The sequence below is a fragment of the Xenopus tropicalis genome, chromosome 6 (assembly GCF_000004195.4).
Source record: "Xenopus tropicalis strain Nigerian chromosome 6, UCB_Xtro_10.0, whole genome shotgun sequence".
NCBI classification, from domain to species: domain Eukaryota; kingdom Metazoa; phylum Chordata; class Amphibia; order Anura; family Pipidae; genus Xenopus; species Xenopus tropicalis.
In genome coordinates this window covers 25,009,245-25,153,423 of record NC_030682.2, presented here as the reverse complement: position 1 = coordinate 25,153,423, position 144,179 = coordinate 25,009,245, and the positions used below count along the sequence as shown (strand labels likewise).

Sequence of the window (144,179 nt, the reverse complement as noted above, 5' to 3'; positions counted from 1 at the left end):
TTCTAAGAGCAAGAAGCATTATAGAAGCAGCTCATTATACAAAAGGATTGTAAAGAGGTATACTGCCCCTTTAAATGTATATTGGTAAAGATATAATATTTTTTCTCAAACCTCATTGATGACTGCATGGTCCTCTTCATCATTTTGGACCATTTCTTCCTCTTCTCTCATGCAAATTGCATACCAGGAATTATCAGTTTCTGACTCCTAGTTAAAAGAGATACAATATGTTGTTATATAACATCTAGCTAGAAAAAGAAAACACTTTAAGACAGAATTGACCCTCTGCTCAGGCACCCTACCCCCTACCTCTCCAACCACATCACCCAAACTCCTAAGTATAAACCCATAATACAGAGAAGAAAGCAGAGCTGCTGAGTGAGGTGGGTGGTTGTTATGTTTCACCGTGCCCTTGCTATAAAAACCCTCAATACTCTGATTGCCGAACAGGAGAAGGCTGGCCTTTATTTCTTACCTGGCAGATTTCAGCATCAAGATCCTCTGAATTTTCCTGATTAAGAGAAGGGAAAAGATCTTGCAGGTTATGTTATTTCTCTTGCAAAGAAGTTAAAATATTACCTTGCATAAAGATTTTAATCATTATTATTTGCAGCCTCTCTAATGCTTACCTCAATATTTCCTGATCCAGGTTCCATTCTCTCTGGTTCCTCTGGCTTCTCCTGGTTAGGAGGAATACATCTAGTTATCAACTTATTATAACTTACTATATCTAAAATGCACTATGTATAAAGCAAACGTTTTACCCAATTTTAAAAAAAGGAATTTTTGATCTATTTTACCTGACCTATTAACAGTTAAAATCAACACAACTTTGAAAAGAAAGCTAAAAATATAATAACTGTATGATACCAACTCCTTCCTTGCTTACCAGGCAGGTCTCATCAGAAGGATTCTCTTGCTGAGCCTGGTTAAGGGATAAAGAGGTGATGTTATTTTATTTTTATTTAGGAGAAATAATTAATGTGTATAAGTAAATGCAGTAATCATTACAGGGATTTATCCTGATAATAATGTCAATAAAGTCAAGAGGCAACAGGAAACAGTAAAGGAAACAGTATAGGCGAGTCGGACTAGGGGTGCAGGGCCCACTGGGGCTTCTGCCTCAGGGACCCCTGCACCCCACAATGGCCCCCACCTTCACACACCTCCCCACAGGGCCCCCTCTATCCTACCATCTTCCCCAAGCACGTGTAAATTAAGCATTTTATTACATCTCTGTGCTTACCACAATTTCTAATTCCATAATCTCATCTTGTTGTTTCTAGGGAAGAATAAAAAAATAAATAAGCGTGGCTCCGTTAAGAGAAAACATAAGTTACAGTATAGATGACACCATTTCTTTAAAAGTGATTACCACAATCATTTCTGTAGTCATTTGTTCTAGTTGTTTCTAGTGGAGAATAAAAATAATTTTATAATAAAACAGGCAAACTAGAATTCATTCAATGATTTAAATGAAACTTGGCTTTAAACATTTAAACATTGTCTCTTCAAAAGTAAAATAATTACTTTCTTGCATTATATTACATCTCTGGGCTTACCACAATTTCTTCTTCAATAATTTCATCTTGTTGTTTCTAGGGAAGAAAAAAAATACGATTTTTGTCTCCAAAATAAATAAGCTTGGCTCCGTTAAAAGAAAACTTAACACAGTATAGGTGACACTATTTCGTTAAAATCACATTTTATTTTATATTTCTGCTTACCTCAATTATTACTACAGTTATTTGTTCTGGTTGTTTCTAGAGAAGAATAAAAAAAATGGTATAAAAAAAGGCAAACTAGAATTCATTCAATGATTTAAATGAAACTTGGCTCTAAACATCCAACCATTGTCTCTTCAAAAGTAAAATAATCCCTTTTTTGGTATTATATCACATCTCTGTGCTTACCACAATTTCTTCTTCAATAATTTCATCTTGTTGTTTCTATGGAAGAAAAAAAAATGTTTTTTTTGTCTCCAAAATAAATAAGCTTGGCTCCGTTACAAGAAAACTTAACACTGTATAGGTGACAATATTTCATTAAAAGAATCACATTTTATTTTATGATATATTTCTGCTTACCTCAATTATTTCTACAGTTATTTGTTCTGGTTGTTTCTAGAGAAGAATAAAAAAATGGTATAAAAAAGGCAAACTAGAATTAATTCAATGATTTAAATGAAACTTGGCTCTAAACATCCAAACATTGTCTCTTCAAAAGTAAAATAATCCCTTTTTTGGCATTATATCACATCTCTGTGCCTACCACAATTTCTTCTTCAATAATTTCATCTTGTTGTTTCTATGGAAGAAAAAAAAATGTTTTTTTTGTCTCCAAAATAAATAAGCTTGGCTCCGTTACAAGAAAACTTAACACTGTATAGGTGACAATATTTCATTAAAAGAATCACATTTTATTTTATGATATATTTCTGCTTACCTCAATTATTTCTACAGTTATTTGTTCTGCTTGATTCTAGAGAAGAATAAAAAAATGGTATAAAAAAGGCAAACTAGAATTCATTCAATGATTTAAATGAAACTTGGCTCTAAACATCGTCTCTTAAAATGTAAAATAATCACTTTCTGCCATTATATCACATCTCTGTTCTTACCACAATTTCTTGTTCAATAATTTCATCTTGTTGTTTCTAGGGGAGAATAAAAAAAATGATTTTTGTCTCCAAAATAAATAAGCTTTGCTGCTACTATTTCTTTAAAAGAGTCCCCTTTTATTGTATTATATTATATATTTCTGCTTACCACAATAATTTCTGTAGTTTGTTGTTCTGGTTGTTTCTAGTAAAGAATGAAAAAAAATGTTATTGAAAAAAATGGCAAACTAGAATTCATTCAATGATTTAAATGAAACTTGGCTCGAAACATCCCTTAAAAAGTAAAATAATCACTTTTTTGGTATTATATTACATTTCTGTGCTTACCACAACATTTTCAGTTGATGTTTCAGTTGATAATATCTAGAGGAGAATAAAGAAGGGTTCATCACAAATAAATAAGCAAATACACATATAGAATGAATTCAATTATATAAATCAAACTTGACTTGACAAAACATAACTAGCGCTATCAATTTCCAAGTTAAAAAAAACCATTTTATAAAATTTGTGTTCACTTTAATTAGTAATGGAGAATACAAATGTCCAGCCTTTTATATGTTCTCTCAGTATCTGCAGTCAAGTAAAAGGGGCGCTACTGCCATATTACTATCTGCAGCTATGCATTCTCCATTGGCTTCTATATCTCAACTCTTTGCCAGTGGAGATGCTGTAATACAGGTATGGGGCCTGTTATCGAGAACGCTGGGGACATGGGGTTTTCTGGATAAGGAATCTTTCTGTAATTCAGATATCCATACCCTAAGGGGCAGATTTACTAATCCACGAATTTGAAAAATTCAGATTGGAAACGAAAATTTCTGAAGATCGCAAATATCCCAAAAATGCTTACGAAAAAATCGTATTACTCATAATAATATCGTATTGGCGATCCGAAAGTCATGAAATTTTCGTACTGACCATTGTAAACAGCGGCAGAGCCCTTCCGAATTTTTCGTGCAGCTGTGCGAAAAAGTCACACAACCGCTGAAAAATCGCGAGAATACACTCGGAGCGTTCGTGTCTTAGTGAATCTCCCCCTATGTGTACTAAAAAAATATTTAAATGGTAATTAAACCCAATAGGATTGTTTTGGCTCCAGTAAGGATTAATTATATCTTAGTTGGGATCAAGATTAAAGAGAATAAGGGAACCTCTTTTAAAAATGTAAATTTTTTGATTAAATGGGAGTCTATGGGACATGAGCTTTCCATAATACGGGGCTTTCTGGATAATGGGTTTCCAGATAATAGGTCCCATACCTGTAGTAGATATAGCAAGGCAAGAAGGATAATATTTACATTTAGTGATTTAAATAGCACAACTATTTAGGAAATTAGGCTATTATACTTATGTCGCCCTATTTGTCTCTACTTACAAAAGAAAGTTCTTTGGAAGGTTTTTTTCGCCGTTTCTAGTGAAGAAAAAAGTTTTAATTATAAAAAGAAATGTCCAAATAGACAAAGTAAAATACATTCAATGATACAAATCAACTTGCCTTAAAAGAAAACTCCTAAATCTATATAGAATACTATAATTTCCATAGTAAAAGAATCATATTTTATAGAAACATATAGTTTTCAGTTTCTCATTGAACAACAATATATAAACACACAGCCCATTAGATATTCTCTGAATATTTCCATTCAACTTATATTCAAATATACAGTATAGCAAGCCAAGCAGTAAAATTGGCTATCCTAGGCTAAATCTTAACTATTTAGTCAAAAAGTTTTTTGAGTTTTATACAATTAGAGAAATATGAATTTTGATACATAAGTTCCTATGTATGTAGTACAATAAGCCCTGTATCCCATTTAAGTGTCATTTTAATAGCACTACTGATTCAATGTAGCAGAGTACACAGATATACAAGTATGGGACCCATTATCCACTATGCTCGGAGTTTTGCAGATAAGGGGTCTTTCTGTAATTTGGATCTCCATACATTAAGGTCAGTAAAAATCATTTTAATTTTAAATGATGAGCGAATCTGTCCCATATCACTTTGCCTGAAAATTTGCAATCTTTGAAAAGACTCACGAAATGGTGAAAAATTAGCAATACGGGAAAAAACGTCCTCTGTGTCAAAAACAAAAACAGGCAGAAAAATTTGCCACAGGAAAATTTGCAACATGGCACAATATTGTCACGTGTGTCAAAAAAAAATGACGCGTGCGACAAAATTTTTTTTGAGCGGGCAGAACAACATTTTTTAGTTGCTGAAACATGGAAATTTGCCCCAATTCCAAGACTGATGAAAAATTCCGCTCAGCACTACATTTAAACATTAATTAAACCAAAATTATAAATAATTATATCTTAGTTGGGATCAAGTACAGGTACTGTTTTATTATTACAGAGAAAAGGGAATCATTTAACCATTAAATAAACCCAATAGGGCTGTTCTGCCCCCAATAAGGGGTAATTATATCTTAGTTGGGATCAAGTACAGGTACTGTTTTATTATTACAGAGAAAAGGGAATCATTTAACCATTAAATAAACCCAATAGGGCTGTTCTGCCCCCAATAAGGGGTAATTATATCTTAGTTGGGATCAAGTACAGGTACTGTTTTATTATTACAGAGAAAAAGGGAATCATTTAACCATTAAATAAACCCAATAGGGCTGTTCTGCCCCCAATAAGGGGTAATTATATCTTAGTTGGGATCAAGTACAGGTACTGTTTTATTATTACAGAGAAAAGGGAATCATTTAACCATTAAATAAACCCAATAGGGCTGTTCTGCCCCCAAGAAGGGGTAATTATATCTTAGTTGGGATCAAGTACAGGTACTGTTTTATTATTACAGAGAAAAGGGAATCATTTAACCATGAAATAAACCCAATAGGGCTGTTCTGCCCCCAATAAGGGGTAATTAAATCTTAGTTGGGATCAAGTACAGGTACTGTTTTATTATTACAGAGAAAAGGGAATCATTTAACCATTAAATAAACCCAATAGGGCTGTTCTGCCCCAATAAGGGGTAATTATATCTTAGTTGGGATCAAGTACAGGTACTGTTTTATTATTACAGAGAAAAGGGAATCATTTAACCATGAAATAAACCCAGTAGGGCTGTTCTGCCCCCAATAAGGGGTAATTATATCTTAGTTGGGATCAAGTACAGGTACTGTTTTATTATTACAGAGAAAAGGGAATCATTTAACCATTAAATAAACCCAATAGGGCTGTTCTGCCCCCAATAAGGGGTAATTATATCTTAGTTGGGATCAAGTACAAGGTATTGTTTTATTATTACAGAAAGAAAGGAAATCATTTATAAAATTTGATGGGAGATGGCCTTCCTGTACCTTCCAAAACTTTCTGGATAATGGGTTTCCATACCTGTATTTAGGCACAGTTAGTCTAACTGATAGTGATGAGCGAATTTTTTTGGCATATATTCGAAGCAAAATTCCGCGAAAATTCAGCGTAAAAAAATTTAAATCATGTAAAAATTGGCGCAGTCACGTTGAAAAGAAGGGTGCGGGCGACATAAAAAAAGATACCAGAGACAAAAAAAATCACGCGAGAAACTTTTCGTGGATTTTTCGCCGCTTCGCAAATTTTTCTGCGAAGCAAAAAAGAAAGATTCGCTTATCACTATTAACTGATAGCAATTTATGTGTATCTTGTTCAGTATCATAAAGTGTCAATGTCCAAGTCATATCAAGTATCACAGTTTGAGGACACGTTACTCCCTTTATTGTATTATTCACAAAATGTTGTGTGATATTACAGTATAAAAAATGAACTCCTTACCCCGCATACGCGGAAGAAACAGTGGAAAAAGCACCTAAACATCTTAAATGTTGATTCTTTCTATGGAGACAAAAAGAAACATCAATTTAGTAATGCCAATAATATGTTCTATGCACATTCCCTACATACAGTCTATATGTAAATATATATACTGTATATATGTATATTACTCTTCAAGTTGCTTTATTAGACAGCACGCTATTATATTCCCTGTAAATCAGAGCAATAAAATATATTCACAAACTTATTAGTGGTCTCGAAAACCCACAAAATATTTTTTTAAAAGTAGTAAAACTTTTATTTTTTATATATATTTTTGCAGTAAAATCATGAGCTCCTCTCACCTCAGTTGCCTGATACAGAATCAGCCAATATGGGCTGTTGCTTAGATACAGTAACTGTGCCCATTATGACATCATCAAACTCAAAGCTGGGAGGAGATCATATTTCAACCCGTGAGATTCAGCTCATTGTGACATCACACACTCAGCCCAAGGTGGGAAATGTAGGTCAGCAATTCACACAGTGATTGTTGGGTTGTATTCATTTCCCAATTAGTTTCAAATGTTTACATTTAACATGGAAATTTGCAGTGTGTTGTTTGCCATGTTGTGAATCCATTCTCAGTAGAGGGAATGATGCCATCACAGCATGTAAAACATATGTGTATGCACCCTCTTCATAATTAAATGATTTCATTTCTATTTTTTTTTTATATATTAATGACACCCTAGTCTCTAAACACACACAGTACCAGTATTACATTTGCCAATGTGTTTATCCAAATACCCTGAGCTCCACTCACCTCAGTCACCTGATAAAGAATGAGCCAATCGGAGCTGTTGCTGGATACTCTGATTGTGGCCCTTATCACAGTGGCCTAAGAGAAATGTGGGATAGCACTGATAATAATAGTTGGGTGTTTAAAAATAAACCGTTTTTCTTTACAAATGAGTATTTTTATGGTCATATTTTATAGTAAATGACTGTATGTATAATTCAAATGCTCTATATGTGCCTAATGGTGGATACCATTCCTTTCTGCATTCAGTTCTTTGTAATATTATACATGTGCTTTTATCCCTTGTGTAACGTAATTATCTTTATATCCTTTTCACTGTGTTTGGCTCTTTTCCTCTATAATGTGATTGGTCTTTTTGGGTTTAAATAGTGTGTGTCATGTGATTTGAAATTTAGCCTATGATTAGTGGTACTAAATGCATAAGGCTTTGTCTGTATATGGATTCAAGAAACTAAAAATGCTTTTAACACAATCTGAGCTGCTTTGAATGGCTATATGGCTATATGCCAAAATTGTCTTTCCAGTCTGGGCAAGCACTGGTATTGTCCACCTTTTCTGTACTTACGACTTGGCAAAAAAAGCAGGCAGTTGGCACAGGGGCTTTATTCCAATGGGCACTAAAATGTAGGATATTGTGCCTGGAATCTGGGTATAATGGTGCTAAACTGTGCCCTTTAATTCATTTGTAAAGGAACACAGGACTAGATTTAGTAAAGAAAAAGATACACCTTGACTCATTAGTTTCTGGCCTAATAGTTGAGTTAAATTATCTTTAGCTCAAATATTTATTATAACATTTCAGAACAAGCAGATGATTTACTTGATTTGAATTTTTAAAATGAATGGATGAATGGGGCAGATGGGGGGGCACATGGGGGGTGGGCAGGTGCAGTTTTTAGCTATGTGTTCCATAAGAGATGGGGAGCAAGCTGACCCTCTGTCCTGTGTAACTATATCTGTGTACTGTCCAAGCCAGAAGCAGTGGCACAAGGGGCACAATGTAAACATATGTGGCATTCTGCTCAGGGACACAGTACAGGTATAGGATCTATTATTACTCTGGGGTTTTCCAAATAATATTTTTTCCATACTTTGGATCACCATACCTTAAGTTTACTAAAGAACATTTAAATATTTAATAAACCCAATAGGACTACTTTTCCACAAAAACAGATCCAAGCAGCTTAGTTATCATCAAGTACAAGGCACTGTTTTATTATTACAGGTAAACAACATATAAACAAGAATATTTGAATTATTTACTTAAAAAGGACTCTAGGGGGCACATTTATTAAACTATTAAATATTTATGAGATAAAATCATCTAACTAATCATCTAACTTATCGACCATTTCATAATGTCCACGATAATTTAGTTAAAATTTCAAAACTTTGGTGGTTTTCATTAAATTACCACGAAAAAAATTGTATTTTTGCAGACTGCAAACATTTCAGAATTCATTAACGCTGTGGTTAAACTTTTATCTGGACTATCTTTTCCCCAGGGTTGATCTGTCGAGAACCATTGAGTCCTATGGAATGCTGCCAAAGCCAGACATTGAAGGCTTTAAAGATTCAAAAGTTTTCGTGGATTAACGAAATTCTTGGCACGAAAATAGTGTGACTTTCGGAACGCAATTTTGATATTTTCCTACAACCGATAAAAGCATTTTTGAGACATTTTAGAACATAAATGATCAGAACATAAATTATCGTGGTTACTCCGAATTTTTACCATACCGTGTTTTAAGCCCCCCAAAATTTGGATTTTAGTAAATGTGCCCCTAGATGAGATGGCCCTCTGGTAAAATCCCAAAACTGTACTTCAAGTCTACCACCTGTTCTCAAGAGCCGGGGATCAACCTGGTTTCGGATAAATTCTCCCAGTACCAATTTGTCCCCATAAGGCAGTCCCTGTCATGAAAATAAAGAAACCCCTGTAATCCAGCAAGAGGCTGTCTAATCCATATCACTTCTATCATGGCTAATTAGCCATGAATCAGGGTGCTGTTTCAGGTTTGTCAGTTTGTTCAGTCCTGGGATGGCTCCCTGATTGGCCAAATTGCATTTTGAAGTACTCTGTGCCTAGCCTGGAAAGCACCCACAATCCTGACCTGGTGCAGAGATCTGTCCAGAGAGGACTTAGTAACATAGTAACATAGTAAGTTGGGTTGAAAGACATACGTCCATCAAGTTCAACCATAATGCCTATATATAACCTGCCTAACTACTAGTTGATCCAGAGGAAGGCAAAAAAAACCCATGTGAAGCCTCTCTAATTTGCCACAGAGGGGAAAAAATTCCTTCCTGACTCCAAGATGGCAATCGGACCAGTCCCTGGATCAACTTGTACTAAGAGCTATCTCCCATAACCCTGTATTCCCTCACTTGCTAAGAATCCATCTAGCCCCTTCTTAAAGCTATATAATGTATCAGCCAGTACAACTGATTTGGGGAGGGAATTCCACAACTTCACAGCTCTCACAGTAAAAAATCTTGACTTGACTGCTTTTGGGCTTAGCACAAGTAAAGTGGGGGTGGCAGAAAACTGACTATACAAAGCAAGCTTGGAAGTATGTGGATATTTGGATATATACATATATATGTTCTGAATAGTAAAGCACTGTGGGTGTACATGTGAGGCCCTTTTCCTTACATATGTACTGGGGGGAGTCAGGCCCTTTTGATCGGTTCCGATTCTCAGTTCTACAGTAGATTGGGCATAACACATCTATTTCTTTCCTTTCTGCAAATAAACAGATCATACAGTGCTAAAGATGATAAAGCCTGTCTTCCTATTGCAGGTGATGCCTTGGTGTCAATTGTAAAGTTCTGTATTAAAAAGATCTGCTCAGACATGACATATTAACCTTTTTATAATTCAATTATGTTGAGGCTGCCTTTTTTTCTTGACAGAACAAACCCAGTTAAAACAACCTGTTCCCATAACTGAGATCTTCAAAACAGATGATACATGAAATATTCCCCTTTCCAGTTTCCTAATTTGACTTCTAGTGTATTTTGATACGTAGGGCAGACTAATACAAGCCATGGAGGTTTCACTGGAGACTTGGGAGCCAGATGCAGCTCTACGGATGATGTTTATAGGCTGGGAGAATTTTTAATTTTTCTACTAAAATTAAAATCTTATATATAGGCACCTGAGGGCCACCCTAGGCACAGGCCCTCGGGGTGCCTATATATAAATACAGCCCTGCAGTGAATATCAGCTTTTGTTTAGGAGTTGTGAGATCGGGTATTTAAACAAGAGCAGTATTTGGCTTTACCAAACAGTAGTAAAGTTTAGGAAGTACAGGTATGGGATCCCTTATCTGGAAACCCATTATCCAGAAAGTTTCAGATTACTGAAAGGTCATCTCCCATAGACTCCGTTATAAGCAAATAATTCACATTTTTAAAAATGATTTCCTTTTTCTCTGTAATAATAAAACAGTACCTTGTACTTGATCCCAACTAAGAGATATTTAACACTTATTGGAGGTAAAACAAGCCTATTGGGTTTAATCAATATTTGAATTATTTTTAGAAGACTTACGTTATGGAGATCCAAATTATGGAAAGATCCCTTATCCGGAAAACCCCAAGTCCTGAGCATTCTGGATAACAGATCCCATACCTGTACTGGAAGGCAACACCTGCCTAAGGGTAGGAACCACAAACTGAAAAGGGACTCAGGATAGCATTAAAGGCTCAAAGGCTTCCACTGGAGGGGATCCCTTACATGGTGGTGGGAATAATACTTTATAAATTCTACATCCTAAAATTAAAATGTAAAATTATTGGTGCCTAATCCTTTTAAAGGTTAACTTAAAGGTGAACTACCCCATTAAAATACTTATATGTTGAGAGTCAGAGTCAACTTTCTAAAATCTTTCATCATCCGACTTTTGAAGGCCCAGCTGAGAGACAGTGTTCTACTGGTCAACAATGGTGATGAGCGAATCTGTCCCATTTTCTTCACCAAAAAAATGCACAAAACGACAGAAATATTTGTGAAATAGCGTAAAATTCGCAAAATGCATTTGCCGCGCAACTTTTTTTATGCAGCTGACTTTTTTGAGACGTGAAACTTTGACGCGGCCGCACCCATTTTGATTTGACCGTGACCAATTTGACATGACCACAACTTTTTTTGATGCACTCATCCCTAGTTAAAAAGTGAGCTTATAAAGGGAAACATTTTAGCTGCAACTTCTACAGATTACATATTCTTTACATGTTACATATTCTTTTGAAAGCTAATGAATCCAAACATTCACGTTGATTTATGACATTTTCTACAACATTTTGTGAAAAGATGGAGGAACTCTTTTACAGGGAGACTGAGCAAAATAAGCTCCATGTTTACTCCTAAAAAATATATTAATATAATAATTAGTACTTTCTATTGGCAACTAAACTAAGGTTAATCCCCTTGGCTTAGGGGTGTCAAACACAGGGCCCTCCAGCTGGGAATTTCTGTTCATAACAGCTGTAGTGCGGCAACTTTGAAATGCCTCTCTCTTAACTCAAGCGACAATGATGGCGTTGAGCAAATATTCCCCCATGTAGAGAGATCTGCTGTTAATTAAGGAGATACTCCCACTACCCAGGTACACAAATGGTAACAAAAAGCAACAAGAAACAGCTAAATTCCTTTTCTTTGTAGAATATGGTGTGAATCACATGCCGTTTTAAAGGGGTGGTTCAACTTTAGGTTTGCTTTTAGTATGTTGTAGAATAGCCTATTCTTAGCTACTTTTTCAATTGGTCTTCATTTTTATTTTTTATAGTTTCTTACTTGTTTGCCTTCCCCCTCTGACTCTTTCCAGCTATCAAATGGGGGTCACTGACCCCGGCAGCTAAAAAAATTTGCTCTGTGAGGCTACAATTTCATTGCTATTGTTACTTTGTATTATTTATCTTTTTACTTGGGCTCTGCTCTCTTTATATTACTGTCCCCCTTTAAACCACTGCCTGGTTGATAGGGTTAAATTGGACGCTAACAACCAAATAGCTGCTAAAATTCCTAACTTGAAAGCTGCTAAACAAAAAGCTAAATCATTTATGAAAAATGAAGACCAATTGCAAATAGCACTCTCTACAGTCATAGTAAAGGTTAATTTAAAGGTGAACAACATTTTTAAGGGGGTGTACCATTTTCGATGCCTCCTTGGTTCCAGTCGCTTCAGCTTTATTTACTCCTCTTTGTACTTGACATATGAGTAAAAAGATGTAAGCCAATGGAAGGAACACTTTTAGGGCAAATTTCTAGATATTCAAAATTCAAATTCCATTTTCATTTATAAGCAGAAATCACAAATTCTGAATTGACATTTTCCGCATTTATTCCCCATGCTCCCTACTTGTTTCTGTCCCCTGCCCAGGCCCGGATTGGTGGTGAGGCCACAAAGGCCCGGGCCTAGGGTGGCAAAAATTTAGGGGTGGCATGCCGCCCTGCCGCACCGAAGTTTTGCTCCCATACGGAGCAATGGGGACCTCTCCCCACTGCTCCGTATGAGTTTAAATGGGTGCCCGCACGAATGCACATGCGTGCGCTTTGGCGGGGGTGGGTGTCGGTATCAGCCTTGGAGCGCGGTGAATGGGGTTGGCATCAGGGCATCCAGGTAAGAAATCCGGCGCTGCCCGTGCCATTTGTACTCTCCCTTTCCTTCTATTCTCTGGCCTCCCTGTAGTATGCACCCCCCAATTCCATGTGTACCATAGGCAGCAGATAATGTTTTTCCTTTGAGGGACCAGTAGGAGGGATCTATGTGACGCACCATGCACACCACTGTAAACTTATTAAACCACGCCCAGTTTAGTGACACACCCACATTTATAGACACCTAATATATACCCACCAATAATAAAGCATGTGAGCCAACCTATAGACATTAAACAGTGTGGGATTCTAGCAACCCAAGTATATTAAATAATGGAAACCGACACCCAAAGCATTTTCTAGACAGTGATAGTTAATAAGACTTAGATTGTAAGTTCCACAGGGCAGGGACCTCCTTCCTACTGTGTCTCATACCACATGGCACAGCGCTGCATATCCTTATAGTGCTTTATAAATAAAGTTATACATACATACTGTAAGTACCCATACCCTAAGTGCATTATTCAGTTAGTGCAAGGGAGCACTGACACTCATACACATTACACAGTAAGATTCAACCAGGGCTGATTTGCCAACACTGGGCAAATTTGTTCCTGGACAGTGTTCCACAGCAACCAGTTAGTTTAGAGTTAGATTAGATTTTGCTCAGACAGCTGTGGGTGGAACAATAGGAGCAACAATTTGGTTGCCACAAGATACTACACAGGCGCTTATTGGCTCAGTTTTGATAAATGAACCCCAGTAATTAATGACATCTCAATCATATTATATACAATGAGAGGCAGTTGTGGTTACTAGCAGAATAGTATATTATATACAGATATGTTTGACAATTAAAGGACAAGGAAAGGCAAAGTCACTTGGGGGGCCAAAATGTTAGGCACCCCCAAGTGATTTTAATCGCTTACCTTGTACCCTGGGCTGGTGCCCCTGTTAGGAGAAAACAGCACCAGCCCGGGGTACCTGGAGCGATGCGCTTCCTGCTTCGTTAAGCTGTGACCGTGAGTTAGGCGCATGTGCAGTAGAGTGAAAAGCCGACTTCTCTGTTAAAGTTCAGCTTTTCACACTACTGCGCATGCGCGCGCAGCGATACAGGAAGGAGGAAGCGCTACAGGTACCCCGGGCTGGTGCTATTCTCTTCTAACAGGGGCACCAGCCCGGGGTACAAGGTAGGCGATTAAAGTCACTTGGGGGTACCTAACATTTTGGCACCCCAAGTGACTTTGCCTTTTCATGTCCTTTAAATTTCTTCTCTGCATTTCATTGGATTTTTCTTTGTGTCTCTTTCTTTTTGGTTTCCCTCATTAATCCTATTCCTTATTTAGATCTTTCATCCATTTTCCTTTTTAATATTTCTGCCCAGCTGTGCAACTCCTTTGTTATTGCCCCATACTTTGTAAAGTCTTATTTATCCCTTGCTGCCAACTTAGTGAATAAAATACGCTGGCCACTGAATGCAATTTACATCTAAAAAACATAAAACATAGCTTATCTGTCTAAACTACTAACAGAGAGCTCCTCCTACTCAGTACTGTGCATGTTGTCTGGTGCAATATGACAGATTACACAGCACTCACTAAGCTTTGAACCATCTCACCCACAGTCCAGCACGCACTGAGGACAGGGAGTGAGATGGTTCAAAAGTCAGTCAGTGCTCTGCAATCTGTCATGTTGCGCCGGATGACATTGTTGGAGGGAACCTGGTGATGCCATCACTTTTGGCAGCACCAATATTGGCATTAATGTTCAATTTTGATTGACTTATCTAAGTTGCAGCTATTGACACAATCCACAAGAAGATCACAGCTAATTACAGATTTGGGCAATACCCCAAGGTTAGCATCTGAAATGTACCCAGACCTAGGACTTTTCATTTTAAAAATATAAACACCCCCCTGTGAGGAGTATAAGGAGTTACATTAGGTTAAATTATGGTTGTGCTGGGTCTGAATATGGGCATCTCCTACCCTCCATTCTCTGTCTCCCTAATAATAAATGCAGTATGCAAAATCATTTAAAACGACACTGTATAAGTTTGTCAGTATATAAGAAAGCAATTATGGATGCACTGAATACATTTATGTCTTTTTTTATTCTTTATTTGGATTTATTAAAACAAATTTAGCAGCATTTGAAAAGACAAAAATTATTTTGTCAAATCAAAGAAAAATATAGTTCTCTTCTGAATTCCGCATTTCTTTCCTTTGTCTCTAAGTCCTTATAGAAAGTTGTTTATCAAGAAGAGAAAACTCATCCGAGAACAGGATGAATTTGTTTACAGGTGTTTCGTGCAGGGCAGCCATCGGAACCAACATTTCTTAATGGGGCCCAGTAGACGTTTAACATCTGGGGCCCCTAACGTTGTGCCCCCGTCCCTCCCCCGATGGCTGCCCTGGTTTCTTGTTCTGATTCCGATGTTGTAGACGTTTTCATCATCAAATTCGATTTTTCATTTTTTCTTTATAGCTGTGATTCTTGTGTCCTGAGAGTAATATTGTTTGTTGTTAGCCACAAAATATTTCAAATAATCCTGCATTTATTTATTTGTTTATCTGACATGCATTTTGCTGTTAATTTAAAGGTCAACTAAAAGTACCCAACATTTTCCCCCACCTCACCCTGGGGGCCTCTCTTTTATAGCCTAGTATATTGACCCCTGCCCTAAAACAATCTAAGCCCTTATCAGGGGCGGGCCGAGCCGACTGGGCACCCTCGGCTACCTCGCCCCTGCACCGCTACTTCGCACCCCCCCTCGTGTTTTGACGCGCATGTGCAGTTCGAGAGCGGGGGTGGGGGGGTCGCGGCGCGGCGTGCAATTCGAAGCGGCGTGATGCAAAACTTAACTAGGGGTAGGTAGGAGAGGCTGCTGCCTGGCGCCCCCCAATCGTTGCGCCCTAGGCAGCTGCCTCTTCTGCCTACCACTAGTTCCGGCCCTGGCCCTTATTATTGGGGCTTCAGTTACAGAATTATTGTACATTATTGTACATGTATGAAAGTTAGTGAATTTTGTTTAAGTAGATAGGAGAGTAGATAGTTATAAACATCAATTAAACGATAATATAAAAAGAGTAATTTTCCTTACATTTCCAGATGTTTTGAAATGCACCATTTTACACCCTTTACATCACCGATATCTGTGATGAAGGGATGTAACAAAAGCTTCTCTGCAGTTGGTCTCTTGTTAGGATTTTTTTGCAGGCATTTGTCAACAAAAGAGTGGAAAGTGTCACTCCTGAAAAAAAAAAGATGTTAAACCATTACTTATGTTTTATACTATAATAAAAGGCAATTCATAGACTCAGATCTCATCAGCACAGTCATGTGCCCTGAATATTCTATAAGCCCCCCTGTTACAGTTACTTGCTGACTGTTGCTGTTTACTTTTAACCTATTAGGGTGCATGTATGTGCAACACAGGTGCTGTCATCCTGTTTTTGTAAATATGTATTGCCAGATACCAACTCAAAGCTCTGAAGCGGAGCATGAGATGCTGCATTCAAAAGTTATAACTATTTCCTAGGTTCTATGTCATTCTTTTATATTCCATCCTTACTTCACCTTTTCTATTTTTCCCACCCCTCACTGTAATCTCCCCTTTTCAATTTCCCCATCTCTCTTTTTCATTTGTAAATCACCTTACCCCCTTGTCAATCCCCCCAACCTCTCCACCCTTACTTTCTTTTCTATTTCCCTATCTCCCCCTCACTCTGTTTGCATGTTTCTATGGAAATAACTCACCATCTGTCCCATGTTAGTACTGGAGCTTGACCAAAAATGATCTTTTTGATCACTCTCTTTTCCGGTTCGTTGCTGTATGCTAGGTTGTAGGAAATTGATATTAGAATATTAGAACACGTTGACTAATAATTATACTATTTCACTAATAATGTTAATTGTTTGATTTACATTGGACACAGCATTATTTTATATTACAGCAGGGCACCTAAATGCCAGCTGACCTTCCTTAAAAAAAACTTTGTGTGTTAAGGTACACAAACATGGCAAGAACTATTGGGGGTATACTTACGGGGATATCCTTGTGCCATAGCGATGGCTGTGATCCCCAAAGACCATATATCGGCCTAAAATAAAAATATGGGGGAAAAGTCAACAATTAGAGAAACACAGGACACAATTCCAGGTATAGATCATTCAGATAACAACAAAAATCAACTTACAACTTTGGTTTTGCTGTTATGAGAGGGGTATATAAAGTGGGTGAGCAAAACTTTGTTTTCAGTTCCTTGTATAGGTTACATATATTTTAGATAAAGGTGTCATTTGCTCTTAAATAGAAAGTAAGAGAGAAGACATCACTATACCTTATAGTCATACTCGGCACTCTTACGCAAGCAGCCAAGTGCTTCTGGTGCCATGTAGCATACTGTTCCAGCGCTGCTATCGCTCTTTTCTCCTATTGTTGCATGTTCGAAATTAACTAAAATGGTAGGACAAAAATGTGACTTAGAATTTTCATTCACATGTTACAAAATAAATAATCATTTCATTTATAAGCAGTTCCTAAAGGAAAACTCTTTTTTAAAAAAATTATTTTTGAAGGATTAAATGGGCAGAGAAAACCAAACAATAAAACACATTAGATTCATATTGACTTGCGCTGCACAACATCCATTCTACATCCAATTCTAAGCGCCACTTACCTATTTTTACATCTCCATATTTCGTAAGCATCAGATTTTCAGGTTTTAGATCGTGATGGATAATTTTGAGTTTTTGCAGATGACAAAGGCCCTGGAAAATGAATACAAATGTGAAAATATAAATATTTTTGTGCTCTTGAAGTAATAACGTATAGATTTCTTAAACAAATATCCAGAGTAGTACCGAGGAGGCTCACATGTGACATACCTGTAACACCTCTCTGCAAATATAAGAAATCCATCTTTCTCCTAGGGAATATTGCTTCTTGGTGCCCATTAGGTCATATACAGATCCTCCGGCACACATTTCCATAGCAATCTATAACACAAAGAACATATGTATATAATATATTAACATGTATAACTATGATTTATTGGGAAGCCTGGGTATCGGCTTTACAAATTGGATGTAGGCATTCTTACACCCCTCCCAGATTTTCAAATACATTTAATGGCCAGAAGATATTGAACCTCTATCTTGGAAAGTATCTCTATCTTGCATCCAAAATGCTACCTTGCATAAAAGCCATTGCTTGTTGTACAAAGTTTAATCCATCTGAATAAACACTTCCTTACCCATAGTCCTGTATTTGTTGTTGTCCTCCTAGAAGCTTTATGGTAATATGCGCCATGAAATTTGATAATATTATCATGACCATAAACCATCTCTAAAATTTCTATTTCTTGAAGGATTTTTTCTTCATCCTAATTTCAAACAAAAGAAAGTAATTTGAATAACATGGACCCATTTACAATTCTAGTAATGATGAATGGAGACTGGTGAAGACATTAGAACATTATGATAAAGTTGCTTCAATTCTACATGAATTAGCAGCCTCTCTCCAGTTTGTGCTTTGATGGCCTATTATATTAAGTAGTAAGTATTATATAAGTAGTTGCATGATAATCTTAGTGTTCTTAGTGATAATCATTATGTTATTATGCTGGTGTAAAAGGACTTTAATAAAAATACTTATAATTATATAATGGTATTAATTATATCATTATACATTACCTGCATGTCCTTAATTATTTCAATGGTCACCTGTCGGTTTCGGACAAGATGCCATCCCTGTAACAAAAGTAAAGGAAGAAGGTTTGTGATGAAGCTGACAGAATCCACCAAAACCATGATACCAAATATGCCATTTTAACATTGGATATATATCTCACCTTATGAAGGACACCAAACCGGCCCTCTCCTAAAGCCTTTAGAAGTTTGACATATTTCCAAGGCGCCTAAAAAAATAACATTGTATTTGAAAGTACGAAAAATACAAATAGTAAATAATATAATGCAGAAGGACAAATATATCTTTTCAATATGAGATAAGCTTAGATAGTGTAAGAGGAAAGTGGTGTATAAGGGGAGAAGACAAAGGGCTGGAATAACTAAATAAAACCATGAACGTTGAGCTTTATCAAATATACTGTTTTTTAACTTCTGCTTACCGGGTATGTTTCTACAAATTGATAGGTATTGTCCTCCTGGGGAAGAGAAAAAGCTTTTATCAGATTAACTGAGTTTACTGGGGGAAATTGCTACAATTATTATTAAAAGGACAGGGAGAGGTCAATTTATCAGGGGTTCATATATAAAACATATATTTTGTATTAAAAAAGTCTGTTATTTATCCAAACCTTATCATCCAAGTAAATAGGAGCCTGTTGATTAATGTTGACACTCAGTTCTATTTCTCTTGAACTGGTGTCATTGCCAGATGTCTCTGGTACCTCCTAATTAAAAGATGAAAATGTGTTATTATGTGAACTAAACCCCACAGAAGGTGCTTAAAGAGGCAGTATATTCAACATTAATTAAATTTACATGGCTTGTGTTGGACTATAGCTTGCCTATAGTTTTAATAAAAACATATTTTAGTGTTTTTTTGTTAATTCTTGAACTAAATTAATAAAACAAGGAAATAAACACTTGTAGCATTTTAAGAGCAAGAAGCATTATAGGAGCAGCTCATTATACAAAGGGATTGTAATAGAGGTATACTGCCCCTTTAAATGTATATTGGTAAAGATTTAATAATATTTCTGATCAAACCTCATTAACCACTGTAAGGCTCTCTTCTTCATTTTGGAACTCTGCTTCCTCTCTCATGCACATGGCATACCAGGAATTATCAGGTTCCAACTCCTAATTAAAAAGATGAAAATATGTTATTATGTGAACTAAACCCCAAAGAAGGTGCTTAAAGGGGCAGTATATGACTTCTTTCAACATGAATTAACTGTACATGGCTTGTGTTGGACTATAGCTTGCCTATAGTTTTAATAAAAACATATTTTAGTGTTTTTTTGTTAATTCTTGAACTAAATTAATAAAACAAGGAAATAAACACTTGTAGCATTTTAAGAGCAAGAAGCATTATAGGAGCAGCTCATTATACAAAGGGATTGTAATAGAGGTATATTGCCCCTTTAAATGTATATTGGTAAAGATTTAATAATATTTCTGCTCAAACCTCATTAACCACTGTAAGGCTCTCTTCTTCATTTTGGAACTCTGCTTCCTCTCTCATGCACATGGCATACCAGGAATTATCAGGTTCCAACTCCTAATTAAAAAGATGAAAATATGTTATTATGTGAACTAAACCCCAAAGAAGGTGCTTAAAGGGGCAGTATATGACTTCTTTCAACATGAATTAACTGTACATGGCTTGTGTTGAACTATAGCTTGCCTATAGTTTTAATTGAGTCATAGTAAAGTTTTCTTGTTCATTCTTGAACTAAATTAACAAATATGGAAATATACACTAGTAGCTACACTAGTAGCAAGAAGCATTATAGGAGCAGCTCATTATACAAAAGGATTGTAATAGAGGAATAATGCCCCTTTAAATGTATATTGGTAAAGATTTAATAATATTTCTGCTCAAACCTCATCGATCACTGTAAGGCCCTCTTCATCATTTCGGACCATTTCTTCCTCTTCTCTCATGCAAATGGCATACCAGGAATTATCAGGTTCTAACTCCTAGTTAAAAGAGATACAATAAGTAGACAGAATTGACCCACTGCTCAGGCACCCTACCCCCTACCTCTCCAACCACATCACCCAAACTCCTATGTATAAACCCATAATTCAGGGCAGAAAGCAGAGCTGCTGAGTGAGGTGGGTGGTTGTTATGTTTCACCGTGCCCTTATTATAAAAACCCTCAATACTCTGCCGAGCAGGAGAAGGCAGGCCTTTATTTCTTACCTGGCAGATTTCAGCATCAAGATCCTCTGAATTTTCCTGATTAAGAGAAGGGAAAAGATCTTGCAGGTTATGTTATTTCTCTTGCAAATAAGTTAAAATATGATCTTGCATAAAGATTTTAATCATTGTTTAAACATTTGCAGCCTCTCTAATGCTTACCTCAACATTTCCTGATCCAGGTTCTATTCTCTCTGGTTCCTCTGGCTTCTCCTGGTTAGGAGGAATACATCTAGTTATCAACTTATTATAACTTACTATATCTAAAATGCACTATGTATAAAGCATTTTACCAAATTTTTAAAGAAGAATTTATCTATTTTATCTATTTTACCTGACACAACTTTGAAAAGAAAGCTAAAAATAATAATAATAATAATAATAACTGTATGATACTAACTCCTTCCTTGCTTACCAGGCAGGTCTCATCAGAAGGATTCTCTTGCTGAGCCTGGTTAAAGGATAAAGAGGTGATGATGTTTTATTTTTATTTAGGAGATAAAATTAATTTCTTATAAGTTAATGCAGTAATCATTATAGGGATTTATCCTGATTATAATGCCAATAAAGTCAAGAGGATATCCTATGCCAGTAGAGCAAAGGAGATTTTATTAACTAGGAAAACAGTAATATTATGATATCTGTATATTATATATATAAAGATGTATATAAACATGTCTTTAATAGTTTGATCTGTCTTTTACTAGAGAACAGTCAAAGAAATTCACAAAAAGAAATATATACTTTTAATATACAGTATAGATGGCACTATCCATTTAATAGTACAAAAAAATCAAATCAAATTTTATGAAATAATTTTTTTCTGTCCTTACCACAATAACATCTTCTGTAGTTATCTCTTGCATTGGTTTCTAGGGAAGAATAAACAACATTTTATTACAGTAAGGAAACAAGCTGAATTCAGTCAAATATATAAATCCCATTTTCCTGTGTTAAAACAAAAAAGTCAACATATATACATGGCACTATCTCTTTAATAGTAAAAGAATCATATTTTATGGTATTATATTTCTGTGCCTACCAAAATCTCTTCTTCAAGAGTTTCATCTGGTTTCTAGGGAAGAAAAAAAAATGTTTTTTGTAACCAAAATAAATAAGCTTGCCTCTGTTAAGAGAAAACTTGAAACAGTATAGGCGAAACCAGAGTCGGACTAAGGGTGCAGGGCCCACTGGGGCTTCTGCCTCAGGGACCCCTACACCCCACAATGGCCCCGCCTTCACACACCTCCCCACAGGGCCCCCCACCTATCTAACCCTCTTCCCCAAGCACACGAAAATTAAGCATTATATTACATCTCTGTGCTTACCACAATATCTTCTTCAATAATTTCATCTTGTTGTTTCTAGGGAAGAATAAAAAAATAAATAAGCTTGGATTCGTTAAGAGAAAACATAAGTTACAGTACAGATGACACCATTTCTTTAAAAGTGATTACCACAATCATTTCTGTAGTCATTTGTTCTGGTTGTTTCTAGTGGAGAATAAAAATAATTTTATAAAAAAAAAACAGGCAAACTAGAATTCATTCAATGATTTAAATGAAACTTGGCTCTAAACATCTAAACATTGTCTCTTCAAAAGTAAAATAATCACTTTCTTGCATTATATTACATCTCTGTGCTTACCACAATTTCTTCTTCAATAATTTCATCTTGTTGTTTCTAGGGAAGAAAAAAAATACGATTTTTGTCTCCAAAATAAATAAGCTTGCCGCTGTTAAAAGAAAACTTAACACAGTATAGGTGACACTATTTCGTTAAAATCACATTTTATTTTATATTTCTGCTTACCTCAATTATTTCTACAGTTATTTGTTCTGGTTGTTTCTAGAGAAGAATAAAAAAATGGTATAAAAAAGGCAAACTAGAATTAATTCAATGATTTAAATGAAACTTGGCTCTAAACATCCAACCATTGTCTCTTCAAAAGTAAAATAATCACTTTCTGCCATTATATTACATCTCTGTGCTTACCACAATTTCGTGTTCAATAATCTCATCTTGTTGTTTCTAGGGAAGAATAAAAAAATAAATAAGCTTGGATTCGTTAAGAGAAAACATAAGTTACAGTACAGATGACACCATTTCTTTAAAAGTGATTACCACAATCATTTCTGTAGTCATTTGTTCTGGTTGTTTCTAGTGGAGAATAAAAATAATTTTATTAAAAAAAACAGGCAAACTAGAATTCATTCAATGATTTAAATGAAACTTGGCTCTAAACATCTAAACATTGTCTCTTCAAAAGTAAAATAATCACTTTCTTGCATTATATTACATCTCTGTGCTTACCACAATTTCTTCTTCAATAATTTCATCTTGTTGTTTCTAGGGAAGAAAAAAAATACGATTTTTGTCTCCAAAATAAATAAGCTTGCCGCTGTTAAAAGAAAACTTAACACAGTATAGGTGACACTATTTCGTTAAAATCACATTTTATTTTATATTTCTGCTAACCTCAATTATTTCTACAGTTATTTGTTCTGGTTGTTTCTAGAGAAGAATAAAAAAATGGTATAAAAAAGGCAAACTAGAATTAATTCAATGATTTAAATGAAACTTGGCTCTAAACATCCAACCATTGTCTCTTCAAAAGTAAAATAATCACTTTCTGCCATTATATTACATCTCTGTGCCTACCACAATTTCGTGTTCAATAATCTCATCTTGTTGTTTCTAGGGAAGAATAAAAAAAAAAAAAATTTCTCCAAAATAAATAAGCTTGGCTGCTACTATTTCTTTAAAAGAATCCCATTTTATTGTATTATATTGTATTATATATTTCTGCTTACCACAATGATTTCTGAAGTAAGTTGTTCTGGTTGTTTCTAGTGAAGAATAAAAAAAAAATGTTATTAAAAAAAAGGGGGGCAAACTAGAATTCATTCAATGATTTAAATGAAACTTGGCTCGAAACATCCCTTTAAAGGTAAGATAATCACTTTTTTGGTATTATATTACATTTCTGTGCTTACCACAACATTTTCAGTTGATGTTTCAGTTGATAATATCTAGAGGAGAATAAAGAAGGGTTCATCACAAATAAATAAGCAAATACACATATAGAATGAATTCAATTATATAAATCAAACTTGCCTTGACAAAACATAACTAGCGCAATCAATTTCCAAGTTAAAAAAAAACATTTTATGAAATTTGTGTTCACTTAATTAGTAATGGAGAATACAAATGTCAAGCCTTTTATATGTTCTCTCAGTATCTGCAGTCAAGTAAAAGGGGCGCTACTGCCACATTACTATCTGCAGCTATGCATTCTCCATTGGCTTCTATACCTCAACTCTTTGCCAGTGGAGATGCTGTTATACAGGTATGGGGCCTGTTATCTAGAACGCTGGGGACATGGGGTTTTCTGGATAAAGGATTTTTCTGTAATTCAGATATCCATACCCTAAGGGGGAGATTTACTAATCCACAAATCCGAATCCCGAAAAGGGAAAAAATCGGATTGGAAACGAAAATTTTGTAAACTTTTTCGTCGCCATTGCGATTTTTTAGTGTTTGTCGTGACTTTTTCTTCGCCGCGACTTTATCGCATTTTGTGCAATTATTTTGTCGCCATCGCGATTTTTTCTTATTGAGCGATTGTAAACGGAGGAAAAACCAATCCCGATTTTTTCGCACCAGCGACGAAAAAGTAGCGGAAAGTATACGAAAAAGTCACGCCGGCGACAAAAAAGTCGTGGAACATACGAAAAAGTCGCAAAAATACCGATTATTAAAAAAAAAAAACATATTCGGACCGTTCGTGGATTAGTAAATCTCCCCCTAATTGTACTAAACAAATATTTTAACAGTAATTAAACCCATAAGGATTGTTTTGGCTCCAGTAAGGATTAATTATATCTTAGTTGGGATCAAGATTACAAAGAATAAGGGAATCCTTTTTAAAAATGTGAATTATTTGATTAAAAGGGAGTCTATGGGACATGACCTTTCCATAATATGGAACTTTCTGGATAACGGGTTTCCGGATAATAGGTCCCATACCTGTAGTAAATGTAGCAAGGCAAGAAGGATATTTACATTTAGTGCTTTAAACTACACAACTAGTTAGGAAATTGGGCTATTTTACTTATGTCGCCCTATTTGTCTCTACTTACAAAAGAAAGTTCTTTGGAAGGTTTTTTCTGCCGTTTCTAGTGAAGAAAAAAAGGTTTAATTACAAAAAGAAATGTCCAAATAGACAAAGTAAAATACACTTGCCTTAAAATAAAACTCCTAAATGTACATAGAATACTATATTTTCTAAAGTAAAGAAACATATTTTATAGAAACATATAGTTTTCAGTTTCTCATTGAACAACAATATATATTAGATATTCTCTGAATATTTCCATTCAACTTATATTCAAATATACAGTATAGCAAGGCAAGCAGGATGGCAAGTTCCCTAAAATGTTAGTAGCAATTGGCTATCCTAGGCAAAATCTTAACTATTTAGTCAAAATGTTTTCTGAGTTTTACACAATTACAAAAATATGAATTTTGATACATAAGTCCCTATGTATGTAGTACAATAAGCCCTGTATCCCATTTAAGTGTCATTTTAATAGCACTACTGATTCAATGTAGCAGAATACACAGATATAAGTATGGGACCCATTATCCAGTATGCTCTGGGTTTTCCAGATAAGGGGTCTTTCTGTAATTCGGATCTCCATACATTAAGGTCAGTAAAAACAATTTGGGGGCAGGCACAACAACATGTATTTGCTGCCGAAACATGGAAATTCGCGGGAAATCCATGACTGATGAAAAATTCCGCTTATCACTACATTTAAAAATTAAACCAAAATTGTTTTGCCTTAAATAAGGGTTAATTATATCTTAGTTGGGATCAAGTACAGGTACTGTTTTATTATTACAGAGAAAAGGGAATCATTTAACCATTAAATAAACCCAATAGGGCTGTTCTGCCCCCCAATAAGGGGTAATTATATCTTAGTTGGGATCAAGTACAGGTACTGTTTTATTATTATAGAGAAAAGGGAATCATTTAACCATTAAATAAACCCAATAGGGCTGTTCTGCCCCCAATAAGGGGTAATTATATCTTAGTTGGGATCAAGTACAGCTACTGTTTTATTATTACAGAGAAAATGGAATCATTTAGCCATTAAATAAACCCAATAGGGCTGTTCTGCCCCCAATAAGGGGTAATTATATCTTAGTTGGGATCAAGTACAGGTACAGTTTTATTATTACAGAGAAAAGGGAATCATTTAACCATTAAATAAACCCAATAGGGCTGTTCTGCCCCCAATAAGGGGTAATTATATCTTAGTTGGGATCAAGTACAGCTACTGTTTTATTATTACAGAGAAAAGGGAATCATTTAACCATTAAATAAACCCAATAGGGCTGTTCTGCCCCCAATAAGGGGTAATTATATCTTAGTTGGGATCAAGTACAAGGTACTGTTTTATTATTACAGAAAGAAAGTAAATAATTTTTAAAATCTGATTTATTTGATGGGAGATGGCCTTCCTGTACCTTCCGGAACTTTCTGGATAATGGGTTTCCATACCTGTATTTAGGCACAGTTAGTCTAACTGATAGTGGTGAGCGAATTTTTTTGGCAGGCATATATTCGCAGCTAGGTTCCACAAAAATTCGCCTACGAAAAATCTGAAGCGTGTCAAAATAGGCGCAGTCGCGTTTAAAAGAAGGGTGCGGGCGACATAAAAAAAGACACGAGAGACAAAAACAAATTGCGCGACAAACGTTTTGTGCATTTTTCGCCGCTTTACGAATTTTTCTGCGAAGCAAAACGGACAGGTTCGCTCATCACTACTAACTGATAGCAATTTATGTGTATCTTTTGAGGACACGTTACTCCCTTTATTGTATTATTCACAAAATGATGTGTGATATTACAGTATAAAAAATGAACTCCTTACCCCGCATACGCGGAAGAAACAGTGGAAAAAGCACCTAAACATCTTTAATGTTGATTCTTTCTATAGAGACAAAAAGAAACATTTAGTAATGCCAATAATATGTTCTATGCACATTCCCTACATACAGTCTATATTTAAATATATATACTGTATATATGTATATTACTCTTCAAGTTGCTTTATTAGACAGCACACTATCATATTCCCTGTAAATCGGAGCAATCTAATATATTCACAAACTTATTAGTGGTCTCGAAAACCCACAAAATATTTTTTAAAAGTAGTAAAACTTTTATTTTCTGTATATATTTTTGCAGTAAAATCATGAGCTCCTCTCACCTCAGTTGCCTGATACAGAATCAGCCAATCTGGGCTGTTGCTTGGATACTATAACTGTACCCATTATGACATCATCAAACCCAAAGCTGGGAGGAGATCATATTTCAACCCGTGAGATTCAGCACATTGTGACATCACACACTCAGCCCAAGGTGGGAAATGTAGGTCAGCAATTCACACAGTGATTGTTGGGTTGTATTCATTTCCCAATTAGTTTCAAATGTTTATATTTAACATAGAAATTTGCAGTGTGTTGTTTGCCATGTTGTGAATCCATTCTCAGTACAGGGAATGATGCCATCACAGCATGTAAAATATATGTGTATGCACCCTCTTCATAATTAAATGATTTAATTTCTAATTTTTTTCATATATTAATGACACCCTGGTCTCTAAACCCACACCATACCAGTATTACATTTGCCAATGTGTTTATCCAAATACCCTGAGCTCCACTCACCTCAGTCGCCTGATAAAGAATGAGCCAATCGGAGCTGTTGATGGATACTCTGATTGTGGCCCTTATGACATCACAGCAGCCCAAGAGAAATGTGGGATAGCACTGACGATAATGGTTGGGGGTTTAAAATGAAACAGTTTTTTTTATTGTCATATAGTTTAATCACTGTAAATTACTGTACGTATAACACATTAATACATTTGGACAACAGCATGTTTAAAGCATACTAACAATAAGAGACAGATCTGAAAACTCTAAGAAATAAACAATCCAAAATATTTGTAATGCATTTTTTATGACAAATTATTACTGAGCTTGGGAGCCGATCTAACAAGGGCCAGGGATTTTTTGCAGTAGTTCCTGCTCAGTGAAACAATAATCGTTTTAGACTGAAAAATATATTTATTTATCACAGCTAGAGTAGCAATATCACTTATATCAGCTATAGCAGAACTCTGTTCCAATAACGGATTAATATAAACCTTTGACATTACAAGTGTACACGCAGTATATGTTTTAATGCATCAACCAAAACTGTATCAAGGGCAGCACCACTTTGCAGCCACTATAAGGCTGGAATTGTAGGGAAATCACTGTATGTGAGAAAGAAACATGGCTACTTGCACCTAAAACTGCACTTTGCACAGTGCGATCTCACTCGTAAATGTGCAGTAATATTTGGCTAACTGTGGTTTAACAACTGAATGTTATTATTGTTACACTCTGCTAGTCATTTGTGCCTATAATAGGGTTTAATAAAGGCTGTGGCACACTGGGAGATTAGTTGCCCGCAACACATCTCCCTTGTTGCGGTCGACTAATCTCCCCAACATGACATCCCACCGGCGAGAATGTAAATCGCCGGTGGGATGGCATACATGGTGCTACGATCGACAAAGTTTCCTCTTAAAGCAACTTCGGCCATTTCGCCAAATCGCCAGTGCCGCATATGCCATCCCTCCAGCGATTTACATTCTCACCGGTGGGATGTCATATCGGGGAGATTAGTTGCCCGCGACAATGGAGATTTTTTTTTTTGTTTTGTGGGGCCTTCATTGTAATTGACCACATATATAAAATCACATGATCTAAAATCACAGAGAAAATAAAAAATATATATATTTATTATCCACATGTAAATTATGGAGTACTCATGGTACTGTGCAGATATTTATTGGTGTTAAACTAGTGTTTCGGTTCTACCCAGGGGACCTTTATCAAGGTGTACTCTGGGTAGGAACGAAACACTGGTTTAACAACAGTTTTCAAGTGCTTCATCGTTTACATGTGCATATGCTTTCTTTTTAGAAGCAGCCGGGCCACTGGGATCAAATACAAGGTACTGTTTTATTATTACAGAGAAAAAGGAAATCATTTAAAAAAATGTGAATTATGTGATTAAAATGAAGTCTGTGGGAGATGGCCTTCCCAGAATTAGGAGCTTTCTCGATTACAGGTTTCCAGATAACAGATCCCATATGTGTGTGTGTGTATATTTTTTTTTATTTTTCATGGCATAGTCAATGGGATGATAAAAACTGCTGCAGAAGGCAGTTTTTTACCATTTTTTTGTCAGGTCAAATTTCCCTGCAGCCAAGGACGTATGAGTTAAAGAGCTGGTACATTCCCAGGCGCTGAGAGGCAGAATTAGCTGGGCTACATCTGTACAACAGCTGTTCCATCTTGGCATGCAATGTCTCATTGTGAATGATGCAACCCTATCTTTCCCATTTTACACTGACACTTTAAGCTTGAAAAGGTCCTTTTGTTTATTCCCTGGCAAATACCTGCAACATAATGAAAAATAAATGCTGTATAATAACATATTTGTCTAACATGATAGCGCAGAGCAGATTTCCTAACCTGCAGGGTACACAGTACTGAAAAGAAACATGTTGCATACTATCTGGGAAGTAATTCAGGGGTCGGAAACAAGGCAGACTGCTATTATTTCCCAGTTAGACTTTAGGCATGAGGCAGATTTAAAACGTGCATATTAAACTCTATGGGGCCTGCATTTAATGTTCTTTGAACGGCTCTGTAAAGCTTTAAGTAAAGGACCCCCTAACTGTCTTGGCAAATAATAAAATGCCCCCCACAACAGGATAATATAACTTTATCAGCTGTATATCCACACACACACATATATAGGCTCTTATGTGAACAATTTGCCATGCTTTTACCCACAATGAAGCATTTTTTTTCAGAATTATATGCCAAAATGAGCACTATTGCAACTAATATGTTTAGAAGGGAAATTATGTTACCTTACTCGCAGCATTAAAAACAACAGTAGCAGGCCATTCTTTTTGTTCATTAGCAGGTCATTCTATTTGTTGCGGCTATAGAAAGCCACCTGCGGAAACCCTAATTGCCACTATGCTCAGAGTGGCAGTAGCTCCCGGGTTCCGCAGCATGTGTAGGCTCCCTTGCGCAAAATTCATTAGGGAAGACTGAATGGATGCAATACACTGGGAAGGCAAAATGAAAAACCTATTTTTGGGTGAATTTCCCTTTTTAAATAATACATGAATAGTGATGAGTAAACTTGCAGCATTTTGTTTCACGTAAAAGTTTGTGAAATCACTGCAAATTCTGCAAAAACACTGAATTTAGCCAAAATGCATTGGAGGTGAAATTACATTGCAGTTACACAGGCCCGGATTTGTGGAAAGGCCACAAAGGCCCGGGCCTAGGGCAGCAAAAAGTTGGGGGCGGCATGCCGCCCCGCTACACCAAAATGTCAAACTTTTTCTCCCATACGGAGCAATGGGGACTTCGACAGACAGGGGGCAGCCTTGGGGCACCCAGATTACAAAGTTGGCGCTGCAGTTAGGCCATTTTTTAGCTGTGCAATACTATATACATTACCCTACCTTGTTAGAGAGGTTCCTTTCCATTATGCTACAGCTGCTCTTCATAGAAAAAGAGGCTTCCATGTTTCCAGTGTCCGGACAGCTCCTTGGTGGCTTTGGAAAACAAAGGGCAGTTAAACTAAACTGCATAAAATTCTAGTGTGTATTCCCCAATATATTATATATATATATTACTTTATTTTAAAGACCTCCCCAGTATAAGAGTGTGGCAGTTTCATTTTATGGTTTAGCAAAAAACAACGCTTCTGCCACCTATAGGAAATGAAGAATTTATCTAGGACTGGCTCTTCACTTTTACCTTTTATAAGGTAGACAGAAGCTACCTATAGGCATAGTCATTAGGTGCCCCAGAGGGGCTGCTTAAAGATGCCACGGACAGTCACTATTTATTGGGCTGGTGGGGGGCTGTTTGGGCCTCTGTGTACTTGAAATGCCAGGCCCGATTTTGAGTGCCAGCCCTGACCTGCATAGGAATAGTCTGCAGGGGTTGTCATACTCATCTCTTATAATGTGGATAGGGGTTGTCTGTCTCATCTTGTAAGGTGGATTAGCGTTTGATAGGGGTTGTCCCTCTCATCTCTTAGGGCAGGGGTCCCCAACCTTTCTTAATCGTGAGCCACAGTCAAATTTAAGACTTGGAGAGCAACACAAGCACCATAAAAGTTCATGGAGGTGCCAAATAAGGGCTAAGATTGGCTATTAGGCAGCCTCTATGCACACTATCAGCTTACAGGGGGCTTTATTTGGTAGGAAATCTTGTTTTTATTCAACCAAAACTTGCCCCCAAGTCAGAAATTCAATAATAACTACCTGGTTTGGGGGCACTGAGAGCAACATCCAAGGGGTTGGGGAGCAACATGTTGCCCCTGAGCCACTGGTTGGCGATCTCTGTCTACTAGTAGCAGCTACTTTTACATGGCTACTAAATGCCAGAAAATCCCTTCCATAGACAATACTGAGAATTGCCTCTAAAACACACAGAGAAATTATTAGTAAATGATCAGCAATTATATTTTTACCTGCACCATGTCTGAGTAACCGAAGATCTCTTCCTTACTGGCTGACTAAAAAATGAGTCAGTTGCAGGCTGCCTGGTTAATGAGTTAAGTAGTGTGGTTATAAAACTACAAAGGTAAAATTAAAGTTAACAGTATGCAGGAAATTGGCTATTATTACGATAATGCTCCTTATTTCTTCTACTTGTATATGTACATAAGTATTTGTAACTGCATTACGACTTTATAAGGATTACAGTTTTAGAAATAGCTCAGTAGGCCAAGATTTCAGCTGTTAGAAAATAAAGTTAAATACCCTCTCATTATCTGCTCCTTTGAAGCACAGTATGGCTGTATCTTGCAGGTCATGTAATTATACACATTTTGACAAGCGTATTTATGTTCTTACATCCCGGTCATTGGGGTGCTGTCCAAACTTGCTTCCTGTGAGCACATTCATCTGCCTGTTTCACTATTCATTGCCACAGAGCTGCTTCATTACACTAGAATATAGAAATCAAAGGGTCAGTTCATCTTCACAAAATATTAGGGTGGATTAATAACATTTTTGAGTAGTTTTTCCTTCTCATAACTAAACAAACCCTTATTTACAGGATTTGTTAAGCACTGTGTTTCAGTGGTTTCTCAGTTTTGTTAAGAACGTGTGGGAAGTTTTTCAGTGTTTCAGAGGCAACTTTCCAAAAGAAAATACAAAATGTGTCAGGTAAATTACACTGACATTCAAAAGGGCCTTTTAAAACTAAAATGCAGTAAGAATGGAATGATATAATGGTTAATGACCCTTTAAAGTAGGCCAGTGATCCCCAACCAGTGGCTCGGGGGCAACATGTTGCTCACCAACTCCTTGGATGTTGCTCTCAGTGCCCCCAAACCAGGTAGTTATTTTTGAATTGGTTGAATAAAGACAAGATTTCCTACCAAATAAAGCCCCTGTAAGCTGATAGTGTGCATAGAGGCTGCCTAATAGCCAATCTTAGCCTTTATTTGGCTCCTCCATGAACTTTTATGATGCTTGTGTTGCTCTTCAAGTCTTTATACATTTGACTGTGGCTCACAAGTAAGAAAGAAAAAATATGGTTGCACCCCCCACAAAAGAATATTAGGTCCCATGAGGTTATGAGGGAAATGTGCACAAAGAGTGTTAAATAAATATATGCAAAAAAAGTTAGATCACAGCTCATGTGATCTTAGCAGAACTCCAATTATCTGCACCATTCCCTCAAACATCAACCAGGTAAGTCAGTGCCCGGATATAAATTAAAACGTAACTTATTTACAGAATAAAAATCACCATATTAATTATGTTTGAATTAAGCATCAACCCCATCCACACCCAAAGGGTGTTGATGGGGCTTTTATTAGCAAGGGTAAATTAATCTTGGGGTTGGGTGTGGATGGGGGCAATGCCTAATTGACGCAATCTGAAAAACCAGGGTGGGTGATTGTGTGGAATCCTGGGGTCTGATATTGATGGGGGCGACGCTTCACTGAAACATAATCTGTAATACCAGGGCGGGTGATTGTGCCATGACTGGATTGTGTCAATAGTGGGTATTAGACATCGGCCATCTCATTTGATGTGGGAATGAAGATGGTAAAACTTACAAATCTCTCAACTGAGTTACAAGGAAGTAGATCCAATTGTTACTAAGGGGTTAGGAGAAAACAGTAGTATAAATACTCAATAAGGGTGGCAAAGTACAGATAAGTTGTCGCATTGGCTTTTCCCCCCTGAATCGTTTCTTGCCTGTCTTCTGTTGTGCAAGGGACAGAAGCACATTGAGTGCTAGATATGCAATGTTATATTCTGATTCTTTCATTTTTGTGACCTCATCTAATTTCCCCCAGTGGATTAACTATTTTTACCCTACGCGAGTTTTAATTTATATGGGAGTCAATATGGTAACTTTTATTTTCATAATAAAAATCAACTTTTAATTTATATCTGGGCACTGACTTACCTGGTTGATGTTTGAGGGAATGCTGCAGATAATTGGAGTTCTGCTAAGATCACACGAGCTGTAATCTTACTTTTTTTGCACACGAAAGAAAGGTTGGTGACCCCTGAAGTAGGAGAATCATTATGGCCGTTTAAAAGCAATCAAATAGGGATTTAAAAAAATTACAATAAAAAACACAAAAAGAACTTAATCTAATTGTAGCTTTTATTAACAGGAAAAGCTGGCAAAATGACAAAAACAAGTTTCACTAATGGAAAAAAGTATAGGTATGGGACCCGTTATCTGGAAAACCCATTATCAAGAAAGGCTTTCTGAATAAACTCCATTAAAAGAAAATAATTTTGATTTTTGAAAATGATTTCCTTTTTCTCTGTAATAATAAAACAGTACCTGTACTTGATCCCAACTAAGATATAATTACCCCTTATTGGGGGCAGAACAATCCTATTGGATTTATTTAATGGTTAAATGATTCCCTTTTCTCTGTAATAATAAAACAGTACCTGTACTTGATCCCAACTAAGATATAATTACCCCTTATTGGGGGCAGAACAGCCCTATTGGGTTTATTTAATGGTTAAATGATTCCCTTTTCTCTGTAATAATAAAACAGTACCTGTACTTGATCCCAACTAAGATATAATTATAATTATAATCCCATACCTGTAACTCATTTATTTAATAGGTAATCCATTAAAAAAATTATGAACATACAAATGAAACAATTGCAGAGGTATAATGTATCCCTTAAAATTAAGCGGTTCTGAACCTGTGGGTCAGGACCCCTTTGGGGTTCGACCCTTTCGCAGGGGTCACCTAAGACCATTGGAAAACACATATTTCCGAGGGTCGCGGCATTAGGAAGGTTCAGAACCACTGCCTTAAATAAACATAAGGCAGTGTATTAAGAATAGACAGGAGCGTAGTTGAGCTGTTACCTGCACAGGAGCTAAATGGGAAACTTCACTCTTTCCAAGAGTCTGAGACTACAGGGCTAATTAGTGACAATTGTGGGAGCAAAAATGGATGCAGTAATGAGCGAATTGATGGCATTTGTTAAAGGTACTTGTGTAAACAGCCACATCTGTGTAGTTGAACTCGACACTAGTGCGTCCATCCCGCCTCCTGTTCCAAATCTTATTCCGTATTCTATAAACAGCTCTATTAAAAGTTAACACAATTTTTGACTTCCCATTAGGACTGTTTATTTGTCTTATGGCCCAATGGTAAACAAGTTAATATATATGAATAACCCCAGGCTGTAATGCCCTGAGTGTATACTATTAGTAAACTCTTCGGCATTATTTATTGCGCTTTATTTATATAGCACTGACGTATTACGTAGAATTATTCATCATTCAAATGCTCTGTCCTCCTCTATAGACAAATTACTGAGATCTACAGTATAATCTCTGTGAATGATGGGATTTTCCACTGAAACCTAATATATACAGTGTGAGGCAAAGGTCCCAGTATAACTTGTGCTTTTCCGATGGAACAAAGTACATTAACAAATGGTTATTCGCACACAGCTGTAAAAGGAAAAGCCAGACAAGAGAACGTACAGCGTTATTACTGAATATCTTTCTTTAGGATTGATGCTTTTTTTCCCTAAGGTATTATAGTCCTCATTCCATGCAACCTCGGCCACCCATTCAGTATACACTTGCTCTTGTAATGAATGATACTGAATGAATAAGCTAAAATATTTGTCTTTTTCACATAAAACTTTCAGTATTTTCACCAAGTAGTACCAAAAATTTATCAGGCAGCACTTACTGATTCTGAGCAATTTCTGTTTTACCTGTAGTTTTTTAGCAGAGGCAGGGTCGGACCAGGGGGTGAAGGGCCCACTGGGGCTTCCGCCGCAAGGGCCCTGCAGGTGCCCCCACCGGCCGTGTCCCCTAATTCCCTCCTCCCCCCCCCCTTGCAGAGGCCCCCCCTGACCCCCCTCGCAGGGCCCCTCACCCGACGTCCTCCCCCGAATGCGCGTAATTTAACGCATCGGGGAATGAGCGGTCGGGCAGGGGGAGCGCAGGTAAGGGTAGGGTCTGGGCCATCGGGGCCCACTAGAGCTGGGGCCCAGTCCGACCCTGGGCAGAGGTAAGGCAGGCAGGCCATGAATATGTATTTGCAAGTAATGTAATATAAGGGAAGCTTTATTTAGATGAAAGATAAAGGGTGTCTAAAGACAGTAGGGCATCTACCAAACACACTGCAAAAAAACAGGAGCAGAATTTTTCTTGCATATATGAGATAGACATAAATGGCATGTCAAATTACCAATTTTCGTTGTTGGTGCCCTATAGATGTAATGCACCAGTGGGAACCAGGAGTTTCACAAAGCATACAGCTAACATTTATTATTCTGGGCTGAAAAGGTCCTACTTCTTCCTTACACGCTTCATCAGCCTATTTATTTTCAGTTCTGACAGCCTTTAGTCAGACTTCAGGGATTTGTGGTGAGGAAAATACCTCTGATAATTATTTGCTCTCCTTTGCATTAAAGACAGTATTTATTAAAGAGGTACAGGTATGGGATGCCTTATTCGAGAATCCGTTATCCAGAAAGTTTCAAATTACGTAAAGGCCATCTCCCATAGACTCAATTATAGACAAATAATACTAATTTTTAAAAGTGATTCCCTTTTCTCTGTAATAATAAAACAGTACCTGTACTTGATCCCAACTAAGATATAATTACCCCTTATTGGGGGCAGAACAGCTCTATTGGGTTTATTTAATGGTTAAATGATTCCCTTTTCTCTGTAATAATAAAACAGTACCTGTACTTGATCCCAACTAAGATATAATTACCCCTTATTGGGGGCAGAACAGCCCTATTGGGTTTATTTAATGGTTAAATGATTCCCTTTTCTCTGTAATAATAAAACAGTACCTGTACTTGATCCCAACTAAGATATAATTAATTCTAATTAGAGGCAAATCAAGCCTATTGGTTTTATTCAATAATTAAATGATTTTTAACAGACTTATGGAGATCCAAATTACAGAAAGATCCCTTATCTGGAAAACCCCAGGTCCTGATCGATCCTTTATGAACAGTGTGCCAGAAGGGACATAACAAGCAGTTACATGATGCAGGGTTAAATGTACTTGTGTCACTACTCTAGGCACAAGTTATTAATGAAGCCCCACTTCATATCTGATACTGGATAAGAACATGCACCTTACATAGATGTACAGGTATGGGACCCGTTATCCAGAATGCTTAGCCCCTTAGGTTTTCCGGTTAAGGCGTGTTTCCGTAATTTGGAATCCAATACTGTAAATCTACTAAAGAATCATTTAAACATTAAATAAACCCAATAGAATTTTTTGCCTCCAATAAAGATTCATTATATCTTAGTTGGGATCAAGTACAAAGAACTGTTTTATTATTACAGAGAAAAAGGAAATGATTTTTAAAAAAAATTCAACATATATGATTAAAATAGAGTCTAAGGGAGATAGCCTTCCCATCATTCCTACCTTTCTGGATAATGGGGTTTCCAGATAATGGATCCTGCTTGCTGGTTTCCAGAGAAAGTTTGGGAAGGGAATTTGGGGGAATTGAAATAAAAATGTTCCCATCCGGCGGTGTCACCTGTAAACCTTATAGACTTTATCATCAAACCAGGGGCAAGGAACAATATGACTACTGGCAGCCTCGTGCCCCCAGGCAGTACATGCCTACAGTGGAAATCCGAAGGAAAACATATTGTTCATTTACTTCCTGCTGGTTTTGCTAAAAACAACAAAAGTAGAAAAACATTTATTCAGTGACAGTATTGCTTTTGCTTAATAAACTCAGTGAACTTTTTAACCTGCTTCATGGGAAAATCCAACTGCCTGCTAGCACTAAGGCATTAGTTTCCAGTACATCGTCAGGTTCCCTAATGGACTTGTCTGCACTGATATTTTATTCTTCCCTAACAACAGCATGGAATGCATAGAGCTTTTCATTCGACAACACGTATTCTCTATCAGCAATGCCATTGATAAAGGCTCTGCACGGGATAAAAACAAAGCCTTTTGTGCTAAGGAAACACCGTCATGTATGGCTTTACCACAATGTAATGTGGCTTGACATTTCTGGGATGCCTTCAATAATCTCTTTTGCACACAGCAACCCCTATTTCTTTCCCAGCTTTGTAACAAGTGGGAGCTCCGTGCATAGGAAGCTTAACCGGCCAATGAATGTAATAACTACTTAATGAGATACCTCCTTTCATGTGCAAGTTGACTTTGTCTGGCAAGTTGTGTTGTGGGAAAAGTGTAGGATAGAGATTATTAAGTACAGAAGATACTGGATTTTGAGCATAGGACATGTATATTATATCTGTTTAGCCTATTAAATATGTATATAAAGTAATTGCAAACTTACATTATTACTTGTACCAATTAAAGGGGAACCTACACCCAAACACAACTTAAGGTTTTTGAAAAGTAAATATAATTACAAGCAACTTTGCAATATACATTGATTAAAATATATGCAGCCTTTTTATGATTTTTAATGTAATACAGGTATGGGATCCCTTATCTGGAAACCTGTTATCCAGAAAGCTCCAAATTACAGAAAGCCTGTCTCCCATAGACTCCATTTTAATCAAATAATTCAGAATTTTAAAACTGATTTCCTTTTTCTCTGTAATAATAAAACAGTACTTTATCTTAACTAACATATAAATATAAATATAAAATGTACTTTATCTTAACTAACATATAAATAATCCTTACTGGATGCAAAACAATCCTATTGGGTTTAATTAATGTTTTATTGATTTTTTAGTAGACGTAAGGTATGGAGATCCAAATTACGGAAAGACCCCTTATCCGGAATACCCTTGGTCCTGTGCATTCTGGATAAGGGGTCCTATACCTGTAATATGGCTTGGAACAGTTCCCTAATCCCGGCCCCCTGTTCTCCTGCTGATCTGGCTGGCTACTTTGAGACTCAAATAAAATATAACAGTAGTCACTTGTATTCAGCCTGCCTTCAGCTTGCATCCTCCCAATCCCACAATTCCCTTCAAATGTGATATCAATAAGGAAAATACATTGCCGTGCAATGCATCGTGGGTTATGCAGTTCCTGCATGCTGTCTGTGAGCTGTGGAGAAGTTGTTACAATTTGTAACATCAATGTTTTAGTCCCTCCTCCCCTGCCAGGATTTCAAATGATGCAGAAAGAGCAGAACTGTTTTGCAGTTGGATTTTAGCATATAAATATGGTATTTATTCATACTTTTTGAAGGAACAGATTACAGTTATGGGTATATTAGGGGTTTCCATATTATGTTGGGCTCTCTAACAAATTTTGGTTTGGAAGCTGGAGTTCCCCTTTAAATACAAATATTATTTCCTATTTGCCATATATATATATAGAAGGAGCACCATCTATAATCGCTACTACTTCTGCACCATCTATACTCGCTACTAATACTGTACTCTGTTTTTTTCTTTTAAAATCTCTTTATCGAATTTTACAAGTCCGTAATCCAGCTGACATTATAGCAAAGTATTTTAAATTGCTATATCCACAAAATGGTAGCATTTTAATACTTTATTAATAGAGCACTTTTTTTCTTTCTAAAAAATACTTCCTAAATAATGATCTCTGTATATAGATACCTTTCACTTTCAGGCTCAGGTAACAACCAAAATCTTTAAAGACTTGTATTAAATATGGTAGATTAGAAATTGGATAGGGTATAGAACCTGGGGGGAAGATCGGCTTCTAGAAAACTAAGGGATCCCATTTGGGATCTAAGTACTTTGTTAGATCTGATTCTATTATAGGGGTGGGTTGCATCCTATAGTTGGGGGGTAGGTTGCATTTTCTATTGTGGCCAGCAGAAAGCATATAGGGGTCCTTTACAAAGTGGAAGGCAGTGTGCAAAGTGCAAAAGCGGGTGCAATCTTTTTGCACTGCCATCTACTTTCTTTGAATTGCCACAGGTCTCTGCTCTCTGTATTAGTGATGGGCGAAAGGTTTCGACAGGCATGGATTTTGCCATTGGCAAAAAAATTTGCAAAAATTGTCGCAGGCGTCAAAAGAATAGTCGCACGTCCAAAATTTTAGCAAGAATAGTCGCGCGTCCAAAAATTGACGCAAGAATAGTCATGGGCATCAAAAGATTAGCCGCATGGCCAAAATTGTCACAAGAATAGTCGCAGGCGTCAAAAGAATAGTTGCGCGTCAAAAGAATAGTCACGGGTGACATTTTTTTTGTGTGACATTTTCGCCGTTTCGCGAATTTTTCGCCGAATTACCTTGCGTCAAAAAAAATGTTGCACACGTCATTTTTCGACATGCACGACTTTTTTTTTTTGACACACTGCAAATGTTTTCAACTATTTTTTTTGGATGCATTCCACATTTTTGACGCTACACATTCTTGCGCCTGTTTTGCAAAAAAATCGGCAAAACGCGGTAATTCGGTGAAACCATGCCTGGCGAAAAATTCACTCATCACTAAGTGCAGAGCACAGCACATGGGGGGGGGGGGGGTGTGAAAGTGCCTTCCCAAAGAAGCACTCATGCACCCCTTAATTCTCTTGCACTTACGCCCCCCTCAAAGACATATTAAGGAGTGAATGATCTGTTATCATAACAAAAAAGAGTTGTTTAGGCCAAAGTAAATATAATATTTCAGTGTGAATTGAAAGGAAGAAAATAAATATTGGGAAAGTAATTGTAGTTTTACAGATACAGAAACATATGATAGGAGAGAACCAGAATGAGCACAAAACATGCTTATGTAGGAGTAAAAAAGAGCATTACTGGCTTGGATTATGGGTCTGGAGCAGACCTTAGATTAGAAACACCGCTGCCAACGATTCTGCAGTGTTCAAATCCAGGTTGGTAGAAATGGTGTCGACAGTTATGGAGGAACACAAGAAGCACCAGAAGGACAGAGCAGCAGGCAAAGCAGGAGGCAAAGCTTGGTATTAAGCTGTTGAACCTCATAGTAAATTGGCCATTTTGATTAGCCCTGAAGTTGATATAACTGGTTCTTTCTGATGTCAGGGCACTCCTAATTTAACAGTGTAAAAAATGTAAGTACATAGGTCCTATGCAATAGTCAACTGCTACAGTTGCTAAATCTATTCTTTTATTACTTGGATTAATTGTTGGTCATGTGAACCTCCAGGGAGTTAAATCCTTCCCAGAATATAAGGCTAAGTTTTAGGGGGTATAGGTTAGGTTAGGCTTTGGGGAGGGGGGTTGGCCTTCAGAGATCCAGTATAAGAAAGACATATGTACAGGTCAATGAATTGGCATGTCCAACCTGTAATTTGTGCCAACTGAAACACAGAAACAAATGACAGCAGTGAAAGAGTGCTCTCGCTATGGAACACATAAGGACAGCAGTAAGCTCCTCGAACAACTAACAAAGACAAAACATATTATAAACTTAGGACTAATTTCTTTTTTACAAGGGCATGTCTTTCAATGCAGATTTTCCAAAATTCTCCCTGTGGTTACTGGGCTATCTGGACCCCCATATTGAGTACACACACAGCAGGGTTCTATTAAAGAAAAGGTGAGAAACTCAGAACATGTTTATATTCGCTACATGTATGTTTTATTCTGTTTCCAATTTAACTGTTGTGGCTATAAAGACAGGCAAGAAGAATGCACTCGAGAAAATCCATCTGAAAGGAATCATCACAAGGCTGCATATCCCACGTGTTTCCAATCCCCTTTCTCACTCCCACTTGCTGCGAAAAAGTCTGTAGGCTACAGACTGCAGGCAGAAATGTCATTTTGGGTTTCCAGGACTATACTGCCTAAAGAGGGGTCATTTAAAGCTCATCCATGTTTAGGAGAAACCAAACTGTTGTCCTGAGACAAGTGTTCCAAATAAATCCACACTCCTCATATTGACAATGTTGGCTGTTAATAGGGCTTTGGGGGATAAATGTAAACAAATGAGAGTAATATCTCTCAGAGCGCTCAGCATTGCAATCTACATTTTGTTCTAGTTTTCAAAATATTGTCAGTTTTTACACTGCAAATACAATGATTTTTCTTTTTTAAATAGCACCACCTGCTGTTCATTTTGGTTGATGGCTGCAGTTGGCAGGAGTTTAAGTTTGTGAGAAAGGCAAAGCTTTGTGATGCTGCTCTGTTTAGAATTGGCTGGAGAAAAGCCATATGATCCTTTCCTGCTAACTTATATTATATATATTCTAAGCAAAGCAACGTCACGTCTATTCTCACAAACCTAAATGAACAATCGGTGGTGCTATTGGTTTCCTTTTACATTTGCTCTTTATTCTGGTTGCCCAACATTTGTAGTTCTCACCTATAATTGTTATTTAGGGTTGGCTGTTGAGCTAAGGGGTCTTCCCATAATTTGGATCTCCATACCTTAATACTGCTAAAAAACGGATTAAATAAATCAAGTAGGGTTGTTTTGCCTCCAATAAGGATTAATTATATCTTTGGATCAAGTACAAGGACTGTTTTATTATTACAGAGAAAAAGGAAAAATCTGGGAGGAAGTTGACCTTGATTTCCTATTAATCAACCAGAATGGTACCTTTTAGAACAAATGAAACTTTTTGTTACCCTAGCTATTTCTGTTTTGCCCACTGGCCAATTTTGATGTGTTTTCCTTAATCTGTAGCCGTTTTAGCTGTTGGAACAATGTGCTGGTGACATTACACGACATATTGATTGTGATCACATTGGTACAGTTGCAAATATATATATATAATGTTGCAAACAAAACTATACCTCAAATATTGTCAGAGACAGAAAAGATTATTGCATCTTAGTAAATATGCCCCAGAGTGACTTTATGTGTATTACTATCTGCACAATTTCAACTTCTGGACTTGCAATGTCCACTTGGTGCACAAGATGGAGCAGTGCGGCCCATTCATTGGTCTTAAGGACAAGTAACACCAGAAAGTGAAAAGGAGGTTTATGTACTTACCGTTAAAGCCTTTTCTCTCCAGTCGTAAGGGGGACACAGGGCTTCCCTCCCCGAACTCTTGTTCCATAGTTAAGTATTCTACCAGGTTGAGAGATGTTATAGAGTTCTCGGTTACTTGTTACAAACTGGCGCCTTTCAGAGGCAGCAGGGGATAAAGGGTGAGTAGGAGGGTCTTCAGTTCTGATGTCATCAGTGTCCTGCCTCCTGATGGGAGGGACCCTTTACCCCATGGTCCCTGTGTCCCCCTTACGACTGGAGAGAAAAGGCTTTAACGGTAAGTACATAAACCTCCTTTTCTCTCACGTCTAGGGGGACACAGGGACCATGGGGACGTATCAAAGCCACCCACAGTAGGAAGGGAGAACTCTGATGATTTAGGAAACTACTGCCTGGAGCACCTTTCGACCGAAGGCTGCTTCTGCAGACAGGTAAGTATTGAAATGGTAAAACTTCGTAAACGTGTGTGGGGAGGACCAAGTGGCCGCTCTACATACCTGCTCAGCTGTGGCCGCATTTCTATGCGCCCAAGAAGCTCCGACTGCTCTAGTGGAGTGAGCTCTGAGTTTTATTGGAGGTACCTTCCTCCGCACCAGATATGCGCGTCTCTTTTATCCAGCGAGCAATTGTGGTTTTTGTGGCAGGAAGGCCCTTACGTGCTCCTGAGGGTATAATGAAGAGAGTCTCTGTCTTCCGAATAGGTCTTGTCCGAGAAACATACACCTTAAGGGTTCTTACCACATCCAGTCTATTTAGTCTGGCTTCCTTTTCATTCCTTGGATTATTGCAGAATGATGGTAACACAATCTCAGTGTTGATATGGAATGAAGACACAACCTTAGGAAGGAACTCCGGAACCGTACGAAGTACTGCCCTGTCCTCGTGAAAGTTCAGGTATGGTTCTGCGCAGGATAGTGCACTCAACTCAGATATTCTTCTGGCTGATGAAATAGCAATCAGAAATACGGTCTTCCATGTGAGAAATTCCATTCCCACCTCCTTCAGGGGCTCGAATGGCGCATCTAGAAGTACTGATAGCACAAGATTGAGGTCCCAGGGTGGCACCGGGTGCCTGAATGGGGGAGATACTCGAGATACCCCTTGCAGAAAAGTCCGGACATCGTCCTTGAGGGCCAATCGTTCCTGGAATAGAACCGACAAGGCTGATACTTGAGCCTTTAATGACCCTAGTCTGAGTCCTTTTTGGAGTCCCTCTTGAAGAAACTGCAGTACCCACGCTATTCTGAATTCTGGAAACCTAAGTTCCTCCCTTTCACACCAGGCTCTGTAACATTCCCATGTTCGGTGATATATCTTAGACGTAGTTGGCTTGCGTGCTTTAATCATGGTCAGAATTACTTCCTCCGAAAAACCTTTATGTCTCAGTATTGCCGCCTCAAGAGCCATCCCGTTAAGGCGAATAGCTGAGGATTGGGGTGAAAGAGTGGTCCCTGAGCAAGAAGATGAGGGGATGATGGAAGTGGAATCGGAGGTTCCAGTGATAGACCTAGTAGATTTGAATACCAGGATCTCCTGGGCCAGCAGGGTGCAACTAGGATCACTGTGACTGGTTCTCTGGAGATCTTTTGCAGTACCCGAGGCAACATGGGGAGAGGAGGAAACACGTAGGCTAGTTTGAATCGCCAAGGAACAGTCATGGCGTCTACTCCCTCCGCTAGGGGATCTCTGTACCTTGCGAAGAATCTGTGAACCTTTCTGTTTTGCCTTGATGCCATCAAGTCTATTTCTGGTTCTCCCCATATCCTGGTCAGTAGCTGAAAGGCTTCCCTTGACAGACTCCATTCTCCGGGGTCCAGCTGGTGTCTGCTGAGGTAGTCTGCTTCTACATTGTCTATTCCGGGAATGTGTATTGCGGAGATCTGTGTGTTCGTACTTTCTGCCCACTCCAGAATCTGGGTCACCTCTAGGTTTGCTTTTCTGCTTCTTGTGCCGCCCTGTCTGTTGACATACGCCACTGCTGTGGCATTGTCCGACTGTATCCTTACTGCTTGGCCTCTTAATATGTTTTCCCATGCCTGAAGTGCCCGCAGAATGGCCCTGATCTCTAGGATATTTATCGGTAGTGATGACTCTGTTCGGGACCAGGTTCCCTGGACTGAAAGTCTCTGGAATGTCGCTCCCCAGCCCGTGAGGCTGGCATCTGTTGTGACTATTAGCCACGACGGTTCCAGGAATGATCTCCCTTGATTCAGCTTGTTGGGGGTTAGCCACCAGAGTAGGGATCTCTGAGTCTCTTCCGGAAGTGCTATCTTTTGTTGTAGTGATGACTTCTTCCACAGTCTTAGAATCGCCGTTTGTAGTGGTCGGAAGTGGAGTTGAGCAAAAGCTACTGCTTCTATGGTGGATACCATCAGTCCTAGCACCCGCATGCAGTTCTGGACTGTTGGATGTGCTGATGATTGGAGGAGTCTGATGGATCTCTGGATCTTGATTTGTTTGTCTTGTGGTAGAAATACCTTCTGTGCTGCTGTGTGGAACAGTAATCCCAGGAACGGCATGGTTTGGCTGGGTACGAGGGATGACTTGCGAATGTTGATTGACCACCCGAACATCTGGAGGCTCTGGATGGATGTCTGTATGCTCTGTTCCGCTAGGTCTTTGGATCTCGCTTTGATGAGGAGATCGTCCAAGTAGGGCAATATGAAAACACCCCGAACGCGTAGATAGGCCGCCATGGAGGACATGATCTTCGTAAAGACTCTTGGTGCCGATGACAGGCCGAAGGGCAGAGCAACGAACTGATAGTGGTAATTGTGGAACGCAAATCTTAGGAATTGTTGGTGAGATGGAAAGATAGGGACATGTAAATATGCATCTCTTATGTCCAGGGAGGCTAAAAAGTCTCCCGGTTCCAGCGCCCGAATTATGGAGCGGACTGACTCCATTTTGAACCTGTGGAATACAACCCATTTGTTTAGAAGCTTTAAGTCCAGAATTGGGCGGAAGGATCCGTCTTTCTTTGGCCCAATAAAAAGGTTCGAATAAAAACCTTGAAATCTCTGATGTGGTGGGACTGGAATGATGACTCCCGTCTCGCGCAGAGAGTCTATTATGGATAGGAAGGCCTGTCTCTTTGGCCCTGGAGTTGGTATTCTTGACATGAAAAAGTGTCTTGGAGGAGAGTGATGAAACTCTAGTCGGTATCCTGTTGATATGGTCTCTACTACCCAGGTGTCGTCTATGAGTTGCGACCAAGCTTCTGCAAAACACCGAAGGCGACCTCCTATGGCGTTTGTGTCCAGGGTCGTCCGAATGTAGTCATGCGGAGGTTGTCTTGTCCCCCGTCTGTTTGGGCAGGTGTCTGCGTGGTTGCCATGGAGATTTTCCCTTGTTGGAGAAACGGTTCTTTGAGGTAGACTGGGAGTTGGATTGTGGGTTGGATCTAAAGTTGCGAAAACCTTGGTTCCGAAATGGCTGTCCCTTTCTCTGATTGAATGTAGACTTGGATTTGTTTTGGGGTAAAAGCGTACTTTTGCCCCCGGTAGCTTGAGAAATTATTTTGTCCAGCTCGTCACCAAATAGTCTCTGTCCCTGGAATGGAATGGATATTAGGGATTTCTTGGAGCTAAGGTTGGCCGACCAGAGCTTTAACCAGAGGGCTCTTCTTATAGCCACTGAGAGTGCTGATGCTCTAGCTATGACTCTAGCCGCGTCAAGGGAGGCGTCCGCTAGAAACTGGTTAGCCTCCTGGATGTATGAGGCCAATTGGAGGATAGTGTCCTTGGGGCTATCATCCTGAATAGCTTGCACTAGGGAACTGGACCATGTCTCGACTGCCCGGCTGACCCATGCAGAAGCTAGAATAGGTCGCATTGCTGACCCGGTAGACAGGAAATTTGCCTTAAGTATGCCTTCCATTCTTTTGTCGGTGGGGTCCTTGAATGCGGAAGCATCCGGAACTGGGAGAGCAGTAATCTTGGACAATCTGGACACTGGTGCATCTACCGCTGGGGGAGAGCACCACTTGTCTATTGACTCTTTGGGGAATGGATACTGTCTAGCAAAGTGTTTTGTAACCTGAAATTTTCTATCGGGGAATTTCCACTCCTCAAGAATTAAGTTTTGTAATTGTTCATGGGCTGGAAATGTTGCAGGTGACTTGCGTTGTCTTTTAAACAGTGTGGAAGACTTTTTCTGCGTGGGGTCTTCCTGAATGTGTAGGGTTTCAAGTACTGCTCTAATGAGGCTATCTACCCCGGGTGCTGTGTCTGCTGTGTTGTCTTCCTCACTGGAGTCAGAGCCCGCTGGGGAGGAAACTATTTCCCCGTCACTAATCTCCTCATCAGAGGAGGGGAGTGTGGAAGATCCCTTAAGGGATGTGTCAGTCAGACAAGGCCGTTTGCGCTTAGGCATGGCGTCAGGGGTAGAGGCCATTTTGGAAAGCATCCTATCAAGTGAGGATGCCAGTTGAGGTATACACTGCAGGCTGGATAAAGATTGAGAGAGTGAGATCGCCCAATCTGGTGCCTCAGAAGGCCTCTGGGGTTCTATAGTGTCCCTAGTAGAGGGCCCTTGTGATGTACCCTCAGGGTTTGCCCCAACCTGTGGCTGGGTAGATGTGCCAGAATTGTGTGCTTGTGCAGGGCCGCAGGAAGAGCAGAGCGGTTCAGCCTGGCCCTCCCTGAACTTAGCGAGACATTTAGTACATGCAAAAAAGGTAGCCACCGAGTTATGGTGCTTGCCCCCCCTAGAAAATAAGTCTCCCCTGCCTTCTGCCATGCTGAGAGAGTGCTCGGCAGATGTGGTGTTACTCACGGACCGGAGCGTCTAGGTTATAGGGGAGTAGGAGAGCCTGCGGGTCTGTCTGCGCACCGTTGCGTAGTTATGGCGCGAAGCTGCGTCGCTGCTCTCCTTACTGCGCGCGAGAGTCGGCTTCCGGTGAGTGTGACGTCACTTCCGGGTGCCGGCGCGTCGGGTAGCGTTACGCTATGTGGGGAGCTTACTGGCTCGTTGGCGGTGTGGCGGCAGGTCCCGAGCATAGGGGTTCGGGTCCTTGGCGCCAGCCTGCAGACCTGCCCTATAAGGGCGCTGCTGTCAGGCCTCTTGTAGCCCGGTACCCGCGGGGGGTTCGGGAAACATGGGTATCCCACGGCGGGGGCTTGCCTATATTGAACAGACTAAGTCTGACAAAGCTGCACCCCGGGTGTCAGTACTAACTACCGACCGAAGAATTCCAGTTGGGCCTTATAAGGCCAGTCCAACCTCCTGTATGAAGGACACTGAAAAAACTGGCGCCTTTCAGAGGCAGCAGGGGATAAAGGGTGAGTAGGAGGGTCTTCAGTTCTGATGTCATCAGTGTCCTGCCTCCTGATGGGAGGGACCCTTTACCCCATGGTCCCTGTGTCCCCCTAGACGTGAGAGAAATACTGTATCCATTCATCATCTGCAAATATAATATTTATTGGCAGCAACAATTCAGTTTATGAGAAAGTGGGACTCATTTATAAACACCGGGCAGTCTGCACCTGGGCAGTAACCCATAGCAACCAAGCAATGATCTGTTTGGTTGGCATGGGTTACTGCCCAGGTGCATATTTGCCAAGTGTATATAAATGACATCTAACCAATTTTTATGCAATTAATGGACATAAAAAAAGTTCATCATTGGGGGTCCCAGTGTTATAAAGCACCCCTCATTGACTATAATCACTTACTTTAGACCCCAGCCTGGTGCTCCCCTTTCAGAAAACATGACAGCCCTCGCTGCTATTCTAGTGGATGTTACGCCGCCATCTTTTTTCCGGTATCTTCGCTCTGGTCATTTTTTACACAAGGGATCTCTAGGAAAGAAAAGAAGATGGAGACATTCACTAGGAGAGCACCTTTGGCACAGGTTTTTTTATTGGAAAAGAGCAGCTCTGGCCTGGGGTCTAATGTAAGTGATTTTAATCATTAGGGGGGCCTAACAAATTGGTACTCCCTAGAGGGAGCGCACATTTTTGAAGTTGTTAACATTCCATGTTGTGCGGGCCGGCGAGCGAAACTCATTTATCATACATGTAATGCTACACAATGACATCAGTTAGTTACAAATAGATATAGTGTGTAGGAGCCCAGGGACTCGCTCAGGCAGAGGTATTTTCCCTTCAGTAGAAACTGCATAACAAACTCTCAATTTTACTTCTATTTTTTTTTAAATAAATTTGTTTTTTAAATAAACAGTCAAGCAAAGATTTTCTATGTCCAGTAGATCATATTGGTAAATGCATACAATGGGATCATAAAATGATCTTGTTATGACTTGTCATAACTACAGATGGTTTACAGTTATCTCCATAACTATACCCCCCCAAACAATGTAGGTCTCTATAAAAATCTACCACATAAAACACCCCATATGTAAAACCCTGCTTCATCTAAAAAAATATTTTCCTAAAAATGTACCGGTACTTTTTATTAGTATGTGCAATTGGGAGAATTGCCATTTTATGTACAGGTATGGGATCCCTTATCCGGAAACCCGTTATCCAGAAAGCTCTAAATTACGTAAAGCCTGTCTCCCATAGACTCCATTTTAATCAAATAATTTAGAATTTTAAAACTGATTTCCTTTTTTTCTGTAGTAATAAAATAGTACCTTGTAATTGATCCCAATTAAGATATAAATAATCCTTATTGGATGCAAAACAATCCTATTGGGTTTATTAATGTTTTATTGATTTTTAGTAGACTTAAGGTATGGAGATCCAAATTACAGAAAGACCCCTTATCCAGAATACCCTTGGTCCCGAGCATTCTGGATAATGGGTCCTATACCTGTATTAATGGCCACCTCCTGGGATCATAATATTCACAGTGCACACAAACAAAGCAAGGGCACACATACATATTAGGTCACATCAGCCAATGAATGGGCAAAGTTCTGCTTCCATTCAGGAAAATTGCTTCCATTCAGGTACAAGGGCATTAGTGAGGTTAGGCACTGATGCTGGGGATTAGGTCTGGCTCCTAACAATCAATCCAGTTTATTCCAATTTATCCCACGGTCCTTCAGGAAACGAGAAACAGGTAGATAGTAGATAGTTTTTAACAAGATGGCCATAGCTTTAAGCTCTGCTTTCACTGGAGCCAGGGTCCCTAAGCCAAACAGTAGGAACCCAGACATTTCAGACAGATAATGAAATGGCATTTAGCATTCCATAGGAGGAATTTCACTGCTTTAATGGCAGTGGCCTTTAGGTTACTGCCAAATGTGGCAGATTCTTGTTTATCCGCAGGCTGAGAATCCGCCAAGTCTGGCAGTAGCCTTACACCACACCAGCCAACCCTTGGCATTGCACACAGTGAGGTTAGGCTTGTTTGCTTCTGAGCACCCATACACTTCCTATGAATAGTTACTGTGCTATGCTCTGTACCTTGTGCCTCTGCTTGACATGCTTTGACATGTGCTTACTTTGCCTCAAAGCTTGTTATGTCTGGCGCTGGTACCTTTCACATAGTCTATACAAGCAGAGAATATCAATGTCATGTTAATTGCTGAATGTGGTTGAACTGCCAATAGCTTGTGGTCCTGTTAAATTCTGGATTATTGAAAAATGTCCCCTTTGCCACTTTATACTCACAATGGGACGAATATTTAGGTAGTGTTACAGAAATAATTCATTTTCTGCAATGTTTCATAATTCTAAATGTTTTACTGCAACAATCATTGTCATAGTGTTGGTTTGATTTCCATTATCAGAAATCAAACCAGCAGCATGAGATATAAGATCTTCCATTACTGCAAAAGAAGAAGTCATTTCTGAGCTCAGACTCCCACTGTTCGTATGTCATGTTTATACAGTAAGGAGATAGTAAGCAACGGGGAACAACCAAAAAGCTCTTCCTTACTTTGCATGAAATATGATTGGTAATCAGATATCCCAAGCTGGGTGTGTCTGCATAGCAATGCTTTCCTTTAATGACAGACCAGTTTATAGATATAATTCAGATGTGGTATTAGTATTAAAGGCAGATAGAGTCATTTGTAGGGGTGGAAAAACATAAGAAGACATTTGTCCACATGAGAATCTGCCGATGAAACACATAAGAGGTGTATAAAAGGCATTATATTGTAAGTGTTGGGTGGGAGGGATTGTTAATAATAAGCTTCTCCCTCTCAGGAACATAGAGACGTTGTTATTATTATAAATATTGTGTAGGAATACATCCAGAGAAATGACCAATTGCTTGCTGGAACTATTATTAACCTTTTTTTAAGCTGTTGTTTCTCAGCTACTGATATCACTTAACATGCCTCTGCTGCAACAGTTTATCTATTCTCACGCTTAGCAGTTCTCCTTTATTAATGTAACATTTACATTCACTTTGCATGGGCTGCCTTTAGTATCTTTACCATGCCTGTCAATTGGGAACAATGTTCAACAATGCCCCCTTCATGCCCCTCTCACATCTCTCACCCACCAAGATCAGTCACTTCATTACCAAAATGGAACTAGTTACACTTTTTGGGGGGTACTAACCTGAGGTACTTAGTGCCTGGTGGATACATCTGGGACCTCACCATCTTGGGCCTTCCGATCATTGAAGCAATATGTCCAAAGCGCCAAGGCCTGTTGCATAGAGACAAACTTAGTTACACAAAGTCTAGTAGTCCACTTGGCCAAAAGTCAATTTAAATACAAACATAATGCCTCCCTGGTTCACTCTACTTTATACTTGCTTTCGGCCTACTTTAGTGCTGAGACAGGACCACACAGGAGTACCTTTCACAGCTTGGAGTATGGTGCAAAACTGAAAGAAGGTTAAAGAAGAGAAAAATAGAATAAGGGAGGGAAGAAAAGGGGGGATAAATTAGAGGAGAAAAAAGGTAGGAACATTCACATTAGGAACAAAACAAGACAGTATATAAACAAGCAAATAGACTAGTAATGAGAACAGAAGCAAAGAACATAAGCACAGCAGTGGGACACTCCAGTCTTTATTATCCATCACTTAAAGTTGATTACTAGAATTACTTAATTGCCAGAAGGAATCCTCGGCTTCTCATTGCAAACTGGTTTTGAGTTTCAGTTATTTCTTCATGGACCTATGGTGGGACGTTTCTCTGCTTTTATTTTATTTTTAAGATGTCAAAATTTGTAAAACCCATTTAATTCTTACATAAGTGATAAAATGAAAATGCAATGGCAGGGGGGCCGATCTAGTGTCATTTTCACACCAACATTCTACCTAGGAAACTTCCCTTGCTTACAATACATTGGTACACATTCTCGGTTCTACCACTTCCTGTGACAGAGGGAGGGACACCATGCGTGTGTGTGTGTAACTTAATGGAGAAGCTTCAGGCTGAAATTTAAGCAGTAAAACGTTTTGTTCCTCTTCTTTAGGTGCAGTCACGTTTTCTATATCTCAAGGTCCACCTGACGGAAAAATCTAGTAAAAAGACCTCCTAAAAGGTAAGGTTGTCTTATTCTTTACAGTAACAACTGATAAGTACTTGTTAGCATGAAGGTGATAACTCTAGCTGTTTAAGACAAGAAGTGAGGTCTTGATCAGCCTAGAACATCATATAACTTATAGGTGAGTTTTACACGGTATGCATTAGCTGTCGTTGTCTATTAAAACTGTACAATTTTTTCTTCCAAAAAATGTTATGGTTGGGTCCGTAAAACAGATGGGGGCATCTAAAAATATCATGCACAATGTGTTTAACTGTTTGCTTATTTGGTCATTAAAACCACAAAAATCAGTCATCAATATATCTTCCCATAAGACTGTATTAATCTCACTAATAAGTTACCTAAACAAAATGTTATATTGTGATCTCACTGGAGAAACTTGTTGTTGAGGCAATGCTGTGATGGTTATTACAGCATACAATGTATTGAAAACAAAATTTGGTGAAAACAAATGATCTGTGAGAGACTACAGTTTAATGACAAGGACTGTGTTTACATGGTCAAGTTCTTATGGTTATTTGAGTGCGAAGATGGCAAAAAAGAGATTATTTTGCATATAAATATTTTGATTGGTGGCTATAAGCTACTAGACCTGGAGCAAATGTTAAAAATGAATTTCTGTTTGTAGGCTAGCATTCCATGCAATTTGCCTTGCGCACCTTGTACAAATACAGTAAATAAACACCTGCTATATAGTTTTTGGTTAGAGTCCCGTAACATAACATCCAGCAACTGTTTCCTGTTAAAGGAAATAACTGTGAGTCATGTATGACTTTATTTGAAAAGCACCAGGTTGCACAGGAGCAAATGCTTTTTGAATTCTGTAGATTAAATGAATCATCTGGTACAGGCCATGGATATAAATACTCACATCGTGCCTTGAGTAGATACTCTGATTAATAAATCAATTGTTATAGGGGGTATAATACTTTCTGTTTTTCAGATTGTACTGGGCAGAGCACAGGAAAAAGTGTGTTCCGATTCCGGAGAGATAAGATTTGAGTGCATGTAGGGGCCGATTTATTATGCTGTGCAAAATGAAATTTGCTGAAAAAAAACGTATTAAAAGCTGTGTAAATTAAATGGAGAAGTTTGCAGTCTGAACGTCAGATTTTACACACGTATTAGGGATGAAAAACACGTAAAAAATACGCTGATTTTACGCCATATTTTACACGGCGAAGCCTGACGATGTGTGGCAAATTTTGTCTGCATTTTTTACACGGCATAATAAATCTGCTCCATAATGTTGTTTAACAGCCCAGATATGATCAAAATATAAAACATAATTGGGTCCAACTACACTATAGAGAAAAGCACTTTAGCTATGGCTCATCCCAGCTGCTTTTTGTCTGTATAATATTTGTATTAACAGGTTTTCACTGACGCCCTTTTGTATTATCTAGATAAACATCTATTATTTTACCTACAGTGGCTCCTGTGGTGGTATCACTGTTTCGGTTTGCAGGATTTAACTTGCCTAAACATCCATTATCTTAGGCTGGCTGATCGCAAGCTTCCCTATTAACCCCCTATTGTGTTCTAGTTAACAAGAAGTTAGATGGGGTTATGGCTTATCCAATAAGGGGGTGTGGTGAGATGTCATTAAAGGCAACTTTCCATAGGAGGGAACACTCGTGAGTTTTCATATAATTTACATAGAGAAATTCTATACAACTGTGATAACACAGGTGAAAATATATGAAGGAAAGTTATACAGGAACATTTGATGGGGGTGTGTCACTTTAAATAATCTACCTTGTAAAGTGTTATTATTTACGCCAAACTGGCATGTATTTGTAACAGAAATTAGTTTATGGCAGTGTTACCCAAACTGAGGCTTCCTAAGGGAATTCCAGTTTTTTGCTGGGAGGCCCAGACTAAAGGTCAGTTTGTGTGAGATTTTGGGAAAATTCCCATTTCCTCTCCAACATGGTCATCCAAACCCAGCTTGAAAGTCAATTCTAGTAATAATATAATAAAAGGTTGATAACAGCAATGTTTTCATCAATATGCAACTCTTTAATTGGAAAACTTGAGCAAATGAATCATAAGAAAGCCGCAAAAATTCAGTAAACTTCAGGTTTTTAGTATTTATCTCTGTGCAGGCTATAAGCAAATATAGTATTCTATATGCCTGGAGTGTTCCATTACCAGCTCTAGCTCTAGTCCAGCTCTAGTATAGCTACACAGATGGGGCAAGGTTTTTTGCACTTTTCTTCCCACAAATGAGCCCTTGTGGCTTTACATGTGATTTGGGGGGTGCTGGGTAGTTCAGGTACCACTGGATGATGGTTACAGGGTGACATCCTTAATTTCCCAATAGCTGTAAATCACAAACTACAGCACAGCTTCCTCCCTCTGAAGTTGTTTTATTTGTCAGCCATTTTGGAGAGCACAGAGAAAATATTGATTTTAGATAGAAATTGTCAATTTTCTTTTTTTCTACAAGTTCTGCAAGTCATGCTTCGCAGGTGCAGGTAAATTGTCACACAAAGGGATAATAAGTGGTGCAATGATGTTTCCAGTTAAGGTAGCCCATAGCAACCAATCGTCAAGAAACTTTAACTGGCCCTGTACTGATATCAGGTTGCAGAGGGGTGTAAAGAGGGGCTCAGCCAGAATAACTGTATTGGTTCTGCTCAGTAAATTAGTGCTTCCATGATTAACTGCTTTTGGTACCCTGGGTTTACAGGGATTACTGGACAGGTACCAATTCCACTCTGCAATCTCTGTTTGTGTCCTTAAAAGTCAGTGCAGATTCCAAAGCACAATGAGCTACAGGGAATGAGAGAAGCCCAGCCTAGCGGCTCAGAAAAACAAAATCTTGCTCTTTAAGGTAAACATTATATCAGATGAACTGGTCTTTAGCTGGGATCAAATTTGATGTGAGAAGTTCTTGTTTTTTATTTCCTTTTCTACACAGAATCAGCAAAACAATCTGTTTCTGAGTGAATTTCTTTTACTTTGCTTTCTATATAAAAGTATGCGATTGCGCACACAAATGTGTGGTATATAAAATAGCTTTAACAATAAAAAGTACATTTTTGTCAAATAAATAATAGCTTCAAGTTACTATAAAATAAGAAGATTGCCATTACAGTTCCCTCATCAGTGTATTTGTTGCAAGAAGTAAACAGGACAGCGCCTTAAGTCTTTTAGGAAGAGAGGAAAGAATGATAATAAAATGCTATTAGCAATCGCAATCAAATGGAAACTAAAATATGAGCTGTTCTCATAGGGTGGATAAATGTTCTGAGGAAGTAAATAACTGTAACTCACTGCTCACTCAGGATGCAGCTCTTGGTGACTCTATTATAAGGCCAAAATGAAATACATCACAGTAATGCACAGAGAAATATTGCTTTTTATGGCCCATTTGACAATCAAGGGGTTTGCTGCTAATAGAGGCACTAAGTATAGGGGTGATTTCTGGATTCTATTATTCTAAACTAAATGTGGAAAGATTTTTTTAATCCGCTGCCAGGCACTAGTTTCTCATAACTGGCTGATTATATTCCATTATTTGTGAGATTCATAAGCCTTATTGAGCCACTGACTTGTGGAATGGCATGTAACCCCTTTTTGGCTTTATAAGTCAAAATGTCCAGCTAATGATAGAGCATAAGGGGAAGTTACTTAATAGAGGGTGTTGTTTAACTAAACCTCTCACTGCCAAGTGTAAGTGTAAGGGTTAAATGAATGAATATATAGATGCCAGAAACTCTTGCAAACAAAATGATAACTGTTTATGTGTCCCAGACAAATGATGTAAGTGCAGGGCTGAATACTCACACTCTGAGGAGGTATAGCAATCTCTCAGCAGGACAAATGATGGTATTGTAGATCAAGCATAAGGGTATGGTGTCCACCATTTTATCCTTCTCAGCAGAGTATGGGCACCGGTGCTATGAAACAGATAAGCTGTTCTAGCTAACCTCGGCCATGGGGTCCCTGCTCCCCGACTTCACTAGGGGTACTGGTCTCCCTTAGGGCCTAACACTTCTGGGCCTGAGTGAATCCCAGGCTTCCCTGAACACATGAAATTGCTGCAGGCCAAGAAGGAAGAACCGCCCCTTCCCAAACACTGTACTAAAGTGTGGCAGGGTGTGGCTTACCTATGGGCCAATAACAGAGGTATTTGTAAATACCAAAATAGATACATGAATCCTGCCCAGTAACAAGGAAATGAGGAAGTGTAGTGTTTAAAGCCATAGGGGCATATTAACCCTGTGTGTCCCTACACTACCTTAACCCTGTGGGTCCCTACACTACCTTAACCCTGTGGGTCCCTACACTACCTTAACCCTGTGAGTCCCTACACTACCGTAACCCTGTGAGTCCCTACACTACCTTATTCATGTAGGTCCCTACACTACCTTAACCCTGTGGGTCCCTACACTACCATGCTGCTGCTACTCCTGAGGGAAAACAAAATGAAGACTCTCAAGATTAGAAGTATATTAACCAAAATGAGAATTAGTTAACTGCAAGGGATTAAAAAAAAACCTACAGAAAGAGTAAAAGCTAAACATGATCTGTTTATGTTTGAATAAAGAATCTGGACTGGAAAATGCCATTGTAGCAATTTTTGTGTGAATCTGATTGGAACAAAGACATACAAAGGGAGAGTAATAGAAAGTATTTTCAAGCATTGATGTTTGTAAATTTAATAGAATTGTTTTCAGCCTATAACAATATGCTGTGTATTTTTGTGCCACATCAGAAATAATTTCACTGGTTCCGTTGTGCTATGGTCATCCTCTCCCCTATTTCTTATGATGATGTTGTATACAGACTACAGGGCTTGTTTACGAGTGCCACGGTTGCCAGTAGCAACCAATCATCTGTTCTCTTCCATTTACCAGCTTTTACTAGTGCTCAAAACTCATTTCTGATTGGCTGCCACTGCATTTGTACAATGCAGCACCTATGTTTAGAAATCAGCTCTGATATCTCTGTGGGGTTCTTTCCAAATGTGTCGGCATTGTCCATTCAGTCTCCTCACTTCTGTGGAAAGACACTAATAATAAATAATAATCTTTAGCTAATGAGCCCCTTTATCGTCCATAACATGGAAAAAAAAGAAATAAAGTCACTTGGTTCTCCACAACTGCACTTGTGATCAGTTATTTAAACTGAGTAAATGACTTATCCTTTACTTGTTTGTACTATTTAGAGTTTATTGCATCACTATAGAAAGTATTACACTCTAAACCACTCTTTCCCCAATTCAATAGCTGCTGACTATATAATTTGCGCAATATTTTGTTGTGGCATGCAAATGCATTCCTGTACGTAAAGAATAAAAGAAAAATACTTCCCAGGCAAATATTCTTCCGCTTAGATGAAGAATAAAAGAAATGTACTTGTCTTGGTCTGATTTTTAATGCGTGTAGCCCATTTTAGCCGGTGTTGCTTCTTCTAACACGCATTTAGTTGCGTTTGGCACTAACAGGAGCCCTGAGCCCCCGCTTACTATGGGGGAACAGGTATACTTTTCTGAATGGTGTGCCTCCACCCAGGGTAGGTATAGGTGGAATTATAACTCCCCTCCCTGGGAAACTCTGTATTGTCCTCCTTGGACAGGGACTCCCTGCAACTACCGGTACCTTGCCCCTCCCTTGGGGTAGCTGCTTACCAGGTAGTTGAGGATCCTCTGTATATGAATATCCAAGACACCAATTATGATGTGAACCAGATGAACTTGCTTTATTGTGAGCAGGCAGGACTTCCAGGGTACAATACATGAACAGTTAAAGTGACGCTTCTCCTTAAAACTACTCTCTTAGAGAATCTCTCACAAAGGGCTACCCACAGTACTCCCGCCAAGTGATTCATCTAGGAGCTCCCCCCAGTACTCTCGCCAGAAGACCCTTTCTTAGGGCTCTCCCCGGGACTCACGCTAGGCGGGCCCTCCACAAGGACTCACCCTGGTACTCACGCCTAAGTACCCTTGATTAGGAATATCCCGGTATGGTCACCTTACTAGCCACTACATGCCCTGAATTCCAGCCATGAGTGCTGGGGGGGTCTTAACCCCTCTTGCTCCTGGAGGGGTGATCTCTGCCCATCTAAATATCCTGCCTGTCACTCCTAGAGACCTCCTATAACCAATCTCTCCTAACTAGAGCACAAGCCTGTTGTGCACCTCTTTACAGAGGGGAGGTCCCAGGACTAAAACCTGCTAAACATGGGAGCTATCCCCTTTTATATTCCAACACACAATATTGCTTGTTTCTTCTGATTATACCATTACCAGGCACAAAGTATTTCCACCAAATGTATTTATACTTTATTGCAACAAGGAAATGGTGCAAACTTTCATTTCTCAGAGGACAATTCTTTAGAGCGGTAACCTAGTTAGTTTATCTCTTGGCCATTCTTTTAGTTTTATTCAAACATTTTTCTGAACAATGACTTCTCTTTTTTAATCGTGTTCCTTTAACATTTGAAAAGACCCTAGATTCTTATGGTGGGGAATGCTGAGAAAGCTGCAGCTGAAATAAAAGGGTGGCAACAAAATGTCCAACCCATGCTGATACCGGTAATTCCCAGCATTAACTCATAAGTTAATGAACATGATCTACCAAAATCTGTCTTTGGATTCTGCAATGCTGGAAATGGTAGGTACAGGTGCTTAAAATGAGAAGTCTGCCATTTCCCTTGGATGTTGCTCTCCTTGTCCCCAAACCGGGTAGTTATTTTTGAATTCCTGACTTCCTGGTGGCAAGTTTTGGTTGAATAAAAACTTACTACCAAATAAAGCCCCCTGTAAGCTGATAGTGTGCATAGAGGCCCCTAATAGCCAATCTTAGCCCTTAGTTGGCACCTCCATGAACTTTTATGGTGTTTGTGTTGCTCTCCAAGTCTTTTTACATTTGACTGTGACTCACAAGTAAGAAAGGTTGGGGACCCCTGATTTACCCCCTTCCCATCCCTTCTTGCCTTCTGTACTCTCCCCTTTATGTTTGAAAATTGAAAAGAAAGATTATTTAAAAAAAAAAAAAAAAGGTCTGGTAGGGGTGCCACCTGTATTTATGGGCCCTGGGCAAATGCCCCTTTTGGCCGTTAGTTAAAATAGCCCTGGGTAGATTATCTGAAAGGTGATAGACTGTTATACTGCCCATTTAGACACACCTTGCAAATTCTGTCTTGACTAGATACTGGGGGTCAATTATAAACTTTGCACAACACATATATTATTATAATACTATAATATACAAGATACAATAATGATTTAAGAATGAACTGAATACTTGTGCTCCACATTAATGGCAAATCCACTGCTTTCTCTCTGTTTCTGATAATTAATATAGATTAGCGTTTGTACTCCGTTTATAGGTTCAGTTCCAACCTAGACTCTGTATACAGTTTGCATGTTCTCTGTATGTTTGTATGGGTTTTCTCTGCTTTCTACTGTTACGCAACACTGGCAGCTTAGCTGGCTCCTAATGAAACTGACTGCAAGATAGATTGTAAGCTCTGCTGGGACAGGAACTCTTTGAGAGAATTCAAAGACATGTAGAAGCTGTAACAGCTAAGAGGGAGGGGCTGGCAACACCTCAGAGATGGTTATACTGACACACATATAAATATATAGTGGTCATAGGACTTCTGGTCCTTAAGCAGCTGTCAGTATCACATAAACTAAGAGAAGTGTGACTTTGCACAGAAATGTGTTGCTACCACAACGTGCCTCTTGCACCACCATGTGTGGTTGCCCCCAGTACGTCTGTACAGAAACCATTTTTTTGGGGTTGATGACATTATATGTTATAGGTATAGGATCTATTAACTGGAATGCCTGGGACCTGGGGGTTCCTGGATAAGGGATCTTTCTGTAATTTGAATCTCCATACCATAAGGGACCATTTCCTAATGCTAAAAGTAGTGATAAAAGTTGCAGAAAAAAACTCATGACTTTTTCAAGATTCACTATGCATTCAAATTGCTAAAAATCCAAATCTGACAATTCGCCCGCTAAAACTTGCTGAGATCATGAAAAAGCCATTGGCAGATGTCCCTTCCCTTTCCTAAACGACCCTTATTTTGCCTTAAAACTTTAGAGGTTTTGGTTTTTTGAGGCTAGTTTTTGTGCGGGGCAACAATTAGAATAAAAGTTGCCGTTTCTGCAACTTTTTCTAATGCAGACTTTTTCAGTTCAGATTTTTTTTGTAAATGTCAGACATTTGTGGAAATGAGTTTAGTCAAAAATAAAAATATGTTAAATGTTAGAGTTTTAGTAAATCTGCCCCTAAGTCTACTAAAAATAATTTTATTAAACATGAAATAAACCCAGTAGGATTGTTTTGCCACCAATTTGAATCCATGTAGCTTAGTTACCAGCAAGAACAAGCTTTATTATTACAGAGAAAAGGGTAAATCATTTTTTAAATGTTGAATTCTTTTTTAAAAGTCATTCTGATCTTTCTGGATAACACGTTTCCAGATAAGGGATCCCATTCCTGTATTATATATGAGCCTAAATAATCGAGGCTCTTTTCATCTTGAAGAACTTCTTATTCCCTCGTATTCCCTTTCATCCCTTCCTATTTTAGAAAAACTCAAGGTACTCAGAGTCTCACTATAATGCTTTGGATCTTTTGCTTTCTATCACATATGGAACTCTCCCGGTGGGCCTCGGCATCCCAGCGGCCCAGACCTGATCCCTGTTGCCACTTCCCCTAGCCGCCGATGTCCTCCCCTGACGAGTGCTCAGGGGAGGACGTTGGGCGGGTGCCCATGCAGGGGATCCAGCCAGCGGGGCACCTTGGAAGGGTGGGGGCCCCAGGGGCAGGAGACCCGGTGGGCCCTACACCCCCCCCAGTCCGACCCTGTGGATATCTACCATATAAAATAAGCATTCACCTTCACATTGTATTCGGTTATAAGTCTGTGTCCTCTCTTCCACTGCTCTGAGCACTCTATGGGGACAGCCTCGCTGCCTGGGGGTACAGCTCTGAGCACTCTATGGGGACAGCTTCACTGCCTGGGGATACAGTTCTGAGCACTCTATGGGGACAGCCTCACTGCCTGGCGATACAGTTCTGAGCACTCTATGGGGACAGCCTCACTGCCTGGGGGTACAGTTATGAGCACTCTATGGGGACAGCCTCACTGCCTGGGGATACAGTTCTGAGCACTCTATGGGGACAGCTTCACTGCCTGGGGATACAGTTCTGAGCACTCTATGGGGACAGCCTTGCTGCCTGGGCATACAGCTCTGAGCACTCTATGGGGACAGCCTCGCTGCCTGGGGGTACAGCTCTGAGCACTCTATGGGGACAGCCTCACTGCCTGGGGATACAGTTCTGAGCACTCTATGGGGACAGCCTCACTGCCTGGGGATACAGTTCTGAGCACTCTATGGGGACAGCCTCACTGCCTGGGGATACAGCTCTGAGCACTCTATGGGGACAGCCTCGCTGCCTGGGGATACAGTTCTGAGCACTCTATGGGGACAGCCTCACTGCCTGGACATACAGCTCTGAGCACTCTATGGGGACAGCCTCGCTGCCTGGGGATACAGCTCTGAGCACTCTATGGGGACAGCCTCACTGCCTGGGGATACAGTTCTGAGCACTCTATGGGGACAGCCTCACTGCCTGGGGATACAGTTCTGAGCACTCTATGGGGACAGCCTCACTGCCTGGGGATACAGTTCTGAGCACTCTATGGGGACAGCCTCGCTGCCTGGGGGTACAGTATTCCCTATATATGTCCAACCTGCAGCCCTCAAGTTGTTGTTCAACTACAACTCAATCTACCCACCAAAAGCCAATGGTGTAATTTTTAGATAATCATTTTACTTATTGTGGCAGACTGTGAGAAGTCAAATTGGGAAATCCTGACCAATTCCTGAATATTTTAACACACTGGCACATTTCTGAAAGCCTTTTGGCCTTGATAAAGGAGTAAAAGAAACAGGTTAATGTGATGATTCATAATGTGCAGGAACTGAATGGAACGTTGAAAAAATCATTCAGGGAACCAATACCAATTCGGAAGGTATGGGGAAACAACAGAAAAGAAAGCCACTATTATGTCAATTTGAAACTTTAGTACTGAAATCTCACAAAAGCAGACATAGGACAGATAAAAAGAGAATTAAAACCTACAATGGTCAGAGAAAGTACTAGTGTAAAAGAGTACAGTATCCTGGTACAGTATACAGGAAGAAAATGGTTTTTACTGTTTATATATAAACATGGTTTATCCATCTATCCATATGTATATCTCACAGAGTTTCGATGGGTGAGTTGCGTAACACATTGTCAATGGGTATTTTTGCAGCGAGTTTTTCCAAACCATGCATTTTTTTTATAACACATTGGAATCTATGGGTGTTTTTTTCACAGAGGTGTATTACTCCAGAGATCTCCTGAGGAGAGTCTCTATACTGGTGGCATTCTTGAGACAGGATACTAACCCAACTGGCCTCCTCATTGGAGCCTCTGACTGCTCTACTAACTACCCTGCCTCTCACAACTAGAGAGAGCTATTACAAATCTTTCCTTACTACTCATACTGAAACCTGTAAACATGTGCCTTTGCTACCTACCCCTAGTTCTGGCTTCCTGATTACTGAATGATTTAATGTATTCTTGAAAACTGGGAAACCTAATACTGACAGCAAGGCATTTTTTCTGAAAAAGGAGTAAAATGATTGGGAGCAAGTGTTAGTTGACTTGCGGAGTATGATTGCATTGGGGGAGGCTATTTAAAGTCATTTTTGATGCAGACTCCTTAATTCTGTGCTAGACTCAGTTCCATGTATAACACCCCAGAACAAACGGCAGGAGAAATGCAGTGGCAATTTCATATAAAATATCTTCCAGTCCATCCTGCAGGATAAATTAAATGACGGCTTCATATATAATACCCCAGAACACAAGATTAATATAGTACAAAAAAACAATCTTTGTAAACTGCAGTCTGATTTGTAGCTGTTGTACCTGACTCTGATACTATTCAGTTGTCCATTCTGCTGTATTTGCCTACAGTTTGCTGTTATATATTTCTTATGAGCAAGAAGAAGGTGTTTGCCAGTGTCTTCAGGAAGTAACTTCACTTCCTCCCTAGTTTCCTCGAAATTCTTACTTAATATCAGTTCCTCAAGTAATGTAAGTACCCAGTTTGTTGGCCACTCTGACCCTCTCAAACGCTGCTAGAAACTATAGTTAGGTCTTTTGTGGACCTAGGATCACCCATAGGTCATTCCTCCAAGCCACAAATACGCTCTCCTTGCATGGATTCTGCTTGCTTGGTCGGTACTGGAAACCCTTGCACAGAGTGTTTATGTTGGAAGGCAGCATGAAAGTCATTGGCAACTGAGCAGTAATGAAAAACAAAAGGCAGGGGCAAAATCCTGTATTGGTATACTGAGACATTAAAACTCTGTTTAGGAATAGGAATATTAACATTCATCATGTAGTAAAACATAATATTTCAATGCACAAAACCACATATCCTTTCTATTCTTCGCACTTATTTTTACATGATGGAGGCAAAGTTGAAGCAGTGATCCCACTGTCATTATAAATAATATTCCTATTGGCGTGAAGCAGTTTGTGGGTCTGCCACACCTTCCTTCCTAGCCGACCACTGCGTCTCTCCCCACTCCATCTGCTGACCCACATCCCCTGCTGTATATGTGCTGCACTTGTACTTTTACTTCCCTTTTGCTTCTTGTTGACTGATAGCTGGTTCTTTCCAAATGCAAACAAATATCAGTTAATTTGTTTGAGTTTATTAAGCACACAGTAACACAAAATAAAAAAGTTGCACAGGAGCGTAATTTATATGTAGTTTTTTGCTTTTGCTTTTGCTAATAAAGAAACCCATTGAAGGCTTAGATGAAACAGTGGTTTGCAGTCATCTAAAATAGCACAATATTTATTTGTAGATGCTTTCCACCTGTGTTTGGCCCTTCTGAGTACAAACTCATTGAAAAGAAGAGGCTGCATACACACATCAGCCAATGAACTAACACAGTACTGCCATTTACTCCCACACTACTTCCTGTTACTGTATATTCCATTAAGGTAAGATTTTTTTAATAGGCCACCTATTATGATTATTAATATGATAAACTATGTATTGGTTAAGTATTTATTCTGAGAGTATAGTTTCCTTCATCAGATCCGCTGAAAGAAACCACATGAAGAAGGGAACTCATTTATGAATACTGTAGTTTGGTACTAAAATAGACACAAATAGTGTGTGTATTGGTGCAATTCATTACTTGCTGCTAAACACATGCCTTGCACTTCCACATATTTGCACCAAGTACCATTTGTTTTCTATCAGGTGCAACTTCCACTGTAGCTGAAATTACACTGGAATTGAGTGCTATTCTGATACCTACTGGGAGCTGCTATCTTCCCCCTTCCCATTGTTCTGCTGATCAGCTGCTGGAAGGGGGGTGATGTCACTCCAACTTGCAGCACAGCAGTAAATTGTGACTGAAGTTTATCAGAGCACAGGTCACATAGCTGTGGCACCCTGGGAAATGACGAATGTGGCTAGCCCCATGTGAAATTTCAAAATTAAATATAAAAAAATCTTTGTGTATTTGAAAAGAAGATTACATAATTACATAGGTTTAAAAAAGACCAGAGTCCATCATGTTCAACCCTTCCAAGTAAACCCAGCACACAGAACCTATACTTACCTATCTATACACTCACATACATAAACTATATATACAACTACTAATACTAACTGTAGATATTAGTATCACAATAGCCTTGGATACAATGCTTGTTCAAGAACTCATCCAGGCCCATCTTATAGGCATTAACAGAATCTGCCATTACAACATTACTAGGAAGGGCATCCCCCAACCTCACTGCCCTCACCTTGAAAAACCACCTACGCTGCTTCAAATGGAAGCTCTGTTCCTCTAATCTAAAGGGGTGACCTCTGGTGCGTTGATTGTTTTTATGGGAAAAAAGAACATCCCCCAACTGCCTATAATCCCCTCTAATGTACTTGTACAGAGTAATCATGTCCCCTCGCAAGCGCCTCTTTTCCAGAGAAAACAACCCCAACCTCGACAGTCTAACCTCATAGTTTAACCCGTCCATCCCCTTTACCAGTTTAGTTGCAGTGTCTGCACTCTCTCCAGCTCATTAATATCCTTCTTAGGGATTGAGGGCCCAAAACTGCACTGCATACTCAAGGTGAGGCCTTACCAGGGACCTATAAAGAGGCAAAATTATGTTCTCATCCCTTGAGTCAATGCCCTTTTTTTATACAAGACAGCACTTTATTTGCTTTAGTAGCCACAGAATGACACTGCCTGGAATTAGACAACTTGTTATCAACAAAAACCCCTAGATCCTTCTCCATTAAGGATACCCCCAACACACTACCATTCAGTAGATAGTTCGCGTTTATATTATTCCTACCAAAGTGCATAACTTTGCACTTGTCAACATTGAACCTCATTTTCCAGTTTGCTGCCCAGTTTTCCAATTTTGTCAAATCGCTCTGCAAAGCGGCAGCATCCTGCATGGAACTTATAGTTTTGCACAATTTAGTGTCATCAGCAAAAATAGAAACAGTACTGTCTATGCCCTCCTCCAGGTCATTAATAAACAAGTTAGAAAGTACTTGGACTTTGCAAAAACGTTTGATACAATGCAGGATTCTGCTGGAGAAGCTCTATTAACTAATGCGTCCCATGACAGTATTCCTTTAAGTATACTAAAAAATTATTTATACATCAAATAAACCCAATATTCATTAAGTAGAAGCGACTATTTATTATTACTGGTTAAAAGGCAATCATTTTTAAAAATGTAATTATTTGATTATAAGTAAGTCTATGGGAGATGGCCTTCCTGTAATTCGGAGCTTTCTGCATAAAGGATTTCCCATACCTGTATTACATGAATAAAAGCTCAGTATAATGGCTCAAAATGCTGACCATGAAACATACAATGATGTAGGAAACCAATTTTGGGGTTAGTAATCCCTAAATCCTTATATGTGACAGAGCAACAAAAAGTTATTCATATGCCATTACTGATCAACAAGGAAGCATTTATGTCAAAGTTATTCTCTACAAAATGACCTGAAAAATTATTTTCACATTTTTGGGAGGAAAAGGGAATTTTATATTTGTAGCAAACTCTCCCTTAAGAGCATCTTTTTTTGTCCCCATGAGCACATGAAACTGCACTACACTTCGACCAAACCTTTCCATTTTGTCTTTGCAGATGGAGGATATAGATGAAATGTTCAGCAATTTGCTGGGAGAAATGGACCTTCTAACCCAGGTGAGACTGAGAATAAGAACTCTGTGAAGGAAACGCAACTGTAAATCATTCTCCTAAATTCCACATTGCTACACTGCTCCACACAGAGACTTCCAGGACTGAATAAATATTGACTATAAGGGGTTTTCAAAGGGGAAACAAAAATCATTTCAGTCTGTTTGGCATCCTTTCCTATTGCCTGAGGAACAGACAGACTGACATCATCCCATTTACAGTGCGGAGCAGCTGTGCTTCCATCTAACAAAGGAAATGATTCTAAAGTTCTTCCAGTTCTTTTCAAGGAGTCATCCAAAATAATGTCAATGTGTGCTGTTTCCTTCAGTGACCATGAGAAAATCACATGAGATGCAGCAGGAATGTTTGTGTTGAAAAACTATTAGTTTCAGCACTTGTTACTTGGAATCACCATCAATTCTTGCATACAATGTAGACTACCTAAAATAGAAGTGTTAAAAACATATATTCACAGCTACTTTTATATGGTACTATTTAGATGTAGTAGTAGATCTATATAAACATAGTAGTGTTGGGGACTGATGGTTTAGTTACCCTTTATGTTGGCAGGCATGCTACATTTCTTTTTGTCCCTCTTTACATTTTTCAAACTTTGGGAGAAATGCCAGAGGGGGTTTTGGGGCCCCTGGGGTAGCTGCCCCTGTGGGCCAGTCCAACCCTTCTCTGATTCTTGCTTCAGCTCTCCAGAAGGTAGGAAGAATAAATTGCTTGTTATTGGTCACACATGATTCATTACTGATCACAATTTCATATGGTTTTATCTCATTGGTGGTGGTGAGTCTGGTCACATAGTTCTTGCTAATTCGCACCCACATTATTAACCAGTTCATGGTTTTTATAAAGGCTTGCAAAGAACAAAACATGTTTTTGGTGTATGTACTGTATCTGGAAAATTAAATATATTTTATCCAGTCCCTTGTAGCTGTGAGTTTAGACTGTGAACTGAGAACACTTCTTCTCAACCTAGGTCCTTACTATTCACCTATAACCCAATATATGTCTTCCTTTTGCTCCACTTTCCCCACCCAAAAGTGCCCCCTTCACCAAGTCTTCCAGTGACCTACTCCTACCCTTCCTACAGCCATGGTCTATTTCCTTGTGTTGAAATAGCATGGGGGGCTTAACCATATGTATTTCTGTCTGATGTTGCTATACTGTTTCAGTGCCGCATATTAATATTTTTCTATGGGTTATCCCCACAGAGTTTAGAAATAGATACCCTTCCACCACCTACACGCAGTGAGTCAACAACAGAGATCAACTTCTCCGTTGGCTTTAAGGATTTGAATGGTAAGTAATGTAGCTCTTGGTATTGCACACAGATCTGCCCATGGTGCCTTGCTCCTAGACTAGCATATGTAACATGGAACACAGAGCATTAGATACATTAGATAAATGCTTAGATTTATACAGACTAATGCACAGATACAGGCACAGGTGCCCCATGCCCTGTAACCCATAGCAATAAAGCAGCCATAAGATCTAAACTATCTTTAGTTTTCAATATCATATTACCTTAATTGTGCTTTGTATAGGAAGGGCATATGCTACATGTTTTAAGCTTTGCCTCTGTAAAGACTAATGTATTAATTTTTCCTTTGCCTCTGTCTTTAGTGTTTCTTTTCTTTTTTGGTTTTTCTCTTGACGTGAATACTGTGGCATGTTGTGCCATGGGGCATAATGTCAGCTGTGTGATCTCAAAATGTTATACTTGAGCCCTTTAGTCTAATCAACGTTGTTGGCCTACAGTATAAACTTACATTGGTTTATGTGGTATCCTATTAATAAGTATATGGAATCTGGTTTGAGAACTCTGAGCCAGATGCATTAGTAAAGCTGCTCCATCTGTACTGTATAGATGCAATGTTAAGTCAAGACTGGCTTGTCAAAACTGGGCTAAGTCAAGTCAAGACTGGGCTAAAGCCTTTGCCTAAGCCTCCTATGTGCAACCAAGGTACAGTATAATGCTTGGTAGAATAATAGTACAAGTATGGTTTTTCTTAAATAGAAAACCTAGGACTCTGACTTTCCATATTCAGAGAATTAGGTGGTTAGGGCATTCATAGCTAACATGTTTCACAGACCGTACTTCATAATTTGCAGCAAAGAAAGGGCATGTATTCATTATACCACCCTGCTTTGCTGCTTTACAGAGTCGCTCAATGCGCTTGAAGACAACGACCTGGATGCGTTGATGGCTGAATTAGTGGCGGATATCACAGACGCGGAACAGAATATTGCCACTTACAACAATAAAAGCACGGCACCATTTCCTCCTGTAGATGCCAGCAACAACTATAATTTTCAGCCTCCCCCCATACCTAGCCTAATAGCAGGAGACCTATCTCTTCCACCACCCCCTCCAGAATTTGAGCAACAGTATCCTCCTCCACCTCATTATCCTCCAACTGAGCCAAAAACACAGGTAATGAATACAAAAAATAAAGCCTTGCTGCTGAGATGCTGCAGAAGTGAAAAGGAGCTGTTGTATTGATAATTGGGCTGTATAATTATGGTGTGGTAGGAGGGCTACTTGTCTGCCTGACTTTCTTCTCTGCGGAAATGTAACCAATGCATAAAACCATTCAGTATTATCGACCTACCTATAAATTAGCCTGTGCCCTACCTACTCCCTTTTGCTACTTTCATTTTGAACAGCAGAAAGGCCACATAAATTTCCAGTCTATTCCTGACACTTTGAGCAGGCAGCCTACCATATAAGTTTCCATATGTAGTGGCTGATTTACTGACAAAGGTGCTAAATGGCAACTGGGCAGTTACCCACAGCAGCCAATCAGAGCTCTGTTTTCATTTCTAAAGGTGGCCATACACGTAGCATTTGTTTCTCCCACGTTTAGAGCTGAATCGTCAGATGCGGAGGTAGAAACAATAGAATTCTACCTCCACCTGCCGATTCAGCCCTGACAGTAGATTTTGTTGGGGTGCCTTCAATGGCGCCCGATCAGAATCTTTTAACCCGGGCAATCGACGAGATGACCAATATCAGCAGCCTTTGCGATATCGTCGCCTCGTCGATCTGCCATACAAGCACCGAATATCGTACGAAACGAGGTGAATATTGGGTCTTTGCTGGTTGAACGCACTCTCTGTTGCTTTGTAAACTGAGGCACTCACTGCAAATTGTTGCATGCTCTTTGATCATATCGAGGAAGGCTGACTGGTAGGTCTAAGAAATGTTTCCCCCGCACTCAAATCCCTCAATCACATTTTCATCAGTGTATTCCTCAGAGACATTTTGCTGATGATAGAAGGTCTCAGGGTTATAGCCTCCTGCACTCAAATCTCTTGTTTTTTTAATTCATATCCGTCCAAGGAACTGGATTTCAGTACATGATTAGATCTTGCCAAGGTGGGCATCCCCACAGTGTGAATACCATTGCCACATGCACTATAATATTGCCATATCTCCACTATAGCTCTGTACCATGTGTATAGGAGGCTGAGATAGCATATACAAAATTTTAGCAAACCCATTTCTACACACTTATTTCTACGGCTATGGGGTTTGTTCCATTTGTATGCTGGGCTGAGAGATGTTCATGGTTCAATGTACCAATGTACAGCCTGCACCCCTCCACCTACAGAAGAAGTTGATTGCATTACCGTATGCCTTGATCACCATTATATTGCCCTCTGGTCATCCCACATTTCAGTGTTCCAATGCAACACCCAGATTAGGGGTCCTAGATGGTGCAGAGCCAAGCAGCAAGTGAATGAATCTGGGTTGCAGGCAGGGATATGAGTCTGTGGTTTCAAGCATATTCATCAGAACTGATGTCGGGGAGCAGTGATTCCTGGCAGCAGTATTACTGGGACACCCATGAAAGTGGAGAAGATACAATAACATAAATCTGCAAACTGTGGTCCTCCAGCTGCTGTAGAACTACAATTCTTTTAATCCCACCAACAGCTGAAATGGAAGCCCAGATGAACAACAGCTGGAGGCTCGCAACTTGGAGATACCTAAAATATTATATATAATATCACCCAGTAGTAATATAGCATACAGTTTTATTATTTATATACATGCACTTCCCATGGTTCCTCTGAGGGGCAGATACCCTCTATGCCCACCCTAAAACTAACCCTCATTTATGAGTAAGTTTCAGTGCAAAAATAGATACAATATTACACCATTCAAATGCTATACAGAAAGGTACTTGGTAAATTCACTGTGCGCAGAGGGGGTTGAGGTTGGCAGCCTAGCCAGCTTGGCCCAGCACTAGTTTTAGTATAATATTTTATTCCAGGACATAAACAATCTGTTTTTCATCAAGTGTCTCTTATTCCTAATACATTTCCTCCTACTTGTTCCTAATATATTTCCCTCTACTTGATTTCTACCCCTGAGATATTTTGAAGGAGTTCCAAGTAATTTACCTCCAAAGAGAACTGAAAGCAGCCATGATGGCGGGCTTAGGCTTTAAGGGGAAGCTTTATTTTGTCTACATTTCAGCGGGTTCAGGAAAATAACAAGAACAGCTATTCGGACATCTATTTTTATAATCTTTTTAGATTTCCATCATGTACTAATGTTACATGTGATTTATTTCTTGGCAATTGCATCATGGTGGATGGTTGCCGCAGGAAAAGGAAGGAATATGTATTAATGAGCATTTTATGTCTTTGCCAAAATATATCTTAGGAGGAATTGGAGTCCAAGGCAAAAACTGATAAAATTAAGCTTGCCCTGAGCAAAATGAAAGAAGCCAAAGTAAAAAAGGTAAGTAGCAGTTTGCATAATGTTCTTCTGCTATCACTTAGATGAAATAACATTTCTGTGCATTCATTTGTCAACACATTTAAGCTTATTTGAATCATTATGGCATTATATTTAGCATTTATGTTGCTATATGCGTGCAGAAGCCAGATCCTTCACACAATGTTCCCTCTAATTTCTTTTAGACCATTTAGGCCTGGACTGGCAATCTGTGGGTTCTGGCAAATGCCAGAGGGGCTGCTGTAAGGTGCCATAGACAGTCACTATTTATTGGGCTGGTGGGGGGCTGTTTGGGCCTGTGTGTATTTGAAATGCCAGGGCCTTTTTTGACTCTCAGTCCTGACCCAGTGTCATTTATGAACACAGCAGCAAGTGTGGGTGAACTAAAATGAATGCAAACATTGTGTGAATTGGTGCCATCCATTAAAAATACTCGCCTCCAAACAAAATCTTGAATTTTTGTTTGCGCCAAGCATTGTTGTGTTAGCTCTGAACCCACGATAGTCATTACCCTACAATCTGCAAAAGCCATCTCCAAACACAGCTTCACCCAATTCAAAAACACTCCTTAACACTCAAAGAATAACCAAGCCCACCACAAGTGTATGGTAGAAGCCATATTATATCAGGAAAGAGAGAGAAAACTGGAACATTTAATAAACAGAATCAGGGTACACAATAGATTCTATAGAAGGAGATGAGAGAGGATCCTTGGCATCCCAGCATTGGGATAAGGCAATTACTAGAGAATATCTCCCAGCTGCCAAAACAACAAAATTATGTGTGAGATCTTTCAGCTAGGATAACCACAATGTAGATGATAATGGGAGATGTGTCCTGTAACTGAATGGCATAACAGAACTGCACTTTTGTTGTTTATAGTCGAGGGAGCAACGGGGGAGGGCAGGCAGGGATTGGGTCTGCGTTGGCGGGGCCCACCAGGTTTTTTCCCAGTGTCCTGCTGGCCCAGTCCAACCCTTGCTATGCGCCAATCACTCACATTGATTGGCATTTGCTGATGTGTATAAACACACTCAGATCACAGTTACAACCATATGAAATCATACTAGGCTTACTACTATACAGTATATATACAGTATATATATAACTCCCTCTTGCAGTCTTGGCCCAAAAGGTATCTCGATTATGAACCCACGATGGGCAGAGAAGGAGCTTCCTCTTTATCAGCGCCAAGTTGGCAGGGTCATTGTAACAGGTCTTGTTCCTGTTTAAATAAATGCAGCACTTCTGCTTCCTGATGATTGCAACTATACCAAATGCTAATAGCTTCAGCAAAAAAAATAACTCTTTAGAGATCATGATGTTGCCAAAGGGTTGCTCTCCCTCCTTTGCTCTGCCAGTTACTGTCTCTCTTTTCAAGGTTGAGGAAAACACCTTGCATGTATAAATGGGAAAGTATATCCTAGTTATAGGTGGGTCTGTATAGCCAGTGTAGTTTTCTATAAATGTCCAATAAAATATATTCATAAATGGGTGCTGCTGTACTGGGTGCTAGTGACTATGTATGACATCTTATTCATAGATATCAGTAATAGCAATAGATATCAGGGCCACCCAGTAGCCAGAATGTCCTGGGTCATATACAGTAGAAGTACAGTAAAGAAACACTAGAGCTAAAGAACATACAGTAATATGATATTAGATATCCTAGTCCAAGGGCCCTATTTGTAAAAGTTAAGTAAAATCAATAATACTGGGGGGGGGAAGGGTGTATAAAGAGACATAAAATAAATAGTGTATTTATAAAGCTGTGTATTTCTCTTTGGTACAGTTAGGGTTTTTTCTTATTTTAAGACCATAATTTCTGCTATTATTTGACACCACCTCAGACTTGGCATAACCCATTCAACTGGATGGGAAAAATTCAAAGGCAAGAAAAGTCCGGCATTAGAAGTTGTGTAAAAACTGTTTTGTGGCCGTCTAAAATCAATATGCTGATTTATATATACACTGATATTATGTGGCAATACAGGTATAGGACCCATTATCCAGAATGCTTGGGACCAAGGGTATTCTGGATAAGGGGATCTCCATACCTTAAGTCTACTAAAAAATCAATAAAACATTAATTAAACCCAACAGGATTGTTTTGCATCCAATAAGGATAAGTTGGGATCAAGTACAAGGTACTGTTTTATTTCTACAGAGAAAAAAGAAATCAGTTTTAAAATTCTGAATTATTTGATTAAAATGGAGTCTATGGGAGACGGTCTTTCTGTAATTCGGAGCTTTCTGGATAATGGGTTTCCGGATAAGGGATCCCATACCTGTACCTGACATTTAGATGGCACCATGTGGCAATTAATTATGAGTGGGGTATTTATACTGGCTTTTTAATGCCCCTATTTGTGATTTTGATCCGTAATCACACTGTTTATTTGCCTGCGCAGCGCATTGTTAAGATCCATATGACTGACGGCAGCACAAAAACCCTGATGGTGGATGAGCTTCAGGCAGTGAGAGATGTGCTGGACAATCTATTTGAGAAAACCCACTGTGACTGCAGCATTGAGTGGAGCTTATTTGAAGTCATCCCTGAACTCCAGATAGGTAAGTGTCATCTGGAAACAAGCAGGAAACCAAATCCCCTCCTGGCATTGTGCTTTATTACATATACTGCATGATGTGTACTCAGTACTACATACTTGTTATTGACACATGAGGGGTCATTCTTGAAAGTGCAAGGGGAACAAGGGCACATCCCTTAGTGCTCATTCTAGGGGCACTTGCACCCCCTTCATGCTGCACTCTGCATTGAGCAATGGATGAACAATCTGTCCCTCAGTGATAAGCACTGAGCCAGGAGGTGCAACTAGCCCTGTCCCAACTGCAAACTGCCTATTTGTGCCCATCCGAGTGCAGCATGCAAATATTAATCACTTCCATTCAGAATCCACTTTTATTCATTTATTGGCATCCAAGCTCTCTAGTACAAAAGAAGCCCCATTTAACCCCCAATTAATTAATAAAAATCTGGAAAAGTTAGGGGAAACGTATTAAGCATTATATATAGGCGGGAGCACAAACAACGGTGTAAAATAAATGGAACAAATCAGGGTTATGTACAATTATGGTTTCACTGTACAGGACCTGTTATCCTGAATTCTCAGGACCTGGGGATTTCCGGATACATGATCTTTCCGTAATTTGGATCTCCATATTTTAAGTCTACTAAAAAATCATTTAAACATTAAATAAACCCAATGGGATTGTTTTGCCTCCAATAAGGATTAATTATATTTTAGCTGGGATCAAGTACAGGTACTGTTTTATTATTACAGAGAAAAGGGAATCATTTAACCATTAAATAAACCCAATAGGGCTGTTCTGCCCCCAATAAGGGGTAATTATATCTTAGTTGGGATCAAGTACAGGTACTGTTTTATTATTACAGAGAAAAGGGAATCATTTAACCATTAAATAAACCCAATAGGGCTGTTCTGCCCCCAATAAGGGGTAATTATATGTTAGTTGGGATCAAGTACAGGTACTGTTTTATTATTACAGAGAAAAGGGAATCATTTAACCATTAAATAAACCCAATAGGGCTGTTCTGCCCCCAATAAGGGGTAATTATATCTTAGTTGGGATCAAGTACAGGTACTGTTTTATTATTACAGAGAAAATGGAAATCAGTTTTAAAATCTTGAATTATTTGCTTATAATGGGGTCTATGGGAAGATGGCCTTCCCATAATTAAAAATTGTCTGCATAATGGGTTTCCAGATAACGGACCCCATACCTGTATTACCTATTGCTGGAGTCAGGCTCACTTACAGTGCTTAAATGAATGCAAAGCATTTATGCTTTAACACTTTACAGAGGTGCTTTGTGATTAAAGTCAGAAAAGAGGGACCACTAGCAATTTATAAAGGCTGGCACCACTGCAGACCCCCAATAGGGCCCAATTGCCTGGTGTCATTTCCAATGTTTGTTGTGCGAGTGACGTCTGCGTCCGATTCTTTAGGCACCAATAGACTGTGCCTGTTGATGCTGTGCACAGTGGCAAAAAGATTTCCGAGTGGTCTGGCATACACAGCAGCCCATACTTGGGCCTCTCTCTACCCCCTACTTGCATACGTCTGCTTCTTCAATAGTTACACCAGTGGCTGCACATAAAGGGAACCCTGAAGCTGCAGCTTGGCTTAGGAGGTAGAGTTAGCTTCTGGTTTTAATGGCATCAATGGGCACAGCACAATTTGGAACAGAAGGCAGGAAGTATCTTAATGAATTAGGTTTAACACGCAACAGATTGCAGGGAAAAGTACACACATACAGTAAATGACCCCTTACGTGTGTTGTAAATCTCTGGTTCCCACTCCAAAGGGTCTCTGATTTGGGGGCTCCAGGGCAAATGCCATATCTGAAAACCAGGCCTGTCTGGGTGGCACCTAAGGATGTATATAGGGTTCCCTGCTGACTCTTGTTATGTTGTTGTGGTAGTACATGTAGTAAGAACCAGCAGTTCATAGGATGGCAAGGGAGAGATGCTGCTTTGAGTAGCAATAACCCTGACACATAACTTTGCGTTATGCGCATTCTTTACTACAAAGCTGAAGGAAACCTCATCCTTGGAAGGAGCGTTTACAAGTCTGAATGGTGAATGTGGTTGTAGTGACAGAGAATAACTGAGGATAATGGTGTCCATATGTATGTATCACAAGAAATATGGCAAACACACATTCTCCCAGAAACCACACGCTGACCTACCCGTGTTGTTATTATTCCATTAGAGAGATTCTTCGAAGACCATGAAAACGTTGTTGAACTTTTATCAGACTGGACAAGAGACAGCGAAAATACGATTAATTTTTTGCAGAAGAATGAGAAATATGCAGTGTTTAAAAACCCCCAGGTAAGGACGGAACGCTAAACTAAAACACTGGAGAGAATTCCAAGCGTGACACTTGGGGAGGTTATAATTGATTGTTACAGGGGATAGAATTTGAGCTATGTACACTGTAACACATGGGGGCTCATTTACAATCAGTACAGGCACAATGCTGGGAAGCACACAGAGCACAGTTTATATCCAGGTGCAACTCTTTGCTCTCTAATTCACCAACTGAAAGAGATGCACAATTCCCAGAAAGCTGACATGCTAAATGCAGAAACATGGGGGCAGATTTAACAAAACAACATAGAGCAATGTGATTCTCCTTTGTATGTGACTTTTATTTCCACAGGAAAATGCAACTGGGACTATTCTGTCTGAGAATTCTCTTAAATGTGCTAGTGCTTGAGAGTACAAAATGTGGATGAAAAAAACATGAATTTATTTGCAGTTTTGTTTCCCACAATCATGTTTTTTTTCTTCAACCTTTAAACATTGGTGAATCTGCCCCTAAAGGTATTATATTTAATCCAGAATGCAGTGTGCAAAGTACAGGTATGCTAATGCAGAGTCAAATAGCGTTTTCTACATAAGAAGGGCTAGACTTTTGATTTAAAAATCTGAATTTTGGCTCTATAAGTAACCAAGCCAGTTTTATTTACTATCCCTGGTAACTTGCAGGGTGCTGGTGCCTGGGGCAAGTTTCTCAATTCGCCTCAAAGCAACAGCGCCCCTGTGCTAGCCCCTTCTATGTACTGTATGTATAACATACAGGTAATATAGACAAATAGCAGGGCAAAGTGCACAAAGCATTGGGTACAGAGACCTGCTGAGATACCTGCTGCTCCCTTCACATTACAGCGCATTAGAGTGAGCCCTAAGGTAGGTGGTAAGGACAAGGCTGAGCTGCAACTCCTGATGAAGGATTTGTTATCCCACTCTCTATACAGTGAGCTACAACCTTGGGGATCTCCTAAAGAGAAAGTGCTGAGGGAGTATATGAGGGCAGCATATAGAGTAGGGTTGCCACCTTTTGTGCCTTGGGAGTCCAGGCAGGGGGCGGGCAGATGATGTCAGGGGCAGGGTGGGTGATGTTTCAGGGTGTGATTATGATGTCAGAAAGTTGTGATGTGGCGATTGGCAGAGATTGTAATGAAAATGAAGACACACAGAGCTACTTAGTAGCAGCTACTTGTCATGGCTACTAAATGCCCTGCCCAAAATACCCTGCCATAGACAATACTGAGAATTGACTCTGCTAAATAACACGTAGAGACAATTATCAGTAAATGATAAGCATTGTCTATTTTAGTAGATGTGACAAGTAGCTGCTACTAGTAGCTCCGTGTTTCTTCACCCTAAGGGCTCTGGCACAAAACTCCCTGTTCGTGGGCGACTAATCTCCCGAGTTGCCATCACCTGCCATCCCACCAGCGAAATGTGGGTCGCCGCGCGAGGCTTTTTCGGAGATTTCCCGAAATCGCGCCGCCGCGTGTGCCATCCCACCAGCGACTTACATTTTCGCCGGTGGGATGGCAGGTGATGGCAACTCGGGGAGATTAGTTGCCCGCGAACAGGGAGTTTTGTCACGGTCAACTAATCTCCCCGTGTGCCAGAGCCCTAAATGTTTATTTTAATATGTGTTATCTGCTTAGCAACTGGGCGGAGTAGTAAGAAAGCATGTGCACACAGGAAAGGGAAGTGAGGAGGAGACAGAGTGGAGAGGACAGACAGGAAAAAAGTTCTACACATCCATATGTGCATTTTTCCAGTTCTGCTACACCCTGCACTTGCAGAGCTTCGGGAGTTATGCAATTTATATAAAGCTGAACTTTATAAAACAAAATTTTCACTCTACTGCGCACGTGTCGGCCCCAGGATTGAGAAGACAGAAGGAAGAGGATCGCTCTCTCACATCTACCCTGGGCTGCTGCAGGTTTCTCCTAACTGGAGCACCAACCCGGGGTATCAAGAAAGTGATTACAATTACTGGGGGTGCCTAACATTTGGCACCCCCCAGTGATTTTACCTCTACTTCTTCTTTAAGGGTGACAGCTCTGCACTTGGTCATCACAGAGATCACTTGCAACCCTACATACAACCATCTGAGTGTAGTATATAGGCCGAAAACCAGATTGCATGGGGTCCGGCAGAGAACGTTAGTGATACAAAAAAAGTTAGAAATTAGTCATGAGTTACAGAACATTGCGAGCTCTTGTATCAGTTATCAGTTGCTTTTTTTCTATCTGTAGGTTCAGTGTATACACCCATTTATTTTATAGCACTGCAGAATAATATTGGCACTTTATAAGTACATGTTAATAATGACAAGTTATTCATCCTTAATGGTATATCCAAGGAAAGGATTAGGCCCAATCCCCCATATGTAATAAACGGCACTAAGGTTGCCCAGAAGCAGTAAACCATAGCAACCAATAGGATGTTTGCTTTCAAACAGGTGATTGATTGCTATTGCTTACTGCTCCTTGGCAAACTTAGGGCCTTTTATTTGTGTCCCATTTTCTAATATTCCTTGTTCTCTTTCAACTTTGTTTGTATTCCCTATAAATGTTCAGCAAAAAATCCTCAGCTTGAGTGTACGATGCATAAACACGAATGTTTCCTATGTGGTCGGGCATATATGTGTTTGGCCAGCCAACGGGTGCAGCAGTATCTCCAATTGATGTTACTGCTTTTCTAGTTATACATGGATACAATTTGACTCCATTTGACTCACATTTTTCAGCTGTAAGAGGCAGTTACATGGTGTAAAGTGTACAGTCAGAAGCAGAAATATTAAGCGCTATTCAGCCTTTAATGCATAATTAAAGGCATGTGGGCATTAAATAGGACTGGACCCTTTAAAGGAATTTATTAGGTGTATTGGGAGTATTTGACAGTGCCCCCTGGTTTCTAATCTGCATAATCCCTCTGGTTCTTATAGAGATAGCTTCCCCAAATATGTCTGCTTGAGGTTCCCTTTGAAAGCTGATATTAAAACAGTTCAGCAAAAAGTCAACTGCTCCGAGTGCTAAAGCCAGGAGGCATACGCTTGCCACCAAGCGGGACCTCCTGGGACGTTAATTTGGCAGGAAATGGCTTATGAAAAATACATTTACTAGTTAAACACCAAAGCCTTTGCAATGTCTACAGTTACTGAATATGACAGGGGCGTCTGAACGAAAGCATATGATCAAACAGGGCTTCAGATTTGCACGGCTAAGCATCTGAATCCTCTTTTCGGCAGCTGCAAGTGATTCCGTATCATGAAAACACAATTATGTTGCTTAGGGAGAGTGCGGGATAAGAAAGCAGCTAAGGTTATGCATGAAATTCAACATTGCTTCCTGTATGGAATGCTTGTCCCCCTGCTGGGACCTTCCAGTAGCCTCCTGGCCTAACCCTAATGACTGATTAACCATTATTAAGTCATTAAACGACTCGTGAGCGTGCAACTGGATGCAGGCAGTCTAATCAAATGCACATTGTTACATGCCACTCACACATCGTGCCGGAACGGAGGTGCTCAGACATTACTCATGTGGGGTCCCCTTGAACTTGTTATGCCATTAAGGTCAACCACAGCAGCTCCATTGTAAGGCAGCAGTTACAGTGCCATTCAATATGTAACTTAATCACATTCATCTGGCTTGGAATTAAAATCAACAGCACTCATTCCATACGTCCATGTTTTTTTACTTTAAAATGCATAACTAATGGGACAGGGTGGGAAAGCCACTCTGCTGGGGTATGCCAGCCATGTACTGAAGCTCTGTTATAGAGCAGAATCTACCTGTTATAATGCCAGCGCAATTATCTGTATATTTTAGAATCACAACACTTAAACAATAATTCAAGGGAAAGTTCACCTTCGTAAAAGAGGCTTTAATCTACACTATATATGGGGGGAACTCTGGATGTGCTCGACAACTTGTATACAGGGAAAGTAGCGCCGTACACAGACCCTGTGACTGGTCTGGGACCATTTTTTCCCCTAGCTCCCTCTGTGCTATAGTAGTATGAACATATGAGAGCTCATTTATGACTGGCTGTGCCACTAGTGCAGGAGCACTAAGGGACGTAAAAGCACACCCCTATACATGGAGGCAACTGCAGGTCTCTGTGCTCCAAAATAGTGGAGTCAGTGAAAGAAGGTACAAAGTACAAACCATCCTGTTTTTGCACTTTGCACCCTACCTACCAGTTTCCGGGTCATTCATTGTTCTTAACAAACATCAGTGCCGGTGTCTATGAATTGTATACGATAAGATCAGGTAATATAAATTTTAGAGATATTACTCCATAGCACGTTAAAGGCGATGTCATGCCAAAAATTATGCAAACTCCTCAGAGCACTTTACATTCATCTTGTATATTTTGGACAGTTTTAAGTACTAATACCAGGATTCTACCTCAACAGTCAGTGACCCTAGGGTTAAATGTTAAAGAGAGCTGTTAGGTTGAGAGTCTGGTATTGATAGTCTAAAACTGCTATTGCTAAAATTAGAAAATGCATGTTAATTACAAAAGTGTTTAGAGAACCACCGAGAGTAAGTCTATACAATGATTTGGGTTTATAACCATTTTAAGATAGGAAAGAAGGAAAGATCTGCGTGCTTGCATCTGGTAAATCTATGTATTTCGGCTAGCTTCATTTGAAATACCATTTCACACCTATAGCCATCTTGAAATCTAACACAGACATTTTATTTTCTACAGAATTTCTATATGGCAAGAAAAGGAAGTGCAGATGTGAAGGATATGAATGAGAAAAACAAGGTGTCCCTGCTGGAGGTAGGCATTTGTTCTTCTTTACTTTTGTTCAGATGAATAAAACCAGCATTTGACACCTCACTTATCAGTAAAGTTAGTCAAGATGTTAGGACTGGCTTGGAGCTTCAGTTTAGCTCTCCCTCTCATTTGAATCCATTTCCTTCTTCCTCCTCCCCCTACCTGGTCTCTGTTATTATCTGTGTCTGTCTCCTGAGGTACAGATGGACTCCCCTGAGCTACGGACGGACTCGCTTGGTTAGCAAACTGGTAGTTGGACAGATACTTGATGTCCACTAGGCATAGAAGCAACCCTGTGAGCCAGGTCTTCTACAAATCAACCTGAAGCTGAAGCCACCAAAGACCAGGCCTAACATGCTTTACAACATATATTTTTGAGGCAGATCAAAAAAAAGAGTCCCAGTCTGTGACACTTGTGGGATATAAGAAAGCTCAGGCCTCAAACTTCTATGCATGCACCTATGTAGTAGATACGACCCAGAACATATATGTCAAACACAAGGCCCGGGGGCCAAATCCGGCCCACCTGGCTGTTTTATGTGGCCCTTGGTGAGTGTGTCTGACCATCCAGCCTGATCAATTTCCATTTTCCTCACATAGTAACTAAGACTAAGGGGTATATTTATCATGCTGTGTAAAAAGTGGAGTGAAGCATTACCAGTAATGTTGCCCATGGCAACCAATCAGTAATCAGATTTCAACAGTAGCAAAGCATCTGATTGGCTTCTATGAGCAACATCACCGGTAATGTCTTACTCCACTTTTTACGCATTGTGATAAATATACCCCTTAGTATCTTACTAAGTATATTAATAAAAAATTTGGCCCGCGACTTAGCCTGTGTTTTAGATTTTGGCCCCCTTATGCGATTGAGTTTGACACCCCTGACCCAGAACAATGGGAATTTGTGGATAGTAGACTTTTTGGTGTATTAATTACACTGTGAATACGTTCTTTCTTATATTAACCATCTGTTGTCTTCCTAACCCTGGTTCTAGCCATCTTCTGCTGCTGGAACTTTTTTATGCTGCTCAGCGTCTCAGCTGCTGGTAGGCCCCATGTTTCCCTGTGATCAAAGAGTCGATCGTTTAGTTAACAGCTGCCTTCTAGATATTGCTAACATCGAAAGCCACCACAATGCCTAGACATTCCTGAGAATAATATTTAGGAGGTTATTCTGAAGAACATAAGGCATAGTATGTTTCTTTTACTGTACGTGCATACAACTTCCAAACGACAGGAAATAGCAAATACTTTGAATGTAAATTATGGCTGGCTTGAGATATACAGTCGCATGGAATTATCAAATAAATGTCAGGGCTTTGTTGATTTTCACTAATGAACATATACAGTCAGGTTTCAAACATTGTGCTGCAAGAACCAAATTCCAAAGCTTCTGCATTAACATTTTCAGAATGTTATTTTTTTCTCCACATTGTTCCTGAGTTTGCATCTCAGAGTAAATATCCTTCATTATATGAATCTCCATTTTATATAAGTGTAGATTATAATAACAAAGTATCAAAGAATCTTTCTCCAGTGAAAACAAGCTGAGCTCTTGGAAAAGCTTCACATATGTCGAGCTCAATTAGATTTGTTGACGTCTTTTGTTCTTGTTCCAAGTCTTCTGTTTTCTATATAGCACCGTAGGCCAAGAAAGGCCTAATCAAAGCCTTTAACAATGGCAGAAGGAAAACTCCTCTTTGTTTTCCAAGCTAAAGTTCTCTAGAAGTTAATCTGAGCTCCAGCTCGTTTGTGATCTTTGCTAAATCGCACATTTAAAATGTTCCCTTTGTGCTTGTTTTATAGATTTTCTTTTCATTTAGTCAGTTGTTCCTGGTTAATTTGAGGTCGCTTCATTAGCCATGTCAGGGTTACGGTCTTAGATTAGAGGATACATTCAGTAAATGAGTAGGGTTGAAGTTGAAGTCAAGAACTGAAATAAACCAGGGCCAAATGGGTGTAGTCACCTAGAGTGGCCTCCAGCCTAACATGGCCTTGTCTTAGGCAAAGCAGACACAAAGTAATATTAAATTTGTTCATTATAAATTAGTTTTATAGTACTGCATTCGATAGATTTGTTCTATGCAATGTTTTTTTTTAAATCCAACTAAAAGACCCACCAAACCACCTTGCTACAACCGATCACCTGACACCTGAGTCTAAAATGGGTGATATAGAAGAGTTTAAAATATTGGGGCAGCATGATGGAGAAGTGGTTGTGGGCAACCAAGAAAATAGTGTGTAATGCCTGTAACATACAATATGATGTAGCTAGCTCTGGTTAGATGCCAAGATTGCCCCCTCTGATCTAGCTAGATATGGTTGAGAGCTCAACATGACCCATGCTGATGAAGCTCCAGTTGCAAGATATCTGCACTCCACAGAATCAGTGTAGCATTAAGGTACTGGGTGTAGATAGCACCAATATCATGGCACAGTCATAACTATTGTGTTTGATGTCTAGTGCTGGACGTAGGCCAATAGTAGACCCCCTTACCTTGAATGGGTCCACCCATAATATCAATAGTTGGCTAAAAGGTGACCTTCTCTCATTTATCCTAATCACCTTTTAACAAGGGAGTCCAACGCAAATGCCCATTCTGCTACAGCCAATAGCTGGCAATCTGACTCCTGGATTTGGTTTGGAATTCACATGAATGTGAGCCTTTGTTTTTTTTTTTTTTTTAGTCTAGCTGAATGAAATCCAAACACTTTGGGGCAGATTTATCAAAAATATGGACCTGAAAGAAATAACCACAACAAGTTGTTAGAGACAACTCTCGTGACTTCCATTTTACCTTGTCAGCTTTTACTTGCTGAGTTTTTCTGGAGACTTTTCTTGAATTGTTCCTCTAATAAATACAGACCGTTTGTGGTTCTTTCTCAAATCGTGAAAAATACATAAACTCAAATTTTGATAAATCAGCCCCTTTATTATCACATGACTCTCGATTATATGTTATATAACATATAATATGTGTGTATATCTTGTTGTGGAATTGATATGTGATTATGCAACTTAATGCAATAATAGATAGATCCTATACAGTATTGGGGGCCCCCACTAATTAGGATAGAATTTTGTTCAAATTGGTTGGCGCAGCGTACGTACAATGTTGTTTTTAACCATATATTGATGTACTTTTAATTGTATTTATTCACATTTTTTGTATGCACTATACAATCTTGACACTTTAATGTGTATATTTTATAAGTAATGTTAATGATTGTTTTACTGTATTATTCCACTGAATCTTAATGATTATTCTAAAGGGGTATCAACCTAATAATAGCACTATATTTGCACTCATGATGTTTTAATGATAACTTATGGCACAGGTCACTTTGCAGCATTTGCTGCACACTTTACTGCAATAGTCACTTTATGGCGTGTATGCACTGCTGTAACCTCCTTTTTGCTGGTTCACTATGCATAAATAGAGCATGGGGTCAGCTAGCATGGTTGTCTTGAGAAAGGTCCCAATGGGGACCGGAACGTAACGTTGGCTGTTCATGCGTTTTTAATACGCGATTGATATTTTTTAAACAAAACTCTGTGTTGCTGGTCTTTTTTTGAATATATATATATATACATATCCAGATGAAGGTTTCTGTGTGAGACCGAAACGTTGAGTAATAAACCTTTCTATTTTTGCATTTATATTTTGCTCATAATTCTTTAAATAGGAGTGCTGTCCTTGTTCCAGTGTATATATATATATTATTATGTTAGCTGTTCCCCCGGGTTGGTGCTCTTGTTAGCAGAAAGTTGCACCAGGCCGGGGTTCCTGCGAGTGACTGATCCTTTAGGCTGGTACAGTTTTAGTATATAAAATACTGCATTTCTAACCATAGCTGTTTTTAGGGTTTAGTTCCCCTTTAATCAGTTGCCTATACATTATTACAATTTTATTTTTGTTCTCATGCTGAACTGCTTATAATGCAGGACTGTGACTGCTGCACCTGTTTTCACTTATATTATTAGATTAAAGTGGCCGATTTAACATGGCATGGAAATTAGTCATCTAAAGGGGCCGATTTACAAAATATCAAACTGGGAAATCCAGAGGGATTTATTATTGTTGGCAGGAAAATTGGGCACTTTCCAAATTGGTTAAAAAAAAACAAGCAGTTCATATTTACAAAATGTTTCTGCTTTAAAGGAACAGTATACCCCCTTTTTCAAAATTGGTTCAATGACCATTACCTCTGGGGAAATAAAAGAGCGAGGATTTTCGTACATAAGCCTCATTAACTCCCATTAGATAAAAACAGAAAATACACTATATTAGCAAGTTGTACATAGCAGAACTGTGCATTACAGTAGCGTTCCCATCAGTCCCAGGGACAGACCCTGTGGGTTTGCCATTCTGTTTGAGGAACAAGGTCTGGGAATGGGTCTGTCCCTGGGACTGATGGGAACGCTACTGTAATATTACTTGAAGCGGTTGCTGACTGTAACATATACTGTTAATGAAGCCTTTGTTGTTGTGGGAAATAGCTGCTTGCAGACTTACTCTCACACTGCTGTACGACAGCCCAAATCAGCCCATAGCTGTTTAACATCATTAAAATAACTTAATTATGATCTCTACAATACCAAGAGCAATACACCATTCCTGTTTATATTTGTTTTATGAATTGGAATCATTTTCCTGTTGCATGGCTCCCCTTAACTTTATAAAAGTGCTTTTCTGTGTCTTGCACTATTGTTTGCCCTTATCTACTAGCAAAGCCTTAGCCAGTGGGAAAATGATGCACAGACTCGAGGGAAGCGTTGTCATTGGTAAATAAGGAAAGACTGAAGAGCCCATTATGGGCAGAAATGTATTCTGGGACAGGGTCGGACTGAGCCGCTGGGACACCGGGAAAAATCCTGGTGGGCCCCGGCGGCCCAGACCCGACTCTTGCAGCGCTCCCCCTGCCCGACCGCTCCTCCCCTGATGCATTAAATTTACGAGCTCGGGGTAGGACGTCGGGTGGGGGGCCCTGCGAGGGGGGTTAAGGGGGACCCTGCGGGGGGGGGGGGGGTTAGGGGACACCTGCAGGGCCGCTGGGGCGGAAGCCCCCGGTTGGCCCTTCACTCCCCAGTCCGACCCTGTTCTGGGATATATGGTGGTGCCTTTTTTCAGTGGGATGAGTGGTCCAGACTGGCTGTCTGTATATTCTGGTAAATGCCAGTTGCTGTAAGATGCCATACACAGCCAATATTCACTAGGTGTGGTGGGGGGGCTGTTTGGGTTTCTGTGCCAGGACCTAACTTGAATATCTGTCCCAACCTGGGTTTGAGGATAGTAAAGAAGATAACAATGAGCACAAAGATAGGCTAGAAATTAAAGGGACAGTACACATCCTTTTTAACTTGAGCTAAATGAATAGGGCTTGTGCTAATCATACTTTTTATCTATTGTTTTAATTAGAAATGAGTTAAAACAATTGATTAGTTAAAATGTAATTAAAATAAATATTTCTGGTTTCTGTTATTTCTGGCACTAAACATGACCTGAAGTCAGTTTCACATTAGCACTTCCTGATCAACAGACTTCAAAGGAGCTAATACAACTAATTACCAGTACCCTGAGAAGTCCCTGACAATGAGCTGCTCAAATGCTGCTACTTAGAACAGGACTGGTCACTACATGGTGCCTGACCCCCACACACAAAATAATTACCCCTCCGCTACCTGCCCGCTTGTGTCCCCTGCTCTTGGGGAAGGACAGACTCTATACAACTATAGAGTAAGCAGACGCCGTGGTCTAGCGCCCCCCCCCCCACCTCAGTGTCTGCTCCCCCTATCGGGACTCTATAGCACTGTCTGTGCTTGCCAACATTGTGCCCTGCATCTCACCCCAAGTTTTTTTTTTTACCCCAGACAGGAACGCTATATAAAAAGAAGCAGGCAGTCATCCAAATAAAGCACTGATTTGGCCACATTTTTGTTATATAGATACAGGTGGATTTAGGTTTGGCTGGAAGCACATACAAAACAAATGAAAAACATGAAACATATTATGTGACAATGATGCCGTATTTTCACATTCAATACTTTTTTTTATTACATTTTTTCTTTCATTCTACTCTAATTAACCAAATATGCCACATTGTTTTGATCCCTTTTACGTGTTTCCACTGTTTATTTTAGCCCTTTATTCTGAGTATGGATCTGTGAAATTTCAATCCATATTAATGGACATGGGCAGATTCTTGCAGAGCGCTCTAATTGTTCCTAACATGAATCTTTCTCTTCCATTCTCTATGCAGCAAAGTTTTTGCGGTGCGTCTGTCATTGTGCCGGAGCTGGAAGCAGCCCTGTATTTGAAGGAAGATGGCAAAAAGTCATGGAAAAAGCGCTACTTTCTCCTGCGGGCTTCTGGAATTTATTATGTCCCCAAAGGAAAAACTAAGGTCAGTGAATCAGAGGAAGCCATTTAGGAATAAAGTCATTCATGAAGGTGAAAGGAAAAAGCTCCCCAGACAAGTTCTTGTGAGTGTTCCTTCTGCACCTGAGATGCTCCCTCAGCTCCACCACTTGTGTAAATATTGAGACTGACTCCATGAAATTCTTTTCTTTTTTTGCTCTCCCTGTGTTTTGTTTGCTGGCTTAAAAGTATTGGGTTCTCTTTAAACACTTGAAATTCTCCTTATGTAACTTTAGAGCTTTATTCCCCCGTGGAACAGGAACCGACCCTCACAGAGGATGCCGTAGACTGTAGAGTCAAGGAATCCAACTCATGGCCATTGTTGTAATCAATGAACAGAGGACACTGTTATTTATAACACAGGCAGTGAGAATATAAAAACATTGCCCCACAATGTTGGATTTTAATGTCGCCCAATATTAATCACAAGGGCTGCTCCCCGTTTTGCTGTATTCAATCAGAGACATTCATAAAAAAAGCTATTTGAATTCTTCAGATAAAAGACACCTAGAATTCCAGACATGTTAAACCTCACCCTGTATTTCTGTCTTTCTTAACTCATAACTTATAGTTTCCTATGAAAGTGTCAGTTTGATGCAGTCTCAATTTTGTGTCGTGATTGATTTATTCATTGAAATGGCCATTACGCAAATATTCTCACTGTAGTTCTGTGTGGATCGTATAAAGGCTCTAATGGGTAGACTTCAGATGTGACACACTAGTAGAATTTTAAATAATAAGTTATAATCTGAAGATTGGAACATTTTTTTAACCATTATTTTATCTCCCTGACTCAGACATATGAAGCCATTTACAACCCCAGGGGGGACAAGTGCTAGAGCATTAAGGGGTGCAAGGGTACACACCCCTAGTGCTCATTTACTAGCACTTGGGCCCCCTGGGTTTTAAGCTCTCTGCAAGGAACACCAGGAGGCACAGCTCAGCCCTGGCAAAGGCCATGTAAATCCCCCAAACAATAAATGTAATCATCAAAAATAATCTTTGCAGTTTTAAATACCTTCTGCCACTCTGGTTGCAATTTGTGGGGCAAAATCGATGTGGTTCAGTTGGGGGAAAGGCACACTACAACCATACACTTTGAGGTACAATATGGTTTACATGTCCTTTGAGGCAAGGGTTGCCCCCTTTTCCCCAGTCTTACTGGACTATGGTCCAGGGAGGCCATAGGTGACATCACAGAGGTGGGGCAGAAACCTCACAGGGGTGGGGACTGGGCAGATCAGGGGCAGGGCATGGGCGTATTGGGGCAGGCAATGGGAAGATCAGAGGTGGGAGGAGAGGTGCTGCTTACAAGTGACCCTTGCTTAAGAGCGGATCTGGCAGCTAAAAAGTGAGTATAGCAGGGGAACTCTTTAAGAAAGAGGGGGAATTACAAATTTACTAACAATTGCATTTATAAAACCAGCACTGGCCCTGGCTGGTAATTTATTGGCTGGTTGTAACCCTACTTAAAGTAGGGAGTAAAGACAGGGCTTAGCAGCAGACTGCACCTCTTGCCACTCCAGCCTTGTGTTTCATTCTGAGGGGCAGATACGGGGCAAGAGGGAAGGACACCTACGTGCACCCCCCACCCATCCATGGCACAGGCTGCACCAGATTCAAAAAGCAGTCTGCTGGTCTCTGCACTCTAAAACACAACTCAGAGGCCCGTGGCTATTTGCACTATGCCCCACACAGACTGCAGCCTTTGGTTACACTTTGCACACTGTGTGGGGCATTGTTAATGAGTCCTATAGTATCCGTTTGTATATTTTTAAAATATGGCTCCATAACTCCAACTCAATGCTTGTACAAGTCATTACAAATATAGAAATAAGAAAAAACGCTTACACAGATTGGTTGCCGTCCTTTCATTGCTCTACAGAGGTGTGTGGGTTCCACTAGGGACTGAACTACACAGGGATCCATTATGGATTTTAATGGCTAGTCTACACTGCTGTTTGGAAAAGCCAAATGTAGGCAAAAATGTTTACAGGATCTGTTATCTGGAACTCTTGGGGTTTTCTGGATAAGGGACCTTTTGTAAGTCGGCTAAAAACCATTTAAATTTGAAAAAACCATTATGGATACACGTGTAAAACTACTATCACTTAAAAGCCCTAGACTACTCACATTTAACTAATCATGTGATTTGGGAATCACTTATGTGGTGCTTTTTTATGGCAATTGATTGGAATCACTTTGCAGAGATCTATTTTCACTTTTGACACAACATTTTTTTTTAATGTCAAAATAGTATTCTTGGCCAGAAAAAAATGATGAAAAAACCCCCATAAAGGCTCATTTATGGCCACAAACGCAACTGGGCACCCACATTGTTCCTTGCAGTGAGTTGCATTGTGGGGAAAAAAACATGGCTACTGCCCTTGTGCCCTCCAAATTGACCAGTGAAGACTTCCAAGTTGGTGAATACTTTTTATAAGTCAACTAATGTAAGTCACATAATGTCATTCAATTTCTTATTATTTTCTGTTGGAAAAGCAAAGAGAAAATGCCATGGGGTCTTGAAGAACATTAAGAGCTGACGTTCCTCTGTTCCCCTGCAAAGAAATACGGGTTAATGACTGTGCTGAATGCAGAGGAGACAACTGTAAATCTAAATGGAGCCGAAATTGGTGGAAAGAGAGTCTGGAAGTCGCTATTCAGATATGGAAATTCTCTGCTTTGCATTAAATTGTGAGGCGTGATGTAGCGTGAAGGAGCCGCTTCCAAACAGCGTGTGGCAGGCAGTTATCTCCAGTTGCCATGGCAGCCTCTTAAGAACAAAAAAAGGAAAGCTTACATTCACAAAAAAGAAAAGTGGCACGTAATAGTCAATCTAACCTTTCTGTGTAATTGCAAGAAGAAAAGAAATCAATTTTTACAGCACACACACAAAAAAATGTATTTGCTTTGCCCTGAGGAAAGTCAATTGAACAGAAAGAAGCATTGGGAAGGTGTCTTTTTCCCTGAAATGACTGTAATTTGACTTTAAAGCAGCAAGCTCCAACATGAAGTCTGAGACTCCCTTCTAGGTGGTTATTCACTGGGGCTTTCATGCAGCTCTTACTCTTTAGATCATAAGGATATCGCTCGGCTTATTCAGCACTAGTCATTTTCCAGCACATTCTACAAATATCATTGAGTACCGTAAGTCTCCCTGGACAAGCTCAGCCACTCTGGGGCTATTATTCCATTTGGATATTATAAGGCTCTTAATGGCTAGATCCCACCTACACAGTTATTGTTACATTGTTCTGTTTAAATACAATTACCCTTCTCCATAGGCTTTTATTCCATTGTTTCCAATCTGCTTCAGTCTTCTGATTTAGTGCCACTCAGAGTTGGACTGTGGTACATAGGGCCCACCGGGTACCCAGCACAAGGACCCATCACCCATTCACCACCATTCCCCGCTCCAACTTCACCGTTCCTGCTCTGCTATCCTACTTACTTTGATGTTGAAAATTAGAGATGGCCGTGCATTCCACCGTGAAACGCACGGCCATATTTAGTTGTTAACAGCAAAGTAAGTTACAATTTGTAACATCACTGTTTTAGTCCCTCCTCCCCTGCCAGGATTTCAAATGATGCAGAAAGACAAGAACTGTTTACCGCTGGATTTCAGCATATACAAATTGTATTTATTCATACTTTTTGATGGAACAGATTACAGTGATAGGTATATTAGTGGTTTCTGTGTTGAGTGGGGCTCTTAAACAAATTTTTGTTCGGAAGCCAGAGTTCCCCTTTAAAAACTGCTGGAGCCTAATTAATCTGATCAACCAGAGTACCATTTATACAATATCCTTTCCCCAACAATACACGAGGACCCATTCCCAGAGAGTCTCATAGTTACAGTGTGTGGTAAATAGCTTGTGTCCTGGGTCAAAGAACTTCCATCTAGTTTTGGGGATTAGGCCTGGCTCACATCCCAAAGGTGTTTAACTGGGGTGAGGCCGGGGCAAGTAGGTTCTTCCACTCCTATCACAGCAAACCCATTGTGTATGGACCTTATTTGTTGGGTTGTGGGGCTGCTGAAACGGGCAATATCCTCCCTCAAACTGTTACCACAAAATAAGAAGCAAATAAATGTAATTGTATCATGTAGTGGCCCGTGTCAGTAACAATGGTTGTGGGGCTTCCATAGCCAATGGCAAACCAGATAGTTCTGGGCCTACAGAATATCTGTGTGACATAAACCTTGGTCTTCTTTGGTTTCTCCAAACTGTAATATCCTTCCATAGACTAATGAATACAAATGCTGCTTAATTAAATAGCATGTTTGTTCCATGAAGTCTGTTCTTCGCTGACGTGCTTGTGTTTGTGTTGCAGACCTCCCGCGACCTGGCGTGCTTTGTGCAGTTCGACAACGTGAATGTTTATTATGGCACGCAGTACAAGCTGAAATATAAAGCCCCCACTGATCACTGCTTTGTCCTGAAGGTACGTTAGCTCTGAGAGGCTTATGACATGGCCATTAAATATCGGTTAGTAACAATAAATAGATGGAAACAGAATGTTTTTGACTGGCCTACTCTGCTTGGAGAGTGGATTTCTCATTGCTCGACTATTGGTCTATATAATGGACCCACTGTTCCAGCTGTGAGTAAGAAAGGCCAGGATTATATAAGCAGATGACATAGAGGGTTCAAAGCATGAGAAGCTGACGTGGTTTTTAAGATTGCTACTTGCCCTGCTGCTACTGTAAATGACGTATTACCGGAAACCGTGTCTTTGAAGCAGAGCAGAGAGTGACCTTCCCACTAGTTGAAGGGTAAAGCTTCTGTTTATTTACTCATGCTGTCTATAGGGCCAATCACACTTGGCTAATTTCATTGCAGACGTGGGGGAACTGACTGCAGTTCTCGTGATCGGCCGGTTTATGGAAAAAGAAATGAGGTTAGAATATTAAGCCCAGCTGAATAAGGCTTTAGGTCTGGCAGTAATGGAGCTTGCGTGAGGTCCCCTCCCTCTGCTGCACAAATGAATGTGGCCCAACCAGGCTTAGAGAACTGTTATTCACTATAATAGCCCCAAAGCTGGGACATATGGCAAGGCACTGTAATCATGTACTGAGACCACAAAATAATACTTATTGGCAACGCTGTAAACCCTGTAAATGCTGTTGTAAATATCGTAACCCTTCTTGCATTTCAAATTCATTTTGAGCCTAACGCCTGTAAGCAGAGCTTGGCCTGTGGGTTTTGATAATGAAAGGCATACGTTCTAAATCTGTGTGTCTTTTATTCAGTGGAATAATGTGACTAACTACTTGTGATGTCCCAATGAGTTGTACTTAGGTAATAATATACCCCCTATTGTAAATTATAAGGATATTAGAAGTCACAGAGGTGATTCATGACCATATAAATGCGTTTATACCAATCATGGAACTTTAATGTGATTTCTGAAATCCTAATATTTTACAACAGGGGGTATATTTATTTTTGTAATACAAAACTTTGACAAAGTCATGTGACAAATTACATTACTAAGCACCAATTATAACTGATGACATCACTAGGTACTGTTTATAAGGATATAATTTACACAATATTCTTGGTTCTTTTCTATTATAATTTTATAACACACAAGTCCTATGAGTTTTCTGTAAATTATATCCTTATAACTGGAGCTTGGTGATCATTTATGATCCGTGCTTAGTGATGTGTATAATTGGTGCTTGTGTATTATAATAAATAATATTCATTTGTTAATTAATTTGTGGTAAGATATGAGGATATTAGAAGTCACCTTGGAGTTCCATGACCTGTAAAAAAGGTGGTGACAATAGGGGGTACAATATTCACTATATAAACAGTACTCATAGAGATATTGATCATCCCATCAGGACATTAGGAATTATTCTAATGCAGCTTTTATTTTCTATATCTTCCTGCCTTTATAATAGCATCATTTCAGGGCTATTCACACATTTGTCTTGTCGACCCAATATCTCAGCTGGTTTACAGATAAATATATTTCCATGATGTAAAGAATTCATCCAGTGCAAACCAGTAGCAGGGTGCACCATCTGCTGGTGGGAATAGGGCAATGGCTGTGCATTCCGAAGAGATAAAAATGAATCCACGACTAGTTAATATTATTTGTTATTTATATAACACCAAGACATTACGCAGAGCTTATACACTGGCCCCATCAGTGCCTGCACCAGTAGAGCTTACAATCTAAAGTCCCTATCACAGTCACGCAGTAGGGTAAATTTTATACAGGAGCGAATGAACCTGACTCTAGCTGTTATCCTGGCTCTAGGGGCACTTATGTCTCCCATATCAGTGCTCCACTAAACACTCAATTTAAAAATGAAATCTGGGAACCATTTAGAAAGTGAATATGACTGGCAATAGCATGACCAGCTCTACAAAAAAAAGCCCATGGCTACTTTATTATGTGGCCTGGGACTTTACTTGGCCAAAAAGTCTCATACTGCTGCAAATCTTAATTTCCACCCAAATTGTGATTCTAAGAAACTTTCCAATATACATATATTTAAACATTTCAGTGGTTTTTAAAAGTTATTGGTTGTAATTGAAAGCAGAATTTATATTTTTGCTTTCCCTGGTTCTGACTCTAATGTAACAGAAGTGAAATCTGTTAATCTAATAAAATGGCTTTTGCTACAGAACATGGCAGACCCTCAAACCAAGTTCTTTCCTGTGAAAATAGAGCTATAAAGCAATTATATAATATTATATATAATAATAAATGGGCACGTTGAGTAGTACTACTAAATAAAACATCCGAAACATCCAAATTTTGCATCATATGTCTGTGCTTTACTATTCTTGTGTCTATCTCCTAAGTTTCCCCTCTGCTAAATGCACATGAGCCCATGGGGTAATTCTGTCCTCTACTAAACATATATACACATATTATGTAATTCCTCTAGTTCTTTGGGCAGTACCTTGTGTATATTTCACATTTAATTCATGTCATTCTTTAACAGTGTAAGGGAAAGACATAGATGCATATTTTCATTTAGACTTAATACATATACAAGAGATAACATACATACATGCAGCAAACTGACTGCGATGGGGATTCTGAGGACATTTTTGTTCCTAAGCAGTTTGCCCTATGTTACATTACAGCTGTTCACGCTACTGAATTCTAACATTCTTTACCTGATGGGTTTTTTTTTTTTTTTTTTTTTTACAGCATCCACAAATACAGAAGGAGTCACAGTATATTAAATACTTGTGCTGCGAGGATCCCTGGGTACTGCATCAGTGGGTTACTGGCATTAGAATAGCCAAGGTAAATCTATTCTTGCTCCATAAGCCTATAATAGCTTAGGCAGTTTAATTATCCCTGTTACAAGGCAAGTGAGACAGATGTACAGGTATGGGATCCGTTATCTGGAAACCCATTATCCAGGAAGCCCGTCTCCCATAGACTACATTTTAATCAAATAATTTAGATTTTTAAATTTTTTTCTCTGTAATAATAAAACAGTGCCTGTGCTTGATCCCAACTAAGATATAATTACCCCTTATTGGGGGCAGAACAGCCCTATTGGGTTTATTTAATGGTTAAATGATTCCCTTTTCTCTGTAATAATAAAACAGTACCTGTACTTGATCCCAACTAAGATATAATTACCCCTTATTGGGGGCAGAACAGCCCTATTGGGTTTATTTAATGGTTAAATGATTCCCTTTTCTCTGTAATAATAAAACAGTACCTGTACTTGATCCCAACTAAGATATAATTAATCCTTATGGGAGGCAAAACAATCCTACTGGGATTAACTAATGTTGTATTGATTTTTGATAAGCAGACTTAAGGTATGAAGATCCAAATTACAGAAAGACCCCTTATCCAGAATGCCCTTGGTCTCAAACATTCTGGATAATGGGTCCTATACCTGTACCAATAAATCCAATGTACAAAAAAATCCCTGAAAAAAAAGTGCCTCAAAAACAAAAGGTATTTTCAACTCTAGTCCAAAGGGAACATGTTTATTTTGATGATTAAAAAGGTTATTTACCATGACCCTGGATGCATGTGATAGAGCACTAAGGGGGGAAACAAGGTGCAAAGTGCAAAACATGGCGGCTTGTGTACTTTTTTTTTCACTTTGCTCCCTGGCCTACCATCACAGACAAACTGACTACTCATGGATTTCTTTTCTTTTAGTATGGGAAGGTTTTGTATGAAAACTATAAAGCCGCAGTACAGAGAGGCGGGCTGGCATCTCATTGGTCCACTCTTGGCAGTTCCTCGGTTTCAACAGCAGCAGGTAAAGTGATTGGACTATTACAGGGCCCAGTTATCATAGTTATATGGATTGCTGTGAATTCATGAATAATATTCAGATAAGTAATGCTGAAACTAGGGATGCACTGAATCCACTATTTTAGGATTCGGCCCAACCCCAAATTGTTTGCGAGAGATTCATCCAAATACTGAACCAAATCTGAGAACCGCACGTGGTGAATTTGTTCAACTTCAGTGTTTATGTGATAAAAAAAAAATCACATGATTTTAAGGATTCCGTTCGGGCAGGGGCATAGATTGAGCTGAATACAAATCCTGCTGATAATGGCAGAATCTTGGCTGAATCCCAAACCGAACCTTGGATTCAGTGCATCCCTAGCTGAAACTGAGAGAGGAGATGAGTTTGACCAGTTTCCATTATCAATAGATAACATTCTATATATATAGTTGTACTGTGCATGAACTCAAACCAAGGATTTATTGTGCTTGAAAAAAGACAAAAGGCCATGAAGTTCAACCTCCCTGAATAAACCCCAGTGCATTTATAGAGACCTATTAATACACTCACATATAGAAACTATATATACCAAGACCTATACTAAACTAACTGTAGATATTAGTATCACAATAGCCTTGGATACAATGCTTGTTTAAGAACTCATCCAGGCCCCTCTTATAGGCATTAACAGAATCTGCCATTACAACATCACTAGGAAGGGCATCCCCCAACCTCACTGCCCTCACCTTGAAAAACGCTGCTTCAAATGTAAGTTCATTCCAATAACCTAAAAGGGGGGGGGCCCTCTGGGAAAACAAAGAACACTATCTGCCTATAATCCCCTCTAATGTACAGAGTAATCATGTCCCCTCGCAAGCGCCTTTTTTCCAGAGAAAACAACCCCAACCTCGACAGTCTAACCTCATAGCTTAAATCTTCCATCCCCTTAACCAGTTTAGTTGCACGTCTCTGCACTCTCTCCAGCTCATTAAAGGAGACATATTGCATCATACTCATTTTTTGGTAATATATACCCCTTTCTCTAAAATGTATAGTGCTTCTGTAAAGGAAGGTTTTAAAAACGTTTTACCTGTTAAAAATGTAATTATACTAAAGCAGCAGAGAGATCCTTTCTCCTCTGTGTCTAAGCTGAAATGAGAACTGGGCGTGTCCTCTCATGCTGCCTCAGGAAGTGATCATAACTTGAGTGACATTTAGAACTCTAAACTATTAACGTTTTTTCACATAAATAAAAGGAGTTTGTCCCTTTGCCTGCATCCCCCTCAGCTAATTGTGTCCTTCTCCCCCAGAGCCTTTCTGTTCTGCTTCCCCCAAGAGCCTCCTTCTCCCCTGTGAGGGCCGCCCTGAACTGCTTCCCTGAGAGCCGTTCGTAACTTCAGACAGCTGCCCCTGCGCTACTTATAAGGAAGCCGTTTGTAACTTCTGACAGCTGCCCCTGCGCTACTTATAAGGAATGTTCGGCTCTGTGCTTCTTTCTGATAAAGAAGCACAGAGCCGAACATTCCTTATAAGTAGCGCAGGGGCAGCTGTCAGAAGTTAGGAATGGCTCTCAGGGAAGCAGGACAGAGCAGCTCTCGCAGGGGAGAAGGATGGAACGGCTCTCTGGGTGGGGGAAAAGATGGGCAGCAGGGTACAGCACAGCGGTGGCAGGTAAGAGGCAATCAGGGTTGGCTAGCTGGCAGGAGCGTGATTGAGGGTGGGGATCTATGTGCGAGTAAATGCTGATTGCTCTCAGCCAAACTGACGTCACTACAAACACCTCCCTCCCCTCACAGCCCAAGCCCTCAGTAACTGGACCTGCTGTAGCTAATGAAGCTGTGAGAGCCGGCGGCTCTGTAGAAAACTGTACAGAGTCTTAAACCGGAAGTCAGGGATATGGACGTAACAAGAGCAGTTTTTGGCCAGTTTCATGAAAGTTTGACCTGAAATGCACCAAAAAAAGCCAATTCCTTCAATTTTACACTACAAAACATCCATTAATGCACTCTGAAAAATGATGGTATATGTCCCCTTTAATATCCTTCTTAAGGACTGGAGCCCAAAACTGCACTGCACACTCACGGTGAGGCCTTACCAGGGACCTATAAGGAGGCAAAAATGATGTTTTGCCATTAAGTGACAGTGCCTAGAGTTACAAAATCCCCAGACCCCCCTTTTTTTATTAAGGAGGTCCCAAAACACACTGCCCTTTAGTGTATAACTGCATTTGTTATTTCTACCAAATTGCATACCAAATTGAATGACATAACTGCACTTTTCAACATTGAACCTCACTTTCCAGTTTGCTGCCCAGTTTTCCAATTTTTGTCAAATCAGCTCTGCATCCTGCATGGAACTTATAGTTTTGCACAATTTAGTATGGTCAGCTAAAATAAAGTTCCAGGCAGATATTTAATTTCACCTTCCGTGTGGTACTGTATCAAATACTTTAGCAAAGTCTAAGTAGATCATATCTACTTCCAGAAAGCAGGTCATATATAAGTTAAGCTTTACTTAAACCACCCAGCCTTTAATGGATTATGATGTTACAGAATACAGGCAGCAGGGTGTTTAAGGCCTTCAGCTTGTTTACTCCATAAGCTCCTGAGCAAATATTGCACATACCTAGCCCTATGCTTAGAGGTGTATTTACAGCCCTGCCCCTACACTGCTATATTGTTCCATGGGCTACAGTTATAGGGTAAAATGCTAAAATTATACACAAGGGTCCCAGTCATAAGCAGACCGTTATTTTTTCAAGGGGAAGGCAAATTTAAGACATTGTCTACACAAATTACTTCACACTATCCTTGGGCAGTTCCATGTATAATATGTAGCAGGATAAATGCAGTGGCAATTTCATACATTATACCTCCCATGCTAAAACCCTATGACACATGATAAGGTAAAAACATACATCCCAGAACACACAGAAGAATAACTACACTGCCAATTTAATATAATGTATAATGCCCCCAGTACACATGATAGTATCAATGCATTGTCGTTGTCATGTGTATTAGCCCAGAACACACAGCAGGATAAAGTTCCAACAATATCTCCATTTTCTTTATTACAGAGTCATTGTTGGGGAGGTTTAGGGAGGCTTAGCCCATGGTTCTAGTCATATACACCAATGCTGAGACCGCCATTGTTATATTAAAACAAAATGCAAACAGCTCTAGAGTTTGCACCATGTTATAAGTATATGTGAATTTCATGTGTGCATTTACCAAGGAGCCCACGGTGCTGCCACCCCAAGGGCCCCCACCACCCCCAAAAGTGCATACCGCATACTTACCTTACTGCAATCAAAAGAAAGAGGTGAGCAGGGGGTGCCAGTGCTTCCCAGCAGGAATCGGATCTGAGTTGTGGGGCCCACCAGGTTTTTTCCTGGTGTCCCGCCGGCCCAGTCCAACCCAGATGGAGCATGACCATCGCAATGTACATGCAGTAGGTGCATAAGAAGTTATATTACATTACTCTTGGATGAAGTTTATGAACTATTCAATGACCTTGCAGTGTCCTCCCAAGTCAAACAAGTGTGTTTATTATATGTAACAATGGCTTCGGTCTGGTAATTCTAATTAACAAGTATTCTAATTACAATGAGAATTACAAATGGCAACCTTCTGAACTTATTAAATGTCTGATTCGTTTTTGCAACGGCCTTTTCTTTGCTGCGCAGATGGAAATCCTGCAGGGCATAGTGCTCATTGAGAAAGCAAGGCTCTGTTACTGGCGGAATACGTTATTTTAGCTTGGAACAATTATTTGGTTGGATAGCCCTGTTCATTTATTGAGAGAGATTCAAACGTGCCATTAAGTGAGTACAATGGGCTTCATGCAGTAGTGTAAGCATTCCTGGCCAGTGTTAAACCCTCTCTATGGTTCATGGCTCGGGTGGAACTGGTATTTTACACACGTGCCACAAATCCAAACACATTTAGCATTTTAAAGATTCGATTTCTCACATACTAAAATTGCTTAAAGGGGAACTATCACCAATAAGAAATTACAATATGGTAATCTTTGGATGCAAATAATATAAATATATATAATCAATTTCGTAAATATGATGGACTCAGAATTCTTCAAGTAATAAGGGTAGGATTATCCCAGTGAGTTAAGGTATCCATATACAGGCCAATAAATGCTGCCAACAGTCTGAGTTGGAAGTTTATTGGCCTGTGTATGGGACCCATGAACAGGCCTACCCAACCGATATCGGGCCAAAAAAAAAGGCGCCAATGCGATTCCCTTGGGCCAAGCGATTGGATCTTCTTGTTTGTCAGCCATTTCTACTAGGATATCCCAGCACTACCTTAAATGAAAACTCTGTCAGACAGAAATGGTTCTCTTTCCTTCCATCCAACACCCAAAGCATCCCAGAATTGTCCATTACCATTAATGGCTCCATAATGAACCCATCTCCACAGACTCTGTATCTTGGGGTTATCCTTGATTCCTGCTCTTTACTCCCCATATCCAGTCAATAACTAAATCATTTTATTTGAACCCAAGGAATCTTTCCAAAATATGATAATTTATGACACAAGATGCCACCAAACTTCTGATGAATGTAATGACTACTCCAACTTTCTATTAACTAGCCTTCTCCTCCAGTTACCCCTCCAATCCATAATAAATACTGCTCCCAGGCTCATGTACCTCAGCAACAGCTATTTATCCTCCATACCCCTCTGCCAGTCTCTACACTTGGGCAGGTCAAAGCGCTACTCCACCCTACATCTCTGAGCTAATCTCCAAATACTTCCCAAACTGCTCATTACACTCTTCTACTCCTAACACCTCGCTCATTACCTCCACAAATACTTGCATCCAAGACCTTCTCTTGAATTTCCACCCACACTCAAGTGACTTTCTCTCAATCTCTGTGCCTGCTATTTGCTGGGAGAAGTGTCTGCTGTGGGCTATTAGACCTGCAGCAAATTTTGCACCTTCTATTATACTGTCCTACTAAAGTCAATTTGTAGTTTCCTATAAACACCAGGCAACTGGACTGGCATAAAACAGTTTAGGAGTTGCCCAGTAAAGGTAATCGCTGGTTTGCGGATGCTGTGCCACAACATACTTCACACAAATCAGGTCTCAGTGCAACCGCTGAACAAGTTTCAGTTACTGTACAAATAAATATTGAAAATATGACACTGGTTTTTTACATCTTGTATTTTCATTGTAGTCTCTGTTAAGTTTCTATGTACAGTTCCGTTTGGGTGTGGCAATACACAGTTGGGTGTGGTTAGATGGGTTATGCGCCACTGGATTTTTACTCGGAGAAGAGATAACATAACTGTCACTGCTTTCTTTTCTCAGGCTCTAGCCAAGGCAATGGTCAGATCTGCCAGAATGTAACCACCATCAGTTCCAGCTTTTCTGATGCCTGGAAGCGTGGGGAGGACAATAAGGTATATATTTCAACTGTAGAGAGTTTCTTTTAGTGAGATTGAATGGCTCATTTACCATGTGTTAAGGCCCAATGGCCCTCACCGGGGTGAGAGTCATATTTAGGAAATAGGTGGAGGCAGGCAGCAATAAACGTAATCACGGACAAAGCAGGAAGTCAGGAACCCGTAGATCAAACCAAAATAGGAATTCGGATGCACCCAGGAACTTCACAAATAACCTACCGTATATACAAGCATTGAACCCGGGTCTTTAGCATCTATTTATTTAAATTTTCGCACCAGGTGTGGCAAAATGACACCACATGCCTGCACACCAACGCCACTACGCTGGGGACGTGGGACACGGTTCCCATTCTATGGGGGCACCAAAACTGAATACAGAATACTCACTCCTATACTAATGGCAGGTGAAAGGTGCACCCTATAGAGAGACTTTTATTATAGGTCCAAAAGCCTTAAAAGTGGAAACAAAATATTATTCAAACATACCACTCTGAATATAAACAAGAAAATGTTTTTTTTTTTTAAGGTTAGATTTTAAACAGATCCAGTGGGAGTTTCCCTTTAACACACGAAGAAGCAAAAATATTTTGTAGCCACTTTACATGGCGCAGATCCATTTGCACAATATGTATATTCTCTTCTGTAGGTTAAACAAAAAGCATCTCAGTTGCGCCCGTGCTTATGCTGACGGCAAACAAACGGCTGATTATAATGATAAATGACTAAGATGCGTGAAAATAATCGAAGTGCGAAGTACTGCAAGCATTCCCTCGGCTTGAGCGCTTGTGTTTATCCAGCGCTGGATCCAAGCAATTAACTGCCCTTCAAAATTTCATGTGTTAATAATGTTTAGACTCCGGTTCATTCGCCCAGGAATGGATCCTTATTATTCAGCCCGTGATTCTATAACATAATTGCTTAGTACAAACATGTCAGCATCTTCGTCATCCACAGAGTAGCGCCGGCACGAGCAAATACGTGAAATCTCCTTTCATTAAACGCAAATTCAAACTAAATCAACAAGCGAAGATAATCGTCTCTGCGATCATTTTTATATGTAAATTTATAAGAAAACCTATTGTTTCCCCCAACTGGAACGCCGGCTCTATTAGCCCACACCTCCAGTATCCATTTTTGTAGGATACGTATATATATTTTTATTTATATAGCGCTACTTATGTAGGTCTCTGCCCGTACAGCTTGCACTGTAAGTGGGTGGGTAATTTACAGACACAAATAGGAGGGCATTAAGTGCTGCAAGTTATAGTGGGTGACACTGCAATGGGTGACAGTTCTCAGTTTGGGTGCTATGTGAGTGCTCCAAGAGGGAGGCTTTGAGTTTAGTTCTAAAGAGACTAAGGGAAGATTCACTCTGGCAGAATACAGGGAGGGCATTCCAAATGTAAAGGGCAACAAGGCAGAAGGGTTTAAGGCGGGAAATGGCAGTAGTAGTCGCAAGTGCAACCATGCGGTTGCTCTCAGAGGAGTCGGCCAGGAATGTATGGAGACACAAGAGAATAGATGTAGTGAGGAATAGAGGAATGGAGGGCTTTAAAGGTGGTGAGAAGGTGTTTATAAGTTATATTTTGTTTCATGGGAAGCCACGATAAGGACTTCAGCAGGGAGGGGCCTGAACCCTCCTGGATGAGAGGAGGAGAATTCTGGCAGCCAGTGCCAGGCCTAGTAGATGGAGTGCCTAAGGCAAGGGGCCAATAACAGCCCGTCCCCATGTGCACAAGAGAGAGTGCCAGTGGGGGGAGTGGGTACATTCGCAAAGTGACAAAAAGCCAACCCAGCCATTCTCCAGGACTCACTTTGAACTAGGAGTAGGCAGACAGCAGAAGTTCATATCTAGCGCCCCTCCCCCCAGTGTTGCCCCCTAAGCACGTGCCTCTTCTGCCTACCCCAAATTAGATATCATCATCATACAGATGATATTTAAAGCCACATGATTGGATAAGATCTCCCAAAGAGAAAGTATATTGGTAGAACAATAAGGGACCAATGGCTTAATTTGTGCCACTGTTTCACTCAGGGCTAAGCAGGGCTATTGATATGGTTGACCCACCCATACATACAGTACAAACAGTACATACAGTACAGTATGGTGGTGGTAGAATCAAACAGTTATGCTGCTTCTCCTGCAGTGTCTTATAATGACAAATCCTTGAATTTAATCCAATTGAGAAATGTTTGGCGCCACATAAATTGAGGTTTACATGCATCACCCAACTCACCCAACTAACCTGCACAACCTGGCGCAAATGTGCTAGGGAGTATAGACTACACTCACGTAGTGCAAATATACTATATACTCATCCCAAAATGCCTACAGTATTATATCTGCAAAAAGTGGCTTTGCAAAATATTTCATTTTGGGAAATGACTACTTGCCAATCAGGTGTGTATGTAATTTTTCTTTTAAATAGGGCTTTATTGTCTTCAGCAGTTGGAAAACAGGATTTGGTTTGATCAAATTAAGAAACATCTTGCAAGAATGTTAAAACCCTTTATCCTTCATATATAAACATCTCGTTATTTCTCCTTTACTCAAGTTTTTTCATTATTAAGATGTTAGTTTGTCCTTTGTATTTGGGAAAAGAGAGGTATCCTGAAGGACAGATTTGAGAGTGTTATCAAATAATAACATTGATTTTGTTTTGTCTTTGAGCAGGATAAAAAATCGAGTGAGATTAATAAATCTGCATCAAAAAGTACCACGCCCACGGTAACCAAACGGCCACCCCCTGCGCCTAAAAGGGCATCATCCATCAACCGTGGGACAGCTGATCCAGCTTGTCCACCTAAACCGAAGGCTATTACTACTGATTTCATGCCAGAACCACCACAGTTTCCATCACCACCACAGTTTCCACCACCAGAACTGCCTCAACCCGCTGATGAATTTTTGCCACCGCCCCCACCTGACTTTTTTGACGCTCCACCTGATTTTTTACCACCACCTCCCCCAAGCTTTATGTCTACTGCTGGAAATCCTCCACCTCCTCCAGTTACTCAATTACAAAGTTCTAATGGAGCAGCTCCACCACCACCTCCTCCTCCACCACCTCCTGCAACCAATGTACCACCGTTGCCTGTGAAAAAACATCCTCCTAATCCGCCAAAAAGACAAAGTACTATGGGACCTATGCCAGGAGCAAATGCACATGGAGGGACAGGTGGTCAACCAGATTTTATGTCTGATTTGATGAAAGCGCTGCAAAAGAAAAGAGAGACTACAACCTAGAGCTTCAGGAGCCATACACAAAGAGACTTTAGTACCCAGTAAATGATAGCATTAGTGAGTATCGCAATGCTAAATACAGTGACAACATGACACCACGTTATGCTGATAATCACAAACTACTGTAGTAACTTTCCCTTTGCACCAATTCTCTAACCATTTTTAAGTGCATCCAAGATATTGAGGAATCTTTCTTTTTACTTTATTTGCAGAAATATAAACGGGAAATGCCATAAAGCTACATCACTATACATCCACGTTTCTTACTTTTTAATGGGTATGGAATCAGCTTTGTGATACAAGATTTGGTTTGAAATGATTGATAATGTATTTAACTTTTATAGTAAATACTGCAAATATATATAATTCTGTAGATAGAAACTATTGTATTATTGTGGCCCATTCTGGCCCCTCGCCTTTAGATTAGGAACCCTTGGCATAGCTATTCCCTTCTACTAAGCACAAGTCAGTAGGGAAAAAACTCAAGGTATGAAAATCATTCTGAGGAACACAGAAGGAGCACCATGTATCTGAACATCTGGAGAAAGTTATGGCCGCAGACTGGCCACTGACATTCCTACAGTACCTCCAGGTTCCCAACAGGACTGCCTCTTATAATGCTCAGTGCGGCCAACCAGTCTCTGGTGCAATCAACACCAAGGATGATCAACTGCTGACTGACCCCCAACAGACTTACACTTTGCCTGAATAATAAGACAACTAGAATTTCTTTGCATTGATAGAAATAGGGCGTTGTAAAAGTTCTGAGAAGTTTAAAGACAATTCAATTGGTGCATTACGGAAACCCTAGCAGTAATGTTATAGCAATGTTACAAATGGTCAAGGCCACCTCTGATAAGTATGTGAGGCATTGCGGAAAAGAAAACATTCAAGCCACACTATAACATAATTTTTAATCTCAGGTAAGCCACCAGTCAGCCATTCCACTAGCATTTATTAAGAAATGTAGTGGCTAACAAGAAAAAATAAACTCTATATTATCTGCTGTTTTTTAAAGTCCAGCTTTCTTTGTGATGCATCTTTTAGTTCCAAATGGATAAGTCTAATAAGGCCAATCCATGGGGAAAGTATATCATATATATAGTGTAAACCAGTGCTGTCCAACTGGCAGCCCGCGACCCCCCTCTGTGTGGCCCCCCACCTGTCTGGCTGCTTTGATGACTTACTCTTGTGTAAGCTTCAAATGGTATCTGTACTCTGATTAACTGCCCCCCCTGCATTGCTCACACCTCAGATTCAGGCTGTAATCCTACTGTATTGTTTAAACATGTAATCCCCTGTGTTGTTCACACCTTTTAATCTCTGCATTGTCCACACCCTGCAGTGTTCACACCTCAGGCTCAGGCTGTGATCACCCACATTGTTCCCCTGTTCACACCTCAGACAAGACTGTAGGAGCAGTAGAAACCCACAAATATTCCCTGCACACTACAAAAAGAACATATACTGTGGTGGTACTGCAATTAAAAAGTTTTTTAATAGGCAGGCAGAATATGGCACACACAGGCAGCATAGGGCAGGCAGAGTATGGCACACACAGGTAGGGTAGGGCAGGGCAGGCAGAGTATGGCACACACAAGCCAAGTATGGCACAAACCAGCCAAGAATGGCACACACAGTCAAAGTATGGCACATGCAGGCAGGGTAGGGAAGGCAGAGTATGGCACACACAGGCAGGGTGGGGAGGCAGAGTATGGCACACACAGGCAGGGTAGGGAAGGCAGAGTATGGCACACACAGGCACTCAGGCAGGGTAGGGAAGGCAGAGTATGGCACACACAGGCAGGGTGGGGAGGCAGAGTATGGCACACACAGGCAGGGTAGGGAAGGCAGAGTATGGCACACACAGGCACTCAGGCAGGGTAGGGAAGGGAAGGCAGAGTATGGCACACACAGGCCGGGTAGGGAAGGCAGAGTATGGCACACACAGGCAGGGTAGGGAAGGCAGAGTATGGCACACACAGGCAGGGTAGGGAAGGCAGAGTATGGCACACACAGGCAGGGTAGGGAAGGCAGAGTATGGCACACACAGGCAGGGTAGGGAAGGCAGAGTATGGTACACACAGGCAGGGTAGGGAAGGCAGAGTATGGCACACACAGGCAGGGTAGGGCAGGCAGAGTATTGCAGGTTTTTGCTGTACTACAACCATTAATATGGGTATGGTCATGTGATAACATGGGTGTGGTTTCAAGTGGGTGTGGTTTCAAAAAGGGGAGTGGTCAAAACTGGCTTCCATTATCGGCCCTCCACCACGTAGGTCGGAAAAATTCCGGCCCTCTGTACCACAGAAGTTGGACAGCACTGGTGTAAACTAACAACATGCTCCTGTGCAAGGATATCCTCTAGTGGCCAAAAAGGAAAAATACCATTAAATAAGTAATCCTGCGCAAATGCTTAAGTTAAAAGAATTTTGCTTTATTACAATCCATAAAAACTACTTACAACCTGTGTACTAAGCCTAACGCATTTCATGCTTACCCAACACTTAATCATAGGAGCCTATGATTCACTAGTTAATTCATAGATTAATATTAATACATGCCTTTAGGTAGTGACGTCACTTGGAGGTGGGGAAATGGGCGGGCTAGGCAGGGGAATGGGTGGGTGGGGCATGAGAATGGGCAGGGAAGAGTCTATAAAAGGGGGTGATCTGCTGAAGAAAAAATTACAAATGTGGCATTTATATTGCACCGGCACCAGCCCTAGCTGGCGATTCCCTGGCTAGGCTTGTCCAATACCAGCTGGGTGTCAACCCCACCTAGGGTGGAGCCAGAGATTTGATGCAATCGCAAAAATGCAGTTGGTAAAAGAAATGGGTTCAGTTTTATCTCACCATTTCCTATTAGGAGCAAGTATCTTTATTACCGGTAAGTTGCGTCAATACACATCCATGTTAGCGTGCAGCACTTGCACCTGGGGTCGGAAAGAGGCCTCTTATCTCAAGGGATGGCTGAGTTCTTATTGGATTGAGCTGGGTTTTGACTAGTGGGTTTTGTAAAAACCAAGATAATTAGAAATAACTGGATAGCAAATCAGAACAAAATGCTAAAAACAGAACTGACAGACCCCCACCACTCCAGCTGTTGTGAACTGAAACTCCCATCATTGGCAACCAGGAAAAAAAAAGAAGAAAATGTGCATAAGCAATGAGGGTTACTTGATGTTCAAAACTGCCCTGACATTAACAGGGGCCCCTGGCTTTCAAATACAAAGCATTTGTACTTAGACCTACCCCCAAAGGATCTTCCAATAATTTTGTTCTTTACAAAGGACCCTGTGACTGAGCCTTGCAGGGAAATGGTTAAGTGCAGTAATTTGGCATTTTTTGTACAACTGACGTAGACACATTGGTAGAAACAATCTGTACTTTAGGCAATCTTTTAGATGTTATATTTTCCCTCTCTGTTACATGTGAAGATATGGGGAAAATGCACAGCCATGGTTGGAAGTAATGGAAAGAAAGAACAGGGAAGGAGCACTACCATTAGTCTCTTGTACTGATACTTTACAGCTGTATAAAGGGCTGCAAATGATCATTCTGGGGCACACACTGCGCTTGTGTCCCACAGAGAACCAGCCCGACTGGCAATCTGTGGATTCAGGCAAATGCTGTAAGACGCCATAGACAGTCACTATTTATTGGGCTGGTGGGGGGCTGTTTGGGCCTCTGGGTACTAGAAATGCCAGGGCCTATTTTCTGTCCCAGTCTGGGCCTGTAGAGAACCCTGCATAAAGCTGCATTTACACAACATCCCGGCAAAACCATTTTTCCTACCACCATTATCATATACAATATTTGGGAATGATCAGTGATTTATAGTGTCTTTATTAGAGGCTTTTTCGTAAGCAAAGAATTAAATGGACTATAAGCTTAATATTTCTACCTATGTGCAACTGCAGAAACACAAGATGAGCTGAGCATCTGGCAATACTTTGGTTGTTCTGCCATGTAACCCAGCTCAGTGCCAGGCACAATTACCTTAATAACAATGCAGATGAGAGCATGTGATTTATGTTCCCACATTACCTGAATACATTCATTTGCTGACCAATGAATGCATGAAGTGTTCAATAGAAACATGATATATTAGGAATAATATGTTAAAACAAGAATATTACCCCTAATTACAGGCACAATCAGACACAATGAGGCACTTATGCTGTAACATACGTAGCCAATTACTGAATCAATAGAAAGTTTACCTAGTGATATATCAGACTCCCACAGGCCGTTATTTCATATTAATGAGGCAGAATGACCTGTCCTCCAGAATTCCAATGCTCCTGCAATGGTTTTAGTTTCTGAGGGAGGAACAGCTAAACCAGACAAACCCAGAGTAGAGAGGATTTATTATAGGTGAAACATAAGGTAACTCTTAGTAATCATATTGCTAGTTGCTACATTATGTCTCAAATGGTACAGTCCAAATTGTTTCATTTTTATTCCGACTTCATCAGGGGCACTGGGCACTTATGTTGGACAAACAACAGGCACCACCCTGGAAGCATTACGGAACATTAATCTGTTACAAGACCCAGAAATGACACAAGCTGCATGGGGGTCACTTTGTACAAATGGGGCTTCAACATATATAGGACAAATCAACTTACCGTATATTCCAAATTGTGGACAAATTGTAAAAAGAAAAGTAACGTAGAGGAGGTGATTGAGTAAAAGTTTCTTGTCTTTTATTTTTACACAATGCTTTATATAATCTCCATTTGGATGAAAAGTGCAACAAAAAGGTTTTTGTACTGTGACAATTGCAGCAATGTTATATTATATCTTTATCCATCTGGAATGTGTTTTTAACTTTGGCCACAAGATGGCATTATGTGATGCACTATACATTCAAGCATATCACTGGTAATGATGGCTTGATAAACGGCCAGGTAGAGCCTGAAATATGTGCGTACTGCCGCAATGTACTACTGTTTATAAAGTATATGTTATACAGGGCTGCTTTATTTTACTTCGGCCTGGCAGACTCCAGGGGACAGGATGTGTAGCACAGTATGATTTATATTTAATATGGGTTCCTATTACTAGGGGGGAATTTAGGAGGGGTTAGGAGTGTAATTTAGAAATAAAAAGTACCCCATAAAAATCATGACAGAATCCCTTTAAGAGGAACAGCTGACTTTCAAATGTTTGGCCCATGCTGGGGTGCGCTGGGAATATCCTGCTTCCTCTGCCATTTTCTGTGTATGGAAAGGTTGGCACAGGGTTTTCTGCAGTAGATGAACCTGGTTTAGAAAACACATGGTTTTAAACATTCATCTAATTTGAAGCCTTAACACTGAAGTTTGAAAAGGGAAAACTTAAGGGCTTATTTACAAAAATTATAGCAAGGTGCAAATTGCAAATACAGGTTCAAAACCTGGGTCATTCAGATCATGCAAGGAGGGGAACCTCCCATTATACACAGGCATGTTTCCTGGCACATAAAATAGGGTTGCCTCCTGGCCAGTATTTTGCCGGCTTGGCCAGTAAAAATGGTGTTTGATGTCAATATTATTAGGGTAGAAACCTTAAATCACAGAAATTATAAGGGAACCTTGAGAAGGTGGTATTTCCAGTATTCCATATATATGGTGCAACTATACATGCAAGTGACTTGCACCAAAGCTGGAAATGAACTAATCTGCACACACAATGATGCCAGCATAAGGTGAATACAATTTGAACGCAATTCACCAACTTAAATGCTAATTAGCACCTAATGGTAAATCATGCACATGTTGCAGAGCAGTTATTAGAAGAAAATATCAAATTGTGAATTTTTGCACTTTGCACAAGTTTTAGTAAATGGGCCCTATTGCTTTGCTAAAGGGCTCACTTATGATGGATCATAATTAATGACAGGGCGTTACCTCAGAGAAGTCATTTGATTCAGCCTTGCGCACTGCTGACTCCGCCATCCAGTTCCTTAATACATATCTTGGATTGATCACTGCAGGAAAATATGTCAGCATATTAACTCAGATAAGGGAGCTGTACCAATAGCAAGAGAAAATATGCAATGGTCCCAGTAAGGAGCAAAGCTGTGTGAGCTCTGTGCTTAGTGGCAGTGGGATGTACCAACAGGCAACTCCTAAGGACATGGCACTGTGCCTTTATGACCTGGAGGGGTGCAGATGTCTATGGCATTTTACAGCAGCCCCTCTGGCATTTGCCAGAACCCACACATTGACAGTCCGGGCCTCAACACTTACATGATTTGCCCTTCCTGTGTGTTTCCCACCCCACTAGTGTGATGTTAAATTTGCAATCTTACACATCATCCGGCGTCTCCTTTTTTCATCCGTGTCCTCAGGATTCCTAGGGAAATTGGAAATATATTTGTTACGACATTAAACCGCTAACTGCTTTAATTATCCGCCATTTACTGTTTCAGTAAATTGTACGGCTGACAGGAGGGTTTTGTTCTGATGAATGAGCTACAGAAGGTTTAGATCAGCAGTCGGTTTCACCTAACTATAAACATAAAGTAGCTCTGGGGTAGGGCAGAGAGTGTTAGAAGGGGGGCTCCTTAACCAGAAACCTGTTGGTGACACGAGTTACATGGTAACTCGTTTTTTTACGTTGGGGGCCTTCATTTCCTGGGACCCCGTCTTCTGTGCATTCAGTTTTCACCACTGTTTGTCTAACAAGATAAAAACACATAAGCTTAACATTAATTTCATTTTTTTTGCCTTAACAAGAGCATCTAATGCAGCTGAATGGCTGGGCTTGAGTCCGTTTAGAAATGGTCTGGAATAAGCACGTAGTGACTTTATTTGGTAATAAAAGGATTGCAAATATGGGGTTGATGTGAAAAGGACTGAAATATGAAGTTAATGTTTCCACCTATCTGCTACTGCAGAAACACAAGTTGATTTAAGCATCTGGATGTCACTGGGATACAAAATTCAATTCCAGCAAGGGCACTATCTGCAAGGTGTGTGTATGTTCTCCCCATGTATGTACGCACAATTAATTCAATGGCAATGCAGATAGGAGCATGTGATTTACATTCCTAAATTATGCAAATCAATGAAAGGTGAACAATGAATGAATGAGATGTTGAATCAATGTTTTAGCACAAATAGTATATTAAAGGAGAACTAACCTGTAAAAATGAAAATGGCTAGAAATGCTATATTTTTTACACTCATCTTATTGCACCATCCTAAAGGTTCAGCATCTCTATAGCAGTAATGATCCAGGCCTTCAAAGTTGTCACAGGGGCTCCCTATTTTGGATTTTGTTAGGGGTGTCAGTGGGTTTGAGCAGCTGGGGAGAAGTAACTACTGGGTGGGTTGTAACTACTCATCATTCAGAAAATGCGGTTTGCCTGTCATAAAAGCTGTTGCTACAGGGCTGATTATTAAATTCTGCTGCTAATTACACTGGTTTCTGAGCTGCCATGTAATGAGAATCTCAATAAATTACTAATCAGCCTTATAGTGTGAGATGCATATTCTATATATACAGTATATTGTGAGTGGGTCCCTAAGCTCAGGTAAGTGCCAGCAGCAGGGAATCAGCAGAGAAGAAGATGGGGGGCTACTGGGGCACATATCTTCCTTGTTAAAGGGCTTTGATCATTCTGGCCATTGGGGGAACCCAATGCATACTGTGTAGTTTTATCCTATTTCCAGTAAGGAAAACAAATCAGAGCAGTGACAGGGCTTCATGTAAATACACTACAACATAAGTTAGTCAATCAAATAAATCAATTAAATGAATTTCTGGCCATGTTGGGAGGAGGGTGGCTAGACAGAGGATAGTGGTCAGCCAAAAACAGCTGATCATGGAAATAAACCCGAATACCAGTTATACATAATGAATTCTAAGGCAGAGTAAGCAGAGATAACATGGCATATGGCTGTTTTACCTTTTTAATCTCAGAATGTAGGCATCAATCCATGCCAGGAATTGCTTTTGTTGACCGATATCTTGTAATGCCCAATATTCCTGAAATCAATAATGTTTATTGGTCAAGGGGGATAATGATCATGGAGCTAGTAGGCAGGGCTTGTAGGATTGTGTGAGTACAAGCCTATGATTGAACCTTTTAAAATACAAATGTTTATAAAGACCTGCAATCTCCAGTGCTAGACAGGAACGTTTTGTTAGATATCTGGTTAGCTACCTGGGGAATGGAAAGGCTCCGTAGCTGATCCTGTGAGATCTCACTCAGCTGCCGAAATGACATTATAAAATCTGCCCTGGTACTTGCCATTAGCTAGAAAACAAGAACAGCCAATAGCATCTGTGTATGTTATTGCCCTTTAGCTTATACAGTATGATATGAAGCATTGGTACTGCTGTAACCTACATCGAGGAAGGATGAAATCAAGGCCAAATCCTGATCATTTTCACCCAGAATGCCCAGTTTAGCTCTGAACAGCTCAGTGAATCTGCGCACAATAAAACAAGTCATCAGTTTTGGAAACAATATGCTGTAATATTGTAACATGTAGAATGGAACAGGGTCTACTGAAACAGCAGCCACAATGAAATGTTGTGCAGAGTAAACAAACGTGCCCCATGCTACAGTAAGGTCTGTTTCATCCAAGCCTCACTTTTATCCTTGCGTTATACTCTATTTACAGGTGGAGCTGGAGGTATCCCTGCTAAGCTGTATTGCCAAGATTAATTAGCATGCAATGGCTCATCCTGAATTCCCTGACAGATGACCATGGATTCAGCTGCAGAAGCAGAACTTTCCACACATTTACCATACTGTAGAGCATACTGTAACTGAACTTTTCTCTTTGCTCTGTATTTACATGGATACAGTTAAGTACGGCTGCCATGTTGCCATAGTCACAGACATGACCAGCTGATCTGTGATCATAAATATGTTTTCCTGTTCTATGGCTGTCTATGGGAAATATGTTAAACCATCCAATATGGTAGCCCCCATTCATCAGTAAAAGTGAAAGTGTGCAGAGATTGGATGTTTTGTGCCCAAACCCAAGCACTCACACTCTGTTATCCAATACACTATTTATGAACTGAATGTCTTACCTGTAACACTTACAACCCACCTCTTGTAATAGAGATCTGGAAATCCTCGAAGCACTTGGGAAGCTCTAAGCACAAATACAATTAGACACTGAATTCCTATCATGTAAATGTTATACAGTTTAGGCAGAGCTAGAAAGCATGCATAAATATTCCAGCACTCATTAACAATTCACCCTTTTCACTTCACAGGAGTTTACATGCCAGTTACCTCCATTAGTACAGTCCATAATGCAACAGCGTGAATGGAAAAAATATGCAGGAAACTCATTAGTAAGGTAGTAAGTAACATTTAGCTGGCACTCAGGGACTAAAGGTGGCCATACACTTGAAGATTTGCTCGTTTGCCGAGATTACCAAACAAGCGGATCTTCTCCCTATTTGCCAGCCAAAGGTGGGCGATATCTAGTTAAATGATCAAATTATAGCATCGCTATATGCGCCACTGGATCGGGGACCACGTCAATGAGCCGATGCAGTCCCCAATGTGCGGGAAAATCAAACCTGTCCGATTGAGATCTGGACAATCAGATGTCGGTAGGGTAGGCCCGATAAGCTGCTGATTCAGTCAGGACCCAAAATCGGCAGCTAAAATCTGCCCATGTATGGTCACAGTAAGAAATAGATTTAACTCCTGTACAGCTTATAAGATTATAAGATAAGTCACACCGAACAAATTTAAAAATGCATTTGCATGGCATGAAGCCGTCTTGATAACATATTTGCCACAATAAACAGTGCAGAACGGTACAGTGCATGAGTAGCACTGATGCATTATGCCACAAAAAAAATATACTGCTTATGGGAGGCAGATCACTGTAACTTCCGCTTACAGACTGCAAGCTCTTAGTGAGAAGGAAAGGTAAAAACTAAGTAAGTTTTATCAGAAAGGTCTATGTAAATACAGCCATGATATAGCATTCTATGTGGCACTATTGACACCTATTTTTGGTTGTTGGAAGGCATGCAATTATACTGCACCCGTAATTTGGATATTCTTTAGTATTATTTATTATACAGTATTTTGGGTGGCTAGGCAGGTATACTCAATAAAAGAATCCAATTTGCAGGGACAGTATAAATACAAACCTTCCAAATCCCAAAAAACTCCAGGAATGTAAGATGAGGAGACTGGGGAGTCCTTAGATTTCACTGAATACTTCTGATACAAGTGGCAAATCGCACACTGATACCACAAATGTTGTTGGGGCTTTACTTGCCTTTGTTATGCCAGGCAGCACACATTCTAACTAAGTGTCAAGTATTATAGTGTAACAAAAAAAGACAAAGGTACCCCAACTGCCACAGTATAGTAGGCTGTACATTAGTAGGCGCACATTACAATAGCATGGCATTACTCACTGCTGTTGCTGTTTGGAATCCAAAAGAGGATTTAGAGCTAAACGCAATTTGTTCAGATTAAACATTGCCACGTTGGCTTGGTTTCCAATGCTATATCGTCCTTCATCATCAGACGTGTTTGGAACATAATCTATTCAGAGTAAACAGAACATTCATTACAACAATAAGGTTTGTCCCCCCTCAGAATTTAATATTTCCTTCTCAAGTGCTACATGCACAGGCGTCCTTATCATTATTTGGTATTACTCTTAGCCTAGTTACTTGTTACCAAGGAGCAGAACCTTCCTGGCTAGAACCTTCCACCTGGTCCCATCCACTTATGGTTCCAAATCAGCAGTTGATTACTAGTGAAATGTGTTCTTTTGACCTAAATCATTTGTATGTTGGGTCTATTTCCTGACCCATACCCAGCCCTAAACATCCTGTTTAAACTTGGGACTAACCCAGTAAGAGGTTGAAAAGCAGCTTATAAACCCGCCCCTTTGATAACGCCAGTGATAATATAATGGAGGGGCAGCAGGCTCTCCAGTCACTTCTTGGCCACAGAGGGCTATTGTGCGAAGACTGGGGCCTAGTGAGTATTTTGGCCTGTGACCAAGCAGCTTGGATTCTGGGCCTACTTATCACTTGATCTTGCAAGAGAAAATCCCAAATTAAGGTTAAGAGAAGAATTTTATTAGGTATATTTGCTTTAATCAATTACAACTTTACATTAGAAGTGAAGCCAGTTCTAAACAAGAGGCCCATGCACAGGCCACCCTCCCCAACCCTCCCAATTGTGCGGGGACCCTCTTATTTATAAGAAGGAGTAAACCTTCCCATACATTAACAATCACTCTAGCACTACAATAAATGCAGGATCATTGCACAAAGCTATAAATCTGTATTATTATGGAATGATTCTAACCTAAAAGTCAAGTAAAGGTCTTTCTTTATATAAATATTAAACTTTGCACAAGAATTATTCATTTTCTACACATTGACTTCAGTGTTCTGCTTACCAGCATCATAGCTCTCCATGAAACCAAACGGGCCATAGTCTATGGTGATGGATAATAGACTAAAATTGTCAGTATTGCACACACCTGAAGAGAAATGAACAAGCGCATTAGTGACTATTCTCATATCTTTGTATCCTCCAGTACTGCCTAATTAAAGAACATCAGTGTTTCAGGCCATGATTATTCAGCACATCCACTCTAAAGAAACCCCCTCCCAGGCAAGAAAGGCACATACAAGTACACACAAGCCAATAAAAGTTCCAGACAAGATGATAGCTTATTGGCCCCTGTATGAAGCTCTCGAACGGGCCTGCCCATCCAATACGGCCCGTTTGGTTTCATCAGTTAGATAATGGTACAAGGACTGCTTTGGCTTGATGACACATGCCTCGCCTCCACAGTGTGCATACCAAGTGTTGTGATCCGACGTTTAGTCCGAGAACCAAATGATATTGGGCACCTCAAGGGGGTTATATCGGGGCAAGATGCATTCGCCAAGCCAGAGCACTCTCGCATGTATGGCCAGGTTAAGTTGTTGTTAATGGAGGTCTCCTTATAGAAGTAGCTGCCCATCAGAAAAGGACAAATTGAGTAAAACCCGTTGTTATATATTGTTTGAATGAGATTATTAACAACAAATCAACAGCGCTGTACAGGATTATATATTTTTTAAAGATGGTAAAATGAGTGAAATAACACATACGCATGATGTTTAATATCCAAACCATAGAGACTTAAATGGCTTCTACCTCAATGTGCATACTGTGCATAGTCTAGATGAGCACCAAGGATAACATGAATTTAACTAGAAATGTGCCAATCTATGACCAGACAGAAAGAAGATGGCTAATTAATTCTTACTTGTGGCTGAAAGTGCTAGAGGGGTCGGTAACACCTACACAGAAGCTAGAACAGGCAAGAAGAAAACACTCATATATCCACATCCAACTTATTCCATTGGAAGGGATAACATAAGCAGACTGAATAGCAGCCCCCAGGCCTATATATACAGTATGCTGATGTTACTTGGAGACATAGAATTGCAGTCACAGGGAACTAATACAAACCTACCATGAGCAAATCCAACTGACATCCACGAGGCTATGAGATTTGCTGTTTCAGATACCACGATAGAGAAAAATGTCTGAAATTTAAAATTATTGTTAGAAACAGGCAAAACTAGAGCACATCAATATGTCACAGTTATATATATACATATAATTTTTTTTCAAATTAAAGCCAGAGGTAATTGGCTCAAATGCTCCTAATAACATAAATTAGCAAATTGATCTAGCATAACCTTTAGTGGATTTATTGCCCATTCTTATTTTTGAAGTTGGCAATAAATGATGGGTTAAGCAAAAAGCCACTGTACTTAAAGCCATGATATCTATAGTGCTATAAGTATGTGCCATTGTGTCCTATGCCTGCCATCTAGGTTGGAACACAGAGTACAGTTTTATGAAAATAGCTGTAATGACCATAATAACCTTGTGTGCAATGGGCAATAATCAATCAGGGGAGTAACAATAAGGCCAAGCACAGTCAGTTACTAGTGGGGGGTTTAGGAGTGTAGAGGGATCCCGACTCAGGTTTCTGAAACACTTAATCTTGCTTGGATACTGCCCAGTTATTTCTAGTTAGGCCACTTAAATAAAGTGTGAGTTTGATAGTGACATCAAGTTCTCTAACTCTTACCAGGGTTCTGTTAGGAGCTTTGCTGTTGATTGAAGGGAAATAGTTTGTGATGATGAAGTCTACCAGTTTCCTGTCAAATAGTCAATAAAGGGACTTCATTTAACAAATGATAACTCTTCATGCTTCCTATACTGCCTTACACATACATAGCTCCCAACATCTGGAAAATAGAAAGAGAGACAGAAAGACCTGCTGTGTGCTGCAAGGAGAAAATACCACTAAATGCCACACCCGTTTTAATAAAACATACTAATAAGACATACTAATATAATTACAACAGAAAACGTATAATGAGAATATTAACTTTAGATGTGTCAGTATAATTACTATAAAAGCTAAAAAAATGAGCATATTAACCCCAGACATGTCCGTATAATTACTGCAGAAAACAAAAAAATGAGCATATAAACAACAGACTTGTCAGTATAATTGCTACAGAAAATGGATAATGAACATAGTAACCCTAGATGTGCCAGTATAATCACTAAATAAAATGTATAGTAGGAATATTAACCCTAGTTGTGCCCAACATAATTACTATAGAAATTGGATCACAAGCATCTTATTCCCATACAAGTCAATATAATTACTCCAGAAAATGGATAATGAGCATATTAACCTCAGTAAAATCACTAAATAAAATGGATAATGAGACTATTAACCCTAGATGTGCCAGTATAGTTACTGAGCTTAGTCCTATCTCAAGGCAACACCAACACAATAAATCTGATGATCAGCTAGACTCACTCGTCTCAAATATATAGCATAAACTGCTGATAAATGCAATGTGTATGGACTAGAGAGGAAACATTGCACACTATAGGGTAATATAAATGTATCCCCTTTACCTCAGTAACTCAAATTCTCCAGAATGAGACAAAATTTCAAGCGAACCAATTCGAAACCACGACTTGGCAACACGCAATACCATTGCTCCTAGGAACAAAGAAGGTGCAGGATTCTTTAGATCCTTGATAAATTACCAATTTGCTCTAGCAACGTTAACCTTACTGCAACACACCGACTAAGACGTTATAGTTTACTTATTTGACTTTAATGGAGAAGGCATTTTACTGCCAATAGATTTGCCACATTAGTGCCACCTAGAACGCTATATTTATTCTGCAGAAACCATTACCATACCTGAGTAAACAGCTTTAGAAACTTTAACAGCTTTAAGTTTGCTTAAGATAGCAGCTGCCATTTTAAGTAGCTTCCTGCTGCAGTTCTAGCCGTTATAGCTGAGATCACTCATTCCTAAGGGAGGGAGTTCTTAGCATTCTGGTGGGAGGGGGGAGCAGGAGAGGGGAGAGAGGAGAGAACTGCACAGACTCTGGCCACAGGAATTAAGGCTGTTTCTGAGAGAGAAAGTCAGGCACTGGAACATCATTGTTTACAAAAAAAGAGACAAGAAACCCTGTGTTTCTTGTGATGGAGGACTCAGTGCAGCATTACTGTAAGTGCTTAAGGCTGTATTTACATAGACCTTTCTGTATTTACATAGAACTTAGTTTTTACCTTTCCTTCTCCTTTAAACTTTGTGTGGAATCCGTTATCTGGAAACCCCCCCAAAAAAATCCAGAAAGTTCCAAATTATGGGAGGGCCATCTTCCATAGACTCCATTATAAGCAAATAATTCTAACTGTCCAATTATATTTCTCTGTAATAAATAAAACAGTAGCTTGCACTTTAACCTAACTGTGATATAATTAGTCTTTATTGGACGCAAAACAATCCTGTTGGGTTTAATTAATGTTCAAATGTGATATAGAGATCCAAATTACGGCAAGATTCCTTATCCGGAAAACCCCAGGTCCCAAGCATTCTGGATAACAGGTCCCATACCTGTTCCTGCTTTTAAAATAAGGTTCTCGATCATTCCAGAGATATAAAATGAAGCCATCCTTTAAAACATCAGTGTGTACCTTACTTTTATTTTTAGGATTCATTTTTCAGACACTTACCCCTTTCCCTTCTCAGGCTGCCATTGTAGAACTGGTCTCTCCACACTGCGTCATCACTTACAATAAGACTGTAATAAAAAAAATCTCAATGAAAAATAAAAAAAAAATCTAGTGCCTAAAACAGTGCTGTCCAACCTCTGTGGTACCGAGGGCCGGATGGAAGTCAGTTTTGGCTGCTCCCTTTTTTAAACCGCACCCACTTTAAACCACACCCATAAACGCACAAACATTTTAAAAGCCATTTCCAAATTAATACTGGTAGCACACCAAAAAGACAAATGGTTGGTGCTCACAGCAGGGATATCACTCTTCTTTCATATGTGAAAAAAAGTTAATCAAGACATATTAAGCCACACTCTTAAATCCATATGGCTCCTTTGTTTCTGTGGATAGTACAGCAACCCCCAACACATAACTATACACCCTGGGGACTCCCCTAACAACCATTTCCAAATACTTACAAATTCCAAGAACAAACCTTTACCAAGTTCACCTCCCACAGGTAGCATAGGGCAGGCAGAGTATGGCACACACACAGGCAGCATAGGGCAGGTAGAGTATGCCACACACACACCGGCAGCATAGGGCAGGCAGAGTATGCCACACACACACACCGGCAGCATAGGGCAAGCAGAGTATGCCACACACACACCGGCAGCATAGGGCAGGCAGAGTATGCCACACACACACCGGCAGTATAGGGCAGGCAGAGTATGGCACACACACACCAGCAGCATAGGGCAGGCAAAGTATGGCACACACACACCGGCAGCATAGGGCAGGTAGAGTATGCCACACAAACACAGGCAGCATAGGGCAGGCAGAGTATGCCACACACACACCGGCAGCATAGGGCAGGCAGAGTATGCCACACACACCGGCAGCATAGGGCAGGCAGAGTATGCCACACACACACCGGCAGCATAGGGCAGGCAGAGTATGGCACACACCGGCAGCATAGGGCAGGCAAAGTATGGCACACACACACCGGCAGCATAGGGCAGGCAAAGTATGGCACACACCGGCAGCATAGGGCAGGCAGAGTATGGCACACACACACCGGCAGCATAGGGCAGGCAGAGTATGGCACACACACACCGGCAGCATAGGGCAGGCAGAGTATGCCACATACACACAGGCAGCATAAGGCAGGCAGAGTATGGCACACACAGGTAGCACAAGGCAGGAAGGGTATGGAACACACATGCAGCATAGGGCAGGCAAATAAGATCCATTATCTGAAATCCCGTTATCCAGAATGCTTCAAATAATGGGATGACAATCTTCCACAGATCCCATTTTATATTAAGATTTTTAAAAATGATTTTCTTTTTCTCTGTAATAATAAAACAGTACCATGTACTTGATCCCAACTGAGATATAATTAAAGGAGACATATCCTATAAAAATTAAGAATGTACCAGTGAATTATACTCCTCTAAATATAGAAGGATTGTGCTTAAAAAAGTTGTGTTTCAGACTGATTTATTGAGAAATTCCCCCCAAACCCCACTAGTCCCGCCCATCTGTTCCACTTCCTGCTGGCTGAATTCTCTGGATGTGCAGGGGGGCCGGCGGCACACAGTACACCAATCAGCAGCTACTGATCTGACCTGATAGGGAATTAAAGCCTGTCTGTGCTTGTGTGACTGCAGGGCTGTGATTGGCTCTCCCCCTCCTACTGTGCTTCTGGCAGGGAGCGTTAGGACACGCCCACCTCTCATTTGAAACAGGGACAGAGAACTGATAGGGTCTATAGGGAGCTCCAATAAAAGGGCCATTTTTGCAGACAGTATTCAATTTTAGCCCAAAGTGAAACCAGCACCAATTATTATTAGTGTTGGGTTTTTCCCATTTATCCAAAATGTCTCCTTTAATCCTCATTGGAGACAAAACAGTCCAATAGGGTTTAATTAACATTTAAATGTTTTTTTTGGTAGATTTAGAGGCAGATTTATCAAAATGTGAATTTAGGGCAAAGACACACAGGGCAATTTGTCGCCGCAACTTTTTATTAACCCGGTTGTGGCAACTTTTTACCCATAGAGTATCATTGCGTCGCTGTGACAAATCGCGTGCTCATTTTCGTTGTGCGGATTGGTTGCCGCAACTTTTTAAAAAGTCGCGGCGACTAATCGCCCCGTGTGTCTTCTCCCTTAGGGTGAAGACACACAGAGCCACTAGTAGCAGCTACTTGTTGTGGCTACTAAAATAGACAATGCGGATCATTTACTAATAATTGTCTCTACTTGTGTTTTAGCAGAAGCAATCCTCAGTATTGTCTATGGCAGGGTATTTTCTGGCGTTTAGTAGCTGTGACTAATATCTGCTACTAAGTAGCCCCGTGTGTCTTTACCCTAAAGCTCACTACAGAAAAAATCCCACTTTCTATTCATTTCTATGGGATTTTTAAAAGTGTATTTATTAAATGGTGAATTTCACCCATTGATAAATACAGCGAATGAATAGAGAGCGGGGTTCTTTTTCTGTGGTGAGCTTTAATCTCACACTTTGATAAATCTGCCCCTTAAAGTATGGAGATCAAATACCAGTATTATACATTACAGTGTTCTCACCTTGCTAAAGAACAGAACTAACTTTAAAAAAGGCCATTTTCAATTTTTTGAACCTATATCTGCCACATAACTGTGAGTAGTGATTTGGTTACTTAGTTATAAAAGCAGTCAAATGATTGCTTTTGCTTTGCTTCTGCTCTTCTATGAATTAATATAAATAAAATTCCTCTCTAACCGCATTGCTCTTGTTTTAGGGCACAGATATTAATATAAAACAATAACCTATCTACCCTTGGAAATAATGGGAAAGAAGTACCTTGCAGCTCTGCTGGTGGGAATGCCAAGATAATGCATGGCCTCGCTGCATAGGAACTCTCGTACTGATGAACGGAGCACGGCTCTTCCATCTCCACCTCTGCAGAACAAAAAGACATAAATAACTCCCAGTGTGGAGACGGACAGACAGTACACATACCAGGGACCTGGTGGCATACAATGACTGAGATACAAACTAAACTGTTGCATTTTAAGTACACTGAGGCCCCCCACAGGGCCAATATAAAGCACATGATTATGGCATTTTACAGTAGCTACACCATGGCATTTTTCCAAATTGCCAATCTGTGCCAGGGGTAGGTAGGCACAACAGGTGTCACAAAACAGCACTGGGGTGCAGAATATTCCTCCATCCCACAGAGCCAAGAGTGCATCACTGTGCTGGGAGGGTCCCCAATGCAGTTGGATTCTTCCCACTTAGGAGCTTTTAAACACAAGCTAGTGTCATATTCTGAACCGACAGTCTCTCTCTTATATACAAAGCAGTCAAATATTACATTCATTGGGCTTCACTGCCACCTACTGAAGCTAAACTGAACTGTAATGGCAGGCCTGGAAATAAAGCTTTAGCACAATTTCACTGGAATACCCCTGACCAGTCACATCTAATTACTTTGCCCGGGCCCGGACTGGGATTCAAAATAGGCCCTGGCATTCCAAGTACACAGAAGCCCAAACAGCCCCCCCCAGTCCAATAAACAGTGACTGTCTATTGCATCTTACAGCAGCCAGGGCCGGATTTGAATATAGGGCGCCCTGAGGCTGCCCCCTTTTGGCATGCACCCACCTCCTCCACGCCACAACTCACGTACAGGGCAGTGGGGGCAGGACGCTCTAAAGGTTCTGCACATCCGACCCCCATTGCTCCGTATGGGAGCAAAATTTCATTGCGGCTGGGCCCCATACCAACCCTAAATTTGTGCCGCCCTAGGCCCAGGCCTTTGTGACCACAAATCCAGGCCTGACAACAGCCCCTTTGGCATTTGCCTGAATTGACAGATTGCCAGTCTGGGCCTGACTTTGCCTGGTCCAAGACAACAAAGGTGACACTTTAAGAAAAGCTATGCAGACTGGATAACGTGTATTCACTAATGTAAAGCAATAAATACAAATACAATAATTTATTCTGTTTTCATTACCTGGAATATGGTGTCCTTCCTGACCCCTTTAACTGCAGCTCCCATCGCTCTCCAAACCTTAACACAGAAATATCATATTTCTATTAAGGCAAATCTTTATAATTCCCAAGATTAAAAGTTAAGAATATTTTACTCAAATATTTAGGTTATAAAAAAACCTGGAATGCTGTTTTACATGTTCTAGGGAGGATTGGGAGTTGTTGTACTGGAATTAGAGACAACGGATATTGGAAACGTCTGACTTACCTGTTGATGTAGGTGCCGATTAAATGCGCTCTTCCATCGCCCAGCTGCCCGGCCCAAACACCAAACTGATTGCAGCATGAAAAGAATGAAAGGTTTTTCACATACTAAACATGTATATTTATTCTGTTTGCACCATTTCAAGTGCAATAAGCAGATATTTCTAATCATATATCTTTCTTATCATGACTCTGGGATTTAGTAGGACTCTGGTAACAATTTCACTGGAAACAGAAATATGCAATTAAAATTGTCTACCTGAATGCTACCTTTATTGCATTAATACTAATTAATACTGACTATAGAGCCAATCACAGAAAAATCTCTTTACATATCTAGGGTTGACACCTTTTTTGGGAAAAAATACTGTCTTTCCTATATTTTTTTTTATAATTTTTCCCTATTAATAACATTGGTAACATCAAGCATAATTTTACTGGCCAAGCAGGTAAAATACTGGCCAGGTGGCAACCCTTAGCATATCAGATTGCCTGTTGGCTTCATACAGAGCTTCCATGCAGTTTTATCAGATCAGAAAGAGACATCCAGACTAGATGGATGGTGAACAAGACTAGGAATCTTATGAATGTGTGATGCAGCTGGGATCAGACCCTTAACACAAATGGAACCACATGGTTCAAAAACCATTGAGATTCTCATAGGGTTGGACTGGGCCGGTGGGGCACCGGGAAAAAACCCAGTGGGCCCTGGCCACTGCCGACCCAGACCCGGTGCTTCCCAGCTGAGCTCCCTACCCCGATCGCACCTAAGATATGTGTAATGTATTCATGCTCAGGGGGAAGGAAGGGGGTGGCGTGGGCGGCAGGGGCCCCTGGGGGGTGTGGGGGCCTATGGGGAGGATAAGGGCCCCTGTACCCCTCAGTCTGACCCTGGATTCTCAAAGAAAGGAACCTTTTTATCGTACAGGTCAAGTACAAGGACCTGGTAAATATGACCTTACCAAGGTGTTAGTTACAGGAATCCCTCGCACCCATAGTACTTTGCATCAAATTCAATATTTCTAGAAGATAAGGCACAGAGCACTATGCACAAGCATGTATATAGTGGTGTGACACAAGTGCTGAGAATATGTGGAAATCTACACCAGATGTTAAAAGGACATGTGCATTTACCTGATGTCCCCCATATCGGTGCGCAAGTGGCCCCCAGTCAGTAAAGCCATCTCTCCCACTTACAAATTGAAGAAATGCATCTGTCTCTCCAACAGAAATGGCAAGATCTAGAAGGTTCTCCAAGGCATCCTGTTAAAATTTTTCTGTATTAGAATATTTAAAGACATTCATTGAAACAAAAGCTGAAATATCACTGTTATCATTGCAATATAAAGTTTATAGTTTAAAGGGTTTTACTGTAAAACAAGATGAGATTTATCATGAAGTGTAAGGATACGATTATAAAATGTACCAGTACAGGTATAGGATTCCTTATCTGGAAACCCGTTATCCAGAAAGATCAGTCTCCCATAGACTCCATTTTAATCAAATAATTTAGAATTTTAAAACCAAAACCTTTTTCTCTGTAATAATAAAACAGTACCTTGTAATTAATCCCAAATAAGATATAAATAATCCTTACTGCATGCAAAACAATCCTATTGGGTTTGAATAATATAATTATTTTTTAATAGACTTAAGGTATGGAGATCCAAATTACGGAAAGACCCCTTATCCAGAATACTCTTGGTCCCGAGCATTCTGGATAATGGGTCCTATACCTGTATTATGCCTCTGCTGGGTTATAATGTTTAAAACACCAAAATTGTCATTTAGGAGAGGTGGACATTTTGGCTGTGCAAGGGGCCTTTCTCCCTAATGCATTGCCAAGCAGAAAGAGTTTCCTGCTGTTATGCCTGTGCCCTGCAATATAAACACCAAAACTGACTGCAGTACCGTATACTGGAGGAAATGTAGTCAGTATAATATAGGCGACGCTGACCTTACCTCTGAAACAGCTACGAGTCGGACATCTGACGTGAATGGAGTTGGGGAGACATAGGAAAAAATACATTCTTGCACTCTTCTAACATAATTGTTTCTGTTAGGATCAACAGGCAATTCATCTGTTAGGGAGAGACACATTGCAGTATTATAAGGAGCATTCCATTTCTTTTCCCCTCAAATAAAAAAAAAATGAATCAGATTCTAACTATCTATATCACCTACCATACCACAGGCCCAAGGTATTACAGTATATAGTATATACAGTATAGCATATACAGTATTGCCACTTTCTCATACGCAGAGGCATAACAATAGGAACAATGGACCAGGAGAGCCCAAACTACGAGAGCCCAGGGGTTGTTCACCTTTATGTAAACTTTTAGTATGATGTAGAAAGTAATATTCTGAGACAATTTGCAAATGGTCTTTAGATTTTTAATAATTTAAATTTTTCATTTTCATATTTAGGTTTTTATTATAGTGATGCACCGAATACAAGATCTGTTTAGAATGTATATTTAGCTAAATCTTAATCACAGTCTTAATAACAGTCATGTGACTATAAAGCGCTGTACATGCAGAGGTAACACATTTTTAGTGAATAATGCCAATTTTAAGTGGGAGATTTTCAAAGATTTAATCTGGCAATATCTTTGAAAGAGAAGTCTTTATTCAGCTAAATCCAAAAATTATGCATGTTTAGAAAATGTTAAAAGGCTATAAGTATTTTTAAATACTAGCATAGGATTGGTTATCTGGAAACCCATTATCCAGAAAGCTCCGAATTATGGAAAGGCCATCTCCCATAGATTTCAATTATAATCAAATAATTAAAATTTTTAAAAGTAATTTCCTTTTTCTCTGTAATAATAAAACAGAACCTCCTTACTGGAGGCAAAACAATCCTATTGGGTTTATTTAATGTTTCATGAGCATTCTGGATAACAGGTCCCATACCTGTACTAAAATTCAACATACCAAGTATATCCTCTGTTGACAAACGCCACTGATCCACTGAATAAACTTTCCTTCTTCTTTCACAAAAGCCTAAGGTGCCTGAAGTGCTATTCATATACACAGTGGGAGAGCCCACTTCATCCATCAGAAGATCTGCCTTCAATCCAATATAAAGGGGGCATAACACTACCCAAAAACATATGTGTAGGAAGCCATCTTGAATCATGCTGGAATACTTAGTATTAGTCGCAATGATTGAATGTATCTCTTCTGTAACATCGTTCCATTATTTCTGCAGCAGAGGAAACAAGAATCACTGATTTACTCACACAAAAATACCAACAAAAATAGAAAGTTTTCTAATGCAGGTCTAAAGTATATCTTACTCATCTCCTGCATGATATATTAACTACCTGTACCAAATATTAAATAGGATGGGGCAGAAGGGAGGAGAATATCATCTGACACCTAAAAGAGGGATCCAGTTAAAAAAAAAAAAAAAATGATCAACGACACAAGTTTCTTTACTTTACAAGGAAGTAATGGGGGAATATTACAGCTTTACTATCACCTCATCTGGCAGGAACCATTCAGGTCAATGGAGGGGAGATTCCATGTGTTTTGTCACCCACCAGCCACCACTGGAAATCAATGGCCGGCAAAATGCCCCTTGTGCCTTTGCCCTAACCATAACTAATAAAGCTGCTGTATCTTTCCACTAGGACTCTTTTCATTTAAATATCTGGGCACAAAATGTGTTATTTCCTGGAATTGTTCTACTTGCACCTCATTCATTAAGTTACCCAAGCACACTGCTTGTGCTTTCCATTGCCTTTAATTTGCTTCTCATCACTGTTTCACGCTACGTTTTATAGGCAAAGTACTTTCAATTTCAGCACATTCATTCTATGGTTATGTATGTTAGTATTGTTACAGCTAGCTTCCAAACATGAGATCAATCCATTTTGCTTGGATAAAATCAAGGGTTATCCCTCTTGATTTTAGAACCCTACATTCTTTAGGTACCCCAGCCCATGCCACAGTCAATCATTTCTGGAAAAAAACAATGTGCTCTAAAAAGAAATTACCTACTACCGAATTATTATACAGGTATAGGACCTGTTTTGCAGAATGCTTGGGACCTGGGGTTTTCCGAATAATGGATCTTTCACTAATTTGGATCTCTATACCTTAAAGGAGATGTATCCTATAAAAATTATGAATGTACCAGTGAATTATACTCCTCTAGATATAGAAGGAATGTGCTTTAAAAAGTTTTGTTTTGGACTGATTTATTGAGAAATTCCCCCAAAACCCCACTAGTCCCGCCCATCTGTTCCACTTCCTGCTGGCTGAATTCTCTGGATGTGCAGGAGAGCCGGCGGCTCTCAGTACACTGCACTGTAGGATAGGAACCAATCAGCAACTAGGCTGACCTGATAGGGAACTGAAGCCTGTCTTTGCTTGTGTGAGTGCAGGGCTGTGATTGGCTATCTCCCTCCTACTTTGCTTCTGGCAGGGACCGTTAGGACACACTCACCTCTCATTTGAAACAGGCCCAGAGAACTGATAGGATCTATAGGGAGCTCCAATAAAAGGGCCATTTTTACAGACAGGATTGATGAAAAAGACACTTTAAAATATCTAGAGGTTGCTGATTTTTATTTTGCATTATTTATGAAAATTGTGTCAAAAAACACTTCTGAAAAACTGGATCAGAATTGTGGGTGTATTACTGGCTAAAGGTGTACATTTTGTTTTGAGCATGTTAGTATTCTTGCACTTGCTTTGGAGCAATAGTAAAAGCCCTTATATCAATATTTATGTATTAGGAAAAAAAACACTGCAGTCAACACAAAACATGGCCATTTGGCACATTCTCAGAATACTTATTTGTTGCTTTTATACATCATTAGGGTAATGGCACGCCCTGCTAGAAATTTCCCCCTATTTGAAGCAAATGGGAAATGCTACAATGCGCCTTGTCCTGTCTAGTGACAGAAATGTACATGTAAGGTTTTTGTCTTACATGTACATGCATGATCTAACGTGTAAGGGAGAACACAGCTTGCATGTTTAAGTGCCAGCTATTTGTGCATGTCTAATACAGGTATGGGACCAATTACACAGTAATAAATTATATAAGTAATTAAAACCTGCATACCATGTACGCAGTGGCACAGGTGGCAATAAATTAGTAACTGGAAGCAATCCTAGGTATTCTCTAGTCTTACCTTATGCAAAAGTGTGTGACACCACATCTGAAGACATCTCTCCAGGTAAAGTGAGAGTTTACCTTCCAGGCTGTTTTGCTATTTTATTTGAATCAACTGAATCAGGGACAAAAGGAAAGCAGTAAGATAAAGTCCTGTGTTTCCCATAATGATGCAGCTGCAAGCTATGCAAGATATACCAAGGGCTAAATTGGTGCATCACATATTCCTAGTGACAGGTACAAAATCTCACAATAACACTAAAATTCTCAGCTAGAGAATCTCTCTTTTTTCTCTCGAGCACTGGTCCCCAACCTTTTTTACCCATGAGCCACATTTAAATGGAAAAGAAGAGTTGGGGAGTAATATAAGCTTAAAAAAAAGTTCATGGGGGTGCAAAATATTGGCTATGTGGTGGCCGCTACATTGACTGGCAGCCTATAGGAAGTTCTTTATGTCAGTACCTGTTTTTTATGCAACCAAAATGTGCCTTTAAGGCAGGAATTCAAACATAAGACACTGATTGGGAGTCATTGCTCTAGTCTAGAGCAGTGGTCTCCAACCTTTTTTGCACCACGGACCGTTTCAAGCAAGGCAATTTTTCCGAGGACCAGGGGTGGTGGGTATAATACAGCTCATCATAAACAAAATCAGCAACTAGATGCACCCAGCCCCTCTGCTCTTCTTACTCCCACCTAGGTGGTGACATCTCCTGACACTTAATATGGAGCTTTAAGTACTTTGGTCCTTTTCAGTTATCAGTAGAAAGCTCCCTGGGCTTCGCGTAGCTGTTGTCATGGAGATGGGATCACAGGTAATTGGGACCAGAGGTGGCCCAGTTCAGCACAGCCCGGTGGTTGGGGACCCCTGGTCTAGAGGGTTCCCAGGTTTGCCTGGCTGCTAGCAGGTAAATTCCCCTCTATAGACCCCAACAGTAACTGCACCAACCCTGGCAGTGTAATTAGAGGTAGGCATCAGGGCCACAGAGCCTATACAGACACCCAAGAGCTCATTGCTAGGGTAGCACCCATAAAAGTAAAAAAATCTTTTCAAGCTAAGGAGACGGGTACCCCTTTCCACACAGTCAGTATATGAATAGTCCATAATCCCCAGAGCAGAGGTTGAAGTGGCAGGCTTCTCTCTGGGAATGGATATTTAGAAGCCTTTGCCCCCTGGCCCTGGCTAGTAGCCCAATGGGCACACACTCCATCAGCCAATACCCTCACATTCCAGTGCAATGGACAGGAGTTGAACATTGCCATAAAGCAGCCTATTCCTGCCCTAATGCCTTTATTCATGGAGCTGACTTACTTGCCCAAACCAACACTCCATATTCAGCTCCCAGGCGTTCCCTAATTGCTGCCAAAAACGACTCTATAACTTTATTTCCCCGGCCTGAGAGAAACCAAGGAGACTGTATCAGAGTTAAATACACGTTCCTATAGCTGAGAAAGGAATTCCTATCAGTCTCCAATCAGAAACTCTACAGCCCTTATCAGAAATGGCGCCTTTCTCCTTCCTCAGGCTTCAGTCCTCTTCCGGGATTCAGGCTTCTGGTTCCGGCTGCCAAGGGTTAGAGGGCGTGGGCTGGATTGCCGGTACTGAGGGGCCGGAGGTAGGGAGAGATGGCACAGGCTTGGGGCAGGAGGTTGCTGTGCAGGGCACATGGTACAGCCAGTCACACCTGGGCTCTGGAGTTGCACAGAGAAGTCGGACACTGCGCCAGAGTCGCCAGGAAAGGAGGAAGCTGCGGAAAGGTGAGGGCAGGGGGAAGGTCACAGTGTCAGCATGGCTTGTGCTGCTTCCTGGCAGCAAGTGTATTACAGAGGTTCTGCGACTGCTTGGCATTGGCCCCTGTGCTGCTGGGCATTGGCCCCTGTGCTGCTGGGCATTGGCCCCTGTGCTGCTGGGCATTGGCCCCTGTGCTGCTGGGCATTGGCCCCTGGGCTGCTGGGCATTGGCCCCTGGGCTGCTGGGCATTGCCCCTGTGCTGCTGGGGCATTGGCCCCTGTGCTGCTGGGGCATTGGCCCCTGTGCTGCTGGGGCATTGGCCCCTGTGCTGCTTGGCATTGGCCCCTGTGCTGCTTGGCATTGGCCCCTGTGCTGCTGGGCATTGGCCCCTGTGCTGCTGGGCATTGGCCCCTGTGCTGCTGCTGGGCATTGGCCCCTGTGCTGCTGCTGGGCATTGGCCCCTGTGCTGCTGCTGGGGCATTGGCCCCTGTGCTGCTGGGGCATTGGCCCCTGTGCTGCTTGGCATTGGCCCCTGTGCTGCTTGGCATTGGCCCCTGTGCTGCTGGGCATTGGCCCCTGTGCTGCTGCTGGGCATTGGCCCCTGTGCTGCTGCTGGGCATTGGCCCCTGTGCTGCTGCTGGGCATTGGCCCCTGGGCGGCTGCTGGGCATTGGCCCCTGGGCGGCTGCTGGGCATTGGCCCCTGGGCGGCTGCTGGGCATTGGCCCCTGGGCGGCTGCTGGGCATTGGCCCCTGGGCGGCTGCTGGGCATTGGCCCCTGGGCGGCTGCTGGGCATTGGCCCCTGGGCGGCTGCTGGGCATTGGCCCCTGGGCGGCTGCTGGGCATTGGCCCCTGGGCGGCTGCTGGGCATTGGCCCCTGGGCGGCTGCTGGGCATTGGCCCCTGGGCGGCTGCTGGGCATTGGCCCCTGGGCGGCTGCTGGGCATTGGCCCCTGGGCGGCTGCTGGGCATTGGCCCCTGGGCTGCTGCTGGGCATTGGCCCCTGTGCTGCTGGGCATTGGCCCCTGTGCTGCTTGGCATTGGCCCCTGTGCATTGGCCCCTGTGCTGCTGGGCATTGGCCCCTGTGCATTGGCCCCTGTGCTGCTGGGCATTGGCCCCTGTGCTGCTGGGCATTGGCCCCTGTGCTGCTGGGCATTGGCCCCTGTGCTGCTGGGCATTGGCCCCTGTGCTGCTGGGCATTGGCCCCTGTGCATTGGCCCCTGTGCTGCTGGGCATTGGCCCCTGTGCATTGGCCCCTGTGCTGCTGGGCATTGGCCCCTGTGCATTGGCCCCTGTGCTGCTGGGCATTGGCCCCTGTGCATTGGCCCCTGTGCTGCTGGGCATTGGCCCCTGTGCTGCTGGGCATTGGCCCCTGTGCTGCTGGGCATTGGCCCCTGTGCTGCTGGGCATTGGCCCCTGTGCATTGGCCCCTGTGCTGCTGGGCATTGGCCCCTGTGCATTGGCCCCTGTGCTGCTGGGCATTGGCCCCTGTGCATTGGCCCCTGTGCTGCTGGGCATTGGCCCCTGTGCATTGGCCCCTGGGCTGCTGCTGGGCATTGGCCCCTGGGCTGCTGCTGGGCATTGGCCCCTGGGCTGCTGCTGGGCATTGGCCCCTGGGCTGCTGCTGGGCATTGGCCCCTGGGCTGCTGCTGGGCATTGGCCCCTGTGCATTGGCCCCTGTGCTGCTGGGCATTGGCCCCTGGGCTGCTGCTGGGCATTGGCCCCTGTGCATTGGCCCCTGTGCTGCTGGGCATTGGCCCCTGTGCTGCTGGGCATTGGCCCCTGGGCTGCTGCTGGGCATTGGCCCCTGGGCTGCTGCTGGGCATTGGCCCCTGGGCTGCTGCTGGGCATTGGCCCCTGGGCTGCTGCTGGGCATTGGCCCCTGGGCTGCTGCTGGGCATTGGCCCCTGGGCTGCTGCTTGGCATTGGCCCCTGGGCTGCTGCTTGGCATTGGCCCCTGGAGTGGTGCTGAGCATTGGCCCCTGGAGTGCTACGTGTGTAGCTGAGGCAATTAATGAAGGCTATTGAACAGGGGCAGGCAGCAGCTGTCTCAGCATCCTACTATGGGTAGCCTGAGCCTTAGGTAACCTGTGTTCAGCTCTGCACTCTTATGCAGTTATCTGGTTGCTAGAGTCTAATTTACCTTAGCAACCAGGGCGTGATTTGAGAGAGTGATTGATATATAAATAGTAGAGGTGCTGAATAAAGAAGATAAGTAATTAAAAGTAAGCCTCACAGAGCAATAGTTTTTTTCGCTGTTGGGATCGGTAACCCCAATTTTAAAGGTTGAAACAGGCAGACGAAGTAGGCAAATAACTCAAAAACTATCAAAGATAAAAAAAAAATTAAAGACCAATTGGAAAGTTTCTTAAAATTAGCCGTTCTATAACATGTTAATAGTTAACTTAAAGGTGAACTACCCCTTTATATATATATACAGACAGAGAGCCGCACACACAGGGACTTAGCAATAAAGTGAAAAAATTTATTGAAAAAAATCCAACGTTTCGAGTACTGACTGTACTCTTCCTCAGGGACAAACCACCTATATATATATATATATATATATATATATATATATATATATATATATATATATATATATATATATATATATATATAATACACCCCAAGCATTTCACAGGTTATTCAGACTAAACATGCTCATAGATTGCCCATATTGATGCTCCTGGACATTATGTGCCAGTTCCTATGTGTGGGGTATAGGAAGTAGGCAATTCCAATGCCAGGCTTTCACTTGAGTACAGCATGGAACAGTTCAGGCCTCTACGGGTCCAAGCTTATGCTTACCCGAATCTCCTGTATTTCTCAGTAGCACTTTATCACCTGGTAGTAACTTTCAGCATTTGTCAAACCTCACCCCACCTGTGGAAACTGAATATTAATAGGCAACCTTGGCTCCCTCCCAAACATCAAGAAGTAGCAAAAGGAACAAGTGCTGTCATGCAATGGCCTCCACATGCTTACTCCATGTGCCCTTACCTTCTACCATCAAATAATGTTCTATTATTTCTCTCAGGCAGGGCATCTCCTTGAGCATGATAGAGAGTACTATTCATTTTAATGTTTAATATTTGCAGAAACTCCTTAATTAGCTTTCTTTCAAAGTCTCTGGCTTGATCAGAATGTGGTCTACTCGGCAATCCATAATAAATTATAAATTTTTTCCATAGTACGTTTGCTACTGTGGAGGCCTTTTGATCCTTGGTGGAGAAAGCTTGGACTTACCTGGAAAAGAAATCTGTAAATATAAGTGCATCACCAGATAGTCAATACAATTCCATGGGCTCTGAACATGACAATGTGACCCACAGGGGTATCATTTATAGGAAGTGTTTTACTTTGTAGACATCTTAGACACCATATCTCTCATTTAGGCCCAAAAAAAGTGGTCCTCAATCAGCCCATAAGGGGAAAGACACACAGAGCTACTTAGTGGCAGCTACTTGTTATGGTTACTAAATGCCAGAAAATTCCCTGCCATAGACAATACTGAGAATTGCCTCTGCTAAAACACACGTAGAGACAATTATCAGTAAATGATCAGCGTTGTCTATTTTAGTAGCCTTGACAAGATGACCATGGTAACCATGCAGATTTCTTAACCACATGTTTTCATTACATTTTAAATTTATTAGGAGTACATTTTTGCCAACTCTGATTCCTGGCAACCAATATTGCTTCCGACTCTGCATTTAGGGAATGAGCCACTCCTCCACAGATAGACCGTAGTAACAGCAAAGCCATAGAAATGATCTTAGCTCAGTGACATTTTGGGCCAGGTAACTACCGCTTCCATCTTGGTGGGGTCAGTGTCTATTCCTTCAGCAGGAACCACATGACCTATATAGGTTACTGAGAAACCTATGATTGCCATGGGGGGTGGTTTAGTTTATACCTGTGTGCTTTGTCAAAATGATCTAATCATTCATCCTTTTATAGGTATTCTCTTCTTTTGTCACCTCAACACACTCTACAGATCTGAGGAGCCTTCTTTGGGGGTAGGTGTAAGAAATGGTCCCCCTGAGCATATTAACCATAAAACACTACATGACTACTTGTGTCCCATGTCTTTATAAAGTCCCACATGTGAATAAGCCCCCAGTAAGAGTCCTACTGCAGGCCTTGTCTTTTGATAAAGGGCCAAGCTAGAATTGTTCAGGATCACATCTCATCCTAGTCAGCTATAGTAGCTCCTTTGCCTTAGGTTTATTCCTTGTGATTACTCTCACTCAATGTGCCATGTTGGCTAACCCATCACTGTAACCTGAAAATTCACATGCTGTCCCTTTGATAAAGTTTTTCATTTGTTATGTTTTATTTCTTCCATAGACCTCCATCCAGGCTTCTGCACTTAACACACACAGCATGCTGCTACAGCAAGACCAGCAGCGAAGCCAAATATAAAGACCCGTTTACACTTGGAAGCAGAGACTTGAAGAACTTCTATGAAGATATCAAGAAGGTGACATGCTTATGGCTTGAATACTGCACAGGAGCATTGTTATTTTACCCTCACTGGTTATAGCATCACCCCTCCATGAGAAACCTGCTCTGTCAGCCCAACCTTCTTCCCATTCCTATCTTATTGTATATTGGTTTTATCTTATCTGGCTTGTGAGCCTTCTGTAGAAGGGATTGGGCTACACAAAGTCCAGTATGCACAGTTAAAGGCACAGTAACCATTTTTTAAAAATCTGCATTGTATTTTCATTATTGAAATATAAAGAAATTTATGTAATTTGTATTCCTTTTCCAGGACCTCCATCTGAATTCTGTTTGTTTAAAGAAGACACTGTATCTTCTCCAGTAATCCTTTTATCTCCCTTACTGTACTCTTCTATCAGTCTATTGGTAGTTAGTGTTGTTGCTAGCATCTGATGGGTATTTGAACCCTTAGTGCCAGTGCCCTTAAGGCAAAGACAGACTGGGCAATTAGTCGCCTTGATTTTTAAAAATCCGATTGTAGCGACTAATCCTCGCGTCGAGAGCAATAGCAGTTTGTCCTGCACTGCATATTTCCATCGTGACTACAATTCCACCCGCAGGCCAAAAATCAGCCCTTACTCTGTAATCAGCCTTTCCCTGTTCCTGCACTTGGAGCCACTGTGGCAAGTTTGCATTTTGGTGGCAAAATCCACTGTGTGCCTGCCTTCAGGCTGTCGCAGTGGCACTGGGTGCAGGTACATCTGAAAGCTAATCTCAACGTAGGGGTGTATTCTCGCCCTGTGTTTATCCACAGACTGAAAATTAGCCAAGTGTGGCATTAGCCTTATGTTGGCCACATATGAAACAGTCATTCACAATATTATATGCTAACCAATGCATGAACCTGGTTAAACTGTCTAAGCCAGACGTGGGGTGTGATCTTCTTAATAGGTGACTGTTAAAATAGTAGATCTTGGCCTTTATTTGCAATTCTGGCATTGAATTGATGTGGCCAAATTTCATAATTACAGTGGATATAAAAAGTCTACACACCCCTGGTAAAATGTCAGGTTCCTGTGCTGTACAAAATGAGACAAAGATAAATAATTTCAGAACTTTTTCCACCTTTAATGTGACCAAGAAACTGTACCACTCAATTGAAAAACAAACTGAAATCTTTTAGGCGGAGGGAAGAAAACCAAAAAAAAAAACTAAAATAATGTGGTTGCATAAGTGTGCACACCCTTAAACTAATACTTTGTTGAAGCACCTTTTGATTTTATTACAGCACTCAGCCTTTTTGGGTATGAGTCTATCAGCATGGCACATTTTGACTTTGCAAGATTTGCCAACTCTGAAGAAAAACAGGCCCAAAGCATGATGCTGCCACCACCATGCTTCACTGTGGGTATGGTGTTCTTTTGGTGATGTGCAGTATTGTTTTTGTACCAAACATATTTTTTGGAATTATAGCCAAAAAAGTTTAACCTTGGTTTCATCAGACCATAACACCTTTTCCCACATGCTTTTGGGAGATGTCAGATGTGTTTTTGCAAAATGTAGCCTGGCTTGGATGTTTTTCTTTGTAAGAAAAGGCTTTTGTCTTGCCACTCTACCCCATTGCCCAGACATATGAAGAATATGGGAGATTGTTGTCACATGTACCACACAGCCAGTACTTGCCAGATATTCCTGCAGCTCCTTTAATGTTGCTGTAGGCCTCTCGGTAGCCTCCGAGACCAGTTTTCTTCTCGTCTTTTCATCAATTTTGGAGGGACGTCCAGTTCTTGGTAATGTCACTGTTGTGCCATATTTTCTCCACTTGATGATGACTGTCTCCACTGTGTTCAATGGTATATCTAATGCCTTGGAAATTCTTTTGTACCCTTCTCCTGACTGATATCTTTTAACAATGAGATCCCTCTGATGCTTTGGAAGCTCTCTGGGGACCATGGCTTTGGCTGTGGGATGCAACTAAAAAAATGTCAGGAAAGACCAACTAGAGCAGCTGAACTTTATTTGGGGTTAATCGGAGGCACTTTAAATGAGGGCAGGTGTATGCTGACTATTTAACATGATTTTGAATGTGATTGCTTAATTCTGAAAACAGCTACCTCCCCAGTTAGAAGAGGGTGTGCACATTTATGCAACCACATTATTTTCGTATTTTTGGTTCTCTTCCCTCCACCTAAAAGATTTCAGTTTGTTTTTCAATTGAGTGGTACAGTTTATAGGTCACATTAAGGGTGGAAAAAGTTCTGAAATGATTTATCTTTGTCTCATTTTTGTACAGCACAGGAACCTGACATTTTACCAGGGGTGTGTAGACTTTTAATATCCACTGTATCTGCTGTTTCGACCATTGGGTCAAATGAGTTGATTTGTTTGTTGTCAGCTCTGTAGCCCTGAATTGCGCGACAGCTTTTCAACTGCCAGTGATTATGCCTTATAGTAACCATGGCTCATCTGTGTAAGAATTGGTAGGAACTGCTGCCAAACCTCTCCTAGAGCTGAACCCCCCTACATGTTACCAGCTCTTTTTATGTTTGTTTGTTTGGTTTTTCTGTTTAGGAATTCTTTATAACAACCAAGGAGCTGAAAGAAATGTGTGATTATTATTTTGATGGAAAAGGGAAGGCTTTCAGACCGATGCTTGTCGTGCTAATGGCACGGGCATGCAATATTCATTACAATAACTGCCGGTAAGTTTTCTTTTGAACATTTATCTACATATGCTGATTTAATGTGATTTTAGTAAGGCCAGCTTGCCAAATACAAAGAAACCTCTTCATAGGAAGGAATGTCAGATGTGTCTTGTACTACTATATGATGCAGCTGTGAGGATATTGCATTATATTGGCATTTCTGTATCCACTTGTTCGACAGTCCCACCTCCAATTATATCTGTGGAGCCAAGGGGAAAATCAATTCAGTTCAGTATTCAGTACATCTAGTCAGATTCAGCTTTCCATGGAAACTTATGTATTTATTTTGGGTTCCAGTAAGACCTATAACCACACAACCTGCACATTGCCTGATAGTGTCAGTACGTAGGGCTGAGACCTACACAGACAATGTCTATGTTACACATATAGCGTTAGATGCAGCGGATTACAGGCCTCCGACATATGTTACCTGAAAACAGCAAAACTGCTTAACAATATCATGCTGCTTGTTGGACTGGACACCAGGTTTTGTATGGAATAAATGCTTGTTGTTGTTTTCTCCAGAGAGGTACACCCTTCTCAGCGCACCATTGCTGAAATCTCAGAAATGATCCACACTGCTAGTTTAGTCCATGACGATGTCATTGATGGTTCTGACTCTCGAAGAGGGAAGCAAACTGTCAGTGGAATCTGGGGCGAAAGAAAAGTAAGTGGTGGTCTGATACATGTGTGATGTTGCTTAGTTGAATGTCAATAGAATTTAGACTAATGCACCAAAATCGAGTTTTCCCTTTAGCTTAATGAAGTAAAATATATTTTCTTATGAATCAGCCAGTTCCCATCAACAACAGTCCCCAAACTTGACTACCAAACTTTAACCACATATCTTGTGATGCTTTTAGATAGTTAGCTTATTGTAACATATCCTTAATACATCAGTTATCAAGTTATACAGGGTATTAGAGTTGGGGAAGTAACCACAGTTGTGAGTTCTACATCCAATGTAAGATAATAAAAGCAGGTTAAATGGCTCCTGATGAAACTGATAAATGTAATGGCTTAAGGATTCATTGCATCCCTACTTGGCAGTAGCCTGGCTGTAAACTAGGGGTGCACCTAATCCAAAATTCAGTTCAGAATTTGTGTGAATCCCAGCAGTTATTGCAAGGTCAGTGAAAGAAGCCCCTTTACTGAACATGTACATTTATGCTACATGTTAACTGTAAAAATAATGAGCAGAACACTTTTTAATACTATGGCTAATATTGAACTTACATACAGATCGCCACCATTGATTAGAACTGCTTAGCAAAATCAGAACATTTTGTCATTATCTAAATGAGTCCCAAGGAGGACTGACGCCACTGTAACATCTGCTACTGTACTCTAAACAGATGCCAATTTGCTTTTGTTCAGGCGGTCCTTGCTGGGGATCTTATGCTGTCTGTAGCGGCAGTGGCCATGGCAAGAATTGGAAATACCACAGTAATAGCATTGATATCTCAAATTGCTATAGACTTGGTGCGTGGTAAGTATTGGCTCTTCTTCCGTATGAAGCCTGAAAAGTCTGTGCTGCTCTTATGATTGCACTTGATGTCGCTCACTGAATTACCTGCCATTGTGAAACCATTCCCAGTGTTTTGTTCACCAGTCAATGCCAATCATTAGATATGTATGTGTGAAATATCCTGGCACTGACTGATTCTTCACCTCACCTCTTAATTTATGATTCTAATAGCTATGCAAGTGAATGATGTTGGGGTTGTCCCTTTAATTAGGAACAGATCAACGCCAATACAACACCTATGCTGCTCTTGGGATTGGCTCACTGAATTACCTGCCATTGTAAAAACACTCCCAGAATTCTGTTCACCAGTCAGTGGCAATCATTAGATATGTATGTGTGAAATATCCTGGCACTGATTGATTGGTTCATTCTTCACCTCACCTCTTAATTCATGATTCTAATAGCTATGCTAATGAATAATGATGAGGTTGCCCCTTTAATTAGGAACAGTTTAATGCCAATACAGTGTATTTGGGTGGATCATAGATTTCCCTGGTCATGTGTATATGGGTGCCGCTGCCATGCTCCCCCACCATGATCTCCTTGGTTGCAAGAGAACAATATGAAATCAGTGCTGTGGCCAGACAACACTGCATGTGTTTATTTAACCAGACTGCACAAAAATTGTTCCATGACCAGATTTTGACATCCACATGTCGCTATTCTGACACCACAGGTTTGGCTTTATATTAGCATGCTGCTTATGTGCAATACATCCTACATACAGAATATAGTGGGGTTTAGGCATAAATCTGCCTCATGCTGGCCAGTGTCCAAGTAAATACTATTATTTTTTCCCTAGGTGAATTTCTTCAGCTGGGCTCCAAAGAGAATGAAAATGAAAGATTTTCTCACTACATTGAAAAGACTTTTAAGAAGACCGCTAGCCTCATAGCCAACAGCTGTAAAGCAGTATGTATGTTCCATCTTTCCTAGAGTCAGATTTTATTATTATGCCAATTATGTTTTTTTTTTCTACTGAAGCACAGTGTAACAGTGATTGGAAAGCTCCGCTGGTTTTTTAGCACAAATTATTCTCTGGGGAAATTCCACATTCCACATTTAGGGTTAGCTTTGTGCTAAACAAATGGATAATCTGCCATATGTACAATACATGATGAATGGACATAGCTAGTCCTGATTTCTTGCAATTTTAAATCATTCCCATTGGACGATAAAGAGCAATGCTTACGGCTTTTATTCACATATACAATATTCTGCTTGAACAGATTGTACAAATGAAGAGAGTATGACTTAGTGTGCACTTTTTTCTAGGCGGTACCTAACTCTCCTACCTGCGCTACTTACCCTTACATTGTTTACTGTATAGTGGGGCCAGCACTTATAAAGTCATTCTCGTTCAATACAAATTTTTTTCACTGTTCAGATAAGAAGCAAAAGTCAGAAATCTCATTCCTAAATACAAAGTGGAATATTTAGTGGGAAAAAAACATATACTTTTAATTTTGGGGAGCATAATGATGTGGTCATCGTTCACAAAGCAGCATGAATTATGGCCGGGATTATGTCTTTAGAAAAGCTTTTGATTCACTGTGGTCCACATGCTTTTCTATGTGGCAACACTTCTGTTATTGAAAGCTGATAATTCTGTAATGTATTCAGTGTAGCTCTAGAATCCTAGATAGGAAGGAGCAAAGCTCACTGGGATACATTTGCCATTATCTCTCTGTAGGTCTCTGTGTTGGCTTGTCCTGATCCAGCCGTTCATGAGATTGCTTACCAGTATGGCAAGAACATAGGCATAGCCTTTCAGGTATGTAACTATCCTAATGTTTGGCTGCTCTGAGAAATGTTCCCATTCATATCACTCTTATTATAGACAGACTGATTATTGTCCTACTCATATAAGTCTTATTATAGTCAGACTGATTATTGTCCTAGACATTCCACATCTCCTTCCTGTATTATACATGTGATAGCAGACTGGGATCCCCCTGCCAGGGCTCATTAGGATGACTGGGATCCCCCTGCCAGGGCTCATTAGGATGACTGGGAACCCCGTCAGGGCTCATTAGGTGGAAACTGATTTCCCTTCTTGGTTTGATTCTTCCAGCTCATAGACGATGTTTTGGACTTTACATCTTGTGCCGACCAGTTGGGGAAACCAGCTGCAGCTGATTTGAAGCTGGGATTGGCCACAGGTCCGGTTTTATTTGCTTGCCAACAGGTAATACTTTGTACCTTCATGACGATTTTTATAATAGCCGTAAATAATAAAATATATGTTGTGAGGTAAATGCGGTTCTAGGTACCAAAAGGGACTAGGCATTCACCTCTTTTCCCTGGGTCCATAAACTTTGCTCCCTTTCTCTTTTTATTCAAGCTTTATAGCTATTTTTCTGGTTGCGTAATGGAATGTATTTTTTAGTCATAGGACTATAGCTGCATGTACAGGCATGACGATCTGTCCTTTTCTAAATAACAAATAATTGTTAAATTGTTTATAGGGATATTGTGCAAAATGCAAGCAATGGAGTCCCTTTTGCTTTGCATAATGGGTGGTGTACAGATTCTCTAAAAAGCAGAGGCATTGCCAAGTCCCAGGATCCATCGCTTCACAATAGAACATGTTGAGCAGGTTGGCAATTTGCATTCCACTACTGACACACCCCCAGTTGTTAGGGTGATTGTAGCAGGGTCATTAGGGTGAGGAAGCACAATAATAACCCATTTATACCTCACAAAGTATAAGAAAGAAAATGAAAACCTACCTGTGAAGAACAGTTTCTAAGCATCCAATGCAGGCTGAATGTCTATTGGGTGAATGTTTATAGTGATCTCACTGTGCTTTTTGTTCCACATTTAGTTTCCAGAGCTGAATGACTTGATTATGAGAAGATTCAGTTTGCCAGGGGATGTAGAGCGAGCGTGGCAGTATGTTCTCCAGGTAACTGATATGCTATATACAGCAACAAGAGATTCTCTGCACTCACCCTTTATTCATATATATATATATATATATATATATAATCTATATATATATATATATATATATATATATATCTATATCACATGACTGTAGCTGGGAAGGGTGGAAGCTACAACATGGTGCTGGCCACTGCTATAGCAAGTTAGTGGGCTTTATGGTTGCACTGGAGGAGAGTGCTGTGCTTCCTGTTGATATAAATCCCACTTCTGTGGGGCAGGGATTAGAGTGTCAGATTATTACTGACTTTGCTATACAACACTTACCCTTTGCAGAGTGATGGTGTCCGACAAACAACCTACCTCGCCCAGAGTTATTGCAACCAAGCTGTGCAAGAGATCAGAAAGCTGCAGCCGTCCCCTGAGAGAGAAGCGCTCATTCAGCTCACAGAAATTGTACTAACAAGGGACAAATAGCAGGAAACCAGCCGATTCTACCTGGCAGCTACCACCAAACAGTGCCTAAGGCAACACACACAGCCGACTGCCAACCAAAGCACTATGTACCATCTTTGTACGGACAGCATTCTCTCCACATTGATGCACTGTATTTTTATTTGGATTTTTATTTTTGGAAGCCATTTTATTTAAAACTGAGCAGAAGCAGGGAAAGAAAAACTAAAATCCTTTTATTATGAAAGTCTATTTTCAAATTTCTTCTCTATGCCTTGCTAAGCACAATTATGGTGCATGTGTCTTGTAGAACAGAGCTGTCTGCTGGTGGCCTCCAGCCTAACCAAGAGCCCATAGAACTCTATGCACGACTATTTTAGTAGAAACAGACAGCACTGTTCTGGAAGGTTGGAGTATGAATGTTCTGATTCCACAGACCTAAACTGTACAAGCACCAATTTGCTACTGCAGGGGAAACTGGAGGCTAAACCTAAAGACATTGTGTTAGTTGTACACTGGTACTCATGGAATTGGTATACAAGTAGCAAAACATGGCAGGACTCTATACTGCCAACTGAAACCCCTTACTGGTAGTATGGGAGCAACAAGTGCAATTTGCTGTTGGTTTGGCTCACATCAGCTTGGTGTTATCATAGCATAGAATTATTTCAAGGGGTGGTTCAGGTTAACTTTTAGTATGTTATAGAATGGCCTTTTCTTTCAATTGGTCTTCATTTTTTATAACCTTTAAATAATTTCCCTTCCTTTTCTGACTCTTTCCAATATTCAAATGGGGTTCACTGACCCCAGCAGCCAAAAAAAAACAATTTCTATGGGAAGCTACAATTTTATTGCTGTTTGTTAATTTTTATTACTGTCTTTCTCTTGAGGCCCTCCTTGAGGTCACCCACTGCCTGGTTGCTAGGTTAAATTGGACCCTGGTGACCAGATAGCTACTGAAATTCCAAACTGGAGAGCAGCTTCACAATAAGCTCAACTATTAAAAAAACACAAATAATAAAAAAGGAAGACCAATTACAAATCGTCTTAGAATAAGCCTCTCTACATCATACTAAAACTTTGTGTTTCAAGGAGTTGTTCACCTTTGTTAGACGACCCCCCACCCCAGTGATTGTAGTCACTCACCTTCTACCCGGGCTACTCTTCTTTCAAAAACCCACAGGCCCAGGGTACTTTACTTGTACATTTTCTTCCGTATCCAAGGCATCCCCTGCATCTGTTGAAGGTGGGCAGTACAGAAATTGGTGAATTGAAGAAGTTCTGTACTGTACATGCTCTAGTACAGGGGTTGCCAAGGACAGGGGCGTAATGGTGGCTCTGGGCTTGCAATTAAATACCCTAGTCATTGGGTGCTGGCCTGGGGTAAGGAGGTAAGCAACTAAAATTACACAACTTGGCACCACCCCAGTGATTCTTCCTTCCTCCTCCTTTAAAGCTAAATATAAATGCTGTATTTGTCTATAAATACTGTGAAGGGACGAGGGTCTCAGCCTGCAATTTCTATATTTCACTGAAGCAGCCATTGTCCGACTGCAGCCTGGCCACGAGCATCATCACTTTGGGGACATTATTTGAAGTTGTAAATGGAAACTCCACGAGTGTATCCTATGCAGTGACATTACAGCAGTATAAGTCCATCCAAATAATTCAATTCTACTGGACAATTTGAGGGAATTTAAGATCCACGTGAACAATATATTATGCAGCAATGAGACTGTTTTAACCAAGTGACGTTGTTAATCATTACCTATAGAATTAAATGGGATCTTTTAGTACTTATGTACTTAATATACACCTGCTGGAGTGGTGCTGCAAGCTTTTAGTACCTGTATATAAGCCTTTATACCATTGGTTGGAGTTAAGAAACCCACTGCTGTAGAATAGGTTGTGGGGCTGAACTGCATTAAATGTATAAGTTGGATCAGTGAAAATGTTGCTCTTTAAAGATTGTAGAATCATAGGCACTTAATGCTGGCGCAAGTACCAACATGCAAGTGCCATAGCTTCTACCCTTACAGGTTCTTTCCCCCCCCCCCCCCCCCCCCCCCCCCACCCTGATCAAAGATAGAACCTAGTGACTACAGGAATGATTGCCAGGGATGTATCTGAGGGCCATCCCATCCACCTCTGTACTCTGACAGCCCACAGCATTCCAAAGCCAGTTTACTAAAACAATTTTTTTTTTTTCCATTGGTGAATGTTGTCCTGTTAAGACAGAGATTGTCAGCCGCTTACGTTCTTAGGAATGTACTTAAGTACCAATACTGCTGTGTCCATATTTATTTCCCCT

The 144,179-nt window shown here is 40.4% G+C and overlaps 5 protein-coding genes and 1 long non-coding RNA gene across 10 annotated transcripts; 2 read left to right on the top strand and 4 right to left on the bottom strand.

Moving 5' to 3' along the window:
• Positions 1-1,245: 1,245 nt before the first annotated feature.
• On the bottom strand, positions 1,246-1,598 carry LOC116411515. The gene is made up of 3 exons (XR_004223159.1): positions 1,563-1,598; positions 1,376-1,411; positions 1,246-1,282 (listed from the first exon to the last, which is right to left on the bottom strand). It is a non-coding gene; the product is annotated as an uncharacterized LOC116411515 (long non-coding RNA).
• Positions 1,599-14,906: 13,308 nt separating this feature from the next.
• Positions 14,907-22,078, bottom strand: LOC116411572 (traf2 and NCK-interacting protein kinase-like). Its single transcript, XM_031904060.1, has 21 exons — positions 22,021-22,078; positions 21,735-21,767; positions 21,526-21,564; positions 21,108-21,143; positions 20,855-20,905; positions 20,696-20,731; positions 20,374-20,469; positions 19,955-20,047; positions 19,534-19,626; positions 19,119-19,214; positions 18,930-18,965; positions 18,651-18,716; positions 18,493-18,549; positions 18,054-18,182; positions 17,686-17,796; positions 17,478-17,568; positions 17,139-17,254; positions 16,844-16,898; positions 16,555-16,633; positions 15,899-16,048; positions 14,907-15,298 (listed from the first exon to the last, which is right to left on the bottom strand). Exons 3-21 carry the CDS (start codon positions 21,556-21,558, stop codon positions 15,277-15,279), a joined length of 1,446 nt encoding a protein of 481 aa, XP_031759920.1. The 5' UTR covers positions 21,559-21,564; positions 21,735-21,767; positions 22,021-22,078; the 3' UTR covers positions 14,907-15,276.
• Positions 22,041-26,685, bottom strand: LOC116411573 (protein elav-like). Of its 2 annotated transcripts, XM_031904061.1 has the most exons (12): positions 26,635-26,685; positions 24,835-24,870; positions 23,689-23,724; positions 23,506-23,541; positions 23,354-23,389; positions 23,171-23,206; positions 23,006-23,041; positions 22,817-22,852; positions 22,688-22,723; positions 22,505-22,540; positions 22,340-22,375; positions 22,041-22,185 (listed from the first exon to the last, which is right to left on the bottom strand). In XM_031904061.1, exons 1-12 carry the CDS (start codon positions 26,674-26,676, stop codon positions 22,111-22,113), a joined length of 477 nt encoding a protein of 158 aa, XP_031759921.1. In that variant the 5' UTR covers positions 26,677-26,685; the 3' UTR covers positions 22,041-22,110. The 2 variants fall into 2 exon arrangements, with proteins under 2 accessions (XP_031759921.1, XP_031759922.1); XM_031904062.1 differs by lacking the exons at positions 22,688-22,723; positions 22,817-22,852.
• Positions 26,686-51,577: 24,892 nt separating this feature from the next.
• On the top strand, positions 51,578-104,698 carry apbb1ip (amyloid beta (A4) precursor protein-binding, family B, member 1 interacting protein). Its single transcript, NM_001102933.1, is given in 14 exon segments — positions 51,578-51,655; positions 65,887-65,946; positions 67,164-67,251; positions 68,115-68,386; positions 70,628-70,705; positions 73,114-73,273; positions 75,457-75,578; positions 80,277-80,351; positions 86,613-86,756; positions 91,106-91,216; positions 93,953-94,051; positions 94,934-95,036; positions 100,350-100,441; positions 103,119-104,698. Coding segments are annotated over 13 exon segments (1,977 nt in total). The 5' UTR covers positions 51,578-51,655; the 3' UTR covers positions 103,692-104,698.
• Positions 104,699-107,518: 2,820 nt separating this feature from the next.
• Positions 107,519-129,667, bottom strand: LOC100495255 (uncharacterized). Of its 3 annotated transcripts, XM_012964417.3 has the most exons (21): positions 129,429-129,647; positions 128,139-128,234; positions 125,926-126,196; positions 124,948-125,066; positions 124,120-124,248; positions 122,990-123,054; positions 122,744-122,800; positions 121,585-121,683; positions 118,753-118,820; positions 117,636-117,723; positions 116,788-116,857; positions 116,161-116,233; positions 115,090-115,173; positions 114,089-114,218; positions 112,750-112,794; positions 112,035-112,116; positions 111,849-111,941; positions 111,591-111,670; positions 109,989-110,032; positions 109,585-109,664; positions 107,519-108,957 (listed from the first exon to the last, which is right to left on the bottom strand). In XM_012964417.3, exons 3-21 carry the CDS (start codon positions 126,128-126,130, stop codon positions 108,835-108,837), a joined length of 1,734 nt encoding a protein of 577 aa, XP_012819871.1. In that variant the 5' UTR covers positions 126,131-126,196; positions 128,139-128,234; positions 129,429-129,647; the 3' UTR covers positions 107,519-108,834. The 3 variants fall into 3 exon arrangements, with proteins under 3 accessions (XP_012819871.1, XP_031759147.1, NP_001188352.1); NM_001201423.1 differs by lacking the exons at positions 117,636-117,723; positions 118,753-118,820 and having other exon boundaries at positions 108,378-108,957; positions 129,429-129,667; XM_031903287.1 differs by lacking the exons at positions 116,161-116,233; positions 116,788-116,857; positions 117,636-117,723 and having other exon boundaries at positions 129,429-129,648.
• pdss1 (decaprenyl diphosphate synthase subunit 1) lies at positions 128,953-142,115 on the top strand. Of its 2 annotated transcripts, none has more exon segments than NM_001078761.1 (11): positions 128,953-129,024; positions 133,811-133,869; positions 134,201-134,333; positions 136,868-136,998; positions 137,527-137,668; positions 138,379-138,490; positions 139,332-139,441; positions 140,223-140,303; positions 140,604-140,717; positions 141,357-141,437; positions 141,752-142,115. In NM_001078761.1, coding segments are annotated over 8 exon segments (879 nt in total). In that variant the 5' UTR covers positions 128,953-129,024; positions 133,811-133,869; positions 134,201-134,333; positions 136,868-136,900; the 3' UTR covers positions 141,893-142,115.
• Positions 142,116-144,179: the final 2,064 nt, after the last annotated feature.

Bases quoted from the DNA above. Each gene is read 5' to 3' on its own strand.
- LOC116411573 (XM_031904061.1), bottom strand. From the start codon at position 26,676: ATGTTTAGGTGCTTTTTCCACTGTTTCTTCCGCGTATGCGGG. The intron at 23,390-23,505 runs GTAAGCAGAAAT...ATTCTTCCCTAG, and splicing joins TTACTTCAGAAATCATTGTG to AAACAACAAGATGAGATTAT. The intron at 22,541-22,687 runs GTAAGCACAGAG...ATTCTTCTCTAG, and splicing joins TTATTGAACACGAAATTGTG to AAACAACCAGAACAAATAAC.
- LOC100495255 (XM_012964417.3), bottom strand. From the start codon at position 126,130: ATGATTCAAGATGGCTTCCTACACATATGTTTTTGGGTAGTGTTATGC. The intron at 111,942-112,034 runs GTAGGTTACAGC...CTTGTTTTCTAG, and splicing joins TGATTTCATCCTTCCTCGAT to CTAATGGCAAGTACCAGGGC. The intron at 110,033-111,590 runs GTAAAACAGCCA...CAATTTCCCTAG, and splicing joins TACATTCTGAGATTAAAAAG to GAATCCTGAGGACACGGATG.
- pdss1 (XM_012964881.3), top strand. From the start codon at position 129,743: ATGGCACAGGCTTGGGGCAGGAGGTTGCTGTGCAGGGCACATGGTACA. The intron at 138,491-139,331 runs GTAAGTATTGGC...TTTTTTCCCTAG, and splicing joins TGCTATAGACTTGGTGCGTG to GTGAATTTCTTCAGCTGGGC. The intron at 140,718-141,356 runs GTAATACTTTGT...TTCCACATTTAG, and splicing joins TTTTATTTGCTTGCCAACAG to TTTCCAGAGCTGAATGACTT.
- LOC116411572 (XM_031904060.1), bottom strand. From the start codon at position 21,558: ATGCAAGAGATAACTACAGAAGATGTTATTGTG. The intron at 17,797-18,053 runs GTAAGGAAGTGT...TTTGTGTTATAG, and splicing joins CAACAAATACAGGACTATGG to ATTGCTATGGAAATGTGTGC. The intron at 16,634-16,843 runs GTAAGTATACCC...CCTACAACCTAG, and splicing joins TATGGCACAAGGATATCCCC to CATACAGCAACGAACCGGAA.